Raw genomic sequence first — 124,948 nt, forward strand, 5'->3', positions numbered from 1 at the left:
CTTCACCTCGACTGAATCTCTCTGAGAGGCTCCCCTTCACGCTCGAGGGTCTAATCTCTCTGAGAGTCCCCCCTTCACCTCGACTAATCTTCTCTGAGAGTCTCCCTTCACCTCGACTAATCTCATCCTGAGAGTCTCCCTTCACCTCGACTAATCTCTCTGGAAGTTCTCCCCTTCACCTCGACTAATCTCTCTTGGAGTCCCCCTTCACCTCGACTAATCTCTCTTGAGAGTCTCCCTTCACCTCGAATAATCTCTCTGAGAGTCTCCCCTTCACCTCGACTAATCTCTCTGAGAGTCTCCCTTCACCTCGACTAATCTCTCTGAGAGTCGCCCTTCACCTCGACTAATCTCTCTGAGAGTCTCCCCTTCACCTCGACTAATCTCTCTGAGAGTCTCCCCTTCACCTCGACTAATCTCTCTGAGAGTCTCCCTTCACCTCGACTAATCTCTCTGAGAGTCTCCCTTCACCTCGACTAATCTCTCTGAGAGTCTCCCCTTCACCTCGACTATCTCTCTGAGAGGTCTCCCTTCACCTCGACTAATCTCTCTGAGAGTCTCCCCTTCACCTCGACTAATCTCTCTGAGAGTCTCCCCTTCACCTCGACTAATCTCTCTGAGAGTCCTCCCTTCACCTCGACTAATCTCTCTGAGAGTCTCCCTTCACCTCGACTAATCTCTCTGAGAGTCTCCCTTCACCTCGACTAATCTCTCGGAGAGTCTCCCCCTTCACCTCGACTAATCTCTCTGAGAGTCCTCCCTTCACCTCGACTAATCTCTCTGAGAGTCTCCCTTCACCTCGACTAATCTCTCTGTGAGTCCCCCTTCACCTCGACTAATCTCTCTGAGAGTCTCCCCTTCACCTCGACTAATCTCTCTGAGAGTCTCCCTTCACCTCGACTAATCTCTCTGGAGTCTCCCTTCACCTCGACTAATCTCTCTGAGAGTCTCCCCTTCACTTCGACTAATCTCTCTGAGAGTCTCCCTTCACCTCGACTAATCTCTCTGAGAGTCCCCCTTCACCTCGACTAATCTCTCTGAGAGTCTCCCTCTCCTCGACTAATCTCTCTGAGCTCCCTTCACCTGACTAATCTCTCTGAGAGTCTCCCCTTCACCTCGACTAATCTCTCTGAGAGTCTCCCTTCACCTCGACTAATCTCTCTGAGAGTCTCCCCTTCACCTCGACTAATCTCTCTGAGAGTCTCCCCTTCACCTCGACTAATCTCTCTGAGAGTCTCCCTTCACCTCGACTAATCTCTCTGAGAGTCTCCCTTCACCTCGACTAATCTCTCTGAGAGTCTCCTTCACCTCGACTAACTCTCTGAGAGTCTCCCTTCACCTCGACTAATCTCTCTGAGAGTCTCCCTTCACCTCGACTAATCTCTCTGAGAGTCCCCTCCCTTCACCTCGACTAATCTCTCTGAGAGTCCCCCTTCACCTCGACTAATCTCTCTGAGAGTCTCCCTTCACCTCGACTAATCTCTCTGAGAGTCTCCCTTCACCTCGACTAATCTCTCTGAGAGTCTCCCTTCACCTCGACTAATCTCTCTGAGAGTCTCCCCTTCACCTCGACTAATCTCTCTGAGAGTCTCCCCTTCACCTCGACTAATCTCTCTGAGAGTCCTCCCCTTCACCTCGACTAATCTCTCTGAGAGTCTCCCCTTCACCTCGACTAATCTCTCTGAGAGTCTCCCTTCACCTCGACTAATCTCTCTGAGAGTCCTCCCCTTCACCTCGACTAATCTCTCTGAGAGTCTCCCCTTCACCTCGACTAATCTCTCTGAGAGTCTCCCCTTCACCTCGACTAATCTCTCTGAGAGTCTCCCCTTCACCTCGACTAATCTCTCTGAGAGTCTCCCCTTCACCTCGACTAATCTCTCTGAGAAGTCTCCCCTTCACCTCGACTAATCTCTCTGGAGTCCCCTTCACCTCGACTAATCTCTCTGAGAGTCTCCCCTTCACCTCGACTAATCTCTCTGAGAGTCTCCCTTCACCTCGACTAATCTCTCTGAGAGTCTCCCCTTCACCTCGACTAATCTCTCTGAGAGTCTCCCCTTCACCTCGACTAATCTCTCTGAGAGTCTCCCTTCACCTCGACTAATCTCTCTGAGAGTCTCCCTTCACCTCGACTAATCTCTCTGAGAGTCCCCCTTCACCTCGACTAATCTCTCTGAGAGTCTCCCTTCACCTCGACTAATCTCTCTGAGAGTCTCCCTTCACCTCGACTAATCTGCTCTGAGAGTCTCCCTTCACCTCGACTAATCTCTCTGAGAGTCTCCCTTCACCTCGACTAATCTCTCTGAGAGTCTCCCTTCACCTCGACTAATCTCTCTGAGAGTCTCCCTTCACCTCGACTAATCTCTCTGAGAGTCTCCCTTCACCTCGACTATCTCTCTGAGAGTCTCCCCCTTCACCTCGACTAATCTCTCTGAGAGTCTCCCCTTCACCTCGACTAATCTCTCTGAGAGTCCCCTTCACCTCGACTAATCTCTCTGAGAGTCTCCCCTTCACCTCGACTAATCTCTCTGGAGTCTCCCCTTCACTCGACTAATCTCTCTGAGAGTCTCCCCTTCACCTCGACTAATCTCTCTGAGAGTCTCCCCTTCACCTCGACTAATCTCTCTGAGAGTCTCCCCCTTCACCTCGACTAATCTCTCTGAGAGTCTCCCCTTCACCTCGACTAATCTCTCTGAGAGTCTCCCCTTCACCTCGACTAATCTCTCTGAGATTCTCCCTTCACCTCGACTAATCTCTCTGAGAGTCCTCCCTTCATCCTCGACTAATCTCTCTGAGAGTCTCCCCTTCACCTCGACTAATTCTCTCTGAGAGCTCTCCCCTTCACCTCGACTAATCTCTCTGAGACTCTCCCCTTCACCTCGACTAATCTCTCTGAGAGTCTCCCCTTCACCTCGACTAATCTCTCTGAGAGTCTCCCCTTCACCTCGACTAATCCTCTCTTGAGAGTCCCCCTTCACCTCGACTAATCTCTCTGAGAGTCTCCCCTTCACCTCGACTAATCTCTCTGAGAGTCCCCCTTCACCTCGACTAATCTCTCTGAGAGTCTCCCTTCACCTCGACTAATCTCTCTGAGAGTCTCCCTTCACCTCGACTAATCTCTCTGAGAGAGTCCCCCTTCACCTCGACTAATCTCTCTGAGAGTCCCCCTTCACCTCGACTAATCTCTCTGAGAGTCTCCCTTCACCTCGACTAATCTCTCTGAGAGTCTCCCCTTCACCTCGACAATCTCTCTGAGAGTCTCCCCTTCACCTCGACTAATCTCTCTGAGAGTCTCCCTTCACCTCGACTAATCTCTCTGAGAGTCTCCCCTTCACCTCGACTAATCTCTCTGAGAGTCTCCCTTCACCTCGACTAATCTCTCTGAGAGTCTCCCCTTCACCTCGACTAATCTCTCTGAGAGTCCCCCCTTCACCTCGACTAATCTCTCTGAGAGTCCCCTTCACCTCGACTAATCTCTCTGAGAGTCTCCCTTCACCTCGACTAATCTCTCTGAGAGTCTCCCCTTCACCTCGACTAATCTCTCTGAGAGTCTCCCCTTCACCTCGACTAATCTCTCTGGAGTCTCCCTTCACCTCGACTAATCTCTCTGAGAGTCTCCCTTCACCTCGACTAATCTCTCTGAGAGTCTCCCCCTTCACCTCGACTAATCTCTCTGAGAGTCTCCCCTTCACCTCGACTAATCTCTCTGAGAGTCTCCCCTTCACCTCGACTAATCTCTCTGAGAGTCTCCCTTCACCTCGACTAATCTCTCTGAGAGTCTCCCTTCACCTCGACTAATCTCTCTGAGAGTCCCCCCTTCACTCGACTAATCTCTCTGAGAGCTCTCCCCTTCACCTCGACTAATCTCTCTGAGAGTCTCCCCTTCACCTCGACTAATCTCTCTGAGTCTCCCCTTCACCTCGACTAATCTCTCTGAGAGTCCTCCCCTTCACCTCGACTAATCTCTCTGAGAGTCTCCCCTTCACCTCGACTAATCTCTCTGAGAGTCTCCCTTCACCTCGACTAATCTCTCTGAGAGTCTCTCCCTTCACCTCGACTAATCTCTCTGAGAGTCTCCCCTTCAACCTCGACTAATCTCTCTGAGAGTCTCCCCCTTCACCTCGACTAATCTCTCTGAGAGTCTCCCCTTTCACCTCGACTAATCTCTCTGAGAGTCTCCCCTTCACCTCGACTAATCTCTCTGAGAGTCTCCCCTTCACCTCGACTAATCTCTCTGAGAGTCTCCCCTTCACCTCGACTAATCTCTCTGAGAGTCTCCCCTTCAACTCGACGAATCTCTCTGAGAGTCTCCCTTCACCTCGACTAATCTCTCTGAGAGTCTCCCTTCACCTCGACTAATCTCTCTGAGAGTCTCCCCTTCACCTCGACTAATCTCTCTGAGAGTCCTCCCCCTTCACCTCGACTAATCTCTCTGAGAGTCTCCCCTTCACCTCGACTAATCTCTCTGAGAGTCCCCCTTCACCTCGACTAATCTCTCTGAGAGTCTCCCCTTCACCTCGACTAATCTCTCTGAGAGTCTCCCCTTCACCTCGACTAATCTCTCTGAGAGTCCCCCTTCACCCTCGACTAATCTCTGCTCTCTGATGAGTCTCCCTTCACCTCGACTAATCTCTCTGAGAGTCTCCCCCTTCACCTCGACTAATCTCTCTGAGAGTCTCCCCTTCACCTCGACTAATCTCTCTGAGGAGTCTCCCTTCACCTCGACTAATCTCTCTGAGAGTCTCCCCTTCACCTCGACTAATCTCTCTGAGAGTCTCCCCTTCACCTCGACTAATCTCTCTGAGAGTCTCCCCTTCACCTCGACTAATCTCTCTGAGAGTCTCTCCCTTCACCTCGACTAATCTCTCTGAGAGTCCCCCTTCACCTCGACTAATCTCTCTGAGAGTCTCCCTTCACCTCGACTAATCTGCTCTCTGAGAGTCTCCCTTCACCTCGACTAATCTCTCTGAGAGTCCCCCTTCACCTCGACTAATCTCTCTGAGAGTCTCCCTTCACCTCGACTAATCTCTCTGAGAGTCTCCCCCTTCACCTCGACTAATCTCTCTGAGAGTCTCCCTTCACCTCGACTAATCTCTCTGAGAGTCTCCCCCTTCACCCTCGACTAATCTCTCTGAGAGTCCCCCTTCACCTCGACTAATCTCTCTGAGAGTCTCCCCTTCACCTCGACTAATCTCTCTGAGAGTCTCCCCCTTCACCTCGACTAATCTCTCTGAGAGTCCCCCTTCACCTCGACTAATCTCTCTGAGAGTCCCCCTTCACCTCGACTAATCTCTCTGAGAGTCCCTCCCTTCACCTCGACTAATCTCTCTGAGAGTCTCCCTTCACCTCGACTAATCTCTCTGAGAGTCTCCCCTTCACCTCGACTAATCTCTCTGAGAGTCTCCCCTTCACCTCGACTAATCTCTCTGAGAGTCTCCCCTTCACCTCGACTAATCTCTCTGGAGAGTCTCCCCTTCACCTCGACTAATCTCTCTGAGATTCTCCCCTTCACCTCGACTAATCTCTCTGAGAGTCTCCCCCTTCACCTCGACTAATCTCTCTGAGAGTCTCCCTTCACCTCGACTAATCTCTCTGAGAGTCTCCCCTTCACCTCGACTAATCTCTCTGAGAGTCTCCCTCTTCACCTCGACTAATCTCTCTGAGAGTCTCCCCTTTCACCTCGACTAATCTCTCTGAGAGTCTCCCCCTTCACCTCGACTAATCTCTCTGAGAGTCTCCCCTTCACCTCGACTAATCTCTCTGAGAGTCTCCCCTTCACCTCGACTAATCTCTCTGAGACTCCCCCTTCACCTCGACTAATCTCTCTGAGAGTCCTCCCCTTCACCTCGACTAATCTCTCTGAGAGTCTCCCCTTCACCTCGACTAATCTCTCTGAGAGTCCTCCCTTCACCTCGACTAATCTCTCTGAGACTCCCCCCTTCACCTCGACTAATCTCTCTGAGAGTCCTCCCCTTCACCTCGACTAATCTCTCTGAGAGTCTCCCCTTCACCTCGACTAATCTCTCTGAGAGTCCCCCTTCACCTCGACTAATCTCTCTGAGAGTCTCCTCTTCACCTCGACTAATCTCTCTGAGAGTCTCCCCTTCACCTCGACTAATCTCTCTGAGAGTCTCCCCTTCACCTCGACTAATCTCTCTGAGAGTCTCCCTTCACCTCGACTAATCTCTCTGAGAGTCTCCCCTTCACCTCGACTAATCTCTCTGAGAGTCTCCCTTCACCTCGACTAATCTCTCTGAGAGTCTCCCCTTCACCTCGACTAATCTCTCTGAGAGTCTCCCCTTCACCTCGACTAATCTCTCTGAGAGTCTCCCCTTCACCTCGACTAATCTCTCTGAGAGTCTCCCTTCACCTCGACTAATCTCTCTGAGAGTCTCCCCTTCACCTCGACTAATCTCTCTGAGAGTCTCCCCTTCACCTCGACCTAATCTCTCTGAGAGTCTCCCCTTCACCTCGACTAATCTCTCTGAGAGTCTCCCCTTCACCTCGACTAATCTCTCTGAGAGTCTCCCCTTCACCTCGACTAATCTCTCTGAGAGTCTCCCCTTCACCTCGACTAATCTCTCTGAGAGTCTCCCCTTCACCTCGACTAATCTCTCTGAGACTCCCCCTTCACCTCGACTAATCTCTCTGCGAGTCTCCCCTTCACCTCGACTAATCTCTCTGAGAGTCTCCCCTTCACCTCGACTAATCTCTCTGAGAGTCTCCCTTCACCTCGACTAATCTCCCTGAGAGTCTCCCCTTCACCTCGACTAATCTCTCTGAGAGTCCTCCCCTTCACCTCGACTAATCTCTCCTGAGAGTCTCCCCTTCACCTCGACTAATCTCTCTGAGAGTCTCCCCTTCACCTCGACTAATCTCTCTGAGAGTCTCCCCTTCACCTCGACTAATCTCTCTGAGAGTCTCCCCTTCACCTCGACTAATCTCTCTGAGAGTCTCCCCTTCACCTCGACTAATCTCTCTGAGAGTCTCCCCTTCACCTCGACTAATCTCTCCTGAGAGTCTCCCCTTCACCTCGACTAATCTCCTGAGAGTCTCCCCTTCACCTCGACTAATCTCTCTGAGAGTCTCCCCTTCACCTCGACTAATCTCTCTGAGAGTCTCCCTTCACCTCGACTAATCTCTCTGAGAGTCTCCCTTCACCTCGACTAATCTCTCTGAGAGTCTCCCCTTCACCCTCGACTAATCTCCCTGAGAGTCTCCCCTTCACCTCGACTAATCTCTCTGAGAGTCTCCCCTTCACCTCGACTAATATCTCTCAGAGTCTCCCTTCACCTCGACTAATCTCTCTGAGAGTCTCCCCTTCACCTCGACTAATCTCTCTGGAGTCTCCCCTTCACCTCGACTAATCTCTCTGAGAGTCTCCCCTTCACCTCGACTAATCTCTCTGAGAGTCCCCCTTCACCTCGACTAATCTCTCTGAGAGTCTCCCCTTCACCTCGACTAATCTCTCTGAGAGTCTCCCCTTCACCTCAGACTAATCTCTCTGAGAGTCTCCCCTTCACCTCGACTAATCTCTCTGGGAGTCCCCCTTCACCTCGACTAATCTCTCTGAGAGTCTCCCTTCACCTCGACTAATCTCTCTGAGAGTCTCCCTTCACCTCGACTAATCTCTCTGAGAGTCTCCCCTTCACCTCGACTAATCTCTCTGAGAGTCTCCCTTCACCTCGACTAATCTCTCTGAGAGTCCCCCCCTTCACCTCGACTAATCTCTCTGAGAGTCTCCCTTCACCTCGACCAATCTCTCTGAGAGTCTCCCCTTCACCTCGACTAATCTCTCTGAGAATCTCCCTTCACCTCGACTAATCTCTCTGAGAGTCTCCCCCTTCACCCTCGACTAATCTCTCTGAGAGTCTCCCCTTCACCTCGACTAATCTCTCTGAGAGTCTCCCTTCACCTCGACTAATCTCTCTGAGACTCTCCCCTTCACCTCGACTAATCTCTCTGAGGAGTCTCCCCTTCACCTCGACTAATCTCTCTGAGAGTCTCCCCTTCACCTCGACTAATCTCTCTGAGAGTCTCCCCTTCACCTCGACTAATCTCTCTGAGAGTCCCCCCTTCACCTCGACTAATCTCTCTGGGAGTCTCCCTTCACCTCGACTAATCTCTCTGAGAGTCTCCCCTTCACCTCGACTAATCTCTCTGAGAGTCCCCCCTTCACCTCGGACTAATCTCTCTGAGAGTCTCCCTTCACCTCGACTAATCTCTCTGAGAGTCTCCCCCTTCACCTCGACTAATCTCTCTGAGAGTCTCCCCTTCACCTCGACTAATCTCTCTCTGAGAGTCTCCCCTTCACCTCGACTAATCTCTCTGAGAGTCCCCCTTCACCTCGACTAATCTCTCTGAGAGTCTCCCTTCACCTCGACTAATCTGTCTGAGAGTCCCCCTTCACCTCGACTAATCTCTCTGAGAGTCTCCCCTTCACCTCGACAAATCTCTCTGAGGACTCCCCCCCTTCACCTCGACTAATCTCTCTGAGAGTCTCCCTTCACCTCGACTAATCTCTCTGAGACTCCCCCCTTCACCTCGACTAATCTCTCTGAGAGTCTCCCTTCACCTCGACTAATCTCTCTGAGAGTCTCCCCTTCACCTCGACTAATCTCTCTGAGAGTCCCCCCCTTCACCTCGACTAATCTCTCTGAGAGTCTCCCTTCACCTCGACTAATCTCTCTGAGAGGTCTCCCCTTTCACCTCGACTAATCTCTCTGAGAGTCTCCCCTTCACCTCGACTAATCTCTCTGAGAGTCTCCCTTTCACCTCGACTAATCTCTCTGAGAGTCTCCCTTCACCTCGACTAATCTCTCTGGGAGTCTCCCTTCACCTCGACTAATCTCTCTGAGAGTCTCCCCCTTCACCTCGACTAATCTCTCTGAGAGTCTCCCCTTCACCTCGACTAATCTCTCTGAGAGTCTCCCCTTCACCTCGACTAATCTCTCTGAGAGTCCCCCTTCACCTCGACTAATCTCTCTGAGAGTCTCCCCCTTCACCTCGACTAATCTCTCTGAGAGTCTCCCTTCACCTCGACTAATCTCTCTGAGAGTCTCCCCTTCACCTCGACCAATCTCTCTGAGAGTCTCCCCTTCACCTCGACTAATCTCTCTGAGAGTCTCCCCTTCACCTCGACTAATCTCTCTGAGAGTCTCCCTTCACCTCGACTAATCTCTCTGAGAGTCCCCCTTCACCTCGACTAATCTCTCTGAGAGTCTCCCCTTCACCTCGACTAATCTCTCTGAGAGTCTCCCTCTCACCTCGACTAATCTCTCTGAGAGTCTCCCTTCACCTCGACTAATCTCTCTGAGAGTCTCCCTTCATCTCGACTAATCTCTCTGAGAGTCTCCCCTTCACCTCGACTAATCTCTCTGAGAGTCTCCCCTTCACCTCGACTAATCTCTCTGGAGTCCCCCTTCACCTCGACTAATCTCTCTGAGACTCCCCCCTTCACCTCGACTAATCTCTCTGAGAGTCCCCCCTTCACCTCGACTAATCTCTCTGAGAGTCTCCCTTCACCTCGACTAATCTCTCTGAGAGTCTCCCCTTCACCCTCGACTAATCTCTCTGAGAGTCTCCCTTCACCTCGACTAATCTCTCTGAGAGTCTCCCTTCACCTCGACTAATCTCTCTGAGAATCTCCCTTCACCTCGACTAATCTCTCTGAGAGTCTCCCTTCACCTCGACTAATCTCTCTGAGAGTCTCCCCTTCACCTCGACTAATCTCTCTGAGAGTCTCCCTTCACCTCGACTAATCTCTCTGAGAGTCTCCCCCTTCACCTCGACTAATCTCTCTGAGAGTCTCCCCTTCACCTCGACTAATCTCTCTGAGAATCTCCCTTCAGCTCGACTAATCTCTCTGAGAGTCTCCCCTTCACCTCGACTAATCTCTCTGAGAGTCTCCCCTTCACCTCGACTAATCTCTCTGAGAGTCTCCCTTCACCTCGACTAATCTCTCTGAGAGTCTCCCCTTCACCTCGACTAATCTCTCTGAGAGTCTCCCCTTCACCTCGACTAATCTCTCTGAGAGAGTCTCCCCTTCACCTCGACTAATCTCTCTGAGAGTCCCCCTTCACCTCGACTAATCTCTCTGAGAGTCTCCCCTTCACCTCGACTAATCTCTCTGAGTGTCCCCCCTTCACCTCGACTAATCTCACTGAGAGTCTCCCCTTCACCTCGACTAATCTCTCTGAGAGTCTCCCTTCACCTCGACTAATCTCTCTGAGAGTCTCCCCTTCACCTCGACTAATCTCTCTGCGAGTCTCCCTTCACCTCGACTAATCCCTCTGGGAGTCTCCCTTCACCTCGACTAATCTCTTTGAGACTCCCCCCTTCACCTCGACTAATCCCTCTGAGAGTCTCCCTTCACCTCGACTAATCTCTCTGAGAATCCCCCCCCTTCACCTCGACTAATCTCTCTGAGAGTCCCCCTTCACCTCGACTAATCTCTCTGAGAGTCTCCCTTCACCTCGACTAATCTCTCTGGGAGTCTCCCCACCCTCAAGGTTTGGTCACACTCTGTGTCAGGAAGTGAGTAGTTCCCTTTTTTTTACTGCTTTTCAGCCATGCTCTCTGTCCTGCTCCCCACACTTTAATTTAAAGTCATTAACCTTTTCCACACTGTTCGCTGCCTTACACACACACACACCTCCACACCAGCACCCCTCGGAATCCAGAGGGGCAATTTTAACCGAACTGACTGTCTGCAAACTGGCCGGATCTGGTGCGACGCTGGTTTTACACTCCGACCAATTTTAAATAGGTTCACGGACTCCCAGGCCGCCTGCCTTTTCTGTGGCCTGGAGGAGTCCGTGTTCCACGTTTATACCGAATGTGAGAGGTTGCAGCCCCTCTTCCATTATTTGAAGGGGCTGCTCCTCGATTTTTGGCTGCACTTCAGTCCCACGCTCCTGGTCTTTGGTCACCTGGTGCGGAGGGGAGCGAGCAGATCGGGGGACCTCCTCGTAGGACTGCTCCTGGGCCTGGCCAAAAAGGCCATCAACTGGTCCAGGCAGCGGGCGGTCGAGAGGGGTCGTTCGGGCCCGACTGCCTGCCTCTTCCGCGGCCATGTTTGCACCAGGGTGGCCCTGGAGATGGAGCACCTTGAGTATTGTGTGCAGTTTTGGTTGCCTTATCTGAGGAAGGATGTTCTTACCATGGAGGGAGTGCAGCGAAGATTCACCAGACTGATACCTGGGATGGCAGGAATGACGTATGAGGAGAGATTGGGTCGATTAGGCTTATATTCGCTAGAGTTTCAAAGAATGAGATGGAATCTCATTGAAACTTATAAAATTCTAACAGGACTAGACAGACTAGATGCAGGAAGGCTGTTCCCGATGGCTGGGGAGTCCAGAACCAGGGGTCACAGTCTAAGGATAAGTGGTAAGCTATTTAGGACAGAGATGAGGAAGAATTTCTTCACCCAGAGAGTGGTGAACCTGTGGAATTCTCTACCACAGAAGACAGTTGAGGCCAATTCATTAAATATATTCAAGAAGGAGTTAGATATATTTCTTAAGGCTAAAGGGATCAAGGGATATGGGATGAAGGCAGGGACAGGGTACTGAATTTGGATGATCAGCCATGATCGCATTGAATGGCGGAGCAGGCTTGAGGGGCCGAATGGCCTACTCCTGCTCCTATCTTCTATGTTTCTATGTCCGCCGGCACGCTCGAGGCCTTCCGCGACCGCTGGGCACCGCAGGGACTGGGATGCATTATCACCCCGGCCAGGGACTGGGATGCATTATCACCCCGGCCAACACAATCTTAATTAAATTTGTTAAGGTTCTTCTAAAGTTTTATTAATTTACAGACAATTTGTTTCATCACCCCACTTAAAAGATTACACTCTGACCAATTTTTCTCTCCGTTGAAGTTCCGTGATCTCGGTGTTCCACCTGATCCCGTGAGATTCCCGCCCGGCCTGTTAGGCTAAATTTGCACTCCCGCCCCCCCCGGTGTCAACTGTGGCTCAGCGAGCAGCACTCCCGCCTCGGAGTCAGAAGGTTCTTAGACCCACTGCAGAAACTTGAGCACAACAACCCAGCCTGACGCTCCCAGTGCAGTGCTGAGGGAGCGCCGCACTGTCGGAGATGCCATCTTTCGGAAGAGACCTTGTAAGACGCGCGGAATTACCCCTCGCCCCATCCAACAGGTTATAGAGTTCGGACTCGAGACTTATGAGAAATTACACCAGACACACGGGTTCTGTCTTTAACCTTTTATTGTTCCTAAGACAGAGTCTAAACCCCAACCATTATTTGAGCAGTTCACCAATAATATTACAGGAAATCAGACATACAACCTCCCGCCGATGATCGGTCCAGCAATCCCCAACAGTTTAAGAGTAGTCTGCATCACCTGACCTGTGAAATGGCTCCCTTGGTCCGACTCCACTACACGAGGGAGTCCCCATCCAGAGAACACCTCTTTTACTCGTGTTTTTGCAGTCCGCAATGCCGTGGCTGTTTTACAAGGGAATGCTTCCACCCATTTAGTGAAATTGTCCACTAACACCAGACAATATTTATTGCCCTTCTTAGTAGTGGGTAAGGGTCCAATAAAATCAATCTGGACACATTGCCATGGCCCTTCAGCCCTTCACGTATGTCCTAAAGGTGCCTTTTTCCTGTGTGGGTCGGGATTATTGGCAGCACATATCAAGCAATTTTTACAAAAATCCCCCACATCTCCCCTAAGGTGTGGCCACCATCCTACTTCTTCCACTCTCTTCCAGGTGGTTTCGGGTCCTGGGTGTCCCGCCCCTGGACCTCCATGTGCTAGTTGAATGAATTCTTCCCGGTATCCCTCTGGGACTAGCCACTTGTCACCTTTAAATAGCATCCCTGCTCTGATTTCTACATCCCTAGCTCCTGGAATACTGTGTGCAGTTCTGGTCGCCACACTATAGGAAGGATGTGATTGCATTGGAGAGGGTGCAGAGGAGATTTACCAGGATGTTACCTGGGCTGGAGCGCTTCAGCTATGAAGAAAGACTGGACAGGCTGGGGTTGTTTTCCGTAGAGCAGAGAAGGCTGAGGGGGGATCTGATTGAGGTGTACAAAATTATGAGGGGCATAGATAGGGTAGATAGAAAGGAACTTTTCCCCTTAGTAAAGGGGTCAATAACCAGGGGGCATAGTTTCAAGGTAAGGGGCAGGAGGTTTAGAGGGGATTTGAGGAAAAACTTTTTCACCCAGAGGGTGGTTGGAATCTGGAACTCACTGCCTGAAAGGGTGGCAGAGGCAGGAACCCTCACAACATTCAAGAAGCATTTAGATGAGCACTTGAAACGCCATAGCATACAAGGCTAGGGACCAAGTGCTGGAAAATGGGATTTACCTGCCAGTACACTTAACACCTAATCTCAGCTGCCTTTTGTCTCCACGGACCTATTACCATCTCGTCTGGCTTCGAATACCTTTTATTGTCTCTTTTTCTTCTTTTGTTCGATCGCAGCCTTGCCTTCGATCTATTTTATTTTCTTTCCAGTTTTGAAGAAGGGTTTTGACCCGAAACGTCAACTCAAATTTCTCTCCACGGATGTTGCCTGACCTGCTGAGTTTTTCCAGCATTTTCTGTTGTTATTTAGAATAGATAGGGCTTGATGGCCGGCGCGGACACGATGGGCCGAAGGACCTCTTTCTGTGCTGTATAACTCCATCCCTCTATGAGTCTGTAGGGTCCCTCTATGTCTCTTCCCTCTTCCTTTTCCTTTATAATTGCCCTTAGCACTACATCTTTTAACTGAACGGTTTTAAGATCCGGTAGGAGGGGTACCATACTCTGAGCAGAGGTGACAGTGACTGGTAAGGGTCCCACGGGACTCCTCTCTCTGCACCCCTCCGAGCCAGTTCGTCGGCTTTTTGATTGCCTTTCCACCTGGGCTCGGTTTTAGAGTGGGCCTTGACATTGCGGGTGTAATACTCGTGTTCTTTTCCCTTTACAGCTTCCAATATTGTTGCCAACATCGGGGCTGTGATCAAAGGCTTTCCATCCGCTGACTTAAACCCTCATCTGGTCCAAATGGCCAAATATTCTGTACATGAGTTGCATGTAAACACTGAGTCGGAGCAGATGGTGTAAGGAGGGGGAAATTCTGTGGGGTGTGTGACCACAGAGGTGACTGCGGCTAATTCTGCCTGCTGAGCACTAAGGGTAATGAGGAGTAACAGGGCCACTTCCACATTCCGATCCGGATCATAAATTCTGAATCCCGTTTTCCTTTCTCCCTTTTCCACAAAGCTCGAGCCATCCACATAGATGTCTCGCCTTTCGGGGTGTATCCCTGATTTAAAACTCCCTTTCGTTTCCCACACTCCCTCAACTGTACAAGAATGAGATTCTCCCCTCTAATTAAGGTTGACGGCTAATTTAGAGTCTCCAATGGCTTCGACCTTAAGGTTCATGCCTTCTAACAGTAATGTCCATCTAGCTATTCGCACACTAGACACTGTTCCCTCGTTAGAGTGGGCCTTGACCTTGTGGATGTAATACTCGTGTTCTTTTCCCTTTACAGCTTCCAATATTGTTGCCAACATCGGGGCTGTGATCAAAGGCTTGCCATCCGCTGACTTAAACCCTCGTCTGGTCCAAATGGCCAAATATTCTGCTCATGAGTTGCATGTAAACACTGAGTCGGAGCAGATGGTGTAAGGAGGGGGAAATTCTGTGGGGACTTTTCCCGTCTAAGAGTAAACGAGTTGGGGTGTGATGGGTTAATAGAGTAACGGGTTGGGTTCCTGTGAACACCGCAAAATGTTTTAGCGCCCAAAAGGTAGCTAGCAGATGTCGCTCGCAAGTGGAATAGCCTCTTTCCACTTCCGCCAGGACTCTGGAGGTATAGGTCACCGGTCTCATGTGATGGAGCACTTCCTGCATAAGGGCGGCACTCAGACTGACATCTGTAGCTGACACTTCCAAATAAAAGCTTTTCCCAGGATCGAGAGCTCCCAAAGCCGGAGCTATCTGTAGGTCTCGTTTTAACTGGACAATGGCTTCCTCACAATCCCCGTCCCACTCCCATTCTACACCCTTCTTCAGTAATCTCAGTAAGGGGCCTACTGTAGCTGCGTAGTTCTCAATGAATTCTCTACTGTAACCTGTCAGACCCAAAAACGATCGGAGAGCAGTTACCGAGCCTGATTGGGTTAACTCCTGCACGCTTAGCCTCATCTATCGCATGTTCCCCTGGTCGAATAGTGAGTCCCAGAAGCTGAACTTCTTCTTCCCCTATCTGAGCCTTCTTGAGATTAACCTTAAATCCGGCTGTTTTAAGCAATCCCAACAACTCCTCCAACAGTTTCTCATGTTCTCCTTCACTTTTGGAAAACATGCTGTATCAGTCGATCTGAGCGACTGAACTCCTTTACGCATGCTTCCATGCACTGATGAAAAATAGAGGGGCTGTTATGGAATCCCTGTGGAAGACAAGTCCATGTATACTGTTGTCCTTTAAAGGTGAAGGCAAATTTGTACTGATCCTCGGGGTGCAACGGGATGGACCAAAACCCATTTGATATGTCGAGGACCGTAAATACCGTGGCATGCCCAGGGATGTTCTCCTTCTTCTTCTTAGACAGTCCCTCAGCTCCGAGGATGACTTGTTTCCACACTAAAAATGAGTTCTCAGGTGACTGATGAGTCCAATGCGGGACCTTCAGTCTCTGTCACTGTTGGGGTTGTCCATGAGGGTCCTGACGTTCCAGGTCCTGAACTTCATTTTAAAGGGTGGAAGATGCCGGTGCGTGAATTCTTTTAACGTGGGGTGGCCGTTACCAATCAGATCTACTACGGCTGCTGCTGTAGGGGCACAAGCAGGGGTGTTCTTGTTCAACACCCTATAATCGATGGTCATTCGCCAGGAGCCATCCGGCTTCTTTACTGGCCATACAGGAGAGTTCGCGTGTGTAGCCAAGGGTCTCACCACTCCTTGTTCCACAAGGGATGGTACAGCCTTTTCCAAGTCCCTCTCTGCTTCTTTGGGGAAGGTATATTGTTTTTGTGGGCGGAGAATGGGCTCTCCTCCTACCCTGACTTCTACCCCCGTCACCCTCCCACAATCGCGCTTGTGCATGGCAAAAAACCTCTGTTAGCTTTAACTCCAGCTGTGTACCTTTCTGGCACTCTTGCTATTAAAGTTTGTAAATCATAGGGGCCTGTCGGAGTCACTACCCAACTTCTCTATGTCTTGGAGGTATTACTACCACTTCGTCGCTACTCTCCATTCCTCCCCACAGGCAGTCATTGTGCATGTCTACTATCACATTGTGCACTAACATCCAATCCGAGCCTAGGACCCCCAATCCCGGTTGATCCCACTTCATTAATATGCATGTCCACTTAGTTTGGAGGGGTCCTACTTTTAAAATGTAGGGGTTTAGACACCGCCCCAGCCATTGAATTGGCCGTGAAACCACCTAACACATATGGTTCCCTACTCGACCAAGGTGACATCATCGGGGAGGGGGAATGTACCACCATGCTAGATACTCCAGTGTCAACCAAATAATCTCCCTTCTTCCCCTCAACAATGATATCTACACAAGGTCTACCATATTCGTCATACCTGAGTGGACACAGGTACTCGGGCTGGGCGTGGCCTCTTCATGCCTGTGTCTCTCAGCATGAATTTTCCCCTGAGATTCCCTTTTTTCCCGCCCTTACAAGCATTCCTGCACACATTTAGAAATTAGTCTAGCTGTTTTCTCGTCGTCCTCCTCAAGGCTGGGGGGGGGGGGGGGGTTGCTAGGATAATTTCTTGATTCAATTTTGTTCTTATGGGGCTTCCAGCACTCCCGGATAAAATGGCCCTTCCCTCCACAGTTATAACACATCTTATCCTTCTTTTCAGTGAAACCCTCGTGTTGCCATTTTTAAGGAGTTGTTTCCTTCATCTCCCGCACCTTGCCCTTTGGTTTGTTAATTATCCCTGTGTTCCTTTTATCGAGCTGTCTTTTTTCAAACACCAAAGTTAGTTTCCTTAAAACCCTTTCCTCGGTGTTATTTGCGTCTGTGGGATCAAAGTCCGACATGACAGACTGTAAATACGGCAGACTATGAGATATCAGAACCCGGAGCCAGTGATTTCTGGGTTGTCCCAGTAAATCGGCTCGCACTCCTACTCCCCCACCCATTGCTTCCATATATGTGGGCCATAGTCTGTCGGCAAACACTGTGGGTGGTTCATTGGGCCCCTGTTCTAATTCTGCCCTAGCCTTGAAGGGATGCCCTGTTCCTACCCCCATCGCCTGAGCAACCCTTAATTTTAAATTCTCATACCTCCCATTACCAATCTTCATGTCAGGTGGGAGGCTGCTAAATACTTCAGGACTAAGAGTAAATAATAATAGCTTCTGCTTTTCCTCCTGTTCCATTTCACTTACAGCTGCTCTTTGTTCAACTGCAATGAACTGTCCTGGGGGTTCACCTCCCATTTCTAACTTTTTAATGTCAGATGCCATGTCTTTCAAACTCCTATAATCATAATTAACAAAGGATTCCCTGTCCAAGTCACCCCTCTCTCCCGGTCGGGTGTCTGCTCCCGGGGCGAGATTCCTCCGTTGACGTATGGGGTTCATTGGACCCGATGGACGGGTCACATTGTCCGCATGCCCGATACAAGGCTCCCAAAACAAGCGCTCTACTCGGAGCTCCGGCACGGCAAGAGAGCCCCAGGTGGGCAGAGGAAACACTTCAAGGACACCCTCAAAGCCTCCTTGAAAAAGTGTAACATCCCCACTGACACCTGGGAATCCCTGGCCCAGAACCGCACAAAGTGGAGGAGAAGCATCCGGGAAGGCGCCGAACACCTCGATTCTCTTCGCCGGGAGCGAGCGGAAGCCAAACGCAAACAACGGAAGGAGCGCACGTCAACCCAAGCACCCCACCCACCCACCTCTTCAACCACCGTCTGCCCCACCTGTGACAGAGACTGCAGGTCCTGCATTGGACTCATCAGTCACCTGAGAACTCATTTTTAATGTGGAAACAAGTCATCCTCGGTTCCGAGGGACTGCCTAAGAGATTGGGGAAGGCGCGGTAGGTGGTGATTTAACCTTCTCAGGTACAGGTCCTAACTCCCCTTCTACCTCCTCCTACTCACTGTCTGATGATGACCACCCAAATACAGACTATTCTCCCGGGGTTATAGCACACACAATTCCCCTTTGGACCGGTAGTTTTTTCTTCTAACACTTTAACCTTGCTTTTTGCATTCCGCATGGTCCTGCTGCCCACCAAGTTTCACAACCTGTTTCTGCACCACCCGAGTGGCAGCTTTCAAATCCTCATTATCCTTCTCGGCCCGTGGTTGTTGGCTACTAGCTTCCTCTTGCCAAGCTTTACTCTCGTTCCCTTGATTCGCACACTGACTTTCCAAATATTGCTCTTTATTACACCATCTCACTTTCTCCTTCTCAAACACCTCTTTATCTAGGGATGGGGCAATAAATGCTGGCCTTGTCAGCGACCCCCACACCCCAGGAACGAATAAAAGAAAAATCTCCTGTAAATCAATGTCCTGATAATGCGTGTCGTGTGTCTGAAAAATTCCTGTGGGACCGATTTAGGACCTGGTTACACAACAACAACTTGCATTTATATAGCACCTTTATCATAGTAAAATGATCCAAGGCGCTTCACAGGAACGTTATCAAACAAAATTTGACACCGAGTCAAAAAAGAGATATTACGACAGGTGACCAAAAGCTTGGTCTACAAGGTAGATTTTAAGGAGCGTCTTAAAGGAGGAGAGGCAGAGAGGTTTAGGGAGGGAATTCCAGAGCTTAGGACCTAGGCGGCTGGGGGCACGACCGGCAATTTAAAAAAAATGTTCATGGGATGTGGGCGTCGCTGGCAAGGCCAGCATTTCTTGCCCATTTCTAGCTGCCCTTGAGAAGGTGTTGCTGAGCCACCTTCTTGAACCGCTGCAGTCCGTGTGGTGAAGGTACTCCCACAGTGCTGTTAGAGAGGGAGTTCAAGGATTTTGACCCAGCGATGATGAAGAAATGCGATATATTTCCAAGTCAGGATGGTGTGTGACTTGGAGGGGAACTTGGAGGTGGTGGTGTTCCCATGCGCCTGCTGCCCTTGTCCTTCTAAGTGGTAGAGGTTGCGGGCTTGGGAGGTGCTGCCGAAGAAGTCTTGGCGAGCTGCTGCAGTGCATCTTGCAGATGGTACACACTGCAGCCACGATACGCTGGTGGTGGAGGGCGTGAATGTTTAAGGTGGTGGATGGGGTGCCAATCAAGCCGGCTGCTTTGTCCTGGATGGTGTCGAGCTTCTTGAGTGTTGTTGGAGCTGCACTCATCCAGGCAAGTGGAGAGTATTCCATCACACTCCTGACTTGTGCCTCCTAGATGGTGGAAAGGCTTTGGGGAGTCAGGAGGTGAGACACTTGCTGGAGGGTACCCAGCCTCTGACCTGGTCTTGCTGCCACAGTATTTATGTGGCTGGTCCAGTTGTTTCTGGTCAATGGTGACCCCCAGAATGTTGATGGTGGGGGACTCGGCGATGGTAATGCCGTTGAATGTCAAGGGGCGGTGGTAAGATGCTCTCTTGTTGGAGATAGTCATTGCCTGGCACTTGTGTGGCGCGAATGTTACTTGCCACTTATCAGCCCAAGCCTGAACGTTGTCCAGGTTTTGTTGCATGCGAGCATGGACTGCTTCATTTTCTTAGGAGTTGCGAATGGCACTGAACACTGTGCAGTCATCAGCGAACATCCCCACTTCTGACCTTATGTTGGAGGGAAGGTCATTGATGAAGCAGCTGAAGATGGTTGGGCCTAGGACACTGCCCTGAGGAACTCCTGCAGCGATGTCCTGGGGCTGTGATGATTGACCTTCAACCACCACAACCATCTTCCTTTGTGCTAGGTATGACTCCAGCCAGTGGAGAGTTTCCCCCCCGATTCCCATTGACTTCAGTTTTACTAGGGCTCCTTGATATCACACTCGGTCAAATGCTGCCTTGATGTCAAGGGCAGTCACTCTCACCTCACCTCTGGAATTCAGCTCTTATGTCCATGTTTGGACCAAGGCTGTAATGAAGTCTGGAGCCGAGTGGACTTGGCGGAACCCAAACTAGGCATCAGTGAGCAGGTTATTGGTGAGTAAGTGCCACTTGATAGCATTGTCGATGACACCTTCCATCACTTTGCTGATGATTGAGAGTAGAGAGTAGACTGATGGGGCGGTAATTGGCCAGGTTGGATTTGTCCTGCTTTTTGTGGACAGGACATACCACATTTTTCCACATTGTCGGATAGATGCCAGTGTTATAGCTGTACTGGAACAACTTAGCTAGAGGCGTGGCTAGTTCTGGAGCACAAGTCTTCAGCACAATGGCCTTTGCTGTATCCAGAGTGTGCTCAGCCGTTTCTTGATATCACGTGGAGTGAATCGAATTGGCTGAAGACTGGCTTCTGTGATGGTGGGGACCTCGGGAGTAGGCCGATATGGATCATCCACTCGGCACTTCTGGCTGAAGATGGTCGCAAACGCTTCAGCCTTGTCTTTTGCACTCACGTGCTGGGCTCCACCATCATTGAGGATGGAGCCTCCTCCTCCCCCCGTTAGTTGTTTAATGGTCCACCACCATTCACGATTGGATGTGGCAGGACTACAGAGCTTTGATCTGATCCGTTGATTGTGGGATTGCTTAGCCCTGTCTAGAGCATGCTGCTTCCGCTTTTTAGCATGCATGTAGTCCTGTGTTGCAGCTTCCCCAGGTTGGCACCTCATTTTTAGGTACGCCTGGTGCTGCTCCTGGCATGTTCTTCTTCACTCCTGATTGAACCAGGGTTGGTCCCCTGGCTTGATGGTAATGGTAGAGCGAGGGAGATGCCGGGCCATGAGGTTACAGATTGTGGTGAAATACAATTCTGCTGCTGCTGGCCCACAGCGCCTCAATGGTGCAGCAATTTAAATCGGGGATGCACAAGAGGCCAGAATTGGAGGAGCACAGAGATCTCAGAGGCTAGTAGGGCTGGAGGAGGTTACAGTGATAGATGCGAGGCCATGGAGGGATTTGAATACACGGAGGAGAATTGTAAAATGGAGGCATTGCCAGACCGGGAGCCAATGTAGGTCAGCGAGCACAGGGGGTGATGGGTGAACGGGACTTGGTGCGAGTTAGGACACGGGCAGCAGAGTTTTGGATGAGCTGAAATTTATGGGGGGGTGGAGATTGGTAGGCCGGCCAGGAAAGTTTTGGAATAGTCAAGTCTAGAGGTAACAAAGGCATGGATGAGGGTTTCAGCAGCAGATGAGCTGAGGCAAGGGTGGAGATGGGTGACATTAAGGTGGTGGAAGTAGACACAGGTCCAGATTTCGATCTCCAGCGTCCTGGTGTAAGATCTTTGGCCACTGGGAGCACCAATCGGAAACTCGGTCAAGTGTTGCTCACGATTTTCCGCAAGTTCCGCTGCATCCCAGTCCCTGGATCTCTAACACATACGACCTTCCTTTACTCCGTTCTTGTTAAATCCGTGTATCTTGATGTAGGTGTCCTTCAATAACTAGACAGAAACTGCAGAGGAACAATCAACAGGTGTTTACTGGATGAGGGTTATTCTAAAACTAACAGTACAGATCCCTACTCAGGGTTTATATACAGGTGTGGTCACTGCCGGTACTACAGTATACAGGAGCTGTAAAAGTAGTTCTCCCCTTAAAGGTACATACACTACAATTCCTCCCCTTTTAGATAAACAGTACCATAACATTCATTTAACAGTTAACACTTTTAACATGCAACATTAACTGAAAATAGTCCATTTATAAATTCAGTCCTGGGGCGGCTTCCTGATCCTTTCTGGATAGCGCCTTTCTTAAGTGTCTTGCTCTTGGTGCGGAGGCGATTCTGCCCCCCTGTCGTCGGTTGGTTCATCAGCTTCCGATGTTACTATTTCTGGGGTAGATGCTACCTGTATGTCGGGTTCATCACCAGGTACGCGAGACATGGGGTTGACTCGTTCCTGTGACGCTAGGATCTGGTCGACATGGCGTCTCACAATGTTCTCCCCAACATCCACTGTGTACATTAGTGGCCCCTGCCGTGTGCATATCGTTCCTGGTTGCCATTTCTCTGTTCGGTAGTCGCGGGCCAAGACTGGTTGCCCTACATTGAAGCTCCTTGTTGGCTTCTCATTGATGTGCTGGAATTGCTTATTCTCAACATTTCTTCGTACATTTGGTCTGAGCAAATCCAGACGAGATCTCAACCTTCGGTTAAAGAACATCATGGCCGGGGTCTGGTTGGTAACTGCATGTGTCGCATTTCTGTAGGCTAACAGGAAATTGTCCACCTTATGCTGCAGTGGAATGTCGTCATTGCACATGGCCCTTACTGCCTTTTTAAAGGTTTGTACGAACCTCTCAGCCAATCCATTTGTGGCTGGATGATACGGGGCGGATGTGTAATGCCTTACCCCATTCCTTCTCATAAATTTCCGAAACTCTTCGGACACAAACTGTGGTCCGTTATCAGAGCAAATCTGCTCTGGTAAGCCGTTCCTGGCAAATATGGTCCGTAGGACTGCAATCGTTTTCTCCATGGTGGTGGAGGACATTTTGATCACCTCAGGCCATTTCGAGTGCGCATCCACGGCTATTAAGAACATTGAGTCCATGAATGGACCAGCAAAATCAATATGCACCCGTTGCCATGGAGAGGAGGGCCACTCCCATGGGTGCAGAGGGGCATGTGGTGGTGCATTTTGGACCTTCTGGCATCCTGAGCAACTCTTTGTCAGGTCCTCGATTTGCTGATCGATCCCCGGCCACCACACATAAGCCCTAGCAAGGCTTTTCATTTTCACCCCTCCCAGATGGCCTTCGTGAAGCTCATTGAGCACTCTCTCCCTTAACTTGGGTGGAATTACCACTCGGGATCCGCACATCAAGGTCCCCTGGCATACTGACAGCTGTTCTCTTCTGGATGAGAATGCTGGCAACAGTGAGTCGCCATGTGTTGGCCATCCCTTCACCGTCAAGTCATATACCCGAGACAATGTCGGGTCATTTCGGGGCTCCTTCTCTATATCCGCGTTAGTTACTGGCAAGCGTTCAATTATAGTCGAATAAAATATTTCGACAGGGTCCACTGCTGGTGCTTCCTCCGCAGTAGGCAGTGGCAGGCGTGATAGCCCATCAGCGTTTCCATGCTGTTTCGTGCCCTTATACTCTATTTCATATTGGTTCACCCCTAGAAAAAGGGACCATCTTTGTAGCCGTTGCGCAGTCATCACCGGAACGCCCTTCTTTGGATTAAAGATGGAGACAAGTGGTTGGTGGTCAGTCAGCAAGGTGAACTTCTGCCCGTGCAGATAGTGTTTGAACTTTTTCATTCCCCACACTAGGCTGAGGGCCTCCCTGTCAATCTGGGCGTAGTTACACTCGGCTGAGGTTAGTGACCGAGACGCAAAGGCTACTGGCCTCTCCGAGCCGTCAGGGAATTTGTGCGACAGCACCGCTCCAATACCATAGGGTGATGCATCACATGCCAACCGAATTGGTAGTGCTGGGTTGAAATGGGCCAACACCTCTTTTGATGTGATCAATTCTTTGCACTTCTGGAAAGCTCATTTACATTCGTCATTCCACTTCCATGGTACCCCTGTTTGCAGTAGGGTGTTCAGCGGGTGTAATACCGTAGACAAATTCGGCAAGAACTTATGGTAGTAGTTCACCAGCCCGAGGAACGACCTCAGTTGTGACACATTTTCCGGTGCTGGAGCCTTGACTACTGCCTCAATCTTTTCAGGGGACTTATGTAACCCCTCTTCATCAATAAACTGGCCACAATACAAGATCTGCTTCTGGAAAAACTCGCATTTGTGGCGATTTGCTCGGAGCCCATATTCCTTCAATCTAGTGAGCACCTGCTCCAGGTTGGCAAGGTGATCACTGTCATTTTCGCCCGTGACCAGGATGTCGTCCAAATAACACTGGGTCCCTGGAATCCCTTGCAGGACTTGGTCCATTGCCCTTTGCCAAATAGCCGGAGCTGATGCTACCCTGAACACCAGCCGGTTGTATTGGTAGAGACCTTTATGAGTGTTGATTGTGAGGTACTGTTTCGAGGCTTCTTCTACCTCCATTTGCAGGTACGCTTGGGCCAGATCAATCTTAGTGAAGCGTTTTCCTCCAGATAGCGAGGCGAAAATATCTTCAATCCACGGAAGCGGATATTGTACCGTGTGAAGGATTGGGTTCACTGTCACCTTAAAGTCCCCACAGATGCGAACCTTCTTTGGTTCCCCAGGCGTATTACTCAACGACCTCTTCATTACAGGAACGATGGGTGTAGCCCACTCGCTCCAGTCCACTTTGGACAGTACTCCAGAACGTTCCAAACCTTCCAGCTCTGCTTCGACGGCTGGGCGGATCGCATAAGGCACCGGTCTGGCCTTCAGAAACTTTGGGCTTGCATTTTCCTCTATTTTGATCATCGCTGTTATGCCTTTTAGTGTTCCGAGTCCCTCCTGGAACACTTCTTGTGCGTCAGTTAGCATTTTTGACAGTCGTCCAGGTGTGACGTCGTCATCCTTTTTGGCATCTACCGTCAGTGCTTGTATGGAATGCCAATCTAACTGTATCTTCCGGATCCATTCACGTCCTAGTAGTGGTGGTCCTCCATCTGGCAATACATATAGGTCCATTTTTGGTGTTTCCTTGCCGTTATATATAACGTTCACCCTTATTTTTCCTTTGGGGTAGACTTTTTGCCCCGTGTACGTCTTCAAGACAATCTCTGTATCTCTCAAGGGTATATGTGAGAATAGCCGCTTGTAGTCCCTTCGGTTTATGACTGTTAGGGCTGCTCCTGTGTCCAATTCCATTTTCACTTGGACTCCGTCTATCTTGAGCGTGACCCAGATACTTTGGTGATCCTCCATTTTGATTACATTATGTAGTTTCAGACAACCCAGCTCCTTGCTTCCGGAGTCTGTATCACTTTTCTGTTCGTCTGAACTACTCTCCGTCACCTTATGTACCTTCTTGTACTTCTCCTGTGGAGATTTCTTGCTGCTGGTTTTCTTTCCCGACCTACAGACTCTTGCTATGTGTCCTACTTTTCCACACTGTCTGCACACTTGGTCCTTGAACCAACAATCCTTATGGTCGTGAGTTGTTCTGCCGCAGCGATAGCACTTCACTGCTCCGTATGACATTTCATTTGTGCCATATTCTTGCGGTCTCCGTTGTATCTCTGCAGCGCCCTGTGCGGCTGCTTCATGTGATACTGTCATGCTGAAAGCCTTGTCCAGCGTAAGATCCTTTTCTGAAAGAAGCCGTATCTGGGTTCCTTCACTTTGAAGCCCACACACAAACTTGTCCCTTAAAGTATCTGCTAGTCCCGTTCCAAACTGGCAGTGTTTCGATAGCCTGCGCAGTTCCGTTAAATACTCAACTTTACTTTCATCTTTATGCTGGTTCCTTTTGTGAAACTTAAATCTTTCTGCTATCAGCAGCAGTGTGGGGTTTAAGTGGTCCTGTAGGATTGACACTATGCTTTCAAAATCCTTTTCCACTGGCTTCTCTGGGGTTACTAGGTTTCGCAGTAAGCCATACGTTTTTGTACCCATGGAATTCAACAATACCAGTGCTTTCCTGGCATCTGACACTTCATTCGCCTTGCAGTACACTTCTATGCGTTCGACATATGTCGCCCAATCTTCGACTTCATTGTCGAATGCTGTGACACTGCCACTCTTCGGCATCCCTGGGTGTGGTTAGACTGGCTAAAAATGGCGTCTCCCGCGCTCTCCCTTCTTCTCCGCTGTGGCTCAAAATGACGTCTCCCGTGCTTTCCTTTCTTCCCGCGCTCTCCCTTCTTCTCCGCTGTGGCTCAAAATGGCGTCTCCCGCGCTCTCCCTTCTTCTCCGCTGTGGCTCAAAAATGGCGTCTCCCGTGCTCTCCCTTCTTCTCCGCTGCGGCTCAAATGGCGTCTCCCGCGTTTTCCTTTCTTCCCCGCGGACGCTGCTCAGCCCTTGAACACCGGCTGCGCTCTGCGCGTTTTCCTGCGCGCCTCTCTCATTGACGCCGCTTGGTCCCGAACACCGGCTGCGCCCCGTGCACTTTACCCTCTCTCTCTTCTCCCGTCGACGCCGCTCGGTCTTGAACACCGGCTGCGCCCTGTGCGCTCTACCCTTTCTCTTCTCCCGTCGACGCCGCTCGGTCTTGAACACCGGCTGCGCCCTATGCGCTCTACCCTTTCTCTTCTCCCGTCGACGCTGCTCGGTCTTTTTCTGCCGTCGGTCGGTTCTAGCCGCTGCTGTCCGGGAAGGGTCTGCGCCGTACCTGTTGCCAGCCCGTTTCGCTGGACCACCGTGACTGGAGAACCAAGCCCAGCTCTCAACAGCCTCCTCTGCGATGCTCAAGTCTCCGCTGGATGGTCGACGCACGTATTGCTGGACTCGGCCTTCTTCTTGCACTGTTCTCCAGGAGCGAATCCCTGGGAGGTGATGCAGAGTTGCAGGTAGGTTCGAATCGACTCGTCACCAATGTTAAATCCATGTATCTTGATGTATGGTGTCCTTCAATAACTAGACAGAGACTGCAGAGGAACAATCAACAGGTGTTTACTGGATGAGGGTTATTCTAAAACTAACAGTACAGATCCCTACTCAGGGTTTATATACAGGTGTGGTCACTGCCGGTACTACAGTATACAGGAGCTGTAAAAGTAGTTCTCCCCTTAAAGGTACATACACTACAGTTCTGACACATTTCCTCAAAGCCATTTTAAGCGACATTCTTTCTCTAAAAATATCCATCAGTTCCTTGATTGTAAGAAGTAGATTCTGCATTAAAAGCTGGTCAGCATGAACCCTTTTAAACTTAGAGAAAGAAAGGAATTGTATTCCTCAATGGCCTTTCATGTCCTCAGGACGTCCCAAAGCGCCTCACAGCCAATTAAGTGCTTCATTCTACACCAGTAGAGTCTTTCCGCTGTGGCTCAGTGGGAAGCACTCTCACCTCTGAGGCAGAAGGTTGTGGGTTCAAATCCCACTCCAGAGACTTGAGCCCATAATCCAAGCTTACGCTTCAAGTGCAGTGCTGCACTGTCGGAGTTACTGCCTCTCGGATGAGACGTTATACCGAGGCCCCGCCTGCTCTCTCAGGTGGACATAAAAGATCCTGTTGTATTACTGGAAGAAGAGCGGGGGGAGTTCTTCCCGGTGCCCTGGTCAGTATTTACCCCTCAACCAACATCACTGAAAACATGGGCCCTAGCTATGCCTGCCTTTTCGTGGAATATGTGGAACACTCTTTGTTGCAGTCGTACTCGGGTCCCCTCCCTCACCTCTTTTTCCAGTACATTGATGACTATCGGTGCCGTTTCCTGCTCTCGCCCTGAACTAGAAAATTTCATTCACTTTGCTTCCAATTTCCACCCTTCCCTCACCTTCACATGGTCCATCTCCGACTCTTCCCTTCCTCGACTTCTCTGTCTCCATCTCTGGGGATAGGCTATTGACAAACATTCCCTAAAAGCCCACCGACTCCCACAACTGCCTGGACTACACTTCCTCCCACCCCGCTTCCTGTAAGGACTCTATTCCATTCTCCCAGTTTCTCCGTCTCCGCTGCGTCTGTTCTGACGCTGCCACCTTCCATACCAGTCCTTCTGTCATGTCTTCCTTTTTCCTCAACCGAGGATTCCCCTCTACTGTGGTTGACACGGCCCTTGACCGTGTCCGTTCTATTTCCCGCACTTCTGCTCTCACCCCTTCCCCTCCCTCCCGGAACCACGATAGGGTTACCCTTGTCCTCACCTTTCACCCCACCAGCCTCCACATTCAACGGATCATCCTCCGCCATTCCCGCCACCTCCAACGTGATCCCACCACCAAACACATCTTCCCCTCACCTCCCCTTTCAGCATTCCGAAGGGACTGCTCCCTCCGCAACACCCTGGTCCACTCCTCAATCACCACCAACACCCCTTCCCCTTCGCCTGGCACCTTCCCGTGCAAGCGCAGGAGATGCAACACATGCCCTTATACCTCCCCCCTTCCCACTGTCCAGGGCCCCAAACACCCCTTCCAGGTGAAACAGCGATTTACTTGTACTTCTTGCAATCTAGTATGCTGTATTCGCTGCTCACGATGTGGTCTCCTCTACATTGGGGAGACCAAACGCAGATTGGGTGACCGCTTTGCGGCACACCTCCATTCAGTCCGTAAGGGTGACCCCGAGCTTCTGGTCACTTTAATTCTCCGCTCCACTCCCACTCGGACCTCTCCGTCCTCGGCCTCTTCCACTGTTCCAATGAAACTCAACATAAGCTCGAGGAACAGCACCTCATCTTTCGATTGGGCACTTTACAGCCTTTTGGACTCAACATCGAGTTCAACAATTTCAGACCATAACCTTTGCCCCTATCTTATTTTTCTCTCTCTCTCACATGGCAGCTGTCGATCATTCTGCCATTTACACTTCATCTAGAGTCATCTTTTGTTTCTTAACGTGTCCCATTACCATCTCCTTTTGCCTCGCACCATCATCCCTTTTGTCTCTCAATCTCTGCTGCCTTCCATCCTATCACAGACTTCCCTTTTGTTCTTTCCTCCCCTCCCCCTTTCCCCGCCCCTGCACTTGCTTAAAAACCTGTTCCATCTCCAACTTGTTCCAGTTCTGACGAAGGGTCATCGAGCTGAAACGTTAACTGTTTCACTCTCCATAGATGCTGCCGGACCGGCTGAGAATTTCCAGCATTTTCTGTTTTCATTTCTGATTTCCAGCATCCGCAGTATTTTGCTTCTGTGCCACTGAAAACAGGTCATTATCACTTTGCTGTTTGTCGGAGCTTGCTGTGTGCAATTCCACATTACAACAGTGACTGCAGTTCCAAAGTGCCTCATTGGTTGTATAAAGCGCTTTAGGTTGTCCCGAGTTGGTGAAAGGCACTATAGAAATGCAAGTTCTTTCTCTTGCTGGTAGTACTCGGGGTAAACACTGCGAATCTCTGCTGCCGAGACATCTCAGCAGATGGGAACGTGGGCCGGATATTAAGGCACAGAATGATCCCAGAGAGCAAGTGTCAGAGGTTATTCGACAAGGCAGGCATCGGAGCCGAGCCCAAGTCCGTTCCCCCTGCGTACACACGCTCCCAGTGGGGTGGGGTCACTGAATGGTGAGTAGACCCATAAAGATATGGGGTAACAACATAAAACCCAATGCCTCGTGTAGGATATCATTGAGACACAAGGTTTGTAAACTCTGGTGGGATGCATTCCCGGCGGTTACATCACATGACCACCTCCCTCCAATTTCCCCACCCCCTCCGCGTCTCCAGCCATTGGTCGCCCAACAAGTCTGTCCTCGCGACACCCCGCCTTCCCACAGCCAATCGGAAAACGAACAGACTCTTGGTGAGCCAATTGGACGATACTTGGGCAGAGGGTTGTAGAACAGACTTCAGCCGGGACAGTGCTGGAGGGTTGGAGACTCTACTTCACCTGGGACAGTGCTGGAGGGTTGGAGACACTACTTCACCCGGGACAGTGCTGGAGGGTTGGAGACTCTACTTCACCTGGGACAGTGCTGGAGGGTTGGAGACTCTACTTCACCCGGGACAGTGCTGGAGGGTTGGAGACTCTACTTCACCCGGGACAGTGCTGGAGGGTTGGAGACTCTACTTCACCCGGGACAGTCCTGGAGAGTTGGAGACTCTACTTCACTCGGGACAGTCCGGGAGGGTTGGAGACTCTACTTCACCCGGGACAGTGCTGGAGGGTTGGAGACTCTACTTCACCCGGGACAGTCCTGGTGGGCTGGAGACTCTACTTCACCCGGGACAGTGCTGGAGGGTTGGAGACTCTACTTCACCCGGGACAGTCCTGGAGGGTTGGAGACTCTACTTCACCCGGGACAGTGCTGGAGGGTTGGAGACACTACTTCACCCGGGACAGTCCCGGAGGGTTGGAGACTCTACTTCATCCGGGACAGTCCTGGAGGGTTGGAGACTCTACTTCACCCGGGACAGTGCTAGAGGGATGGAGACTCTACTTCACCCGGGACAGTGCTGGAGGGTTGGAGACTCTACTTCACCCGGGACAGTCCCGGAGGGTTGGAGACTCGACTTCACCCGGGACAGTGCTGGAGGGTTGGAGACTCTACTTCACCCGGGACAGTCCCGGAGGGTTGGAGACTCGACTTCACCCGGGACAGTGCTGGAGGGTTGGAGGCTCTACTTCACCCGGGACAGTCCCGGAGGGTTGGAGACTCTACTTCACCCGGGACAGTCCCGGAGGGTTGGAGACTCTACTTCACCCGGGACAGTCCTGGAGGGTTGGACACTCTACTTCACACGGGACAGTGCTGGAGGGTTGGAGACTCTACTTCACCCGGGACAGTGCTGGAGGGTTGGAGACTCTACTTCACCCGGGACAGTCCTGGAGGGTTGGACACTCTACATCACCCGGGACAGTGCTGGAGGGTTGGAGACTCTACTTCACCCGGGACAGTCCTGGAGGGTTGGAGACTCTACTTCACCCGGGACAGTGCTGGAGGGTTGGAGACTCTACTTCACCCGGGACAGTCCCGGAGGGTTGGAGACTCTACTTCACCCGGGACATTCCTGGAGGGTTGGAGACTCTACTTCACCCGGGACAGTGCTGGAGGGTTGGAGACTCTACTTCACCCGGGACAGTGCTGGAGGGTTGGAGACTCTACTTCACCCGGGACAGTCCCGGAGGGTTGGAGACTCTACTTCACCCGGGACAGTCCTGGAGGGTTGGAGACTCTACTTCACCCGGGACAGTCCTGGAGGGTTGGAGACTCTACTTCACCCGGGACAGTCCTGGAGGGTTGGAGACTCTACTTCACCCGGGACAGTCCGGGAGGGTTGGAGACTCTACTTCACCCGGGACAGTGCTGGAGGGTTGGAGACGCTACTTCAACCAGGACAGTCCCGGAGGGTTGGAGACTCTACTTCACCCGGGACAGTCCCGGAGGTTTGGAGACTCTACTTCACCCGGGACAGTGCTGGAGGGTTGGAGACTCTACTTCACCCGGGACAGTGCTGGAGGGTTGGAGACTCTACTTCACCCGGGACAGTACTGGAGGGTTGGAGACTCTACTTCACCCGGGACAGTGCTGGAGGGTTGGAGACTCTACTTCACCCGGGACAGTGCTGGAGGGTTGGAGACTCTACTTCACCCGGGACAGTCCGGGAGGGTTGAAGACTTGACTTCACCCGGGACAGTCCCGGAGGGTTGGAGACTCTACTTCACCCGGGACAGTGCTGGAGGGTTGGAGACTCTACTTCACCCGGGACAGTCCGGGAGGGTTGGAGACTCTACTTCACCCGGGACAGTGCTGGAGGGTTGGAGACACAACTTCACCCGGGACAGTGCCAGAGGGTTGGAGACTCTACTTCACCCGGGACAGTCCCGGAGGGTTGGAGACTCGACTTCACCCGGGACACTGCTGGAGACTCTACTTCACCCGGGACAGTGCTGGAGGGTTGGAGACTCTACTTCACCCGGGACAGTGCTGGAGGGTTGGAGACTCTATTTCACCCGGGACAGTCCTGGAGGGTTGGAGACACTACTTCACCCGGGACAGTCCCGGAGGGTTGGAGACTCGACTTCACCCGGGACAGTCCTGGAGGGTTGGAGACGCTACTTCACCCGGGACAGTGCTGGAGGGTTGGAGACTCTACTTCACCCGGGACAGTGCTGGAGGGTTGGAGACTCTACTTCACCCGGGACAGTCCCGGAGGGTTGGAGACTCTACTTCACCCGGGACAGTTCCGGAGGGTTGGAGACTCTACTTCACCCGGGACAGTGCTGGAGACTCTACTTCACCCGGGACAGTCCCAGAGAGTTGGAGACTCTACTTCACCCGGGACAGTGCTGGAGGGTTGGAGACTCTACTTCACCCGGGACAGTCCTGGAGGGTTGGAGACTCTACTTCACCCGGGACAGTCCCGGAGGGTTGGAGACTCGACTTCACCCGGGACAGTCCCGGAGGGTTGGAGACTCGACTTCACCCGGGACAGTGCTGGAGACTCTACTTCACCCGGGACAGTGCTGGAGGTTTGGAGACTCTACTTCACCCGGGACAGTGCTGGAGGGTTGGAGACTCTACTTCACCCGGGACAGTCCTGGAGGGTTGGAGACTGTACTTCACCCGGGACAGTCCTGGAGGGTTGGAGACTCTACTTCACCCGGGACAGTCCGGGGGGGTTGGAGATTCTACTTCACCCGGGACAGTGCTGGAGGGTTGGAGACTCCACTTCACCCAGGACAGTCCTGGAGGGTTGGAGACTCTACTTCACCCGGGACAGTCCCGGAGGGTTGGAGACTCTACTTCACCCGGGACAGTGCTGGAGGGTTGGAGACTCTACTTCACCCGGGACAGTGCTGGAGGGTTGGAGACTCTACTTCACCCGGGACAGTCCTGGAGGGTTGGAGACTCTACTTCACCCGGGACAGTGCTGGAGGGTTGGAGACTCTACTTCACCCGGGACAGTGCTGGAGGGTTGGAGACTCTACTTCACCCGGGACAGTCCTGGAGGGTTGGAGACTCTACTTCACCCGGGACAGTCCTGGAGGGTTGGAGACTCTACTTCACCCGGGACAGTGCCGGAGGGTTGGAGACTCTACTTCACCCGGGACAGTCCCGGAGGGTTGGAGACTCTACTTCACCTGGGACAGTGCTGGAGGGTTGGAGACTCTACTTCACCCGGGACAGTCCTGGAGGGTTGGAGACTCTACTTCACCCGGGACAGTCCCGGAGGGTTGGAGACTCTACTTCACCTGGGACAGTGCTGGAGGGTTGGAGACTCTACTTCACCCGGGACAGTCCTGGAGGGTTGGAGACTCTACTTCACCCAGGACAGTCCCGGAGGGTTGGAGACTCTACTTCACCTGGGACAGTCCCGGAGGGTTGGAGACTCTACTTCACCCGGGACAGTGCTGGAGGGTTGGAGACTCTACTTCACCCGGGACAGTCCCGGAGGGTTGGAGACTCTACTTCACCCGGGACAGGCCCGGAGAGTTGGAGACTCTCCTTCACCCGGGACAGTGCTGGAGGGTTGGAGACTCTACTTCACCCGGGACAGTCCTGGAGGGTTGGAGACTCTACTTCACCCGGGACAGTGCTGGAGGGTTGGAGACTCTATTTCACCCGGGACAGTCCTGGAGGGTTGGAGACACTACTTCACCCGGGACAGTCCCGGAGGGTTGGAGACTCGACTTCACCCGGGACAGTCCTGGAGGGTTGGAGACGCTACTTCACCCGGGACAGTGCTGGAGGGTTGGAGACTCTACTTCACCCGGGACAGTGCTGGAGGGTTGGAGACTCTACTTCACCCGGGACAGTCCCGGAGGGTTGGAGACTCTACTTCACCCGGGACAGTTCCGGAGGGTTGGAGACTCTACTTCACCCGGGACAGTGCTGGAGACTCTACTTCACCCGGGACAGTCCCAGAGAGTTGGAGACTCTACTTCACCCGGGACAGTGCTGGAGGGTTGGAGACTCTACTTCACCCGGGACAGTCCTGGAGGGTTGGAGACTCTACTTCACCCGGGACAGTCCCGGAGGGTTGGAGACTCGACTTCACCCGGGACAGTCCCGGAGGGTTGGAGACTCGACTTCACCCGGGACAGTGCTGGAGACTCTACTTCACCCGGGACAGTGCTGGAGGTTTGGAGACTCTACTTCACCCGGGACAGTGCTGGAGGGTTGGAGACTCTACTTCACCCGGGACAGTCCTGGAGGGTTGGAGACTGTACTTCACCCGGGACAGTCCTGGAGGGTTGGAGACTCTACTTCACCCGGGACAGTCCGGGGGGGTTGGAGATTCTACTTCACCCGGGACAGTGCTGGAGGGTTGGAGACTCCACTTCACCCAGGACAGTCCTGGAGGGTTGGAGACTCTACTTCACCCGGGACAGTCCCGGAGGGTTGGAGACTCTACTTCACCCGGGACAGTGCTGGAGGGTTGGAGACTCTACTTCACCCGGGACAGTGCTGGAGGGTTGGAGACTCTACTTCACCCGGGACAGTCCTGGAGGGTTGGAGACTCTACTTCACCCGGGACAGTGCTGGAGGGTTGGAGACTCTACTTCACCCGGGACAGTGCTGGAGGGTTGGAGACTCTACTTCACCCGGGACAGTCCTGGAGGGTTGGAGACTCTACTTCACCCGGGACAGTCCTGGAGGGTTGGAGACTCTACTTCACCCGGGACAGTGCCGGAGGGTTGGAGACTCTACTTCACCCGGGACAGTCCCGGAGGGTTGGAGACTCTACTTCACCTGGGACAGTGCTGGAGGGTTGGAGACTCTACTTCACCCGGGACAGTCCTGGAGGGTTGGAGACTCTACTTCACCCGGGACAGTCCCGGAGGGTTGGAGACTCTACTTCACCTGGGACAGTGCTGGAGGGTTGGAGACTCTACTTCACCCGGGACAGTCCTGGAGGGTTGGAGACTCTACTTCACCCAGGACAGTCCCGGAGGGTTGGAGACTCTACTTCACCTGGGACAGTCCCGGAGGGTTGGAGACTCTACTTCACCCGGGACAGTGCTGGAGGGTTGGAGACTCTACTTCACCCGGGACAGTCCCGGAGGGTTGGAGACTCTACTTCACCCGGGACAGGCCCGGAGAGTTGGAGACTCTCCTTCACCCGGGACAGTGCTGGAGGGTTGGAGACTCTACTTCACCCGGGACAGTCCTGGAGGGTTGGAGACTCTACTTCACCCGGGACAGTGCTGGAGGGTTGGAGACTCTACTTCACCCGGGACAGTGCTGGAGGGTTGGAGACTCTACTTCACCCGGGACAGTCCCGGAGGGTTGCAAACTCTACTTCACCCGGGACAGTGCTGGAGGTTTGGAGACTCGACTTCACCTGCGACAGTGCTGGAGGGTTGGAGACTCTACTTCACCCGGGACAGTGCTGGAGGGTTGGAGACTCTACTTCACCCGGGACAGTGCTGGAGGGTTGGAGACTCTACTTCACCCGGGACAGTCCCGGAGAGTTGGAGACTCTACTTCACCCGGGACAGTGCTGGAGGGTTAGAGACTCTACTTCACCCGCGAACCGAACTAGCTGCTGGGTTTAACTGAACGCGTGTGCAAATGCAGCAATGCAACTCTGAACATTCAATTATACTTTATTAACAATTTCCACGCCGATCCAGAAAACTCTTAAAGACCATGGTATGAACAGAACAAAAGACCTTAGGTGCGTTAAGGAAGCCGGACAATTGGGGGAGCAATAGCAGGAATTTGGGATTTTTTTCCCGGAATAAGGTCCCCACAAGGGCTCAAGTTCAGCACAGGGAAGGTGGGGTGAACGGCCTCTTCCTTTCCTGTGCTTAAAAAAACTCCACCTTTAGGTTTAGTCTTAACCAATGTTCCCTCTAATTTTTGGGGGGGCTGTGCGGCCCATTCAAAATTGGGCGCATGCGCGGTTTTCCCATTTAAGTGCGGACTGCGGAGACCTCCAGTGCACTCGGCCGCGCCGCTTAAAGGGAACATTGGTCAGAAGAACCTTGGAGTTTTGAACAATGTGATGTTTAGACCTACAGCACGACATACAATGCACAATAAATCAAAACAATGGCGAACTTCATTTATCTTTCTTGTTAACTTTTCTGCACAGAAGGAACAGTTCTTCTTCTTAGGCAGTCAGGCTCTGCTACATCGGCCTAACACACACACACACACACACACCTACTGTCCTCCTCCCTCCTTCCCGCAGGTCCTCTCTGCCTGGGTTTCATAGGCTATAACACTGTAGTAACAAAGGCATTAAACATTAAAAGATGCATCAAATGTTAAACTCAGGTGTTTCCTGTGGAGTCCAAAATAGTATCGTCTCTTTCCCACCCCTCCCCCAACCCACCCAAAAATGGGCATCTTAATAGCTCCAGTTTCATCTGGTGGTGTGTGTAACTCCATTGTTTATTATGGTTTAACTTGAATTATACCCATGCAAGAAACTGAGCATCTAACAAACTGGAGCTGAAGGAACTTAAGGTTTTTCTACTTTTATTTTTTAAGATCCCATTTCAGAATATAAAGCTAGAATTTTTTTTTGCTCAAGTTAGAACACAGGACTAAACAATTTGGCACACGGTGGCATAGTGGTTAGCACTGCTGCCTCACAGCGCCAGGGACCCGGGTTCGAATCCGGCCTCGGGCGACTGTCTGTGTGGAGTTTGCACATTCTCCTCGTGTTTGCGTGGGTTTCCTCCGGGTGCTCCGGTTTCCTCCCACAGTCCAAAGATGTGCGGGTTAGGTTGATTGGCTATGATAAATTGACCCTTAGTGTTAGGGGGATTAAATACGTGGGGTTACGGGGATAGGGTGGGATATGTGTTGGTGTAGGGGTTACGGGGATCGGGTGGGATATGCGTCGGTGCAGGCTCGATGGGCCGAAATGGCCTCTATCTGCAATGTGGGGTTTCTGTGATTCTGTGAAAATTGCACATTTTAGCTTTCCCCAAGAGCTGACTTTAAGGTTCAAGAACATCCTTCATTTAGAAGAAAATCACACCTATAAAATATTACGAGCCAAGCTTGGCTCGGTTTCCATCTTGCATATATTCGTCGGTGCAACATTAATATCTTAAAGCTGAGAAAATCAATTTTGTGGTTGCTGCATATACATTTCATAAATTACGTCGTGTGATACTTGGTGCACTAAAGATGCTTACAAAAATATTTTAACTACATATATTCTATATCCATGTTCCTTTAAAAAGGGCCCTTTTGAAAAATGTGTCGGACTGAATAGGAATGAAATTAGGATTCAGAACTACAATGAAACATGCGAAAAGACAAATTCATGCGATGATCATCCAAACAGGGTTTCACAGGTCTTGATGTTAGCTCCTTCTGCTCGCGTTTGGACTTGGAATGTTTGTTGTCCATGTTGTGGTGGAGCAGGGCTGGGAAAGTTAGGAGGAAAGAGACTTTCTTTTTTTGGATGATAACTATTCGGTTATTAAGGTCACAAGAAATAATCCCATTAGATAGGTTTAAATGTGCATGAAGCTTTAATTTTTTCTCTCTTTGTCACAGAAGGACCAGTTACATTAGTAATACAAACAGAAAATGCTGGAAACACTCAGCAGGTCAGGCAGCATCTGTAGAGAGAGAAACAGAGTTAATGTTTCAGATCGATGACCCTTCTGTCAGACGTTCTGACGAAGGGTCATCGACCTGAAACGTCAACTCCCTTTCTCTCTCCACAGATGCTGCCCGAGTATTTCCAGCATTTTCTGTTTTTATTTCAGATTTCCAGCATCTGCAGTTTTTCGCTTTTTGTACCAGTTACATTAGTGTTGGGATAAGGATCACTCACCAAGGAGGCAGAGGGAGGGGTCGGGGGTGGTGGGGGGGGGGAAGAGATGCGGGTATCAGCCGGGGGTCCCACCCTCACATTGAGGAGACCAAACGCAGATTAGGTGATCGCTTTGCGGAACACCTTCGTACAGGCTGCAAGCGTGACCCTGAGCTTCCGTTCGCTTGCCATTTTAATTCCACATCCCACTCTGGCCTCGGCCTTCTACACTGTTCATGTACATTTTTTTCACTTTGCATAATTAACTTGCTTCACCGCGCAAGTCCTGAACGGTAGCATAGTGGTTTTGTGACTGGGCTAGTAATCCAGAGGCCTGGACTAATGATTCGGAGACGCGAGTTCAAATCCCACCACGGCAGCTGGGGAATTTAAATTCAGTTAATTAAATAAATCAGGAATAAAAAGCTAGCATTAGTGATGGTAACCATGAAACTATCGGATTGTCGTAAAAACCCATCTGGTTCACGAATGTCCTTTAGGGAAGGAAATCTGCCGTCCTTACCCGGTCTGGCCTACATGTGACTCCAGACCCACAACAATGTGGTTGACTCTTAGCTGCCCTCTGAAATGGCCCAACAAGCCACTCAGTTGTATCAAACCGTGAGGAATTGCAGCGGTTCAAGGCGGCAGCTCACCACCAAAAAGGGTAATTAGGGATGGGCAATAAATGCCGGCCTTGCCAGCGACGCCAACATCCCGTGAATATCACCAAGGCTTCGAACCTTGAATTCCATTTAAAAGATGAACAACATTGTCCTTGCCACTTGCCAGGCTAATACTTGACCACTGTTTTTGCGAACGAGAATCGGTTTAGCAGCTTGTCCTGTTGCCCATCCTTATTGTCCACGGTCACTCGGGTCAGCCCCAGTTTGTGAACAATGGCTAGACGTGCGGAGTTAAAGGGGAGAGATTTTCATTATCTCCCGGGATCCCCAAGGGCTGAAGAATGGGTAGATTTTCTCGGTGAATGTCGCGGTGAAGGTGTAGATATGGGCCATGTCGTCAGCGTTGTAGAACTGAACCTTCCCCTCCTCCCAGTTCAGGTGAATGCCGATGATCTGGGCGGTCGCCCTCCCCTTGATTGGCCGGGGAGTCACGTCATTGGCCTCGTAGGAATCGCTGCGCTTGCCGATAGTCCAGTAACCATTCCCCGGGCTCAGTGCGGTCCACTCATTCCTGGGGATGGACTCCCTGATCACTCCCAGATCCCACTCCGGCTTGCTGCCCACAAACACCTCCCAGTACTGGCACCCGCTCAGATACCCTTCCGTCGCCATCACAAAGAGCCTGAAGTCGAACCGCTTCGAGTTGACAGGCACGTCCTGCCAATCCTCGTTGAACGACACGACCAGCCGGTCCGCCGAGACCGTCAGAGAGCGGTTGGCGGTCTCTGAGTCGAAGGTCACGGGAACTGCCAACACAGAGATCAGAGGTCAGACCTTGGACGTGAACTTCAAGCATTGTACAGAAATCACCAAACACGAGCGAACAGGCACACAACATAATTAAATAGGCTAACGGAATCATAGAATGAGACGTGCAGAAGGAGGCCATTTGGCCCATCGTGCCTGTGCCGGCTCTTTGGTAGAGCTATCCAATTAATCCCACTGCCCTGCTCTTTCCCCATATGCTGGCCTTTCTCTTAAGGAAGTTGGAATACACAAGGGCAGAAGTTTGCTACAGTTGTATAAAGCTCTGGTCAGACCCCAGCTTTTTAAAAATATTCGTTTATGGGATGTGGGCGTCGCTGACAAGGCCAGCATTTATTGGCCATCCCTAATTGCCTTCGAGAAGGTGGTGGTGAACCACCTTCTTGAACCAGTGCAGTCCGTGAGGTAAAGGTACTCCCACAGTGCTGTTAGGGAGGGAGTTCCAGGATTTTGACCCAGCGACGATGAAGGATCAGCGATATATTTCTAAGGCAGGATGGTGTGTGACTTGGAGGGGAACTTGGAGGTGGTGGAGTTCCCATGCGCCTGCTGCCCTTGTCCTTCTAGGTGGAAGAAGTTGTGGGTTTGGGAGGTGCGTTCAAAGCAGCCTTGGCGAGTTGCTGCAGTGCATCTTGTAGATGGTACACACTGCAGCCACGGTACGCCGGTGGTGGAGGGAGTGAATGTTTAAGGTGGTGGATGGGATGCCAATCAAGCGGGCTGCTTTGTCCTGGATGGTGTCGAGCTTCTTGAGTGTTGTTGGAGCTGCACTCATCGAGGCAAGTGGAGAGTATTCCATCACACTCCTGACTTGTGCCCTGTAGATGGTGGAAAGGCTTTTGGATTAACTCTGTTCAGTTCTGGGCACCGCACCTCAGGAAGAATATATTGGCCGTGGAGGGGGTGCAGCGCGGAGGTGGGGGATTGCGGGGAGGTGGGGGATTGGGGGGGAGGGAGTTGGGGGATTGGTGGGGAGGTGGGGGATTGGGGCGGGAGGTGGGGGATTGGGCGGGTGGTGGGGGATTGGGGGGGAGAGGTGGGGGATTGGGGGGGGGAGGTGGGGGATGGGGAGGTGGGGGATTGGGGGGGTGGGGGATTCAGGGGGGGAGGTGGGGGATTGGGGTGATTGTGGGGTTGGGGGGGTCTTACACAGACCAGGCGGTTTGTCGTAGTATCGTTCACGCATCGCCCGGCATTTCGCCTCCAACCACGTTCACGGGAGGTAAATAGCGAGCGCCATTCCCGCGCTCGCTCCGCACGGAGCCCCAGTGTTGGCGCGGCTCCTCGCCAATTTCATCGCCGGCAACGCTCCAGAACTGTCCCGTCCCGTCCCATCCGCCCACGCCCATTTTGCGAGACACCCCTGCGACCCCAATTCAATCTCCTTCAAGAATCCGACGCGCAGTCGGTTAGTTTCCTGCCGCAATTCCGTGGGTTGGGAAACTTTAAGTCAGGACGGACGCGGCGAGCCATCTCATTTGCCGTCTGTCGTCACCGGGCCATGCCCGAGTTGGCCGCTGCGTTTGTTACGCAACAAAGACGAGCGCGCCACGAGCCGTTTCTCATTAACACCGCCGTATAGGTACAAGTTCACCTGTGTGTCTCTGGGCATCGCTCTCGCCTCGGAGTCAGAAGGTCCATGGGTTCGTAGTCCCCACTACACAGACTTGAGCTGATAATCCAGGCCGACACACCGGTGCAGTACCGAGGGAGCGCAGCACTGTCGGAGGTGCTGTCTTTCAGATGAGGCGTTAAACCGAGGCCCCCGTCTGCCCTCTCGGGTGGACGTAAAAGATCCCACGGCCACTATTTCGAAGAAAAGCAGGGGAGTTCGCCTCGGAATCCTGGCCAATATTTATCCCTCAGCCAACAGCACCAACACAGATGAACTGGTCATTGCTGTTTTTTTGAGATCTTGCTGTGCGCAAATTGGCTGCTGAGTTTCCTATATTTCCTACGTGTGGAACTCAGGAGCAGAGCTCTGGCCGCTGACCACGAGCCAGGGCCGCGACTTGCGAAGCTTCGGTGCTGGTTTTCTCTGCCGACACTTCACCATCTGAGGTGCAACATCTCTTTTATCACCGCATTTGCGTTTCGCGTTTTCACGTCGAGATGTGCCTCGGGCAATTAGTTTGTCGTGACTGCAGGTCGTGGAGGCAAAACGATCTACCAACTGGACCACCAGACAAGATGAATGTACGGGTTTTTGGTGGTGTTGGCCCAGGATACCAGGAGTATGCCCTGCTCTTCCAATAGTGCCGTGGGATCTTGAATATCCACCTGTACCGCCACGACAGGCAGATGGGGCCTCGGGTTGACATCTCGTCCAAAGGGTGCTCCCTCCCAGTTTGACATCTCATCCAAAGGATGGACCTCCTAGTTTGACATCTCATCCAATGATGGATCTCCCAGTTTCACATCTCATCCAATGATGGACCTCCTAGTTTGACATCTCATCCAATGATGGATCTCCCAGTTTAACATCTCATCCAAAGGATGGACCTCCTAGTTTGACATCTCATCCAATGATGGACCTCCTAGTTTGACATCTCATCCAATGATGGATCTCCCAGTTTAACATCTCATCCAAAGGATGGACCTCCTAGTTTGACATCTCATCCAATGATGGACCTCCCAGTTTGACATCTCATCCAATGATGGACCTCCCAGTTTGAAATCTCATCCAAAGGATGGACCTCCCAGTTTGACATCTCATCCAATGATGGACCTCCCAGTTTGACATCTCATCCAATGATGGACCTCCCAGTTTGACATCTCATCCAATGATGGACCTCCCAGTTTGACATCTCATCCAATGATGGACCTCCCAGTTTGACATCTCATCCAATGATGGACCTCCCAGTTTGACATCTCATCCAATGATGGACCTCCCAGTTTGACATCTCATCCAATGGTGGACCTCCCAGTTTGACATCTCATCCAACGATGGACCTCCCAGTTTGACATCTCATCCAATGATGGACCTCCCAGTTTGACATCTCATCCAATGATGAACCTCCCAGTTTGACATCTCATCCAATGATGGACCTCCCAGTTTGACATCTCATCCAATGATGGACCTCCCAGTTTGACATCTCATCCAATGATGGACCTCCCAGTTTGACATCTCATCCAATGATGGACCTCCCAGTTTGGCCTCGTCCAAATGGAGAGATCAGGTTACGAAAAGGCCTAAGGGAGTGGCTGAGGTGAGGAGACCCACAGTTTGAGGCCTGGGAAACGAGGGAAGAATCTGACACAAGGACTGGAATGTGTTTCTCACCTGCAGCGGTGATGACTCTCTCCGCAGCTGAAAAGACAAACAAGCAATATTAAAGGATCTTCAAACTAGTAATTCAATCCACTGCAACAGAGCTCTATTAATAGCCCTACAAATATGCTTTTAAATATTGATGCATTCAACGTCGGTATTACACGGGGCAGAATATTCCAGAAACATCGTACACAACGGGCGGCCGATGGGAAATTCGCAGCTCACTGCCCGCCATTCTCCTTCCATTGATGTCAAAGGAGGATTTTAAACTTCCCAAAGTGGGGATGTCGGGGTTGGGGTAGTTGCACCCTTCTACAGGAATGGGCTTTGACGGGTCAATGTTTTTTCAAATCAAGCTTGAGAACCAAGAAGACCCCGTTCAGGTACAGGCTGAACGCTGAGTAACACTGCAATGGGTGATAGGGCAGGGTGATAACCCACTGCTTCACCGAGAGAGATGTACCCCATCAATCCAGGCTAGATTCAAAGACAGCTCCAATACGCCAACAGGAGATGTGATGACCCACAGCTCCATCTAGCCCCACTCAGAGAGAGGAGAAGGAGCCCGTCAAGCCTGGGTCCGAGAGGCGCATGTTGTAACACACTGCAGTACTGGGGGGAGAGAGAAACAGAGGAACCCTGAGGAGGTGACGCACTCTCAGACCGCCGCGGCACCAGCCCAGAAATATCTGAGACTTACCTGTTTTAGAGAGGAACTTCTCCAGAGCTGTAATGAAGAAAATACACTTTTGTCAATAAAACAGTGGGCGGGGTGGGGGGGGGGGGTGGTTGTTGTGACATGTTCAACATTCTATTCAATCAGAACAAACCTATCATCCCCATCACAGCTCATCTAATCAGAAATAGCCTATCATTCCCCATCACAGCTCATCCAATCAGGAATAGCCTATCATCCCCATCACAGCTCATCCAATCAGAACAAACCTATCATCCCCATCACAGCTCATCCAATCAGAAATAGCCCATCATCCCCATCACAGCTCATCCAATCAGAAATAGCCTATCATCCCCATCACAGCTCATCCAATCAGAACAAACCTATCATCCCCATCACAGCTCATCCAATCAGAAATAGCCCATCATCCCCATCACAGCTCATCCAATCAGAACAAACCTATCATCCCCATCACAGCTCATCCAATCAGAAATAGCCCATCATCCCCATCACAGCTCATCCAATCAGAAATAGCCTATCATCCCCATCACAGCTCTTCCAATCAGAAATAGCCTACCATTCCCCATCACAGCTCATCCAATCAGAACAAACCTATCATCCCCATCACAGCTCATCCAATCAGAAATAGCCCATCATCCCCATCACAGCTCATCCAATCAGAAATAGCCCATCATCCCCACCACAGCTCATCCAATCAGAAATAGCCCATCATCCCCATCACAGCTCATCCAATCAGAAATAGCCCATCATCCCCATCACAGCTCATCCAATCAGAAATAGCCTATCATCCCCCATCACAGCTCATCCAATCAGAAAGAACCTACCAAAACCGCCTACTTTCACCTCCATTAAGTCGCCCAACTCCACCCATCTGCTGCTGAAACCCTCATCCATGCCCTTTGTTACCTCCAGACTCGACTATTCCAACGCTCTTCCACCTTGCTCCTTCTGCAAACTTGAGAGAGAGAGAGAGAGAGAGTGCAAGATTGAAAGAGCGAGAGAGACAGACAAACAGAAGTAGCAGCGGGAGAGAGAGCGCAAGAGAGAGAGAGCGCGAGAGAGAGTGCAAGAGAGCGCAAGAGAGAGAGCGCAAGAGAGAGCTCGAGAGCGCGAGTGCGTGAGAGATCGCAAGAAAGAGAGAGAGCGCAAGATTGAAAGAGTGAGAGAGAGAGCAAGAGAGACAGACAAACAGAAGTAGCGGCGGGAGAGAGAGCGCAAGAGAGAGAGAGAGCGCGCAAGAGAGAGAGAGCGCAAGAGAGAGAGAGAGAGCGCAAGATTGAAAGAGCGAGAGAGAGAGCGGGAGAGACAGACAAACAGAAGTAGCGGCGGGAGAGAGAGAGCACAAGAGAGAGAGAGAGAGAGCGCGCAAGAGAGAGAGAGCGCGAGAGAGAGAGAGAGAGTGCGCAAGAGAGAGAGAGTGCGAGATAGAGAGAGAGCGCGCAAGAGAGATAGAGCGCGCATGAGAGAGAGCGCGCGAGAGAGCGAGCGCGAGAGAGAGAGCGCGCAAGAGAGAGAGCGCGCGAGAGAGCGAGCGCGAGAGAGAGCGCGCGAGAGAGAGAGCGCGCGAGGGAGAGAGCGCGAGAGAGAGGGAGAGCACGAGAGAGAGAGCGCGAGAGAGAGAGCGTGAGAGAGAGAGAGCGCGAGAGAGAGCGCGAGAGAGAGAGCGCGAGAGAGAGAGAGCGCGAGAGAGAGCACGAGAGAGAGATTGCGAGAGAGAGAGCATGAGAGAGAGAGCGCGAGGGAGAGAGCGCGAGAGAGAGAGGGAGAGCACGAGAGAGAGAGCGCAAGGGAGAGAGCACGAGAGAGAGAGAGCACGAGAGAGAGCACGAGAGAGAGAGCGTGAGAGAGTGCGAGAGAGAGCAAGAGAGAGAGCGCGAGAGAGAGCACGAGAGAGAGAGCGCGAGAGAGAGCATGAGAGAGGTAGAGAGCACGAGAGAGAGAGCGCGAGAGAGAGAGTGCGAGAGAGAGAGTGCGAGAGAGAGAGCGTGAGAGAGTGCGAGCGAGAGAGAGAGAGCGCGAGAGAGAGTGCGAGAGAGAGCGCGAGAGCGAGCGTGAGAGAGTGCGAGAGAGAGCGAGAGAGAGAGTGCGAGAGAGAGAGCGAGAGAGTGCGAGAGAGAGAGCGTGAGAGAGAGCGTGAGAGAGTGCGAGAGAGAGAGCGAGAGAGAGAGAGAGCGCGAGAGAGAGAGCGCGAGAGAGCATGAGAGAGTGCGAGCGAGAGAGTGCGAGCGAGAGAGAGCGAGCGAGAGAGAACGCGCGAGAGAGCGCGAGAGAGAGAGCGCGAGAGAGAGAGAGAGAGAGCGCGAGAGAGAGAGCGCGCAAGAGAGAGAGAGAGCGCGAGAGAGCGCGAGAGAGAGAGCGAGAGAGAGCGTGAGAGAGAGAGCGCGAGAGAGAGAGCGCGAGAGAGAGCGCGAGAACGCGAGAGAGCGCGAGAGAGAGAGCGCGAGAGAGAGAGAGAGCGCGAGAGAGCGTGAGAGAGAGAGCGCGAGAGAGCGAGAGCGCGAGAGAGAGCGCGAGAGAGAGAGAGAGCACGAGAGAGAGAGCGCGAGAGAGAGAGAGAGAGAGCGCGAGAGGGAGAGAGCGCGAGAGAGAGAGAGAGAGAGCGCGAGAGAGAGAGTGCGAGAGAGAGAGAGCGCGAGAGAGAGAGAGCGCGAGAGAGAGAGCGCGAGAGAGAGAGCGCGAGAGAGAGCGCGAGAGAGAGAGAGAGCACGAGAGAGAGAGAGCGCGAGAGAGAGAGCACGAGAGAGAGAGAGCGCGAGAGAGAGCGCGAGAGAGAGAGCGCGAGAGAGAGAGCGCGAGAGAGAGCGCGAGAGAGAGAGAGAGCGCGTGAGATAGAGGGAGAGAGCGCGAGAGAGTGTGAGAGAGCGCGAGAGAGAGAGAGAGCGCGAGAGAGAGAGCATGAGAGAGAGAGCGCGAGGGAGAGAGCGCGAGAGAGAGAGGGAGAGCACGAGAGAGAGAGCGCAAGGGAGAGAGCACGAGAGAGAGAGAGCACGAGAGAGAGCACGAGAGAGAGAGCGTGAGAGAGTGTGAGAGAGTGCGAGAGAGGGCAAGAGAGAGAGCGCGAGAGAGAGCACGAGAGAGAGAGCGCGAGAGAGAGAGCGAGAGAGAGAGCATGAGAGGTAGAGAGCACGAGAGAGAGAGCGCGAGAGAGAGAGTGCGAGAGAGAGAGTGCGAGAGAGAGAGCGTGAGAGAGTGCGAGCGAGAGAGAGAGCGCGAGAGAGTGCGAGAGAGAGCGCGAGAGCGAGCGTGAGAGAGTGCGAGAGAGAGCGAGAGAGAGAGTGCGAGAGAGAGAGCGAGAGAGTGCGAGAGAGAGAGCGTGAGAGAGTGCGAGAGAGAGAGCGAGAGAGAGAGAGAGCGCAAGAGAGAGAGAGAGAGCGCGAGAGAGCGTGAGAGAGTGCGAGCGAGAGAGAGCGAGTGAGAGAGAACGCGCGAGAGAGCGCGAGAGAGAGAGCGCGAGAGAGAGAGAGAGAGCGCGAGAGAGAGAGCGAGAGAGAGAGAGCGCGCAAGAGAGAGAGAGAGAGCGCGAGAGAGAGAGCGAGAGAGAGAGAGCGAGAGAGAGAGCGCGAGAGAGAGAGCGCGAGAGAGAGCGCGAGAACGCGAGAGAGCGCGAGAGAGAGAGCGCGAGAGAGAGAGAGCGCGAGAGAGAGAGAGAGCGCGAGAGAGAGAGCGTGAGAGAGAGAGAGCGCGAGAGAGCGAGAGCGCGAGAGAGAGCGCGAGAGAGAGAGAGAGCACGAGAGAGAGAGCGCGAGAGAGAGAGAGAGAGAGCGCGAGAGGGAGAGAGCGCGAGAGAGAGAGAGCGCGAGAGAGAGAGTGCGAGAGAGAGAGAGCGCGAGAGAGAGAGCGCGAGAGAGAGAGCGCGAGAGAGAGAGCGCGAGAGAGAGCGCGAGAGAGAGAGAGAGCACGAGAGAGAGAGAGCGCGAGAGAGAGAGAGCACGAGAGAGAGAGAGCGCGAGAGAGCGCGAGAGAGAGCGCGAGAGAGAGAGAGCGCGAGAGAGAGAGAGCGCGAGAGAGAGAGCGCGAGAGAGAGAGCGCGAGAGAGAGCGCGAGAGAAAGAGAGAGCGCGTGAGATAGAGGGAGAGAGCGCGAGAGAGAGTGAGAGAGCGCGAGAGAGAGAGAGCGCAAGAGAGAGCGCGAGAGAGAGAGCGCGAGAGAGAGAGCGCGAGAGAGAGCGCGAGAGAGAGAGAGCGCGAGAGAGAGAGAGAGCGCGAGAGAGAGAGCGTGAGAGAGAGCGCGAGAGAGAGAGCGCGAGAGAGAGAGAGAGCGCGTGAGATAGAGAGAGAGAGCGTGAGAGAGAGCGCGAGAGAGAGTGAGAGAGCGCGAGAGAGAGAGAGAGCGCGAGAGAGAGAGAGAGCGCGTGAGATAGAGGGAGAGAGCGCGAGAGGGAGAGCGCGAGAGAGAGCGCGAGAGAGAGAGAGCGCTGAGAGAGAGAGAGAGAGTGCGAGAGAGAGAGCGTGAGAGAGTGCGAGCGAGAGAGAGCGAGAGAGAGAGAGTGCGAGAGAGAGCGCGAGAGAGAGCGTGAGAGTGCGAGAGAGAGAGAGCGAGAGAGAGAGAGAGAGCACGAGAGAGAGCGCGAGAGAGAGAGAGCGCGCGAGAGAGCGCGAGAGAGAGAGAGAGAGAGCACGAGAGAGAGAGCGCGAGAGAGAGAGCGCAAGAGAGAGAGAGCGCGAGAGAGAGCGCGAGAGAGAGAGAGAGCACGAGAGAGAGAGAGCGCGAGAGAGAGAGAGTGCGAGAGAGAGAGCGTGAGAGAGTGCGAGCGAGAGAGAGCGAGAGAGAGAGAGTGCGAGAGAGAGTGCGAGAGAGAGCGCGAGAGAGAGCGCGAGAGAGTGCGAGAGAGAGAGAGCGAGAGAGAGAGAGAGAGCACGAGAGAGAGAGAGCGCGAGAGAGAGAGAGCGCAAGAGAGAGAGAGCGCGTGAGATAGAGGGAGAGAGCGCGAGAGAGAGAGCGCGAGAGAGAGTGAGAGAGAGAGAGAGAGCGCGCGAGAGAGAGAGAGACAGAAAGCGCGAGAGAGAGAGCGCGAGAGAGAGAGAGCGCGAGAGAGAGAGAGAGCGCGAGAGAGAGAGCGCGAGAGAGAGAGAGCGCGAGAGAGAGAGAGAGCGCGTGAGATAGAGCGAAAGAGCGCGAGAGAGCGCGAGAGAGAGCGCGAGAGAGAGAGCGCGAGAGAGAGCGCGAGAGAGAGAGAGAGCGCGTGAGATAGAGGGAGAGAGCGCGAGAGAGAGAGCGCACGAGAGAGAGAGAGAGAGCGTGAGAGAGAGAGCGCGAGAGAGAGCGCGAGAGAGAGAGAGCGCGAGAGAGAGAGAGAGCGCACGAGAGAGAGAGAGCGCGAGAGAGAGAGAGAGAGAGCGCGAGAGAGAGAGAGCGCGAGAGAGAGAGAGAGAGAGAGCGCGAGAGAGAGAGAGAGCGCACGAGAGAGAGAGCGCGAGAGAGCGCGAGAGAGAGAGCGCGAGAGAGAGAGCGCGCGAGAGAGAGAGCGCGCGAGAGAGAGCAAGAGAGAGAGAGCGCGAGAGAGGGAGGGCGGAGAGAGAGAGAGGTAGAGAGCGAGAGAGAGCGAGAGAGAGAGAGCGCGAGAGAGAGAGAGAGAGCGCGAGAGAGAGAGCGCGAGAGAGAGCGCGAGAGAGAGAGAGAGTGCGTGAGATAGAGGGAAAGAGCGCGAGAGAGAGAGCGCGAGAGAGAGAGAGCGCGAGAGAGAGAGAGAGCGCGTGAGATAGAGGGAGAGAGCGCGAGAGAGAGAGCGCGAGAGAGAGAGCGCACGAGAGAGAGAGAGAGCGTGAGAGAGAGCGCGAGAGAGAGAGAGAGCGCGTGAGATAGAGGGAGAGAGCGCGAGAGGGAGAGCGTGAGAGAGAGCGCGAGAGAGAGAGAGAGAGAGCGCTGAGAGAGAGAGAGAGAGAGCGCGAGAGAGAGAGCGCGAGAGAGAGAGCGCGAGAGAGAGAGCAAGAGAGAGAGAGCGCGAGAGAGAGAGAGCGCGAGAGAGAGAGGGCGAGAGAGAGAGAGGTAGAGAGCGCGAGAGAGAGAGAGCGAGAGAGAGAGTGCGAGAGAGAGAGAGCGCGAGAGAGAGAGAGTGAGAGAGAGAGAGGTAGAGAGAGAGAGGTAGAGAGCGCGAGAGAGAGAGCGTGAGAGAGATAGCGCGCGAGAGAGAGCGCGAGAGAGAGTGCGAGAGAGAGCGCGAGAGAGAGAGAGAGCGCGTGAGATAGAGGGAGAGAGCGCGAGAGAGAGAGCGCGAGAGAGAGAGAGAGAGCGCGAGAGAGAGAGTGCGATAGAGAGAGAGCGCGTGAGATAGAGGGAGAGAGCGCGAGAGGGAGCGCGCGAGAGAGAGAGAGAGAGAGCACGAGAGAGAGAGAGAGCGCGAGAGAGAGAGAGCGCAAGAGAGAGAGAGAGCGCGCGAGAGAGAGAGAGCGCGAGAGAGAGAGCGCGAGAGAGAGAGAGAGCGCGCGAGAGAGAGAGAGAGCGCGAGAGAGAGAGCGAGAGAGCGCGCGAGAGAGAGCGCGAGAGAGAGCGTGAGAGAGAGCGAGAGAGAGAGCGTGAGAGAGAGCGAGAGAGAGCGCCAGAGAGAGAGAGCGCGAGAGAGCGTGAGAGAGAGAGAGAGCGCGAGAGAGCGTGAGAGAGCGTGTGGGAGAGAGAGAGCGCGAGAGAGAGAGCGCGCGAGAGAGAGCGCGAGAACGCGCGCGAGAGAGCGCGAGAGAGAGAGCGCGAGAGAGAGAGAGCGCGAGAGAGAGAGCACGAGTGAGAGAGAGAGCGAGAGAGAGAGCACGAGAGAGAGAGAGAGAGCGCGAGAGAGAGAGCGCGAGAGAGAGAGCGCGAGAGAGAGCGCGCGAGAGAGCGCGAGAGAGCGCGAGAGAGAGAGCGCGAGAGAGCGAGCGCGAGAGAGCGTGCGAGATAGCGCGAGAGAGAGCGCGAGAGAGCGAGCGCGAGAGAGCGCGCGAGAGAGCGCGAGAGAGAGCGCGAGAGAGAGAGAGAGAGCACGAGAGAGAGAGAGAGCGAGAGAGAGAGAGCCCGAGAGAGAGAGAGAGCGCGAGAGAGAGAGCGCGAGAGAGAGAGCGCGCGAGAGAGAGAGCGCGAGAGAGAGAGCGCGAGAGAGAGAGCGAGAGCGCGAGAGAGAGAGAGCGCGCGAGAGAGAGAGCGCGACAGAGAGAGCGCGACAGAGAGAGCGCGACAGAGAGAGAGCGCGAGAGAGCGCGAGAGAGAGCGCAAGAGAGAAAGCGAGAGAGCGAAAGAGTGCGAGAGCGAGAGAGCGCGAGAGAGAGAGCGCGAAAGAGAGAGCGTGAGAGAGGGAGACAGAGAGCACGAGAGAGAGCGCAAGAGAGAGTGCGAGAGAGCGTGAGAGAGAGAGCGCGAGAGAGAGAGCGCGAGAGAGAGAGAGCGCGAGAGCGAGAGAGCGCGAGAGAGAGAGCGCGAAAGAGAGAGCGTGAGAGAGGGAGACAGAGAGCACAAGAGAGAGCGCAAGAGAGAGTGCGAGAGAGCGTGAGAGAGAGAGCGCGAGAGAGAGAGCGCGAGAGAGAGAGAGCGCGAGAGAGAGAGAGCGCGAGAGAGAGAGCGCGAAAGAGAGAGAGAGCGCGAGAGAGAGAGCACGAGAGAGAGAGCGCACGAGAGAGAGAGAGAGCGCGAGAGAGAGAGAGCGCGAGAGAGAGAGAGAGCGTGAGAGAGAGGGAGAGAGAGAGCGCGTGAGAGAGAGCGCACGAGAGAGCATGCGAGACAGAGAGCGCGCAAGAGAGAGAGCGCGAGAGAGAGAGTGCGCGCGAGAGAGAGAGCGCGAGAGAGACAGCATGAGAGAGAGTGCGAGAGAGAGAGCGAGAGAGAGCGCGAGAGAGCGCGCGAGAGTGAGCGCGAGAGAGCGCGCGAGAGTGAGCGCGAGAGAGCGCGCGAGAGTGAGCGCGCGAGAGCGAGCGCGAGAGAGAGAGCGCGCGAGAGCGAGCGCGAGAGCGAGCGAGAGAGAGAGAGCGCGAGAGAGAGAGAGCGCGAGAGAGAGAGAGAGCGCGAGAGAGAGAGCGCGCGAGAGAGAGCGAGAGAGTGCGCGAGAGAGAGAGCGAGAGAGAGAGCGCGAGAGAGAGAGAGCATGAGAGAGAGAGAGCGCGAGAGAGAGAGCGCGAGAGAGAGAGCGCGAGAGAGAGCGCGAGAGAGGGAGACAGAGAGCGAGCGCGAGAGAGAGAGAGCGCGAGAGAGAGAGCGCGAGAGAGAGAGAGAGAGCGAGATAGAGAGTGCGAGAGAGAGAGCGCGAGAGAGAGAGAGAGAGCGAGATAGAGAGTGCGAGAGTGAGAGCGCGAGAGAGAGAGCGCGAGAGAGAGTGCGAGAGAGAGAGAGAGAGCGAGATAGAGAGTGCGAGAGAGAGAGCGCGAGAGAGAGAGAGAGTGCGAGAGAGAGAGCGTGAGAGAGAGAGCGCGAGAGAGAGAGCGCGAGAGAGAGAGAGCGCGAGAGCGAGAGAGCGCGAGAGAGAGAGCGCGAAAGAGAGAGCGTGAGAGAGGGAGACAGAGAGCACAAGAGAGAGCGCAAGAGAGAGTGCGAGAGAGCGTGAGAGAGAGAGCGCGAGAGGAGAGAGCGCGAGAGAGAGAGAGCGCGAGAGAGAGAGAGCGCGAGAGAGAGAGCGCGAAAGAGAGAGAGAGCGCGAGAGAGAGAGCACGAGAGAGAGAGCGCACGAGAGAGAGAGAGAGCGCGAGAGAGAGAGAGCGCGAGAGAGAGAGAGAGCGTGAGAGAGAGGGAGAGAGAGAGCGCGTGAGAGAGAGCGCACGAGAGAGCATGCGAGACAGAGAGCGCGCAAGAGAGAGAGCGCGAGAGAGAGAGTGCGCGCGAGAGAGAGAGCGCGAGAGAGACAGCATGAGAGAGAGTGCGAGAGAGAGAGCGAGAGAGAGCGCGAGAGAGCGCGCGAGAGTGAGCGCGAGAGAGCGCGCGAGAGTGAGCGCGAGAGAGCGCGCGAGAGTGAGCGCGCGAGAGCGAGCGCGAGAGAGAGAGCGCGCGAGAGCGAGCGCGAGAGCGAGCGAGAGAGAGAGAGCGCGAGAGAGAGAGAGCGCGAGAGAGAGAGAGCGCGAGAGAGAGAGCGCGCGAGAGAGAGCGAGAGAGTGCGCGAGAGAGAGAGCGAGAGAGAGAGCGCGAGAGAGAGAGAGCATGAGAGAGAGAGAGCGCGAGAGAGAGAGCGCGAGAGAGAGAGCGCGAGAGAGAGCGCGAGAGAGGGAGACAGAGAGCGAGCGCGAGAGAGAGAGCGCGAGAGAGAGAGAGAGAGCGAGATAGAGAGTGCGAGAGAGAGAGCGCGAGAGAGAGAGAGAGAGCGAGATAGAGAGTGCGAGAGTGAGAGCGCGAGAGAGAGAGCGCGAGAGAGAGTGCGAGAGAGAGAGAGAGCGAGATAGAGAGTGCGAGAGAGAGAGCGCGAGAGAGAGAGAGAGTGCGAGAGAGAGAGCGTGAGAGAGAGAGCGCGAGAGAGAGAGAGAGCGAGATAGAGAGCGCGAGAGAGAGAGAGAGCGAGATAGAGAGTGCGAGAGAGAGAGCGCGAGAGAGAGCGAGAGAGAGAGCGCGAGAGAGAGAGCGCGAGAGAGAGAGCGCGAGAGAGAGAGCAGGATAGAGAGTGCGAGAGAGAGAGCGCGAGAGAGAGAGAGAGCGCGAGAGAGAGAGAGCGCGAGAGAGAGAGAGAGCGCGCGAGAGAGAGAGAGAGCGCGAGAGAGAGAGCGAGAGAGCGCGCGAGAGAGAGCGTGAGAGAGAGCGAGAGAGAGAGCGTGAGAGAGAGCGAGAGAGCGCCAGAGAGAGAGAGCGTGAGAGAGCGCGAGAGAGAGAGAGAGCGCGAGAGAGCGTGAGAGAGCGTGTGGGAGAGAGAGAGCGCGAGAGAGAGAGCGCGAGAGAGAGAGCGCGCGAGAGAGAGCGCGAGAGAGAGCGCGAGAACGCGCGCGAGAGAGCGCGAGAGAGAGAGCGCGAGAGAGAGAGAGAGCGCGAGAGAGAGAGAGCGCGAGAGAGAGAGAGCGCGAGAGAGAGAGCACGAGTGAGAGAGAGAGCGAGAGAGAGAGCACGAGAGAGAGAGAGAGCGCGAGAGAGAGAGCGCGAGAGAGAGAGCGCGCGAGAGAGAGAGCGCGAGAGAGCGCGCGAGATAGCGCGAGGGAGAGAGCGCGAGAGAGCGAGCGCGAGAGAGCGCGCGAGATAGCGCGAGAGAGAGAGCGTGAGAGAGCGAGCGCGAGAGAGCGCGCGAGAGAGCGCGCGAAGAGAGCGCGAGAGAGAGAGCGCGAGAGAGAGCGCGAGAGAGAGAGAGAGCGCGAGAGAGAGAGAGAGAGCACGAGAGAGAGAGAGCACGAGAGAGAGAGAGAGCGAGAGAGAGAGAGCACGAGAGAGAGAGAGCGCGAGAGAGAGCGCGAGAGAGAGAGCGCGCGAGAGAGAGAGAGCGCGAGAGAGAGCGCGAGAGAGAGAGCGCGCGAGAGAGAGCGCACGAGAGAGAGAGCGCGAGAGAGAGAGCGCGAGAGAGCGCGAGAGAGAGAGCGCGAGAGAGAGAGAGCGCGAGAGAGAGCGCGAGAGAGAGAGCGCGAGAGAGAGAGCGCGACAGAGAGAGCGCGACAGAGAGAGCGCGAGAGAGCGCGAGAGAGAAAGCGAGAGAGCGAAAGAGTGCGAGAGCGAGAGAGAGCGAGAGAGAGAGCGCGAAAGAGAGAGCGTGAGAGAGGGAGACAGAGAGCACGAGAGAGAGCGCAAGAGAGAGTGCGAGAGAGCGTGAGAGAGAGAGCGCGAGAGAGAGAGAGCGCGAGAGAGAGAGAGCGCGAGAGAGAGAGCGCGAAAGAGAGAGAGAGCGCGAGAGAGAGAGCACGAGAGAGAGAGCGCACGAGAGAGAGAGAGAGCGCGAGAGAGAGAGCGCGAGAGAGAGAGCGCGAGAGAGAGAGCGCGTGAGAGAGAGCGCACGAGAGAGCATGCGAGACAGAGAGCGCGCAAGAGAGAGAGCGCGAGAGAGAGCGCGAGAGAGACAGCGTGAGAGAGAGTGCGAGAGAGAGAGCGCGCGAGAGTGAGCGCGAGAGAGAGAGCGCGCGAGAGTGAGCGCGAGAGAGAGAGCGCGCGAGAGCGAGCGCGAGAGAGAGAGCGCGCGCGAGAGCGAGCGAGAGAGAGAGAGCGCGAGAGCGAGCGCGAGAGAGAGAGAGCGAGAGAGAGTGCGCGAGAGAGAGAGCGAGAGAGAGAGCGCGAGAGAGAGAGAGCATGAGAGAGAGAGAGCGCGAGAGAGGGAGACAGAGAGCGAGCGCGAGAGAGAGAGAGCGCGAGAGAGAGAGCGCGAGAGAGAGAGAGCGAGATAGAGAGTGCGAGAGAGAGAGCGCGAGAGAGAGAGAGAGAGCGAGATAGAGAGTGCGAGAGTGAGAGCGCGAGAGAGAGAGCGCGAGAGAGAGAGAGAGCGAGAGAGAGAGCGCGAGAGAGAGAGAGCGAGATAGAGAGCGCGAGAGAGAGAGAGAGCGAGAGAGAGAGCGCGAGAGAGAGAGCGAGAGAGAGAGAGCGAGAGAGAGCGCGAGAGAGAGAGCGAGATAGAGAGTGCGAGAGAGAGAGAGCGAGAGAGAGAGAGCGCGAGAGAGAGAGCGAGATAGAGAGCGCGAGAGAGAGAGAGAGAGAGCGCGAGAGAGAGCGCGAGAGAGAGAGACAGCGCGAGAGAGAGAGAGAGCACGAGAGAGAGCGCTAGAGAGAGAGCGCGAGAGAGAGGGAGAGCGCGAGAAAGAGAGAGCACGAGAGAGAGAGAGCGTGAGAGAGCGCGCGAGAGAGAGTGAGCGCGAGAGAGAGAGAGAGCGCGAGAGACAGTGCGAGAGAGAGCGCGAGAGAGAGAGCGAGAGCGCGAGAGTGAGCGCTAGAGAGAGAGAGCGCGAGAGAGAGCGCAAGAGAGAGCGTGAGTGAGAGAGAGCGCGAGAGGAGAGAGTGCGAGAGAGAGAGCTTGAGAGAGCGAGAGCGCGCAAGAGAGAGAGCGCGAGAGAGAGAACGCGAGAGCAAGAGAGAGAGAGAAAACAAATACCAGTTTACCCTCAGTGATATCACTATAGGACACACTATGAGCTACACCTACCTTGGTCTAACTATTACAGCATCAGGGAGCTTCAGCATAGCAGTGAATGCACTAAAAGAAAAAGCCCGAAGAGCCCTATATGCAATAAAAAGAAAATTCTACAACATCCAAATCCCAATCAAAATCTGGCTCAAAATATTTGACAGCATAATCCTGCCCATTGCACTGTACGGTAGTGAAGTATGGGGCCCGCTAAATCACCAAAGCTACACTAAATGGGAAAAACATACAATAGAAGCCCTACATGCAGAATTCTGCCGAAGCATCCTTCGCACCCAAAGGAAAACGCCAACAAATGCATGCAGAGCCGAACTAGGCAGATACCCACTGATAATAAACATCCAAAAACGAGCACTAAACTTCCTAAATCACCTCAAATCTAGCTCCCCAGACACCCTTCATTTCAAAGCCTTTCAGACCCAAGAGCTAAACCCAGAAAAGAGTCCCCTGAGTCAGCTGCTATGGAAACTAAGTACTCAGCCGGACCCTGACCAGCCCCAGACCAACACAGCCGTCCAAACACCAATCCGAGTGAACCAAATCATTAAAAAATGCAAAGAAACCTACCTGGAACATTGGAACAAAATAACCGAAAGCCAAAGCAGATTAGAATGTTACCGGGCCCTAAAAAGAGAATATAAACTGGCAGACTACCTCACGACCATCAGAGACACAAAACAGAGACAGACCCTCACCAGGTACAGACTAAGCGACCACCAACTGGAAATTGAAAAAGGCAGATACAAGAAATCCTGGCAGCCTAGAGAGAATAGAATATGCGATCAATGTCTGGCTGGCGAGGTTGAAACAGAAATGCATTTCCTCCTAAAATGCGAAAAATTCAACACATCAAGAAACATATTATTCAACAAGCTAAGCCAAACAACCCCAGATTTCAAGGAATTGGATGATCTGTCAAAATTGAGATTAGTCCTAGGAGAAGGAGACAGACCATACCTTGGGGCCAAATATGTAACAACATGTCACAACCTGAGGACTGTTTAAAATTAAGACTGTTTAAAATTAATATTGAACGTACCAAATGAAGTACAAAGACTGTTTAAAATTAATATTGTTTAAAAGTAATATTGTATGTACCCAACAAATGTCAAATCGATTGACACCTACAGAATGTTGGAAAACTGTACCTTTTTGCTATGTAAGCTTTGGCAATATGGTTCTCTGTAAACTTTCATGCCAATAAAGCATTTTAATTGGAATTGGAATTGGAGAACGCGAGAGCGAGAGAGTCAGAGCGCGAGAGAGAGAGAGAGAGCGCGAAAGAGGGCGAGCGCGGGAGCGAGAGGGCGGGTGCGCGCGGGCGGGCGTGAGCGGGCGGGCACGAGAGTGAGAGAAGGGGGGCGGGGGCGCCAGGCAGAGGGGGGGCGCCAGGCAGAGGGGGGGCGCCAGGCAGAGTGGGGGGGCAGGGGCGCCAGGCGGGGGGGGGCGGGGTCGCCAGGAAGAGGGGAGGGCGGGGGGCACCATGCAGAGGGGGCGGGGGCGCCAGGCAGAGGGGAGGCTGGGACACCAGGCAGAGGGGGGGCGCCAGGCAGAGGGGGGGGCGCCAGGCAGAGGGGGCGCGCCAGGCAGAGGGGGCGCGAGACAGGGGGGGCGCGAGACAGAGGGGGGCGCGAGACAGAGGAGGGCGCGAGACAGAGGGGGGCGCGAGACAGAGGGGGGCGCGAGACAGAGGGGGCGCGAGACAGAGGGGGGCGCGAGACAGAGGGGGCGCGAGACAGAGGGGGGCGCGAGACAGAGGGGGGCGCGAGACAGAGGGGGGCGCGAGACAGAGGGGGGCGCGAGACAGAGGGGGGCGCGAGACAGAGGGGGGCGCGAGACAGAGGGGGGCGCGAGACAGAGGGGGGGCGCGAGACGGGGGGGCGTGAGACAGGGGGGCGCGAGACGGGGGGGCGCGAGACAGAGGGGGCGCGAGACAGAGGGGCAGCGAGACAGAGAGAGAAACATAGAAGATAGGAGCAGGAGTAGGCCATTCGGCCCCTCGAGCCTGCTCCGCCATTCAATGAGATCATGGCTGATCATCCAAATTCAGTACCCTGTCCCTGCCTTCTCCCCATATCCCTTAATCCCTTTAGCCTTAAGAAATATATCTAACTCCTTCTTGAATATATTTAATGAATTGGCCTCTACTGCCTTCTGTTGTAGAGAATTCCACAGGTTCACCACTCTCTGGGTGAAGAAATTCCTCCTCATCTCTGTCCTAAATGGCTTACCCCTTATCCTTAGACTGTGACCCCTGGTTCTGGACTCCCCGGCCATCGGGAACATCCTTCCTGCATCTAGTCTGTCTAGTCCTGTTAGAATTTTATAAATTTCAATGAGATCCCCTCTCATTCTTCTAAACTCTAGCGAGTATAAGCCCAATCGACCCACTCTCTCCTCATACGTCATTCCTGCCATCCCAGGTATCAGCCTGGTGAATCTTCGCTGCACTCCCTCCATGGCAAGAACATCCTTCCTCAGGTAAGGTGACCAAAACTGCACACAATACTCAAGATGTGGTCTCACCAAGGCCCTGTACAACTGCAGCAAGACATCCTTGTTCCTGTACGCAAACCCTCTCGCTACGAAGGCCAACATACCATTTGCCTTCTTAACCGCCTGCTGCACCTGCATGCTTACCTTCAGCGACTGGTGCACAAGGACACCCAGGTCTCGTTGCACTTCCCCTTCTCCCAATCTATTGCCATTCAGATAATAATCTGCCTTCCTGTTTTTGCCACCAAAGTGGATAACCTCGCATTTATCCACATTATACTGCATCTGCATGCTTCTGCCCAATCACCTAACCTGTCCAAATCATACTGGAGTTTCTCGGCATCCTCCTCACAGCACACATGCCACCCAGCTTTGTGTCGTCTGCAAACTTGGAGATATTGCATCTAGTTCCCTCGTCTAGATCATTTATATATATTGTGAACAGCTGGGGTCCTAGCACCGATCCCTGCGATACCCCACTAGTCACTGCCTGCCACTTGGAACAAGAGCCATTTATTCCAACTCTTTGCTTCCTGTCTGCCAACCAGTTCTCTATCCAAGTCAGTACCTTGCCCCCAATCCCATGTGCCTTAACTTTACACGCTAATCTCTTATGCGGGACCTTATCTAAAGCCTTCTGAAAGTCCAAATACACCACATCCACTGGTTCTCCCTTATCTATTCTACCAGCTACATCCTCAAAAAATTCCAGATTAGTCAAGCACGATTTACCTTTTGTAAATCCATGTTGACTTTGTCCGATCCTGTCACTGTTTTCCAAGTACTCTGCGATTCCATCTTTTATAATGGACTCTAGCATTTTCCCCACTACCGATGTCAGGCTCACCGGTCTATAATTCCCCGCATTTTCTCTACCACCTTTTTTAAATAGTGGGGTAACATTAGCTACCCTCCAATCCATGGGAACAGAGACAGAGACAGAGAGAGCGAGCGAGACAGAGACAGAGAGAGACAGAGACAGAGTGAGACAGAGACAGAGACAGAGAGAGCGAGCGAGACAGAGACAGAGAGAGACAGAGACAGTGAGACAGAGTGAGACAGAGACAGAGACAGAGAGAGCGAGCGAGACAGAGACAGAGAGAGACAGAGACAGAGTGAGACAGAGACAGAGACAGAGTGAGACAGAGAGAGACAGAGACAGAGACAGAGTGAGACAGAGACAGAGTGAGACAGAGACAGAGTGAGACAGAGTGAGACAGAGTGAGACAGAGACAGAGTGAGACAGAGTGAGACAGAGACAGAGACAGAGTGAGACAGAGACAGAGTGAGACAGAGACAGAGACAGAGTGAGACAGAGACAGAGTGAGACAGAGACAGAGACAGAGAGAGACAGAGACAGAGTGAGACAGAGACAGAGACAGAGAGAGCGAGCGAGACAGAGACAGAGAGAGACAGAGACAGAGTGAGACAGAGACAGAGACAGAGTGAGACAGAGACAGAGTGAGACAGAGACAGAGACAGAGTGAGACAGAGACAGAGTGAGACAGAGACAGAGTGAGACAGAGACAGAGACAGAGTGAGACAGAGACAGAGTGAGACAGAGACAGAGTGAGACAGAGACAGAGTGAGACAGAGTGAGACAGAGACAGAGTGAGACAGAGTGAGACAGAGACAGAGTGAGACTGAGACAGAGACAGAGTGAGACAGAGACAGAGTGAGACAGAGTGAGACAGAGACAGAGTGAGACAGAGTGAGACAGAGACAGAGTGAGACAGAGACAGAGTGAGACAGAGTGAGACAGAGACAGAGTGAGACAGAGACAGAGTGAGACAGAGACAGAGTGAGACAGAGTGAGACAGAGACAGAGTGAGACAGAGACAGAGTGAGACAGAGACAGAGTGAGACAGAGTGAGACAGAGACAGAGTGAGACAGAGACAGAGTGAGACAGAGTGAGACAGAGACAGAGTGAGACAGAGTGAGACAGAGACAGAGTGAGACAGAGACAGAGTGAGACAGAGTGAGACAGAGACAGAGTGAGACAGAGACAGAGTGAGACAGAGTGAGACAGAGACAGAGTGAGACAGAGTGAGACAGAGACAGAGACAGAGTGAGACAGAGTGAGACAGAGACAGAGTGAGACAGAGACAGAGTGAGACAGAGACAGAGACAGAGTGAGACAGAGACAGAGTGAGACAGATAGCGAGGAAGCGAGAGGCTGAGAGAAACCAAGAGAGAGAGACAGAGTGAGAAAACAAATCAGCTCCCCTCACACACCGAACCGAGAGCAACTTACTTAAATTAGCTTTGGCATTACCTGAAGGAAAACAAAAGAGGCAAATTAGTTTGTGATAGTGGAGAAACAATGTTCATGTTTGAGCTTACAAATCTACAGAAACTGGATCGATTGGGGTTTTCATTACCCACAGAGAGGCAGGATGATCTTTCACCCTGACTGACCTCTGGCCTGCACTGGACCTCCGGCCTGCATGGCCTCGGGCCTGACCTTGGACCTGACCCCGGACCTGGGCCTGACCTCCGGCGTGACCTCGGGCCTGGGCCTGACCTCTGGCCTAGATTTGAGCTGGGGCCTGACCCACAGCGACGAGCAGCACCCCACAATGGTACCCGATCCCCTGGATAAGGAAGCCCTTAGATCACTTACATGGTTACGGCCATCACAAGGGCCTGTAGAGAGGCTGCTGTGAACCGTTCTCTGCCTGGGAGGTGAGGATGTTAGGAGACGTCCGGGGGTGGGGGGGGGGTGCGGCAGAGGTTCCATTTGAACTCTGTCTGATTAGTGGGACAGCCCCGTATCTCCCGCTTAACCTCTCCCCACTCCCCCAAAGAGCTCGGGAGATCGGCAGGTGGAGAACGGGAAGCACACAGCCATTCCGTCGCCCATCCAGTGTGGTACGTTAGCCCATACTCTGTTCAACGGCGCTGACCCACACAGTTACAGTCAGCTGACCCACGGGCTGTTCCATGGTTTGGGGAGCGGAGCGGAAAGAGGAAAAAGCAACAGAAGAAGAGATCTGCTCCCGGTGACGTTGATACAAGTTAGCTCAAGTGTCCAGTCAAGTGTTTCTATCTGGAAACTCACCAACATCGGCCGCCACCTCAGCTGAAAAATTAAAGAAAAGAGACGTCAAGAACGAGCAGAGTAATGAGCCGAGGTCTCGGCCTAGTGCCCGTGGGCTGGCACTGAGCCTTCCGTTAGTCAATTAAATCATTAGCCACTCCTCCAACCCCTCGAATTCCCACAAGAGGCCTTTGCGCCAAGCACAGTTACTGTTTCCTTGTTTGCCACCTACACTTCTTCAAAATTCATTGTCGCGATATTTGCGTCGCTGGCAAGGCCAGCATTTATTGCCCATCCCTAATTGCCCTCGAGAAGGTGGTGGTGAGCCGCCTTCTTGAACCGCTGCAGTTCGTGGGGTGAAGACACTCCCACAGTGCTGTTAAGGAGGAAGTTCCAGGATTTTGACCCAGCAACGATGAAGGATCAGCCGATATACATCCAAGTCAGGATGGTGTGTGACTTGGGAGGGGAACTTGGAGGTGGTGGTGTTCCCATGCATCTGCTGCCCTTGTCCTTCTAGGTGGAAGAGGTCGCGGGTTCGGGAGGTGCTGCTGAAGAAGCCTTGGCGAGTTGCTGCAGTGCATCTTTAGATGGTACACACTGCAGCCACTGTACACCGGTGGTGGAGGGAGTGAATGTTTAAGGTGGTAGATGGGGTGCCAATCAAGCGGGCTGCTTTGTCCTGGATGGTGTCGAGCTTCTTGAGTGTTGTTGGAGCTGCACTCATCCAGGCAAACGGAGAGTATTCCATCACACTCCTGACCTGTGCCTTGCCGATACATTAGAATTAGAAGTTGTAAATGCCTTCCTCTGGACTCCTCCATATGAGGGATAGCAATGGTGGGCAATGGAACAACCACCACTTAATGGACTGAGTCATATCAGCAAGCATGGCCCTTTCAGTGTTAGATTCACAGTGAGTACCCTCCACAGGGGGCACACTCGAACCCAGTGCCCCATTGACTTCATGGGGTAGCCTGGAACCCAGTGTCGCGGGAACATTTTTACTTTTTATTTATTCGATTATGGGATGTGGGCGTCGCTGGCAAGGCCAACATTTATTGGTCATCCCTAATTGCCCTTTGAGCAGGTGGTGGTGAGCTGCCTTCTTGAACCACTGCAGTCCGTGTGGTGAGGGTACTCCCACAGTGCTGACTTTGTCCGAGAGGCTTGCTAGGCCATTTCAGAGGGCAGTTAAGAATCAACCACATTGCTGTGGGTCTGGAGTCACGTATAGGCCAGACCAGGGGAGGACGGCAGATTTCCTTCCCTAAAGGACGTCAGTGAACCAGATGGGTTTTTAGGACAATCCGGTAGTTTCATGGGTCACCATTACTGATACTAGCTTTTTATTCCACATTTATTTAATTAACTGAATTTAAATTCTCCAGCTGCCGTGGTGGGATTTGAACTCGCGTCTCCGGATTATTACATACTACTGGACACCCTAGAACGCAATGCTTTGGTGTCCCCTTTATTTTCCACGCTCTGGAACATAGAAACATAGAAGATAGGAGCAGGAGTAGGCCATTCGGCCCCTCGAGCCTGCTCCGCCATTCAATGAGATCATTGCTGATCATCCAAATTCAGTACCCTGTCCCTGCCTTCTCCCCATATCCCTTGATCCCTTTAGCCTTAAGAAATATATCTAACTCCTTCTTGAATATATTTAAATGAATTCGCCTCTACTGCCTTCTGTGGTAGAGAATTCCACAGGTTCACCACTCTCTGGGTGAAGAAATTCCTCCTCATTTCAGTCCTAAATGGCTTACCCCTTATCCTTAGACTGTGACCCCTGGTTCTGGACTCCCCGACCATCGGGAACATCCTTCCTGCATCTAGTCTCTCTTGTCCTGTTAGAATTTTATAAATTTCAATGAGATCCCCTCTCATTCTTCTAAACTCCAGCGAGTATAAGCCCAATCGACCCAATCTCTCCTCATACGTCATTCCTGCTATCCCAGTTTTCAGCCTGGTGAATCTTCGCTGCTTTCCCTCCATGGCAAGAACATCCTTCCTCAGATAAGGAGACCAAAACTGCACACAATACTCAAGGTGTGGTCTCACCAAGGCCCTGTACAACTGCAGCTTTCTACACAGTGCCCGATTTATTACACCACTACTCTGGAAAGCTCTAGGTTCCTGGATACTCGGACACGAGCATCTGGCAGACTCAAGGGCCACTCTCGACACGAGCTGGGACAGGGTTACTCCTCTTACCTTCATTTTCCTTTGTAGCTTTGAATTCTACAATAAAAAGAAAGGCAAGGTTCAATGATTGGTTGTCCTCAACATCTTGCATGTATACCGTGCCTTTAATGTAGTAAAACATCCCAAGGCGCTTCACAGGAGCGTTATCAAACAAAATTTGACAGCGAGCCACTTAAGGAGATATTAGGACAGGAGACCTAAAGCTTGGTCAAAGAGGTAGGTTTTGTGATGAAATATATGCCTTCATCAGCCCCTGTGTTTTACCTGCTTTGTATTGTGTGTACCGCCCCCTTTTTCCTATTGTGTGTATTGGCTACGCCCCTGTCTTTTGTCATATAAAGGTCTCAAGAGCTGTATGAATCATTCTATCAGACGAACCCGATGTGGAAAGACATGCAATGTTCTTAGTGATTAAAAGCCTTCAGTTGAATCCTTTAAACTCCTTGTCTTTGAGTTATTGATGGCACATCAGGTTTTAAGGAGTGTCTTAAAGGAGGAGAGAGAGAGAGGTAAGGTTTAGGGAGGGAATTCCAGAGCTTAGGGCCGAGGCAGCTGAAGGCACGGCCGCCAATGGTGGAGTGATTAAAATCGGGGATGCGCAAGAGGCCAGAATTAGAGGAGCGTGGAGATCTCGGAGGGTTGTGGGGCTTGAGGAGATTACAGAGATAGGGAGGGGGTGAGGCAATGGAGGGATCTGAAAACAAGGATGAGAAATTGAGGCGTTGCCGGACCGGGAGCCAATGTTGGTCAAGCGAGCACAGGCGGTGATGGGTAAACGGGAGTTTGGCAGCTCGTACCTTTTTTATCTTATTCATTCGCGGGATGTGGGTATCGCTGGCAAGGCCGGCATTTATTGCCCATCCCTAGTTACCCTAGTGTGGTACCAGAGCCATGTGTAGGCCAGACTGGCTAGGTGGGTCTAGACTCCCTTTCCCCCAAACGGCATTACCGAACCGGTTGGCTGGTGTTTTTTTTTTACAACGACCCGACAACTTTTCACAATCAATTTTTTAACTGTTCCACAAATTTATTGAATTCAGTTTCGAAAATTGCCTTTGGCTGGGATTCGAACTCTCAGACTCCTAGTGTGCTGCTAGTCCCGGAATTATAACCAGCAGAACTCTGACCGATAACCTCAATGGTAATTCCGATTAAGATTGCGCAAATGAGAACCGAGGGCGTTGGTTTGGCATATTTCACGGAAAAATGGGGTGGTGGATAAACATTGCCAAAGATCCTGGAATCCCGTGGAATAAAAACAGCGTTTGGCTCAATCACGCGGTCCAAACGTTTAGGAAAAGCGACAGATGATTTTACTGACTATTTTTCCCCACTGGTTATACGTGTGATGAAGAACTCAAAAGGTCAAAGGTAAAAGGTGGCAGGAGCAATGTTTGTGCCGAGTATTACTTACCGCTGATTGTGGGGCGGCTACGGAGCACTGGAAGAGAACAGAAAGGTTTGTACATATGGTGGACTGTTCGATATATACACACACACACACAAAATAATAGAATGTACATTGGTTAGTTGCCCTTGGGAAAGGTGGGTGACGCACTGTTTAATCAGGACAGCAGCGTTATGCCACTATAAACGCACAACGCACTATTCTGTTGCAAAGCTGCATCCCTTTAATCAGGAAGTGTATTCCAAAATACTGAGCATGAAAATCTCCCGTCACTGACTGAATTCACAGCTCCTCCGTCAGCAGTTCTTGGATCATACTCTTCCCCATCGCCCACCCCTCCCCCTCGAGAATTGTCCCCAAGTGTGGTGTTCTCCTCAGAACTCAAGTACTGAAGATCCCATTACAGAAAACAGTTTAGTTGTCACGATTTAACTCTGTTTAATTCAACCGGGGCAATTCTTTTCCATTTCAAATCTTAAAATGGCGTCCCTTTCCTTCAAAATCGCATCCATTTCCTTCAAAATGGCATCCTTTCCTTCAAAATGGCGCCCCTTCCCCAAAATGGCGCCCCTTTCCTCAAAATGGCGCCCCTTTCCTCAAAATGGCGCCCCTTCCCCAAAATGGCGCCCCTTTCCTCAAAATGGCACCTTTTCTCAAAATGGTGACAAGAGAATGATCAGCGGCCAGTGCGTCGTACCTTTAATATCTTTCCACTTTTTTAGATAAAAGTACCCTGCTGCCGCAAGTAATCCGAGGAACAAGAGTAAAAACAGGATGAAAGCGGTGAGGAATCCTGACGTCCGGGGGAAGAATTCATCTGGAAGTAGAAGCAGAAGGAAGGCCTCCATTTATTAAACTGACCCCGGCTCCGAACCCAAGCCCGCGAGTCGCTCCCACACAGGCTCGTTGTGCCGCCAACAAAACCCACTCCGCACTAGAAAGCGGGGAGATAAATGGAAGCGCACAGCTGTGCTTTCGCATTCACGGAGAACTCAGCGGCTTATTTTCCACGAATTGTCATCACGGTGGGAATCCATTTTTAGATTAGCCCATCTGCTCTCACCTCCCCCCACAATTTTTTAACCTCCCTCTCCCGAGGCATTGATTTGTAACTGGGCACTGATCGACCAAGTAACTGGCCCCTTGTCCCCCGCCCACTTATGAGCGTAGACAATGAGTGCCAGCAGGCTATTTGACTTGGGAGGGGGCACTTTACAATCGAGCTTGATCCTGTCCTCATTCAATATACTCTTTCTATCTGGGCGGTGGGGGGGGGTGTCATTAGATGGCGATCAGGAGTCATAACGGCACAGGAGGAGACCATTTGGCCCATCGAGTCCGTGCCGGCTCTCTGTGGAGCAATCCAGTCAGTCCCATTCCCTCGCTCTATCCCCATAGCCCTGCAAGTTTATGTCACTCAAGTGCCTATCCAGTCTCCCCTTGAAAACATTGAGTGTCTCCGCTTCCACCACTTCCGTCGGCAGCGAATTCCAGGTCCTCACCACTCGCTGCGTAAAAAAGTTTTCCCTCACATCCCCCCTATATCTCTTGCCCAAAACCTTAAATCTGTGTCCCCTAGTCCTTGTACCATCAAATAGTGGGAACAGCCTTTCCCCATCTAGCCTATCCAAGCCCGTCATAATCTTGTACACCTCTATCAAATCACCCCTCAACCTCATTTACTCTAATGAAAACAAATACAGCTTCTCCAACCTGTCCTTGTAGCTAAGATCCCCCATTCCTGGAACCATTCTGGTAAATCTCCTCTGCACCCTCTCGAGGGCCTTCACATCCTTCCTAAAGTGTGGTGACCAGAACTGGACACAATACTCCAGTTGTGGTCTAACCAGTGCTTTATAAATGTTCAGCATAACTTCTCTACTTTTGTACTCAATACCTCTATTTATGAAGCCCAAGATCCCATATTGTTAACCACTCTCTCAATATGTCCCACCAGCTTCAGGGATCTATGCACATTAATTCCCAGGTCCCTCTGTTCCTGCACTCTCTTTAAAACTGTGCCATTGAATGTATATTGCTTTACTGACCTGGGATGTGGATGCTAAACTCCTCCGAACGTTTCAAGATGGGGCTGTGAACCAGACACTTGAAGGTGTTGGAGGAGCTACTCATCACCTCGATAGTGCTGGACATGCTGTAGAAGCCGTCTGCGCTCCTGGTAGTCGTGGTCTGGGCCTTGGCCGTCATGTTCTTGCCGTTCCCGCCTGCCCAGTGCATCATGGGAGCCGGGTACCAGCCAGATGAGTCACACTGGATCCCGATTCCGGCCTTGTGGTATCCATCCAATCGTATCGCGGGCCGGAGACCCAAACCTACGGTTAGAAGGGTGGTCAGTCACCGGGAGGGAGTGCAATCGAGCTACGGTTATGTTAGGTATAAGCGGGGGGGGAAGAGAGGGGAGCAGGGGGGTGGGGGAAAGAGTGGGGTAATGGAGGGAGCGAGCGAGGGCAGCGGCGAGAGAGAAGAGCGGACAGGGAGAGAGGGGGGAAGGCGAGAGAGGGGAGAGAGGGTAGAAGGGATAAGAGAGGGGGGAACGGAGGGGGCGAGCGAGGGGAGCGGTGAGAGAGAAGAGCGGATGGGGGGGGGTGCAAGAGAGGGGAGGAGCAAGGGGACCAGAGAGAGAGAAGAGCGGACAGGGAGAGAGGGGGGAGCGGAGCAAGTGAGCGAGGGGACCGGAGAGAGAGAAGAGCGGACAGGGAGAGAGAGGGGGGAGCGGAGCAAGTGAGCGAGGGGACCGGAGAGAGAGAAGAGCGGACAGGGAGAGAGGGCAAGAGAGAAGAGTGGACTGGGAGAGAGGGGGGAGGGCGAGAGAACAGAGTGGATGGGGAGAGAGGGCGAGAGAAATGAGCGGACAGGGAGAGAGGGGGGAGGGCAAGAGAGAAGAGCGGACAGGGAGAGAGGGGAGAGCGGGGGGTAACGGAGGGAGCGAGCGGGGGGACCGGAGAGAGAGAAGAGCAGACAGGGAGAGAGGGGGGAAGAACGGAGGGAGCGGGCGAGAGAGAAGAGCGGACAGGGAGAGAGGGGGGAACGGGGGACGGAGGGAGCGAGGGGGGAGGGCGAGAGAGAGAGAGTTAGAGAGAGAGAGAGAGAGAGAGGGTCCTTTAGTGACAGGCGTAACTTACTGGCGACTTTCAGTTGAACAGACGCTTGTTCAATGATCTTGCGGTGCTCGACCATGCAGAGGTAGTCGCCTTCGTCCTGCAGCCGGACGTCCTTCAGCTGGAGAGAGACGTTCCCCTGCTTGAACTCATCCTTGAAGAGCGCGGTCCGCCCCCTGTAGGCCTCGTCCTGCTCCTCCACCATGTCCTGCCCGAAGCGATACAGGAGGATAGGGGTGTGCAGCTTCGAGTTGCTCCGCGCCCACCGCACCTCCATGTCAGCCGAGGGCTTCTCCGGGACCAGTTGGCAGTCCAACACAGCGACCCCGCCAACCATGACTACGATTGGCGCTTCGGGCCCAGTCACCCTGAACACATCTGGTGGGGGAGGGGTGGGGGGGGGCGAGAGAAGACGACACGAGCGTTAATCCGTTCATTAAAAACCAGGGCCTAGAAATTGGCTATAGCCTCGCTTGAGGCGTTAGAACTGGCGATGCGCTAAGTTTATAGCCAGACGAAAGTTATCGCTGCCTGGCGAGATATTGGGCTGCATCGCCCCCAAAGGGGATTGAGGCGCTAATTCAGCCATTGCACGGTGCTCTTAAGGCGCAAAAGTTCAGGCGCTACTCAATATCGACGCGGACGGGCGCAGCGCAGGTGAACTCAATTACGGGAAAGCACGAGACCTACAGGCGCCGGCCGGCTCTTAAAGGGGTGGGTCAGTCAGCCTGAGCTTCAACACCCAACGCCCTGTAGGCCTCAGATTCGGCGCTCGCCCTTGTCTGGCGGTACAAACTTGTTCAGCATGGAGAAGGTTAAACAGAGAGCAGAGCGCTTCAGCACTGAGGCTCTGGACCACTTGGTGGCTGCAGTTGAGCACCGTCGAGAGGTCCTGTATCCGGATAATGGTAAGAGGCTGAATCAGAAGGCTTACCGACGATCTTGGAGGGAGGTTGCCGTGAGGGTGAACTCCAGCAGCATGGCAACCAGGACCCCTGTTCAGTGCAGGAAGAAATTCAACGACCTCACACGGATCGTTAGGGTGAGTGATGGTTTAGCAATCTTCTGATTCCCTCCAGCACGGTGGCATAGTGGTTAGCACTGTTGCCTCACAGCGCCAGGGACCCGGGTTCGAATCCGGCCTCGGGCGACTGTCTGTGTGGAGTTTGCACATTCTCCCCGTGTTTGCGTGGGTTTTCTCCGGGTGCTCCGGTTTCCTCCCACAGTCCAAAGATGTGCGGGTTAGGTTGATTGGCTATGATAAATTGACCCTTAGTGTTAGGGGGATTAAATACGTGGGGTTACAGGGATAGGGTGGGATATGTGTTGGTGTAGGGGTTACGGGGATCGGGTGGGATATGTGTTGGTGCAGGCTCGATGGGCCGAAATGGCCTCTATCTGCACTGTGGGGTTTCTGTGTGTGTGTGATTCTGTGTGATCTGCAGCTGACTTCGGGCACCCTGCTGCAATGATGCCCCAATGGCCATCTGTCAGTATGCACCCATGGCCCTTTCTGGGCACACACATGGACAGATGTCTCAAGGCCTCATGTAAGGGCTCTTGCACCATGGGGGGCATGCGATGATCTCTCAAGGCATCATGTTACAGAACTTCCCCTTCTTTCCCCTGCAGTCCAAGCTGGCGATGATCCGGAAGGAGCAGCGTCGAACCGGTGGCGGACCTCCACAAGTGGTCACTCTGACAGATCTGGAGGAGAGAGTGCACCAGATACTTGAAGGACGTCTGTCTGGTCCAGTGACCACTGCATCTGCCGACCCCATTACTGACAGCGAGGGTAAGACTCTCACCTTTTTCACCTGTTGCCTTCCACTTGGTCCCCCCGCCAGCATGCATCCTCAGGGTGCAGCCATGTCAGAGCCTTGCCGCAATCTGGCATGCCTTTCAGCAAAGCTGTCCTTCTGCTAAAGCCACTCTTCCACCTCCCACTTTCAGATGAAGCAGCACCAACTCGGGCTCAACGCGCTGAAGCTGCCAGTGCCAGTGCCACCGGAGGCGAGGACCAGGAGGAATCCGGACCAGCTGTTGCAGAATCCGGGGAGCTGAGACATCTGCAGACTGGGGATAGTAGTCCCCTGGAGGGGAGCGGGGGTGGCTCTGAGGATGAACCAGTTGCCGGACCAAGCGGCATGCAGCAACGCACGGGGGATAGGCAAGTTCGGCCACCGTCTCCCCGCAGGGCAAGGCAGGTCGTCATGACTGCTGCACAGAGTGCAGATGAGGTGCGTCGCCTGGCTGAGATGAGCAAACAGGCCCGGGTCAGACACACGGAGCTGGTGGCTGCAGTCGAGAAGATGCCTGAGTCAATAGATTCATTGGCGAAGAGTATGTTGGACTTCGGGGCAACAATGGAGAGGACTCTCCAGGGCTTTGGGGCAACAATGGAGAGGACTGTCCACGGCTTTGAGTCGGCTATGGAAAGGTCTGTTCAGGGCTTCGGACAATCCCTGGAAAGGTCTGTGCAGGGCTTGTCCGAGGCAGTGGAGCGGTCGGCACCTGGCTTGTCCGAAGCAATGGGAAGAACTGTCCAGGCCTTCTACGAAGCACTGGCACCTGGCACACAGGTCCTCACTGTTGCCACGCAGTCACTTGCTGGGCTCCTCCACAGCCAGATTGACGCAATGCGATCTCTCACTGTAGCCACCCTCTCTGCATCAGTTAGGATCACCCCGGGCCCTTCCAGTCCCATACAAGGCCAGGAATCAGTGGAGCATGCGATTGTGGCGGATGAGCCGAGCCGCTCCCCTCAGATAGCCAGTGTGTCGTCCGACCATGGTGCAGGTGTCCTCTCTCGGCAGGAGACCACTGCACATGCCAGCGCTGGGACGCCTGCATTGCAGCTGCCACCACCTGCAGGCCACACTGCTTCCAGCCATGGTCACATCAAGCATCCTGCGTCCGCACCCTCCAAGCCCAGAGGTCGGCCAGGCCGTCCCTCAGGGGCTTCTGCGCTTCCAGACAGTCAGCAGGCGTCCCCCAGCCTTGAGGCCGCCACTGGGGTCCAATTACGTAGGAGCAGCAGGGAGGGAAGGGGCCGGGCGCGAAAGAGAAGTCGTTCTCCCTCAAGGGGCCAGTTGTAGAGGGAGGTGCTGAGACGTTTGTTTGTCCAAATTCACCTGTTGTTATATTTGCAGAAGGTTTGTTGAGTTTTACGGCTTTGCCGAACAGTTCACCGTTATTTTGAAAGTTATGGTTTCTGTTGACATTACGTTGTTTAGCTGTAATGAAAGACTTTTGTGCCAATAAACAGAAGTTTCAATGTGGCATGGTGCATGTGACTAGTTTCAGTGATGCTGGCATTCAGAGGCCCACAAACATCCAAAGTGCGCAGGAGTGAAGACTCTCATCATTCCGCCACAGGGGTCTCGACACGAGTCCAGAGGAGCCTCTGACGTATGGCCCTTCCACTTTCAGCAGCCCTTCCATCTTCCTCCTCCTCCTCCTCCTCCTCCGCCTGCTCTTCCTCCTCCTCCTCCTCCTCATACTCCTCCTCCTCCGCCTGCTCTTTCTCCTCCTCCTCCTCCTCCACCTGCTCTTCCTCCTCCTCATACTCCTCCTCCTCCGCCTGCTCTTCCTCCTCCTCCTCCTCCTCCACCTGCTCTTCCTCCTCCTCATACTCCTCCTCCTCCGCCTGCTCTTCCTCCTCCTCCACCTGCTCTTCCTCCTCCTCATACTCCTCCTCCTCCGCCTGCTCTGCTGGTCGTTGAGGGACAGCTGGAATTGGCTGGGTGCGTCGATTCGCCAAGTTGTGGAGCATGCAGCAGACGACGATGATGTGTCCCACTTGCTGCGGCGAGTACTGCAGGGATCCCACCGAATGTTCCAGACATTGGAAACGCTTTTTGACAACACCAATAGTGTGCTGTTTACTGTGCCTGGTCGCCTGATGGCCGCTGCTGATCAGCTCTTCTGCTGGGGTGTTGGCCACACGGAGTGTTGTCATCAGCCATGGCCAGAGAGGATAGCCCTTGTCCCCAGTAAGCCAGCCTCGTCTTCGAGGCAGCCCCTCAAAAAGGTTACAAACTGAGGTCAACCGCAGGATAAAGGCATCGTGGCTGCACCCTGGGAAATGCGCGGTGACTGCCATGATGATTTGGCGGTGGTCACAGACCAGCTGCATGTTGAGGGAGTGCAACCCCTTGCGGTTGCGGAAGTCCTAAGGATGATGGCATGGCACCCTCAAAGCCACGTCTGTGCTGTCACTCGCCCCTTGCACCATGGGGAAGTCCGCAATAGAAGCGACACCCTGCATGCCCTCCGCCTGCTTGTGCAGGGTCCGAGGGAAGGTCATGATTTGACGCCTTCGCCTATAAAGGGCTTCTGTAACTTGCCGGATGCAACAGTGGGCTGCAACCTGAGCGACAGTCGCAATGTCCCCAATGGCTGACTGAAAGGATCCATTGGCATAAAAATGGAGGCCATCAGTCAGTTTAGCCATCACGGACAGAGAGGTTCTGCAGCGTTCACGCGGCTGCAGATCCTGACCAAACAGGTGGCACAGATCAGTAACAATGTCCCTGCAGAATCGGAGCCTTCCCAAACACTGCTCCTCCGACATGTCAAGGCTTGTCACCTGCTGCCTAAAGACCCTCGCAGCTTCCCGTCGGATTGGCCGACCTCCATTGCCCCTCCTCCTTCTGGCCAATCCCGGCCCTCTCTCCCGCCGTCTCTCTGCCCCTTCACAGTGCTGGGCGATGAGGCCGTCGCCCTCCAAAGAAGCTCCCATTCCGATGCCAGTTGGTCAAAAGGCTTTTAGGTGTAGTGCTGCAAGTGCTTCGGACAGGTTTGAAGGACCCAAGTACTGTAAAGCTAAATTCCCAGAACTCCGCTCCACATTAGCTCGCCAACTCTCTCTAGCAACGATCGCAATGAGCAGGCCAAGTGGCTGAAGATTCTGCACTAGAGCTGTCCCCTTTAAATAGCGCCCCCCTACTCCGAGAAGGGCCTGTTAGCCCTCCCTCGAACTGTCACTAATAGCGCTGGGCGCTAAGGCTCCGGGCGCCACCCAATATGCGCTCAGGCGATCCTAGAAGGCGTTGCACACTGAAATGACATCATGAACTGCTTGCGCTCGCGGGCGCGTGCAAACACCTAGCGCAGGCGCTAAATGTATAGTCAATATCTGAGTTGTCGCTATCTTCATAGCGTCCGCCCCAACATAGGGTATCGTCCCAATTCTGGGTCTCTTTAGGCGCTCAGCGCCGGCGCTACCAACCCAATTTCTAGGCCTAGGAGTACAATAGCTTTCATTTATCTAAAGAAAGAATTTGCATTGCTATCCAGCCTTTCACCATCTCCGGACATCCCAACACGCTTTACAGCCAATGAAGTGCGGTCGCTGTTGTAACATTGGAAACACGGCAGCCCTCCGCAATCTCAGGTCCTCGAGGACAAGGAGCTCAGAGTTACGGACAATAAGGAGTCTGGGACTGAGCACGAGAGCTCTTTCAAAGAGCCGTCACAGGCACGACGGGCCGAATGGCCTCCTTCAGTGCTGTAGGTTTCTATGATCTCGGCGCTCTTCCAATTCCGGCCTCTTGCGCATCCCCCGATTTTAATCGCGCCACCATTGGTGGCCGTGCCTTCAGCTGCCTGGGCCCTAAGCTCTGGAATTCCCTCCCTAATCCTCTCCGCCTCTCTCTCTGCCTTTCAGACTCTCTGTAAAACCTACCTCTTTGACCATACGTTTGGTCACCAGTCCTAATATAATCTTACGTGGCTCGGTGTCAAGTTTTGTTTGATAACCGCGCTCCTGTGAAGCACCTTGGGACGTTTTACTACGTTAAAAGGTGGAATAGATCATTGGGTAGCGCTCTCGCCTCTCAATCAGAAGGTCGTGAGTACGAGTCCGATTCCAGAGAGCCCATAATCCAGGCCGACACTCCCAGTGCAGAGGTGCCGTCTTTCGGATATGACGTTAAACCGAGGCCCCGTCTGCCCTCTCGGGTGGGTGTAAAAGATCCCACGGCCACTATTTCGAACAAGAGTTCTCCCCCGGTGTCCTGGGGACAATATTTATCCCTCATCCAGCTCCTAAAAACAGATTTTCTGGTCATCATCACATTGCTGTTTGTGGGAGCTTGCTGTGCGCAATTTGGCTGCCACGTTTCCCACATTACAACAGTGACTGCACTTCAAAAAGTACTTCATTGGCTGTAAAGCGCTTTGGGACGTCCTGAGGTCGTGAAAGGCGCTATAGAAATGCAAAATGTTTCTTTCTGCACATTTCAGTAAGTGGAGTTTAGCAATAAAGGGGGAGGGGGAGACTCAGTCGATTACAATGCTGCCTCTTCACAATCAGGGACCTCCTACTCTGCGAGCAGGCAATGAACACGCAATAATACAGTGAACTTGTTCAAAATACGAGCCCCTTGCACACATCAATATTAAGCAAGGGGTTGAGATGTTTGGGCATTGGTGTCTCTCACCAGCCAGTGTAGAATGGATCCCGAGGAGAAGAATCAGAAGCAGGACCCAGGGCTCCATCCTCTCACTGAAGAACCTGAAGCCTGTCCGTGAAGGTCCTGAAAAAATAAGAGGTTTCGTTAGGAATCGACATGCGCCTTCTTCAATCTCGAGCCACACCAGAGGTTGCGATGAGCCGTGAGTGGCCTTGGTGCACAGGGTGGGGGAGACACGGTTCTTGGCCAGCGGTGGAGGGGCCCCCTTAGCTTCCATCTGGGAACCCGCCTCGGGCCACACTTTCGCCCTGACTTGCTGGGGCCGCAGCGAGCTCGCACCAGGTCCTGCCCCCAACCCCTCGATTGCTCTGCTGTAACAGGAGGGCAACGCCCAACACTGGATTTGGAGATTCAGCACTCATGAATAACAAACTCTGCCCTCTGACCGGCACCCACTGCCCTCTGACTGGCACCCTCTGACCTATGACCGGCACCCTCTGACCGGCACCATCTGACCGGCACCCACTGCCAACCGACAGGCAGCCTCCGACCTCCGCCCACTGACGGGCAGCCTCTGCCCTCTGACCCCCTACTCGCTAACAGGTAACCTCTGCCCTCTTCATTAACCCTTCATAGACTCAGCGGCGGATTAACAATCTCAAACCAAACTGAACGCGGGCGGAGAGTCGGCAGTCACACGGCCCTCGCTGTGGGGCATCACCCGGGGTGAGGGAGGGACACTGCTCCCTCTCGAGGCTGCAGGGGCCTCACTGGGGAGACATCGACTGGACTGGAAGGTCGTCCCTTGGGCAGCTGGTCGAACCTGTGCTCAGTGGTTCTTGCAGGTGAGAGCGGGTCTCCGGGTCCCTGGAATCATTGAAGAAACTGACTCGGCAATCAGACAAACACGAACAGCAGATTTGATTTTGTACGTGATGTAAAGATCCACTCCAGGTTTCACAGCAAACAATTGATGAAGTGCATTAATCCGCTCCAGGTTTATATACTGACCCCTCCTCACTCACCCACTTTTAAACGGAATGTGCAAATACTGGCACACACCCAGCGACACCCCTGTAAATACTGACACACTCCCAGAGACGCCCTGTAATTACTGACACACTCACAGAGATTCCCTGTAAATACTGAGACGCTCCCAGAGACCCCCTGTAAATACAGATACACTCCCAGAGACCCCCTGTAAATACAGACACACTCCCAGAGACCCCCTTGTAAATTCTGACACACTCCCAGAGACCCCCTATAATTACTGACACACTCTCAGGGACCCCCTGTAAATACTGACACACTCCCAGAGACCCCCTGTAAATACTGACACACTCCCAGAGACGCCCTGTAAATACTGACACACTCCCAGAGACCCCCCTGTAAATACTGACACACTCCCAGAGACGCCCTGTAAATACTGACACACTCGCGGAGATGCCCTGTAAATACTGACACACTCCCAGAGACCCCCCTGTAAATACTGACACACTCCCAGAGACGCCCTGTAAATACTGACACACTCCCAGAGACCCCCCTGTAAATACTGACACACTCCCAGAGACGCCCTGTAAATACTGACACACTCCCAGAGACCCCCCTGTAAATACTGACACACTCCCAGAGACCCCCCTGTAAATACTGACACACTCCCAGAGACCCCCCTGTAAATGCTGACACACTCCACGAGACCCCCTGTAAATACTGACACACTCCCAGAGACTAACCTGTAAATACTGACACACTCCCAGAGACCCCCCTGTAAATACTGACACACTCCCAGAGACACCCCTGTAAATACTGACACACTCCCAGAGAATCCCCTGTAAATACTGACACACTCCCAGAGAACCCCTGTAAATACTGACACACTCCCAGAGCCCCCCTGTAAATACTGACACACTCCCTGGGGACTCCCTGTAAATACTGACACACTCCCAGACACCCCCCTGTAAATACTGACACACTCCCCGAGACCCCCTGTAAATACTGACACACTTCCAGAGACCCCCCTGTGAATACTGACACACACCCAGAGACCCCATGTAAATACTGACACATTCCAGAGACTCCCTGTAAATACTGACACACTCCCCGAGGCCCCCTGTAAATTCTGACACACTCCCAGAGACCCCCTGTAAATACTGACACACTCCCAGAGACCCCCTGTAAACACTGACACACTCCCAGAGACCCCCTGTAAATAGTGACACACTCCCAGAGACCCCCTGTAAATACTGACACACTCCCAGAGACGCCCTGTAAATACTAACACACTCCCAGAGACCCCCTGTAAATTCTGACACACTCCCAGAGACCCCCTGTAAATCCTGACACACTCCCCGAGACCCCCTGTAAATATTGACACACTCCCAGAGACTCCCTGTAAATATTGACACACTCCCAGAGACCCCCTGTAAATACTGACACACTCCCAGAGACCCCCCTGTAAATACAGACACACTCCCAGAGACTGCCTGTAAATACTGACACACTCCCAGAGGCTCCCTGTAAATATTGACACACTCCCAGCGACCCCCTGTAAATATTGACACACTCCCAGAGATCCCCTGTAAATACTGACACACTCCCAAAGACTGCCTGTAAATACTGACACACTCCCAGAGACCCCCTGTAAATACTGACACACTCCCAGAGACTCCCTGTAAATATTGACACACTCCCAGAGACTCCCTGTAAATATTGAGACACTCCCAGAGACTGCCTGTAAATACTGACACACTCCCAGAGACTCCCTGTAAATATTGACACACTCCCAGAGACTCCCTGTAAATATTGAGACACTCCCAGAGACTGCCTGTAAATACTGACACACTCCCAGAGACCACCTGTAAATACTGACACACTCCCAGAGACTCCCTGTAAATATTGACACACTCCCCGAGACCCCCTGTAAATACTGACACACTCCCAGAGACCCCCTGTAAACACTGACACACTCCCAGAGACCCCCTGTAAATACAGACACACTCCCAGAGACCCCCTGTAAATATTGACACACTCCCAGAGACTCCCCTGTAAATACTGGCACACTCCCAGAGACACCCTGTAAATACTGACACACTCCCAGAGACGGCCTGTAAATACTGACAAACTCCCAGAGACCCCTTGTAAATACTGACACACTCCCAGAGACCCCCTGTAAATACTGACACACTCCCAGAGACCCCCTATAAATACTGACACACTCCCAGAGACCCCCTGTAAATACTGACACACTCACCGAGACCCCTGTAAATACTGACACACTTCCAGAGACCCCCCTGTGAATACTGACACACTCCCAGAGACTCCCTGTAAATACTGACGCACTCCCCGAGGCCCCCTGTAAATACTGACACACTCCCAGAGACCCCTTGTAAATACTGACACACTCCCGGGGACCCCCCTGCAAATACTGACACGCTCCCAGAGACCCCCTGTAAATACTGACACACTCCCAGAGACCACCTGTAAATACTGACACACTCCCCAAGACTCCCTGTAAATACTGACACACTCCCACGACCCCCTGTAAATACTGACACACTCCCAGAGACCCCCTGTAAATACTGACACACTCCCAGAGACCACCTGTAAATACTGACACACTCCCCAAGACTCCCTGTAAATACTGACACACTCCCACAGACCCCCTGTAAATACTGACACACTCCCAGAGACCCCCTGTAAATACTGACACACTCCCAGAGAATCCCCTGTAAAAACTGACACATTCCCAGAGACCCCCCTGTAAATACTGACACACTCCCCGAGACCCCTTGTAAATACTGACACACTCCCAGAGACCCCCTGTAAATACTGACACACTCCCAGAGACCCCCCTGTAAATACTGACACACTCCCAGAGACCCTCTGTAAATACTGACACACTCCCAGAGACTCCCCTGTAAATACTGACAAACTCCCAGAGACCCCCTGTAAATACTGACACACTCCCAGAGACCCTCTGTAAATACTGACACACTCCCAGAGACTCCCCTGTAAATACTGACAAACTCCCAGAGACCCCCTGTAAATACTGACACAATCCCAGAGACCCCTTGTAAATACTGACACACTCCCAGAGACCCCTCTGTAAATACTGACACACTCCCAGAGACCCCCTGTAAATACTGACACACTCCAGGAGACCCCTGTAAATACTGACACACTCCCAGAGACCCCCTGTAAATACTGACACACTCCACGAGACCCCCTGTAAATACTGACACACTCCCAGAGATTAACCTGTAAATACTGACACACTCCCAGAGACCCCCCTGTAAATACTGACACACTCCCAGAGAATCCCCTGTAAATACTGACACATTCCCAGAGACCCCCCTGTAAATACTGACACACTCCCCGAGACCCCTTGTAAATACTGACACACTTCCAGAGACCCCCCTGTGAATACTGACACACACCCAGAGACCCCATGTAAATACTGACACATTCCAGAGACTCCCTGTAAATACTGACACACTCCCCGAGGCCCCCTGTAAATTCTGACACACTCCCAGAGACCCCCTGTAAATACTGACACACTCCCAGAGACCCCCTGTAAATACTGACACACTCCCAGAGACCCCCTGTAAATAGTGACACACTCCCAGAGACCCCCTGTAAATACTGACACACTCCCAGAGACGCCCTGTAAATACTAACACACTCCCAGAGACCCCCTGTAAATTCTGACACACTCCCAGAGACCCCCTGTAAATCCTGACACACTCCCCGAGACCCCCTGTAAATATTGACACACTCCCAGAGACTCCCTGTAAATATTGACACACTCCCAGAGACCCCCTGTAAATACTGACACACTCCCAGAGACCCCCCTGTAAATACAGACACACTCCCAGAGACTGCCTGTAAATACTGACACACTCCCAGAGGCTCCCTGTAAATATTGACACACTCCCAGCGACCCCCTGTAAATACTGACACACTCCCAGAGATCCCCTGTAAATACTGACACACTCCCAAAGACTGCCTGTAAATACTGACACACTCCCAGAGACCCCCTGTAAATACTGACACACTCCCAGAGACTCCCTGTAAATATTGACACACTCCCAGAGACTCCCTGTAAATATTGAGACACTCCCAGAGACTGCCTGTAAATACTGACACACTCCCAGAGACTCCCTGTAAATATTGACACACTCCCAGAGACTCCCTGTAAATATTGAGACACTCCCAGAGACTGCCTGTAAATACTGACACACTCCCAGAGACCACCTGTAAATACTGACACACTCCCAGAGACTCCCTGTAAATATTGACACACTCCCCGAGACCCCCTGTAAATACTGACACACTCCCAGAGACCCCCTGTAAACACTGACACACTCCCAGAGACCCCCTGTAAATACAGACACACTCCCAGAGACCCCCTGTAAATATTGACACACTCCCAGAGACACCCTGTAAATACTGACACACTCCCAGAGACTGCCTGTAAATACTGACAAACTCCCAGAGACCCCTTGTAAATACTGACACACTCCCAGAGACCCCCTGTAAATACTGACACACTCCCAGAGACCCCCTATAAATACTGACACACTCCCAGAGACCCCCTGTAAATACTGACACACTCACCGAGACCCCTGTAAATACTGACACACTTCCAGAGACCCCCCTGTGAATACTGACACACTCCCAGAGACTCCCTGTAAATACTGACGCACTCCCCGAGGCCCCCTGTAAATACTGACACACTCCCAGGGACCCCCCTGCAAATACTGACACACTCCCAGAGACCCCTTGTAAATACTGACACACTCCCGGGGACCCCCCTGCAAATACTGACACACTCCCAGAGACCCCCTGTAAATACTGACACACTCCCAGAGACCACCTGTAAATACTGACACACTCCCCAAGACTCCCTGTAAATACTGACACACTCCCACGACCCCCTGTAAATACTGACACACTCCCAGAGACCCCCTGTAAATACTGACACACTCCCAGAGACCACCTGTAAATACTGACACACTCCCAGAGACCCCCTGTAAATACTGACACACTCCCAGAGAATCCCCTGTAAAAACTGACACACTCCCAGAGAATCCCCTGTAAAAACTGACACATTCCCAGAGACCCCCTGTAAATACTGACACACTCCCCAAGACTCCCTGTAAATACTGACACACTCCCACAGACCCCCTGTAAATACTGACACACTCCCAGAGACCCCCTGTAAATACTGACACACTCCCAGAGAATCCCCTGTAAAAACTGACACATTCCCAGAGACCCCCCTGTAAATACTGACACACTCCCCGAGACCCCTTGTAAATACTGACACACTCCCAGAGACCCCCTGTAAATACTGACACACTCCCAGAGACCCCCCTGTAAATACTGACACACTCCCAGAGACCCTCTGTAAATACTGACACACTCCCAGAGACTCCCCTGTAAATACTGACAAACTCCCAGAGACCCCCTGTAAATACTGACACACTCCCAGAGACCCCTTGTAAATACTGACACACTCCCAGAGACCCCTCTGTAAATACTGACACACTCCCAGAGACCCCCTGTAAATACTGACACACTCCAGGAGACCCCTGTAAATACTGACACACTCCCAGAGACCCCCTGTAAATACTGACACACTCCACGAGACCCCCTGTAAATACTGACACACTCCCAGAGATTAACCTGTAAATACTGACACACTCCCAGAGACCCCCCTGTAAATACTGACACACTCCCAGAGAATCCCCTGTAAATACTGACACATTCCCAGAGACCCCCCTGTAAATACTGACACACTCCCCGAGACCCCTTGTAAATACTGACACACTCCCAGAGACCCCCTGTAAATACTGACACACTCCCAGAGACCCCCCTGTAAATACTGACACACTCCCAGAGACCCCCTGTAAATACTGACACACCCCCAGAGACCCCCCTGTAAATACTGACACATTCACCGAGACCCCTGTAAATACTGACACACTTCCAGAGACCCCCCTGTGAATACTGACACACTCCCAGAGACTCCCTGTAAATACTGACACACTCCCCGAGGCCACCTGTAAATACTGACACACTCCCAGAGACCCCTTGTAAATACTGACACACTCCCGGGGACCCCCCTGCAAATACTGACACACTCCCAGAGACCCCCTGTAAATACTGACACACTCCCAGAGACCACCTGTAAATACTGACACACTCCCCAAGACTCCCTGTAAATACTGACACACTCCCAGAGACTCCCTGTAAATACTGACACACTCCCAGAGACCCCCCTGTAAATACTGACACACTCCCAGAGACCGCCCTGTAAATACTGACACACTCCCAGAGACCCCCTGTAAATACTGACACACTCCCAGAGATTCCCTGTAAATACTGACACACTCCCAAAGATCCCCTGTAAATACTGACACACTCCCAGAGACTCCCTGTAAATATTGACACACTCCCTGGGACCCCCTGTAAATACTGACACACTCCCAAAGATCCCCTGTAAATACTGACACACTCCCAGAGACCCCCTGTAAATACTGACACACTCCCAGAGACCCCCCTGTAAATACTGACACACTCCCAGAGACCCCCTGTAAATACTGAAACACTCCCGGGGACCCCCTGTAAATACTGACACACTCCCAGAGACCCCCTGTAAATACTGACACACTCCCAGCGATGCCCTGTAAATACTGACACACTCCCAGAGACCCCCTGTAAATACTGACACACTCCCTGGGACCCCCTGTAAATACTGACACACTCCCAGAGACCCCCTGTAAATACTGACACACTCCCGGAGACCCCCTGTAAATACTGACACACTCCCAGAGACCCCCCCTGTAAATACTGACAAACTCCCAGAGACCCCCCTTGTAAATACTGACACACTCCCAGAGACACCCCAGTAAATACTGACACACTCCCAGAGACCCCCTGTAAATACTGACACACTCCCAGAGAGACCCCGGAGGTCCGAAAAGCTCTATATCGGGAGTTAGCAGGTAAATTTAAAAATAGGACCTCAGAGGTAGTAATCTCAGGATTGCTACCAGTGCCACGTGCTAGTCAGTGTAGAAATAGAAGGATATTTCAGATGAATACGTGGCTAGAGGAATAGTGCCAAGGGTAGGGATTCAAATTTCCGGGACATTGGAACCAGTTCTGGGGGAGGTGGGACCAGTACAAACTGGACGGTTTGCACGTGGCAGGACCGGGACCAATGTCCGATGTTTGCTAGTGCTGTTGGGGAGGGTTTAAACTAAAATGGCAGGGGGTTGGGAACCTGTGCAGGGAGACAGAGTAATGGGAAACAAGGAGAGAAGCAAAAGACAGGAAGGAGAAAAGCAAAAGTGGTAGGCAGACAATTCAAGGGTTTAAATCAAACATGGCCACAGTAAATAATAGTTCTAAAAGGTCTAAGAGTGTTAAAAAAACAAGCCTGAAGGCTTTGGCCTAGAAATTCAGTTTGGGCCCGCCAGCTCGCTTGCGCCCAGAAGTTACCGCTGCGCGCGGAGCCACTTGCACCCGCCGGAAATTCAGTTTCAGCGCCCCAAGTCGAAGCCAGCCGCTATTCAAGGGTGTGGCCGCCCCCGCTTGGGGCGCTGAAACGGAATTTCGGCGCGCTAGGTGCCGCAGCGCCACCCGCTGCAGAGCGGCAGGCTGCGGTACTGCAGGCCTTCCTCCCTCTCTTAAGGGGGAGGTGCCTGCAACAGTGAGATCGCCGCTCGCTAGTGCCAGCAAATGAGCCCGGCACCACGGAGAAGTGCCGGGCTCCCGGAAAACAGCCGGCAATGCCGCGGGGGGGGGGTGGTGGAGGAGGCCGGGGAAGGAGGTGCGTGCAGGCGGCCGCCGAAAAAGCGGCCGGCTGCACCTCCGCCTTAACTCGCCCCACTAAGGCTGCAGGACGGCCCCGTTTTCAGATCGCTGTTTGCGGCCGCTGCGGAAGAGGCGGCCGCAACTAAATATGGCGGTCGGGCCGGTAGCGGGGCGGTAGCGGGGCACTGCGCACACCGATCACATCATCGGTGGCGGCGCAGCGCTACTGGCTAACGCCGCCATTACCGCAGCGCTGAATATCGGCGCAAGCTCAGCAAGTGGCACAAAATCCCTTTTTGGGCGAAAACTGGGCACAAAGCCTACTGAATTTCTAGCCCTTTGTGTCTTAATGCGAGGAGCATTCGTAATAAGTTGGATGAATTAGCTACGCAAATAGATGTAAACGTATATGATACGATTGGGATTATGGAAACATGGCTCCAGGGTGACCAAAGCTGGGAACTCAACATCCAGGGGTATTCAATATTCAGGAAAGACAGGCAAAAAGGAAAAGGAGGTGGGGTAGCATTGCTGGTTAAAGAGGAGATTAACATAATAGTAAGGAAGCATATTAGCTCTGATGATGTGGAATCTGTATGGGTAGAGCTGAGAAATACCAAGGGGCAGAAAACATTAGTGGGAGTTGTATACAGACCTCCAAACAGTAATGCCGAGGTTGGGGATGGCATTAAACGGGAAATTACAGACGCGTGCAATAAGGGCACAGCAATTATCATGGGTGACTTTAATCTACATATAGATTGGGCTAACCAAATTAGTAACAATATTGTGGAGGAGGAATTCCTGGAGTATATACAGAATGGTTTCCTGGACCAATATGTCAAGGAACCAACTAGAGATCAGGCCATCTTAGACTGGGTTTTATGTAATGAGAAAAGATTAATCAGCAATCTTGTTCTGTGAGGACCCTTGGGGCAGAGCGATCATAATATGATCGAATTCTTCATTAAGATGGAGAGTGAAGTATTTGACTCAGAGACTAGGGTCCTGAATTTAAATAAAGAAAACTACGATGGTATGAGGCACGAGCTGGGTAGGATGGATTGGGGAATGTTACTTAAAGGGTTGACGGTGGATAGGCAATGGCAAACATTTAAAGATCGCATGGATGAACTACAGAATTTGTTCATCCCTGTTTAGCATAAAAATAAAACAAAAAAGGTGACTCAACCGTGGCTAACAAGGGAAATTAGGGATAGCATAAGATCCAAGGAGAGGACATATAAATTGGCCAGAAAAAGCAGCAAACCTGAGGATTGAGAGCAGGTTAGGATTCAACAAAGGAAGACAAAGGGATTAATTAAGAGGGGGAAAATAGAGTATGAGAGTAAGCTTGCAGGAAACATAAAAACTGACTGTAAAAACTTTTATAGATATGTGAAGAGAAAAAGATTGGTGAAGTGAAGCGTAGGTCTCTTGTAGTCAGAATCAGGGGAATTTATAATGGGAAACAAAGAAATGGCAGACCAACTAAATTCATACTTTGGTTCTGTCTTCACAAAGGAGGACACAAATAACCTCCCAGAGATGCCGGGGAACATAGGGTCTGATGAAAGGTAGGAACTGAAAGAAATCAGTATTTGTAGGGAAATGGTGTTAGGAAAATTGATGGGACTGAAGGCCGATAAATCCCCAGGGCCTGATAATCTACATCCCAGGGTACTTAAGGAAGTGGCCCTAGAAATAGTAGATTTTTTTTTTTCGCCCCTTAATTAAGGTTTTTTTTTCTTTTACGCAGCCCCATAGCTGGGGGTGACCATCACCACCCCATTACTGGGGTGTGACTACGCTTGATCTTAGCCAAAAGGCCGAGAAATAGTAGATGCACTGCTGGTCATCTTCCAGAACTCGATAGACTCTGGAACAGTACCCATGGATTGGAGGGTAGCTAATGTTACTCCACTATTCAAAAAAGGTGGTAGAGAAAAAACGGGGAATTACAGCCTGGTAAGCCTGACATCGGTAGTGGGGAAAATGCTAGAGTCCATTATAAAAGATGTAATAGCAGAGCACTTGGAAAGCAGTGACAGGATCGGACAAAGTCAACATGGATTTACAAAAGGTAAATCATGCTTGACTAATCTACTGGAATTTTTTGAGGAAGTCACTGGTAAAATAGATAAGGGAGAACCAGTGGATGTGGTGTATTTGGACTTTCAGAAGGCTTTCGATAAGGTCCCACATAAGAGATTAGCGTGCAAATTCAAGGCACATGGGATTGGGGGCAAGGTATTGACTTGGATAGAGAACTGGTTGGCGGACAGAAAGCAAAGAGTTGGAATAAACGGGTCGTTTTCCAAGTGGCAGGCAATGACTAGTGGGGTACCGCAAGGATCGGTCCTAGGACCCCAGCTGTTCACAATATATATTAATGATCTGGACGAGGGAATTGGATGTAATATCTCCAAATTTGCAGACGACACAAAGCTGGGTGGGAGGGTAAGCTGTGAGGAGGATGTCGTGAAACTCCAGTACGATTTGGACAGGTTGGGTGATTGGGCAGAAACATGGCAAATGCACTATAATGTGGATAAATGTGAGGTTATCCGCTTTGGTGGCAAAAACAGGAAGGCAGATTATTATCTGAATGGCAATAGATTGGGAGAAGGGGAAGTGCAAAGAGACCTGGGTGTTATTGTGCACCAGTCGCTGAAGGTAAGCATGCAGCTGCAGCAGGCGGTTAAGAAGGCAAATGGTATGTTGGCCTTCGTAGCAAGAGGGTTCGAGTACAGGAACAAGGATGTCTTGCTACAGTTGTACAGGGCCTTGGTGAGACCGCACCTTGAGTATTGTGTGCAGTTTTGGTCGCCTTACCTGAGGAAGGATGTTCTTGCCATGGAAGGAGTGCAGCGAAGTTTCACCAGGCTGATACCTGGGATGGCAGGAATGACGTATGAGGAGAGATTGTGTCAATTGGGCTTATACTCACTGGAGTTTAGAAGATTGAGAGGGGATCTCATCGAAATCTATAAAATTCTGTCAGGCCTGGACAGACTAGATGCAGGAAGGATGTTTCTGATGGCCGGGGAGTCCAGAACCAGGGGTCATAGTGAGGATATAGAATGCAAAATAGAGTAACAACTCGCTTCGCATAGCCAAGGACCCTGTCAATCTAAAATGGAGGATCCTGTCAGCATAAAATGGTGGTGAAATGTCGACATCGCTGAGTCACTTGCATATTATAAGAAATGATCATGTTAACTCAAGAAACTGTGAAGGCAGCAGGAAGTAAAATAAAAGAAGCTAAACTGATCTGTGGCTGCTAATATGGCTGGCACCCACGATGTCACACCTTGCTGGCGGAAACAGTGTAGGGCGGAGTGCAGAGGTTATACAGACAATAGGCGATCAGAAAACCCATTACCATGATTGCAAACACATTACCATAATGATTAGGTGATCATGAAACCATTACCAGGATATTTACTTAACTATAAACCATTCAGTGAAATGTGACTTCTTTGTTTCATACTGCCAGGCCAGGAAATCAAATTAAATGTATACGTGTACAGCTCGGGATTGGTGCAGACTGTACGATGTGTTAATGTCTTCTCAAATGCAAGTATAATAATGTGGCACACTGTATGAAAGATTGCTTGCTCTGGTTTAACCTGTCGGACTCTTCTGGAGTCAGGACTGTGCTGTATCAGAGTAAGTCTCCCGGGATGACGGAATAAAAACTGTTGAACTCAACCAGTATTCGACTCAGTGTTTGTACTGAACCAGATTGAGGACCAAAAGAATCCGTTTCAACATTAGTCTAAGGATAAGGGGTAAGCCATTTAGGACTGAAATGAGGAGGAATTTCTTCACCCAGAGAGTGGTGAACCTGTGGAATTCTCTGCCACAGAGGGCGGTCGAGGCTAGTTCATTAAATATATTCAAGAAAGAGTTGGATATATTTCTTAAGGCTAAAGGGATCAAGGGATATGGGGAGAAGGCAGGGACAGGGTACTGAATTTGGATGATCAGCCATGATCTCATTGAATGGCGGAGCAGGCTCGAAGGGCCGAATGGCCTATTCCGCCATTCAATGCGATCATGGCTGATCATCCAAGTTCAGTACCCGGTCCCTGCTTTCTCCCCATACCCCTTGATCCCTTTAGCTTTAAGAAATATATCCAACTCCTTCTTGAATATATTTAATGAATTGGCCTCTACTGCCTTCTGTGGTAGAGAATTCCACAGGTTCACCACTCTCTGGGTGAAGAAATTCCTCCTCATTCCTGTCCTAAAAGGCCTACCCCTTATCCTTAGACTGTGACCCCTGGTTCTGGATTCCCCGACCATCGGGAACATCCTCCCTGCATCTAGTCTGTCCAGTCCAGTCGGGGAACATAGGGTCTAATGAGAGGGAGGAACTGAATGAAATCAGTATGTGTAGGGAAATGGTGTTAAGGAAATTGACGGGATTGAAGGCCGATAAATACCCAGGGGCTGATAATCTACATCCTAGCGTACTTAAGGAAGTGGCCCTAGAAATAGTAGATGCATTGCTGGTCATCTTCCAAAATTCTATAGATTCGGGAACAGTTCCCATGGATTGGAGGGTAGCTAATGTTACCCCACTATTCAAAAAAGGTGGTAGAGAGAAAACAGGGAATTATAGACTGGTAAGCCTGACATCGGTAGTGGGGAAAATGCTAAAGTCCATTATAAAAGATGTAATAGCAGAGCACTTGGAAAACAGTGACAGGATCGGACAAAGTCAACATGGATTTACAAAAGGCAAATCGTGCTTGACTAATCTACTGGAATTTTTTGAGGATGTAACTGGTAGAATAGATAAGGGAGAACCAGTGGTTGTGGTGTATTTGGACTTTCAGAAGGCTTTCGATAAGGTCCCGCATAAGAGATTAGCGTGTAAAGTTAAAGCACATGGGATAGGGGGCAAGGTACTGACTTGGATAGAGAACTGGCTGGCAGACAGGAAGCAAAGAGTTGGAGTAAACAGCTCTTTTTCCGAGTGGCAGGCAGTGACTAGTGGGGTACCGCAGGGCTCGGTGCTAGGACCCCAGCTGTTTACAATATATATTAATGATCTAGACGAGGGAACTAGATGTAATATCTCCAAATTTGCAGACGACACAACGCTGGGTGGGCGCGTGTGCTGTGAGGAGGATGCTGAGAAACTCCAGTATGATTTGGACAGGTTGGGTGATTGGGCAGATGCAGTATAATGTGGATAAATGCAAGGTTATCCACTTTGGTGTCAAAAACAGGAAGGTAGATTATTATCTGAACGGCAATAGATTGGGAGAAAGGGAAGTGAAACGAGACCTGGATGTCCTTGCGCACCAGTCGCTGAAGGTAAGCATGCAGGTGCAGCAGGCGGTTAAGAAGGCAAATGGTATGTTAGCCTTCGTAGCAAGAGGATTCGAGTACAGGAACAAGGATGTCTTGCTGCAGTTGTACAGAGCCTTGGTGAGATCACACCTTGAGTATTGTGTGCAGTTTTGGTCGCCTTATCTGAGGAAGGATGTTCTTGCCATGGAGGGAGTGCAGTGAAGATTCACCAGACTGATACCTGGGATGGCAGGAATGACGTATGAAGAGAGATTGGGTCGATTGGGCTTATACTCACTGGAGTTTGGAAGAATGAGAGGGGATCTCATTGAAACTTATAAAATTCTAACAGGACTTGACAGACTAGATGCAGGAAGGATGTTCCTGATGGTCGGGGAGTCCAGAACCAGGGGTCACAGTCTAAAGATAAGGGGTAAGCCATTTAGGACAGAGATGAGGAGGAATTTCTTCACCCAGAGAGTGGTGAACCTGTGGAATTCTCTACCACAGAAGGCAGTAGAGGCCAATTCATTAAATATATTCAAGAAGGAGTTAGATATATTTCTTAAGGCTAAAGGGATCAAGGGGTATGGGGAGAAAGCAGGGACAGGGTACTGAATTTGGATGATCAGCCATGATCGCATTGAATGGCGGAGCAGGCTCGAGGGGCCGAATGGCCTACTCCTGTTCCTATCTTCTATGTTTCTAAATACTGACACTCTCAGACTCCCGTGTAAATACTGACACACTCCCAGAGACCCCCTGTAAATACTGACACACTCCCAGAGACCCCCTGTAAACACTGACACACTCCCAGAGACCCCCTGTAAATACTGACACACTCCCGGAGACCCCCTGTAAATACTGACATACTCCCAGAGACTCCCTGTAAATACTGACACACTCCCGGAGACCCCCTGTAAATACTGACACACTCCCAGAGACCCCCTGTAAATACTGACACACTCTCAGACTCCCGTGTAAATACTGACACACTCCCAGAGACCCCCCTGTAAATACTGACACACTCCCAGGGACCCCCTGTAAATACTGACAGACTCCCAGAGACTCCCTGTAAATACTGACACACTCCCAGAGACCCCCTGTAAATACTGACACACTCCCAGAGACCCCCTGTAAATACTGACACACTCCCAGAGACCCCCTGTAAATACTGACACACTCCCAGAGACCCCCTGTAAATACTGACACACTCCCAGAGACCCCCTGTAAATACTGACACACTCTCAGACTCCCGTGTAAATACTGACACACTCCCAGAGACCCCCTGTAAATACTGACACACTCCCAGAGACCCCCCTGTAAATACTGACACACTCCCAGGGACCCCCTGTAAATACTGACACACTCCCAGAGACTCCCTGTAAATACTGACACACTCCCAGAGACCCCCTGTAAATACTGACACACTCCCAGAGACCCCCGTAAATACTGACACACTCCCGGAGACCCCTTGTAAATACTGACACACTCCCAGAGACACCCTGTAAATACTGACACACTCCCAGAGACACCCTGTAAATACTGACACACTCCCAGAGACCCCCTGTAAATACTGACACACTCCCAGAGACCCCCTGTAAATACTGACACACTCCCAGAGACACCCTGTAAATACTGACACACTCCCAGAGACCCCGCTGTAAATACTGACACACTCCCAGTGACCCCGCTGTAAATACTGACACACTCCCAGAGACCCCGCTGTAAATACTGACACACTCCCAGAGACCCCGCTGTAAATACTGACACACTCCCAGAGACCCTCTGTAAATACTGACACACTCCCAGAGACCCCCTGTAAATACTGACACACTCCCAGAGACCCCCTGTAAATACTGACACACTCCCAGAGACCCCCTGTAAATACTGACACACTCCCAGAGACACCCCTGTAAATACTGACACACTCCCAGAGACCCCCTGTAAATACTAACACACTCCCAGAGACCCCCTGTAAATACTGACACACTCCCAGAGACCCCCTGTAAATACTGACACACTCCCAGAGACCCCCTGTAAATACTGACACACTCCCAGAGACCCCCTGTAAATACAGACACACTCCCAGAGACACCCCTGTAAATACTGACACACTCCCAGAAACCCCCTGTAAATACTGACACACTCCCAGAGACCCCGCTGTAAATACTGACACACTCCCAGAGACACCCCTGTAAATACTGACACACTCCCAGAAACCCCCTGTAAATACTGACACACTCCCAGAGACCCCTCTGTAAATACTGACACACTCCCAGAGACCCCCTGTAAATACTGACACACTCCCAGAGACCCCCTGTAAATACTGACACACTCCCAGAGACCCCCTGTAAATACTGACACACTCACCGAGACCCCCTGTAAATACTGACACACTCCCCAAGACTCCCTGTAAATACTGACACACTCCCAGAGACCCCCTGTAAATACTAACACACTCCCAGAGACCCCCTGTAAATACTGACACACTCCCAGAGACCCCCTGTAAATACTGACACACTCCCAGAGACCCCCCCTGTAAATACTGACACACTCCCAGAGACCCCCTGTAAATACTAACACACTCCCAGAGACCCCCTGTAAATACTGACACACTCCCAGAGACCCCCTGTAAATACTGACACACTCCCAGAGACCCCCCCTGTAAATACTGACACACTCCCAGAGACCCCCTGTAAATACTGACACACTCCCAGAGACCCCCTGTAAATACTGACACACTCCCAGAGACCCCCTGTAAATACTGACACACTCCCAGAGACCCCCTGTAAATACTGACACACTCCCAGAAACCCCCTGTAAATACTGACACACTCCCAGAGACCCCCTGTAAATATTGACACACTCCCAGAGACCCCTCTGTAAATACTGACACACTCCCAGAGACCCCCTGTAAATACTGACACACTCCCAGAGACCCCTCTGTAAATACTGACACACTCCCAGAGACCCCCCTGTAAATACTGACACACTCCCAGAGACACCCCTGTAAATACTGACACACTCCCAGAGACGCCCTGTAAATACTGACACACTCCCAGAGACCCCCCTGTAAATACTGACACACTCCCAGAGACCCCCCTGTAAATACTGACACACTCCCAGAGACCCCCCTGTAAATACTGACACACTCCCAGAGACCCCCCTGTAAATACTGACACACTCCCAGAGACCCCCTGTAAATACTGACACACTCCCAGAGACCCCCCTGTAAATACTGACACACTCCCAGAGACCCCCTGTAAATACTGACACACTCCCAGAGACCCCCCTGTAAATACTGACACACTCCCAGAGACCCCCTGTAAATACTGACACACTCCCAGAGACACCCTGTAAATACTGACACACTCCCAGAGACCCCCCTGTAAATACTGACACACTCCCAGAGACCCCCTGTAAATACTGACACACTCCCAGAGACCCCCCTGTAAATACTGACACACTCCCGGAGACCCCCTGTAAATACTGACACACTCCCGGAGACCCCTCTGTAAATACTGACACACTCCCAGAGACACCCCTGTAAATACTGACACACTCCCAGAGGCCCCCTGTAAATACTGACACACTCCCAGAGACCCCTCTGTAAATACTGACACACTCCCAGAGACCCCCCTGTAAATACTGAGACACTCCCAGAGACCCCCAGTAAATACTGACACACTCCCAGAGACCCCCCTGTAAATACTGACACACTCCCAGAGACCCTCTGTAAATACTGACACACTCCCAGAGACCCCCTGTAAATACTGACACACTCCCAGAGACCCCCTGTAAATACTGACACACTCCCAGAGACCCCCTGTAAATACTGACACACTCCCAGAGACCCCCTGTAAATACTGACACACTCCCGGAGACCCCTCTGTAAATATTGACACACTCCCAGAGACCCCCTGTAAATACTGACACACTCCCAGGGACCCCCTGTAAATACTGACACACTCCCGGAGACCCCTCTGTAAATATTGACACACTCCCAGAGACACCCCTGTAAATACTGACACACTCCCAGAGACCCCCTGTAAATACTGACACACTCCCAGAGACCCCTCTGTAAATATTGACACACTCCCAGAGACTATCCCAGAAATCCTCCCACCTTGGCCTACGTCTCCCAAAACGCACTCATTTGCATGAGGGAGGCCAATTCTCCCGACAACAACTTTCTTATATAGAGCGCCTTTAACTTAGTAAAACGTCCCAAGGTGCCGCACCGGAGTGTTATCAGACATAAGGCAATATTAGGACGGGTGACCAAAAGCTGGTCAAAGAAGTAGGTTTTAAGGAGTGACTTAAAGGAGGAGAGCGAGGTAGCGAGGTGGAGAGATGTAGGGAGGGAATTCCAGAGCTTGGGGCTCAGGCAGCTGAGGGCACGGCCGCCAATGGTGGAGCGATTAAAATCGGGGATGCATAAAAGGCCGGAATTGGAGGAGCGCAGAGAGCTGGGAGGGTTGTCGGGCTGGAGGAGGTATCAGAGACAGGGAGGGGAGAAGCCATGGAGGGATTGGGAAACAAGGATGATAATTTTAAAAATCGAGGTATTGCCGGACCGGGAGCCAGTGTAGGTCAGCGAGCACTGGGGTGACGGGACAGGAGTTAGGGAGTCCCACCAGATTGGGGGAAGCTTCACTGACCTCTCCTGCTTGCAACTCGCCCTCTGCACCCACCAAGACTGCCTCTATAACACTGGGCGCGGAGGCCCATCAGAGTGTTGGGGGGGGGGGGGGGGCCGGCGGTGACAGAGCCCGAGTTGTACCCGGACTCCTGGGGCAACATTCATCCCTCAAGCAACATCACAAAAAACACACATTAACTGGTCATGCTCACACTGCTGTTGGTGGGAGCTTGCTGTGCGCAGTTTTGGCTACTTTCCAACAATGACTTCACATAAAAAAGTATTTCATTGGCCGTAAAGCGCTGAGGATGGGAAAGGCGCTATAGAAATGCAGGTCCTTCCTTTCATGGTGTTCGCCTTGAGGCTGGGACCAGTGGATTTGGTGAATGTGACCTTCTGATTGAACTCAGCAAAAATCAACCGGAATTGAGCTGGTTCAGTGATTGGGGAACTTGAATTGCCTTGTGTTTTGATTATAGACTCAGTGTGTCAGTTTCAGGGGGTGGGTGTGTGGGGGGGGGCAGCTGGTTCAGAGATGGTCCTGAGCCCCAGAGGTTTTGATCTCTCTTTTTTCGCCATCTCACACACACCCATTAAAGTGGAGGCGCCACCGCCCAGATCCTGCACCTTGTACCCGACCAGAGAGAGAGAGAGAGAGAGAGACCTCGCCCTGGGCCACGCCGAACCCGGAAACCGACACAATGGTCCCGATGTAGCGACTTGTATTCGCTACATTCAGGCAACACTCACCTGCCGGGACATCAAACACCTTCGCTCCCTCTCTCGCTGCTGCTTTTTAAACACCTTTATTCTCTTTTCAATGGATCCGAAGCAGGACAGGCCAACATGACGGTGCGACCTGAGCCTTTATCTAGTTTCACTTTTAAACCTATTGCCGTCGGGTATCAAAAAGGGGCGGAGATTCCCCGGCCTCCCGGAGATTTTATATTCGACTTTATATTGGGGGCAGAGTCCCAGGCAGTAAATCATTTCAATCCCTCACCTCTCCCAACTCTGCTTATTTTTTGTTTCCTCCCCCTCCCAAAAATAACATTGGGAAATTGATGAACTTTTCTGTGTTTATTGCATTCAATTCCCCGGCTGTATGTTAGAATCATAGAATGGTTACAGCACAGAATGAGGCCATTCGGTCCGTCGAGCCCGTGCCTGCTCTCTGCAAGAGCATTGCAGCGGTCTAGGCAGCGGGCGGTCGAGGGGGTTGTTCGGCCCAATTGCCTGCCTCTCTTCCGCGGCTATGTTCGTGCCCGGGTGGCCCTGGAGATGGAGCACGCGGTGTCCGCCGGCACGCTTGAGGCCTTCCGAGACCGGTGGGCGCCGCGGGGACTGGAGTGCATCGTCACCCCGGCCGGAGTGATTTTAATTTAATTTGATAAGTTTTAAAAATTAATCTAGGGTTTTTTAAGCTTCTTTACAGTACACTTGTTCGGTCGGGAGAGCAAGAGGATCCGCTCAGCGATGCAGGGAGCCCTGCAGATGGAGAAGAATGTCAACCAGAGTCTGCCGGATCTGCACAAACCCTCCACTGGGAGCGCCGACCCTCATCTGTGTAAATTCCTGGAGACCCATTTGTTGTATGAACGCATTAAAGCATAGAATCAGGCAGACAGGCTTACAACTACGATCTTCTCTTTATTGTGTAAAAATGGCTGACTGACGTTTTTCCTGGGTAATTCCCATAATGCAATGCACATTACATTACCGTATTTACTGGTGTTAAACTCGCACATTACATTACCGTATTGACTGGTGTCAAACTCGCAATCAATACACGACATCCCCCTTTTCCTTGGAAGCAAATTTGCAGTTTACAAACAGTTGCTTACAATAACACTGCATAACTTATTTGGTTTATAAACTTTTTACAAACTTGTGTCTTACCACACAACTAAATAATTCTGATGAAGGGTCCCAGACCTGAAACGTTAACTCTGTTTCTCTCTCCACGGATGCTGCCTGGCCTGCTGAGTATTTCCAGCATTTTCTGTTGTTATTTTAAATAATTCCCAGGTTTAAACATTTAACATCACCCATGCAGTTCTCGCACAGTTTATGTTGTGACATAATCAGACAGTCTTTGGGGTTTTCTTTTAACCCTTTGAGGTCTGGCTGTATTGGGTATGTCTGACATGTTGGTGTCAGTGGGTATTGCCTGTGTCACAGTGGTATGTGTGTCAGGGTCTACTATACTGTCCTCAGTCCCTTGTGTTTCCTCCTGCTCATGGAGTGTCTCCTTTGGTCCATTGGTTCTGTATTTCTTCACAAACATAGTGTTTCTCGAGTAGCGTGCTCCGTCTGGAGATTCTACTACTACTTGACTCCCTGTTTTACTCAAAACTTTGTGGGGTGTGGCATTAAAAGGAGTGGTGAACTTGTCCACTTTGTCCTGCCGTACCAACACCGTGTCGCCAGCTTCCACCTCTGAGTATTGTGTTCTCCGCTGTTCATCTGCGTACAGTTTGGACTTGCCTTTTTGTTCTGCGTCCCAGTCACGTACTTCCATGTCTGCGCATGACTCTGTGATGTCTGGCAGCTTTCCTCTCATTTTCCGTTTAAAGAGCAGCTCTGCCGGGCTCTTTCCTGTCGTGGCATGCTCAATGCTCCTGTACACAGTCACATATTTTCTAAGTTCACGTTTCCAATCTAGTCCTCCTGACTGAGCAATTCTGATTCTCTTCATCAGCGATGCATTCTGGTGCTCGACTTCTCTGTTAGCCTGAGCCCATTTTGCTGTCGTTTTCAGGTGTTTGATCCCGTTGTTTTCACAGTATTCTTTGAATAATTCAGATCTGAATTGGGGACCATTATCAGATTTGCAGGTGATTGGCAAACCATGACGGCTGAAGATTGACTCTAAACTATCAATAACCTTCTCCGTTGTTGTGGAGGTCATGATGTCATATTCATAGTAATGACTATAATAATCAACTACCACAAGAATGGAGTGGTTGGATGGCAAGGGCCCCAGTAAGTCTATAGCTACATCCTGCCAGGGGCCCTCCGGTAATGGTGTTGGTCTCAACGGTTCAGGTGGGTCGGGTCTGGCTACCATCTGACAGCCGTGGCACGCTTTACAGTGTTTTTCAGCTGCCTTGTCCATGCCAGGCCACCAAACCTTGGTTCTGAGATGTTGCTTTATTCCAACTATTCCCAAGTGTCCTTCATGTGCTAACACCAGGGCTCGTGCGTGTAACACTGTGGGTAGCACGATGCGTGTTCCCCGAAGAACTAGGTACCCCACTACGCACAGCTCATTTGCAATTGCTGCATAAGCTTTACAGTTCTCAAAATGTCCGTTTCTGATTTCTTTCCATACCTCAATCAGCTCTGGGTCGGTAGCAGAGGCTTCCTCCACCTCTCTAGTAGTGAGTGCTTTTGGTGTCGCACTCACAGCTACAAATCTCACGTATTCATCTGAGCCATGAGAATGTCTCTCCTGTTTTGCTGTCTCCCCCAACAATTGTGACAGTGGGTCTGCAATGTTTTGCTTGCCTGGAATGTGTATCACCTTAAAATCGTACGGCTGTAATCTAAGTACCCATCTCTCTATACGGGCACAGGGTTTAGAGTGTGGGCCGTATATCACCTGTAATGGCTTATGGTCAGTTACCAAGTTAAATTTTCGGCCATACACATATGGATGCAGCCTCTCACAAGCCCATACAAGAGCTAAGGCCTCTCTCTCTGTTTGAGAGTATTTCCTCTCACAGTCTGTTAAACTACAACTTACATAGCATATTGGCACCTCTTGTCCCTGTTGGTCCTGGACTAGTACTGCGCCTAAACCTACAGGACTGGCATCTGCTATCACCTTGGTTGGTGCGTCCTTATCAAAATATGTTAAAGTGCCGGCTCTGGCCAACTCTTCCTTGAGTGCACTGAATGACTGTCTCTGTTGTGATCCAAATTTAAATGGTGTGTCTTTTCTCATCAGGCGTCACAGTGGCTCTGATAGCATTGCAAACTGCGGGATGAATCTGCTACTGTACCCAACGAGTCCCAAGAAACTCCTCACCTCTGTAGCATTCTCTGGTTCCCGAGCTTCTGCCACCGCTCACACTCTCTCTGCTGTTGGTCCGATGCCCTTTTCAGACAACAGGATTCCCATGAAAATCAATCGGCCCATGTTGAATTGGCACTTCTCTGAGTTTAGTGTCAGTCCACTTTCCATTAGTCTGGTCATGACAGCATGCAGGCGTCTGTCGTGCGTTTCCTGCTCATGTGCATGCACGATAATGTCATCTGAGATGTTTTCAGCACCCTCTATTCCAGCTAAGGCATTAGCTATCTCGTGCTGATATTGCTCACTAGTGGAAGATACACCGAATATCAGCCTCTTGTACCGGTATACTCCGTTATGTACTGCAAACGTTGTGATTTCTCGTGACTCAGGGGTCAGTTCTAGCTGGTGATAACCCCATTTCAGGTCTAGCTTACTAAACACCGTCGAGCCGTTCATACCTTGGAGTATCTCATCAACGGTGGGGATTGGATATCGTTCCCTCACTGTTGCCTGGTTTTATCGTCTCATGTCTAGGCATAACCTTACATCCTTATCCGCTTTTGGTACAATAACCACAGGATTTACCCATGGGGTGGGGCCAGTTACAGGTTCGATAATGTCCATGTCCCTCAATTGTTTTATTTTGGCCTCTACTGCCCCCCTTGAGTTAAATGGTATACGCCTGAGTGGCTGGGCCACAGGCTTCACTTGTGGGGCGATATACAAACTGATCTGTTTTGTGTTCAGCCTTCCTACTCCCTGGAACACCTTTGGATACCGCTGTTCTAGTAGCTGTCTCACATCTACCACAGCTGAGACATCTGCGCCTATTTTTAAAACTCCCAGTTTCATGGCTGTCTCCCTTCCTAGCAACGGCTCTCCATGGCCTTTAACCACAATGAACTCCGCCTGCTCAGTTTGTTGCGTTTGCAAAGATAATCCAGAGGCCGTAAGCAGAGCTCAGTTCATGTTGCTTTTAATGGCTGATCCAAACACACTCTACAGGCAAAAGCAATCGAATACCTATATCCAATGTCAGACACAATACAACGATAATAGCACTATCAAACTCCATGTGCTCAGGCCAAGGCAATCGAGTACCTATCACCAATGTCAGACATAACATTTCCTCCCCCCTCAAAGAATTTCAAACATGAAATGTAGTGACAAAGTCCTATAGGTGGCTGTAGTGTATGTGCCTTTAAGACAGAACTACTTTTACAGCTCCTGTTTACTGTAGTACCGGCAGTGACCACACCTGTATATAAGCTTTGCGCATGCCTCTGTACCCCCAGTCTTGAGACTACCCTCCTCCAGTAAATACCTGTTTGTTGTTAAGTTACAGCATCCGTGTGGTTATTGAAAAACAGCATACCCTCAGAATCACGGATCTAACAGTGGCGACGAGTGTCGATTTGAATCCACCTGCAACTAAAAAAAAAGTCGAGGCCAGGAACACGGGCATCGACCACGAGCAACCGCCCAGTCATCAGGCAGAGAGTGAACATCGCAGGGGAGGCTGTGGAGAGCCGGGCTTGGTACCCCAGCCACGGCGATCAGCAAGAGACTGACGACAGGTCCAGCGCAGACCCTTCCCGGGCAGCGGCGGCTGGAGCCGACCGACGGCGGAGAGAAAGCCGAGCAGCGTCGATGGGGTAAGACAGAGGGTGAAGCGCACAGGGCGCAGCCGGGGGTTGAACACCGAGCGGCGTCGAGAGAAAAAAAAAAAAAACCGGAGAGAGAGAGGGTAAAGAAACAGCCGGGTTCAAGACCGAGCGGCGTCGAATAAAAAATAAAATAAAAAGAAGAACGCGCAGAGCACAGCCAGGGCTCACGGGCTGAACAGGGTCCGCGGGGAGAAGAAGGGAGAGCGTGGGAGACGCCATTGAGCCGCAGAGAAGCAGGAAGAGCGCGGGAGACGCCATTTTTAGAAGCCGCAGCGGAGAAGAAGGGCGAGCGCGGGAAGGAAGGAAAGCGCGGGAGACGCCACTTTGTGCCAGCGGAGAAGAAGGGGAAGCGCGGGAGATGCCATTTTTGACAGTTAACTCACACCCAGGGATGCCGAAGAGTGGCAGTATCTCTACGTTCGACAATGAAGTCGAAGATTGGGCGACATATGTGGAACGTATTGAGATGTACTGCAGAGCGAATGAAGTGCCAGATGCTAATAAAGCTCTGGTTTTGTTAAATTCCATGGGTGCAAAAACTTATGGGTTACTGCGAAATCTAATAACCCCAGAGAAGCCGGTGAACAAGAATTTCGAAAGCATAGTAGAAATCCTACAGGACCACTTAAACCCCACACCGCTGCTGATAGCAGAACGATTTAAGTTCCATAAAAGGAACCAACACAAAGATGAAAGCAATGCTGAGTACCTAACGGAACTGCGCAAGCTATCGAAACACTGCCAGTTTGGAGCGGGACTAGCAGATACGTTAAGGGACAAGTTTGTGTGTGGGCTACAAAGTGAAGGAACCCAGAAACGGCTTCTATCAGAAAAGGATCTTACGCTGGACAAAGCTTTCAGTATGGCAGTATCACACGAAGCAGCCGCAAGGGGCGCTGCAGAGATACAACGGAGACCGCAAGAATATGGCACCAATGAAATGTCCTATGGAACAGGGAAGTGCTATCGCTGCGGCAGAACAACACATGACCAAAAGGATTGTTGGTTCAAGGACCAAGTGTGCAGACAGTGTGGGAAAGCAGGACACATAGCAAGAGTCTGCAGGTCTGGGAAGAAAACCAACAGTAAGAAATCTCCACAGGAGAAGTACAAAAAGGTACACCAGGTGATGGACAGTGGTTCAGACGAACAGAAAAGTGACACAGACTCCGGAAGCAAGGAGCTGGGTTGTCTGAAACTACATAAGGTAACCGAAATGGAGGATCACCAGACTATCTGGGTTACACTCAAGATAGACGGAGTCCAAGTGAAAATGGAATTGGACAGAGGATCAGCCCTAACAGTCATAAACCAAAGGGACTACAAGCGGCTATTTTCACATATACCCTTGAAAGCTACAGAGATTGTCTTGAAGACGTATACGGGGCAAAAAGTCTACCCCAAAGGAAAAATAAGGGTGAAAGTGATATATAAAGGCCAGGAAATACCTAAAATGGATATATATGTATTGCCAGATGGAGGACCACCACTGCTAGGACGTGAATGGATCCGAAAGATACAATTAGATTGGCATTCCATACAGACACTGAAGGTTGAGGCCAAAAAGGATGACGACGTCACACCTGGACGACTGTCAAAATGCTAACTGATGCAAAAGAAGTGTTCCAGGAGGGACTCGGAACACTACAAGGCATAACAGCAATGATTAAAATAGAGGAAAATGCAAGCCCAAAGTTTCTTAAGGCCAGACCAGTGCCTTATGCGATCAGACCAGCTGTTGAAGCAGAGCTGGAAGGGTTGGAACGTTCAGGAGTACTGTCCAAAGTGGACTGGAGTGAGTGGGCTACACCCATCGTTCCTGTAATGAAGAGGTCGTTGAGTAATACACCTGGGGAACCAAAGAAGGTCCGCATCTGTGGGGATTTTAAGGTGACAGTGAACCCAGTCCTTCACACGGTGCAATATCTGCTTCCATGAATTGAGGATATTTTCGTCTCGCTATCTGGAGGTAAACGCTTCACCAAAATTGATCTAGCCCAGGCGTACTTGCAAATGGAGGCAGAAGAAGCTTCGAAACAATACCTTACGATTAACACTCATAAAGGTCTCTATCAATACAACTGGCTGGTGTTCGGAGTAGCCTCGGCTCCGGCTATCTGGCAAAGGGCGATGGATCAGGTCCTGCAAGGGATTCCAGGGACCCAGTGTTATTTGGATAACATCTTGGTCACGGGCGAAAATGACAGTGATCACCTTACCAACTTGGAGAAGGTGCTCACCAGATTAAAGGAGCATGGGCTACGAGCTAATCGCCACAAGTGCGAGTTTTTCCAGAAACAGATCTCGTATTGTGGCCACGTCATCGATGAAGAGGGGTTACATAAGTCCCCTGACAAGATTGAGGCAGTAGTCAAGGCTCCAGCACCGGAAAATGTGTCACAACTGAGGTCGTTCCTCGGGCTGGTAAACTACTACCACAAGTTCTTACCAAATTTGTCCACGGTATTACACCCACTGAACACCCTACTGCAAACAGGGGTACCATGGAAGTGGGATGACGAACGTAGACGAGCTTTCCAGAAGTGTAAAGAATTGATCACATCAAAAGAGGTGTTGGCCCATTTCAACCCAGCACTACCAATTCGTTTGGCATGTGATGCATCACCCTATGGTATTGGGGCGGTGCTGTCGCACAAATTCCCAGATGGGTTGGAGAGGCCAGTAGCCTTTGCGTCTCGGTCACTAACCTCAGCCGAGCACAACTACGCCCAGATTGACAGGGAGGCCCTCAGCCTAGTTTGGGGAGTAAAAAAATTCAACCACTATCTGCATGGGCAGAAGTTTACCTTGCTGACTGACCACCAACCACTTGTCTCCATCTTTAATCCTAAGAAGGGCGTTCCAGTGATGACTGCACAACGGTTACAAAGATGGTCCCTGTTTCTAGGGGCGAATCAATATGAAATAGAATATAAAGGCACGAAACAGCATGGGAACGCTGATGGGCTATCGCGCCTGCCACTGCCTACTGTGGAGGAAGCACCAGCAGTGGACCCTATCGAGATATTTTATTCGTCAATAATTGAACGATTGCCAGTAATGAACGCGGATATAGAGAAGGAGACCCGCAATGATCCGACGCTGTCTCGGGTATATGATTTGACGGTGAGGGGATGGCCAACACATGGCGACTCACTGTTGCCAGCATTCTCATCCAGAAGAGAACAGCTGTCAGTATGCCAGGGGACAGTGATGTGTGGATCCAGAGTGGTGATTCCACCCAAGTTAAGGGAGAGAGTGCTAAATGAGTTACATGAAGGTCATCTGGGGGGAGTGAAAATGAAAAGCCTTGCTAGGGCTTATGTGTGGTGGCCGGGAATCGATCAACAAATCGAAGACCTAACTAAGAGCTGCTTAGGATGCCAAAAGGTCCAAAATGCACCACCACATGCACCTCTACACCCATGGGAGTGGCCCTCCTCTCCATGGCAACGGGTGCATATTGATTTCGCTGGTCCATTCATGGACTCAATGTTCTTAATAGCAGTGGATGCTCATTCAAAGTGGCCTGAGGTGATAAAAATGTCTTCAACCACTACAGAGAAAACGATTGCAGTCCTACGGACCATATTTGCCAGAAACGGTTTGCCAGAGCAGATTTGCTCTGATAATGGACCACAGTTTGTGTCCGACGAGTTCCAAAAATTTATGAGAAGGAATGGGGTAAGGCATTACACATCCACCCCGTATCATCCAGCCACAAATGGATTGGCTGAGAGGTTCGTACAAACCTTTAAGAAGGCGATAAAGGCCATGTGCGACGATGAAATTCCACTACAGCATATTTTGGACAATTTCTTATTAGCCTACCGAAACGCGACACATGCAGTTACCAACCAGACCCCGGCCATGATGTTCTTTAACCGAAGGTTGAGATCTCGTCTGGACTTGCTCAGACCAAATGTGCGAAGAAATGTTGAGGACAAACAATTCCAGCACATCAATGAGAAGCCGACAAGGAGCTTCAATGTAGGGCAACCAGTCTTGGCCCGTGACTATCGAACAGAGAAATGGCAACCCGGAACGATATGCACAAGGCAGGGGCCATTGATGTACACAGTGGATGTCGGGGAGAACATTGTGAGACGCCACGTCGATCAGATCTTAGCGTCACAGGAATGCGTCAACCCCATGTCTCGAGTACCTGGGGATGAACCCGACATACCGGTAGCATCTACCTCAGAACCAGTAGCAGTGGAACCCGATGAACTACCCGATAAAAAGGGGTCAGAATCGCCTCTGCACCAAGAACAAGAACTTCAGGAAAGGCGCTATCCCAAAAGGGTCAGGAAGCCGCCCCAAAGACTGAATCTATAAATGGACTATTGTTGTTTAATGTACATGTTAAAGTGTTAATTGTTATTTGAATATTAGGGGTACTACTAATCTAAAAGGGGAGGAATTGTAGTGTATGTGCCTTTAAGACAGAACTACATTTACAGCTCCTGTATACTGTAGTACCGGCAGTGACCACACCTGTATATAAGCTTTGCGCATGCCTCTGTACCCCCAGTCTTGAGACTACCCTCCTCCAGTAAATACCTGTTTGTTGTTAAGTTACAGCATCCATGTGGTTATTGAAAAACAGCATACCCTCAGAATCACGGATCTAACAGTGGCCAGGGCGAGAACGTGTACGAACAGGCCGAGGTGCGGACTGGTGAAGAGCAGGCTGAAGTGGGGACTGGTGAGGAGCAGGCTGAGGCACAATATCTGCTTGAGGGTTGGCTGGCTGAGCCACATGTGCATCCCGCCACTCTAGGGGTAAGGCTTGGGGATTAGGTCCGTATAATCCCGCATCAGGGGGTGCTGGCACCTTCCGAAGGCGGCTGGCATGCCACCGAGAGCCGTCAGTGAGGCAGAAAGTGGCTGGTCCAAGTTGGCGGCTGATTTGGAGAGGGGAGGACCAGAATGAGGCCATTTTATTGTTGCGGTGAGGCCTGCGGACTCTGACCCAATCGGAGACTGAGATGTTGGGCGCCTTGGCCCTCTTCGACTGGTCGAAGCGGAGTTTCATCTTCTCCTGCTGTCTAGCGACTGTGGCTTGAGCCGGTGGAGCAGGGCTCTGAGCTAGCGAGGGGCGGAGCCTGCCAAGGGGCAGCATGAGCTCACGGCCTAGCATGAGGGATGCGGGTGAGACCCCTGTAGTGGAATGCTGGGAGGCTCTGTAGTGCAGCAGTGTGTGGAGGAGGGCCTTGTCAAACGCACACCCCTGGGATAGGTGTGCTCTGAGGCCATTTTTCAGTGTCTGGTTAAAACGCTCCACCCCCCCATTTGACTCAGATGGTAGTACGCTGTGCGTATGTGACGGATGCCCTTGCTCTCAAGGTAAGAGGAGAGTTCCGAAGAGACCATTTGGGGGCCATTGTTTGTGGTGATGGCCTTTGGATGCCCCCAGCGGGAGAAGAGGGACTCAAGGATATCGATGATGACCCGAGAGGTGACGGAGCCCACGGCAGTGACCTCTGGCCATTTTGAGTGCAGGTCATAGGTCACCACTAGGAACCGTTGATGGTGGGGAACACCATGGATCTCCCCGCAGACGTCCAGCTGCAGGTGCTCCCAGGGCTGAGAGGGCCAGGCAAGGGGTTGCAGGGGTGGAGGAGCTTGGTGGCCAGTCTTGCCACTTACAAGGCAGGCTGCACAGTCCTTGACCAGGGCCTCGATTTCCCTGTCGATACCTGGCCACCACACTAGGTCTCGGCATCGTTGTTTGAGCTTCACTATGCCCAAGTGGCCCTCATGCGCCATGGATAAAACACGTGTACGAAGGGCACTTGGGACCACAGTGCAGAGCCCACGTGCAACGCAGGAGTCATTCCAGCAGGAGAGCTCCTCTTTAACTCTGGAGTAGGCAGGCAGTTCCTCAGGCACCTTGCGAGGCCAGCCATCTCTGATGAAGGTGCACAGCTGGGAGAGGCCCGGATCCTGTTCAGAGGCCTCTTTGAGCTCCTGGAGAGAGACTGTGGTTTGGAGGGGCGTGTGCAGCATCTGGACGATACCCTGTTCAACATGTTCAGACCCGACGAGTGGGGCTGGGGCAGAGACAGTGCGGGAGAGCAGATCTGCAACAACACTGTCACATCCTGGTGTGAACTGGAGAATGAAATTGTATTGGCGGAGGTGGTCAGACCAGCGGTGTAGACGCAGTGGTCTGTGGCCCGTGCCGGATGTCGACAGCAGAGCAGTGAGAGCCTGGTGATCGGTTCGCAGGGTGAAGGCACAGCCATACGTGTACAGGTGCCACCGCTCACATGCCCAGACGCACGCCAGCGCCTCACGCTCGCCTACTGAGTACTTCTGTTCAGTGGGGCTAAAGGCTCGTGAGGCAAAGGTTTCTCCACTCCATTCTGTATCTGCAATAACACCGCCCCCACAGCTGCAGCGGACGCGTCGCAGGTGACGAGGGTGGGGCTGGCGATGCCAAAGTGAGCCAACACTGGAGGCGACGTGAGCTGTGATTTGAGGAGGCGAACAGCTTCCGTACAGGCTTGTGACCACACCCAGGGCTCATCCTTTCGCAGGAGCTGGCGCAGTGGGGCTGTGGTGGCTGAGTACTGGGGCAAAAACTTCAGGTAGTACCTAGTCATGCCAAGGAAGGAGGCAACCTGTGCTGCAGAGTTGGGTTCTGGGATGCTGTGAATGGCATCCACGTTTGACTAGAGTGGGAATATACCGTCAGCCGACAACCGAAACCCCACAAATTCGATCTCTGAAACAGCAAAGACACACTTTTCGCCATTCAGTGTGAGCTTGTGTTTTGCTAGAGCCGTGAAAACTCTGTGAAGGCGTTCGTCGTGAGTGGAGGTCGAGGGCCCATGCACGACGATGTCATCCAGATAGCTGGCCACCCCAGGAATGCCCGCGAGCACAGAGGACATCACCTTTTGGAAGCAGCTGGGTGCAGAGCTAAGTCCAAATGGCATCCTGGTGTACCGAAAGATGCCAGCATGTGTCACAAAAGCAGTGAGGTCCCTGCTGCTGGGGTGGAGGGGAACCTGTAGATAGCCCTGTCGAAGGTCCAGTTTCGAGAACAGGATGGAACCATAGAACTGCGCTGTGAGTTCCTCTGACGTGGGCAGTGGATATTTGTCAGGGATTACGGCCTTATTCACTGCTCGAAGATCGACACAGACGCGTAGACCACCTGACTTTTTCGTTGCGACCACCAGGTTGGAGACCCATGGGGAGGCATCAACTGGTTCGATGATGCCAGCTTCCAGTAGCTGCTTTAGTTCAGCTGTGACCCCATCACGGAGAGCAAGTGGGATGCGGCGCAGTGGCTGAATGACAGGGGTAACGGTGGAGTCAACCATGGGCTGGTGGCTGAAGGCAGTCAGGCAGCCCAGACCCTCGAAGAGTGCTGGCCCTGTTTGGCACCACGGTGAGGCGACGTGCAGAATCGCAGATCCGCCGGTGTCCAAGAGAGAAAAACCCAGGTCAGTGAAAAGATCCAGTCCCATCAGGTTAGCTCCTTGGCATGCCACATGAAAACAAAATTCTGGCAAAACTTTTGTTCCATAGCGTACAGTGAGGTTGACTGAGCCCACTAGTCCAATTTTCGAATTACCATACCCACAAAGGGCAGTGGAGGGCGCAGAGAGTGGCAGGGAGCTGAAAAAGCATTTGAATGTGTCCACATTCAGCAGTGAGATGCTGGCACTGGTATCCAACAACAGCGGGATGCACACATCATTCAGGTTAATTGTGCATGACTTGAAAGCCACTACTGGCCCAGAGCTCACGTTGTAAATTATAGTGCTTGAGGACTGAGAGTGTTCATTTGTAGCAACCGGGGCAGAGCGGCAGACATTGGCAAAGTGATTTTGTTTTCCACAATTGCGACAGGCTTGGCCACGCGCGGGGCAATTCTGCGCTCTGATAGCATGTGAACGAGATCCGCAGTTTCCACACTGTTGCCGCGGTAGCGCGCGTTGCTGTCATCGCGCGAGCATTACCGTGTCAGAGCTGTCGGGGCCGAGGGCGCTGTCACTGGGTGTGTGTGCTAGTTTCGCTGCACATTCGGCTGCAGACTCCACTTGAAAGGCAATGTTGACTGCCTGTGAAAACGACAGATCGTCGGACTTGAGTAACAGTCTGTCACGCACTCTCACATTGTTGGTGTGCTCTATTAGTTGATCACGCTGTATTCTTTCATATTTTGTTGGAATGGTGCCCTACTAAACATCAAACTTGCAGATATTTTTGTAGATTTGTCTTGTAGTGTACCGAACTTGCATGAGCTAGCTAACCCCCTCAAATTTACCACGTGTTGATGCACAGACTCGCCGGGGAGTTGGTGACGCTGTCTAAAAATGAATCGCCGCAGGAGGGCACTGTGTGGGGCAGAGAAGTGTGTGCTTAACAGAGCCATAGCCTCATCATATGTTTGAATTGAGTCTGCTGTGCATAATGTCCCAAGAACACGCTGGCCCTCCGCTCCCAAGCAATGGGATAACAGTGCCTTTTTCCGTGATGTACTCACATTTTCTGGTGCAAGAGTGTGATGAAATATGTCATTCATCAGACTCTGTATTTAACTACATATATTGTATTGCCTGCTCCGGTGTTTTACCTTGTATTGTATATAGTGCACCGCCCCCTTTCTCCCCATTGGATGTGTCGGCTCCGCCCATACCTGGCCCTACTTAAGACAAGCCCAGGCTTGTCTTGCAGCAGAACAGCAGAACGCTAGGTGAAGCTAGGTGAAGACACAGGCATCTTTCTTTGCTAATAAAAGCCTTGTTTTATTCAGTTAACTTTGAGTCTTGAAGTTATTGAGGCGCATCAATTTTATTAGCAAACTTTTAACGATGGATCAACTTTTGAAACCGGATCGCTTGGATTTGGACCCGCATGCTTCGGATGCATCGGCACGGTTTGGACACTGGTTCCAGTGCTTGGAATTTTTTATGGCCAACTCCGAAGCCGTCACAGCCTCTAAAGCCACCGGAGATGTGAAACTCGGGATCCTGCAGGATCGGGTAAGCCACCGGGTTTTTCCACTCATCCAAGACGCCGCCACCTACCTGGATGCCTGCAACATTCTAAAGGCCCACTATCAGCGGCCTACCAACGAGGTGTACGCCAGGCACCTGCTTGCTACCTGCACACAGAGACCCGGAGAGTCGCTAGAGGACTTTCTAGTCACCCTAAAAGTGCTTGGCAAAGACTGCAAATGCAAAGACGTGAAAGCCACGGTATACACAGACGAGCTTATTCGGGATGCCTTTATCGCAGGCCTTAGCTCTAATTACATCCGGCAGAGACTGCTAGAGAAAACGGGCCTAGATCTGACACAGGCTGTGGACACAGCGCGATCGCTGGATGTGGCTCAGAAGAACCCTGACTCCTACTCGTCAGGCCGCGCGGCCCACGCCGCCTCTGCTTCCCCGCCCGGTAGCCCAACACCGTCGGGGCCCTGCTCTCCCCCCAGAAGCCCTACGACCGCCGCGACGCATCGGGGCCCCAAATGCTACTTCTGCGGGCAGCCGAAGCACACCAGGAACCTGTGCCCGGCGAAAGGCACCACCTGCTGTAAGTGCGGTAAGAAGGGGCACTTTGGGAAGGTGTGCAGAGGGAACCCCGCAGGCAAAACCACCACCGCCGCGTGCGCGCCGTGGGAGCGGCCATCTTGGACGCCATCTTGTCCGACCTCGTGGGGTCCGCCATCTCGCGAGCAGACATCGTGGACGCCATCTTACCCAGCCTCGTGGGGCCCACCATCTTGTCCCGATCAGGGCCCTACAGTGGCGTCGATCACAGTGGACCAGTCCAGACCGCACCCGCTATCCAAATCGATGGTGGACATCGAGGTAAACGGGTGCAAGGTTAAATGTTTAATTGACAGCGGGAGCATGGAGAGCTTCATTCACCCTGATCTGGTACAACGACTCTCTCTAACTATAGTCCCTACTCAGGGTACGATCTCTATGGCCGACAAAACCCAGATATCAACTATTGCGGGTTACTGCGCGGTACGATTGTCCGTTAAAGGCACTGTATATAATAATTTTAAACTGTTAATTATGAAGGATTTATGTGTGAGCGTGATCTTGGGCCTGGATTTTCAGTGCCACCACCAAAGCATCACGCTCAATTTCGTTGGGACCCAGCCGCCCCTCACAGTGTGCGGTCTGGCTACCCTGAAGGTAAAGCCGCCTTCGCTATTCGCGAACCTTACCCCTAACTGCCGGCCAATAGCGACCAAAAGCAAGAGGTACAGCTGGGAGGACAGGCTGTTTATCGCGACCGTGGTAGACAGGCTCCTGAAGGAGCGCATTATTGAACGCAGCAACAGCCCGTGGCGCGCCCGAGTGGTGGTGGTGAGGGGTAGCGAGAAGAAGCGGATGGTGATTGACTATAGTCAAACAGTCAACATCTATACCCAACTAGACGCCTACCCGCTACCCCACATATCCGAGATGGTAAACCAAATCGCCCAATACCGGGTGTTCTCCACCATTGACCTCAAGTCAGCGTACCACCAGCTCCCTATCAGACCAGAGGACCGTTCGTACACTGCCTTCGAGGCAAACGGACGCCTCTACCAGTTCCTCAGAGTCCCCTTTGGGGTGACGAATGGGGTCTCGGTCTTTCAGAGGGAGATGGACCGCATGGTCGATGACCACCACTTGCAGGCAACCTTCCCCTATCTCGACAACGTCACCATCTGCGGCCACAACCAACAGGACCACGACTCAAACCTCGCGAGGTTTCTGAAAACCGCACAAAAACTCAACCTCACCTACAACGAGGACAAGTGCGTTTTCAACACCACGCGCCTCTGCATACTAGGCAGCGTGGTGGAGAATGGGGAAATCGGACCAGACCCCGACCGATTGCGCCCCCTACGGGAGCTGCCCCTGCCCAACACTCCCAATGCCCTGAAAAGGTGCCTGGGGTTATTCTCGTATTATGCCCAATGGGTCCCTAACTACTCCAATAAAGCCCACCCCCTCTTGAAAGCATCCTCTTTCCCGCTCTCTGCTGAGGCCCATGCTGCCTTCAAAAGCATTAAGCAGGATATTGAGCGGGCCACGCTACAGGCAGTGGACGAGAACACTCCCTTTCAAGTGGAAAGTGATGCGTCTGACTTTGCCTTGGCGGCCACCCTCAACCAGGCGGGGCGGCCCGTAGCTTTCTTCTCGAGGACCCTCCAGGGGCCCGAGATCAGACACTCCTCCGTGGAAAAGGAGGCCCAAGCCATCGTGGAGGCAGTGCGCCACTGGCGGCACTACCTAGCCGGCAAACGCTTCACCCTACTTACCGACCAACGGTCGGTAGCGTTTATGTTCAATAATAAACAGAGGGGGAAGATTAAAAATGATAAGATTCTTAGGTGGCGGATCGAGCTCTCCACCTTCGAGTACGACATCATATACCGGCCGGGGGCCCTTAACGAATCCCCCGACGCCCTCTCACGAGGGATGTGTGCCAACGCCACCGGGGATCGGCTACAGACCCTCCACAACGGCCTCTGCCACCCAGGGGTCACACGGCTGTTCCACTTCATAAAGTCCCGCAACTTACCCTACTCGATTGAGGAAGTTCGGCCCCTGATCAGGAACTGCCGCACTTGCGCTGAGTGCAAGCCTCGGTTCTACCGCCCTGATAGAGCCCACCTAATCAAAGCTACACGGCCCTTTGAGCGGCTTAGCTTAGATTTCAAGGGCCCCCTCCCGTCCGTCGACCGCAATGTCTACTTCCTGAACATTGTGGACGAATACTCCCGTTTCCCATTCGCCTTCCCCTGCCCAGACATGACCAGCCCCACGGTCATTAAATGCCTCAACAGCCTGTTCTGCCTGTTCGGTATGCCAAGCTATATCCACACGGATAGGGGGGCGTCCTTCATGAGTGAAGAGCTACGCCAGTACATGCTGTCCAAGGGGATTGCCACGAGCCGTACCACCAGCTACAACCCCCGGGGTAACGGTCAGGTGGAGCGAGAGAACGGGACAGTATGGAGGGCAGTCACCCTAACTCTAAGGACCAAGGGCCTCCCTATCTCCCGCTGGCAGGAAGTCCTCCCAGATGTGCTCCACTCAATACGGTCACTATTGTGTACCGCCACTAATGCCACGCCTCATGAGCTAATGTTTGTGTTTCACCGGAAATCGACCTCAGGCGTATCCATACCGTCATGGCTCTCCACCCCAGGTCCGGTACTTTTGTGGAAGCATGTGAGGGGCCACAAGACGGACCCTCTCGTGGAGCCAGTGCACCTGCTCCACGCCAACCCACAATATGCGTATGTCCGGCACGCCGACGGACGGGAGGACACTGTGTCCATAAAAGACCTCGCCCCAGCCGGTAACAACAGCAACAACGACAACGACTACAACAACAACAGCAACAACGACAATGACTACAACAACAACAGCAACAACGACAACAACCACAACAACTATTACTCACCCACTCCACCCACTATTCTTTCATCACCCCCGGAAGAACACCAGCCAACGGTACCCCCACCACCTACTCCTTCAACAACCCCGGTGGCGCCCCCGGCAGAGACCCAGGAGGTCACCCGGGACACCCAGCCGGCACCCGCGGCACCGCAACCATTACGTCGGTCACAGAGGACTATCACACCCCCGGACAGACTAAATCTGTAGAAGGGGTGAATGTGATGAAATATGTCATTCATCAGACTCTGTATTTAACTACATATATTGTATTGCCTGCTCCGGTGTTTTACCTTGTATTGTGTATAGTGCACCGCCCCCTTTCTCCCCATTGGATGTGTCGGCTCCGCCCATACCTGGCCCTACTTAAGACAAGCCCAGGCTTGTCTTGCAGCAGAACAGCAGAACGCTAGGTGAAGCTAGGTGAAGACACAGGCATCTTTCTTTGCTAATAAAAGCCTTGTTTTATTCAGTTAACTTTGAGTCTTGAAGTTATTGAGGTGCATCAATGAGAAATGAGGTAGGTTTCAAAGGACTGTAGCCAGCGAACCCATGGGATCGGCGGCTCACCGGGTAGTGCAAGGAAGGGAGGAGGTGGTGGAAGAGAGATTTCAGCCATCCTCGTCACCAAATGTTGCGTTTGCAAAGATAATCCAGAGGCCGTAAGCAGAGCTCAGTTCATGTTGCTTTTAATGGCTGAACCAAACACACTCTCCAGGCAAAAGCAATCGAATACCTATATCCAATGTCAGACACAATACAACGATAATAGCACTATCAAACTCCATGTGCTCAGGCCAAGGCAAGCGAGTACCTATCACCAATGTCAAACATAACAGGAATGCTTGCCTTTATTAGCCGTGGCATAGAATACAAGAGCAGAGGGGTTATGCTTCAACTGTATAAAACACTAGTTAGGCCTCAGCTAGAGTACTGTGTGCAGTTCTGGTCACCACATTACAGGAAGGATGTGACTGCACTAGAGAGGGTACAGAGGAGATTTACAAGGATGTTGCTATTAGCTATGAGGAAAGACTGGATAGGCTGGGTTTGTTTTCCTGGGAAAACAGGAGGCTGAGGGGAGACCTTATTGAGGTGTATAAAATTATGAGGGGCCTAGATAAACTGGATACAGAGGTCCTATTTCCCTTAGGAGAGGGGTCAAAAACCAGGGGGCACAGATTTAAAGTAATTGGGGGAAGGTTTAGAGGGGATTTGAGGGGAAATTTCTTCACCCAGAGGGTTGTGGGTGTAGTGTCCGAGGATCAATAATACTCAGAATGCAGGAGAACAATAAAATAGGTATTTACTGAACAGAGAGTAATTCAAGACTGAAATACAGAAGCCTGCTATGGCTTTATATACAGGGGTGGCCACTGCCGGTACTGCAGTATAGAATCAGTTCTTCTCTTAAAGGCACATACACAACAATTCCTCCCCTTTTAGATAAACAGTACATAACATTCATTTAACAACTAAATAATAATTAATTACAATTACAATTTTCTCTGTACTATATACATCAACTGAAATAATCATTTATAAGTTCAGTCTTTGAGGAGGCTTCCTGATCCTGACTGGATCGCGCCTTTCTCGAGTATCCTGTTCTTGCGGCGGACTTGATTCTGGCTCATTGTCATTGGTTGGTTTGTCAGCTTCCAATACCACTGCTTCTGAGGTAGACGCAATCTGTACTTCGGGTTGATTACCAGGTGCACCTGCTCATGGTATGGGTTTGGCTTGTTCCTGTGACTCTAGAATCTGGTCAGCATAGCATCTCACGATGCTCTCTCCAATGTCCACTGTGTACATTAGTGGTCCCTGCTGTGTGCATATCGTTCCTGGCTGCCATTTTTCTGTTCGGTAGTCGCGGGCCAGGACTGGTTGCTCTATCTTGAAGCTCCTGGTTGGCTTCTCATTTATGTGCATTGCTTATCCTCAACATCTCATCTTATGTTTGGTTTGAGCAAATCCAGGCGACATCTTAGCCTTCGGTTGAAGAACATTATGGCTGGAGCTTGGTTGGTGACTGCATGTGTCGCATTCCGGTAAGCAAACAAGAAATTATCCACCTTGTGTTGTAGTGGTATGTCATCATTATGCATTGCCTTTATGGCCTTTTTAAAGGTCTGAACAAACCTCTCAGCCAATCCATTTGTGGCTGGATGATATGGGGCAGATGTGTAATGCTTCACCCCATTATTCCTCAGAAACCTCCGGAAATCCTCTGACACAAACTGTGGCCCATTGTCGGAGCAAATCTGTTCTGGCAGGCCATTTCTGGCGAAGATGGCCCGTAGGACTGCAATAGTTTTCTCCGTGGTGGTGGAGGACATTTTGATGACGTCTGGCCATTTCCAATGGGCGTCCACAGCGATTAGGAACATTGAGTCCATAAATGGACAAGCAAAATCAAAGTGTACCCGTTGCCATGGAGATGAGGGCCACTCCCATGGATGTAGCGGGGCCTGTGGTGGAGTGTTTTGGACCTTCTGGCATCCTGTGCATCTCTTGGTCATATCCTCAAATTCTTTATCGATTCCCGGCCACCACACAAACGCCCTGGCTAGGCTCTTCATTTTTACCCCTCCCAGATGAACCTCATGAAGCTCATTGAGCACTCTACCTCTCAACTTGGGTGGAATTACCACTCGGGATCCACACATCAAGGTCCCCCGGCACACTGACAGCTGTTCTCTCCTTGGCGAGAATGCTGGCAACAGTGAGTCGCCATGTGCTGGCCATCCCTTCACCGTCAAATCATAGACCCGAGAGACTGTCGGGTCATTTCGGATTTCCTTCTCTATACTTGAGTTTGTAACAGGTAGACATTCGACTATGGTCGCATGTAATATCTCAACAGGGTCCACTGCAGGTGCTTCCTCTACCGTAGGCAACGGTAGGCGCGACAGCCCATCAGCATTTCCATGCTGTTTCGTACCCTTGTACTCTATGTCGTACTGATGTGCCCCTAGAAAAAGTGACCAGCTTTGCAGCCGTTGCGCTGTCATCACCGGAACGCCCTTCTTTGGGATAAAAATGGAGACCAGCGGCTGATGATCAGTCAGTAGGGTGAATTTCTGCCCGTGCAGATAGTGATTGAACTTCTTCACCCCCCACACCAGGCTGAGGGCCTCCCTGTCAATCTGGGCGTAGTTACGCTCGGCTGAGGTTAACGAGCGCGACGCAAAGGCTATTGGCCTCTCTGAACCGTCAGGGAATTTGTGTGACAGCACCGCTCCGATGCCATAGGGAGACGCACCACATGCTAACCGAATCGGTAGTGTTGGATTGTAGTGGGCCAATACTTCTTTTGAAGTGATTAGGCATTTACATTTCTGAAAGGCACGCTTACACTCATCACTCCATTTCCATGTTTCTCCAGTTTGCAGTAGGGCATTCAGTGGGTGCAGAATTGTGAATAAATTCGGCAAGGACTTATGGTAGTAGTTCACCAACCCGAGGAACGACCTCAGTTGCGACACATTTTCCGGTGCTGGAGTCTTGACTACAGCCTCAATCTTGACCGGCGACTTATGCAACCCTTCCTCATCAATCATGTGGCCACAATACGAGATTTGTCTCCTGAAGGACTCGCATTTGGGGCGGTTGGCTCATAGCCCATATTGTTGTAATCTAGTGAGCACCTGCTCCAGGTTGGCAAGGTGTTCACTGTCATTTTCGCCCGTAACCAGGATGTCGTCCAAATAACACTGGGTCCCCGGGATCCCTTGCAGGACTTGTTCCATCGCCCTCTGCCAAATAGCCGGGGCTGATGCTAACCCGAATACCAGTTGTTAAGTATGTGTATTGTATTGAACAATTAACACAAAGACTTAAACGTATAACTCAAACAGGTCTTTACTGGTTGGAGGTAGGGACTACACGTAGGTCTTTACTTCATGCCCACAGGCGGGAACTGAGGGGGATCAGTACCCACAGTACTATTTATACCCCTATGGCCAGGAGTGGTACTGCGTATCACTACGCCCAACAAGTAGTGCAGTCCTGTCCATAGGTTCAAAGTAGCACACATATTACATACACAACATTCCTCCCTTCCTAGCTTTACAGTCATCTCCCCATTTAACATAACGTAATAACATATATACATATATAACTTCAGGTTTACATAACAGAATAACATAGATACATAGATAACTTCATGTCAAAACAGATCACAGATTCAGTCTCTGCGGAAAACAGTTCACAGATTCAATCTCTGTGGTGGAGTCGGTTCACGTTGCTGGAGTGACTCATTCAATAGTCCTTCCATGGATTTAACAGTTTGAACTTCCGAACTGAATTGGCTCCGTTCGGAGGGACCACGTGTGTGATCTGGTAGAGGTAATAATGGTTCAGATGGGTCATCTTCTGTTTCGACTTTTCCTTTTCTGCTTCTTGGAGACTCTCTGGGCTCCACTGTCAGCTGCCAGCTGCATGCGCAGTTCCTCCTTCTCTCCCTCCTTTTTCCGTAGTAGAGCCACCTTCTGCCGATGTTCCGTAGACTTTCGGTGCTCCTCCATGATTTCTGTATGGTGGGAGTCGAAGTTACAAGTTGGGCAGGACAGGACATAGTAATATTCGGTGTCGTCCTGATCTAGGCCAGCGAGAGGGTCTTCTATTTCCTCCATACCCAGCTGGGCGTTAGCCAGCTTTTGTTCCAAGTCCAGACATCTTTCCTGAAGAGACTTCTTCATGCGTACCTCTTCATCCAGCTTTTTCTGGGCTTTCAGCAAGTCGTTTACTAATGACCTCATTTGAGATTTTACTACTTCAACTTCTTTTGGAGATTGATTGATCGGACTATTCAATCCCTCTACCGGAGCAGCTGTTTCAGCGGTCTGTTGTTCTACGTTGACGTGAGTCAGCGTACTTTTGGCATCCAAGGGCTGCTCTGTTGCAGTCATCTCAGTCTGTGTTGCCACCTCAGCTCTTCCAATAACCTTTGAGAGCTCCGAACCCCTTTCGTTTGAATATTGAAGTTCGTGTTCAAGTTTTTCCCATTTCAGAGTCCTGTCCTTCAGCATATGCAGGAGTTGGCTGACCGTTAACTCCTCTGACATCAGACGTTTTGTGTGCTCCTGCTCCATTTTCTCCATCAGCTGCTTCTGTTGTCTTTCCAGATTCTCCAACTCTATATCAAAGAACTCTTTCGTTGCATTCAACTCTTGCTCACAACGGCGAAGCATTTGTTCTAATTGCTGTTGTAGTTTGAAATGGAGTTGAGTTCGAGCCCGGTGTCCCTCAGAAATGGGCACATCAGTAGACTTGCCAGACTCAGAATCCACAGTTAAACTATGTTGTTGTTGCTCAGTGGAATTCTGTGCTGAAACTTTGTCTTTTGCACCTGAGTTGGGCTTACCATCATCCGTTCCAGAGTCTGGGCCGACTATCTTCACCGAGTTCTCACTCGTTATTGTTTGTAGGAAATGCCAGTCCATATTCATTTTCCTAATCCACTCCCGTCCTAGTAGTGGAGAACCTCCTTCAGATATCACATATAAGTCCATTATTTGACTGTCTTCGCCCTTGTGGACCACTGCAACCTCTATTTTCCCGATGGGGTACACTCTTTGCCCCGTGTATGTTTTCAATATAATCCCCGTATCCTGTAGGGGAATATGTTGGAATAACTTTCCGTAATCTTTCTTATTTATGACCGTCAATGCCGATCCAGTGTCCAATTCCAGTTTTACTTGGACTCCTTCTATCTGAAGAGTGACCCAAATTGTCTGGAGGTCTGCACCCTTACCAGCGTTGAGTACTCTTAAGCTAGCCAGTTCATTACAGCTTAAGCTAGCCAGTTCATTACTGCTAGCGTCTGAATCGGACTCCTGTTCGGTCACCTTGTGTACCTTTTCGACTTTTTGTTCGGTCACCTTGTGTACCTTTGCGTATTTTCCTTGCGGTGACTTCTTGTTGCTGGTCTTCTTCCCTGACCTGCATACTCTAGCTATATGTCCAAGCCTACCACAAGTTCTACATTCTTGGTTTTTAAACCAACACTGGTTCTGATCATGCGTTGTCTTTCCACAACGATAACATTTGCCAGAACTCACCCCCAATTTGTGTGCACTGAGCTCCGGTGACCGTAGCTGCATTACTGCCGTGCCTCTCGCTGCGGCTTCGTGTGCTGCTGCCATAGTGACCGCCTTCTCAAGCGTCAGCTCATTCTCCTCGAGCAGTCGCTTTTGTGTATCCTGTTTAAATAAACCACACACAAATTTGTCTCGAAGTGCCTCTGTCAGTCCCGTTCCAAACTGGCAATATTTCGCTAATTTACGCAATTCCAGCAAATAATCAGCATTGCTTTCATGCTGTAGCTGCCTTCTGTCGTAAAATTTAAATCGTTCCGCTAGCATCAGCGGCGTGGGGTTTAGATGATCTTTCAGGACAGTAACAATCTCATCGAACGTCTTATCCGCCGGTTCATCTGGTGATAACAGGTGTTTCAATTGCCCGTATGTCTTCGCACCCATTAAATTTAATAATGTTAGTGCTTTATCAGCCTCATGAATTTTATTGGCCTTACAATAATTTTTAACTCGTTCAACATATATGGCCCAATCTTCGATGTCACTATCAAAGTTGCTAATATTCCCGTGTTTAGGCATTGTAGTACTTTTTCAGATTTGCAATTTCTCAGATTTTTTTTTTACTGTTATCCAAGATGGCGGCTTCCCGCTCTTGCCATCGTCCTCCGCCCACAAAATGGCGGTTTTCCCGCTTCTGCCTTCTTCCCCAGCGGTTTTCCCGCGAAAAATGGCGGCTTTCCCGCGCTTCTCGCTCTCCCCGCCCACTTCAATGGCGGTTTTCCCGCGCTTCTCGTCACTGACTTTCAGCCCGACTGCGGCTCTTATCTCCTGTGCGATCGCTGGTGCGCCGCCCGCCCGAAACGGTTCTCAGCCCTTATCACCGGTGCGATCGCTGGCCCGCTAAGCGCCTCCCGCTTGAAGCGGCTCCCGGCCTCTGGCTCACCCGCTCGGCGGCTCTTGCTCGCTCCCTCCTGGGCTCTGGCTTACCCGCTCGCGCCCTCCCGGGCTCTGGCTTACCCACGAGGTTATGGAGGCTTCAGGGTCCTAATGCCTGTCGCTTCCAGTCGCTGGAAGCTGTCAGGATTTCTGCTGCCCTTCAGTTTTCAGTGGGGTGTTGAGGATTGGAACCTCTCTTCAACGTCCTGTCTTTGGACGAAGCCGCTGTGGAATAACTGCCGCAGGGTTCGAACCGACTCGTCGCCAGTGTTAAGTATGTGTATTGTATTGAACAATTAACACAAAGACTTAAACGTATAACTCAAACAGGTCTTTACTGGTTGGAGGTAGGGACTACACGTAGGTCTTTACTTCATGCCCACAGGCGGGAACTGAGGGGGATCAGTACCCACAGTACTATTTATACCCCTATGGCCAGGAGTGGTACTGCGTATCACTACGCCCAACAAGTAGTGCAGTCCTGTCCATAGGTTCAAAGTAGCACACATATTACATACACAACACCAGTCGATTGTACTGGTAAGGACCTTTGTGAGTGTTTATCGTGAGGTATTTCCTAGGTGCTTCTTCCACCTCCATTTGTAGATACACTTGGGCCAGATCAATCTTTGTAAAGCGTTTCCCTCCAGATAGTGAAGCGAAAATATCTTCTATCCGTGGAAGTGGATATTGTACTGTGTGCAGGACTGGGTTCACAGTTACCTTGAAGTCCCCACAGATGCGAACCTTCTTCGGTTCCCCAGGCGTGCTGCTCAATGATTTCTTCATTACAGGAGCGATGGGTGTGGCCCACTCGCTCCAGTCCACCTTGGACAGCACACCCGAACGCTCCAGACTCTCCAGCTCTGCTTCAACGGCTGGGCGGATCGCGTAAGGTACCGGTCTGGCCTTAAAAATTTTTGGGTTTGCGTTATCTTCGATTTTTATCATTGCCGTTGCTCCTTTTAGAGTCCCAAGTCCTTGTTGGAACACCTCTTTCGCGTCAGTTAGAATTTTTGACAGTCATCCAGGTGTGACGTCATCATCCTTTTTATCAGTCACAGTTAGCGCCTGAATGGAATGCCAATCCAATTGTATTTTTCGGATCCATTCACGTCCCAATAATGGTGGTCCTCCATCTGGTAGTATATATAGATACAGTTTCTGTGTTTCCTTGCCGTTGTATTCAACTGGCACCCTTATTTTTCCTCTGGGGTAGACTTTTTGCCCCGTGTATGTCTTCAATACAATGGACGTGTCCTTCAAGGGTATGTGTGAGAATAGCCGCTCATATTCTCGTCGATTCATGACAGTTAGGGCTGATCCTGTGTCCAATTCCATCTTTACTGGGGACCCTGCTGTCATGAGGGTGACCCAAATGATTCGGTGATCCTCCTTTGCGATCACGTTGTGTAACTTTAGACAACTTAGTCTCCTGCTCCCGGAGTCCTTATCACTCTCCTGATCTTCCGAACTACTGTCTGTCAATTTCTTTACTTTCTTGTACTTTTCCTTAGTAGTTCTTGTAGTGTTGGTTTTCTTTCCCGACCTGCAGACTCTTGCTATGTGTCCCATTTTCCCACATTGCCTGCATACTTTGTCCTTAACCCAGCAGTCCTTCTGATCATGTGTTGTTCTGCCGCAGCGATAGCACTTTTCTGCTCCATACGCCATTTCGTTAGCGCTGTATTCCTGTGGTTTCTGTTGTATTTCCGCAGCTCCCCGTGCTGCTGCTTCGTAGGATACTGCCACGCTGAAAGCCTGTTCTAGCGTCACGTCCTTTTCCGAAAGTAGTCGTTTCTGGGTTCCTTCACTCTGGAGTCCGCAGACAAACTTATCCCGTAAGGTGTCTGCCAGTCCTGCTCCGAACTGGCAGTGCTTCGATAACTTGCGTAGTTCCGTAAGATAGTCAGCATTGTTCTCATCTTTGTGCTGGTTTCTTTTATGGAACTTGAATCGTTCTGCTATCAGCAGCGGTGTAGGGTTTAGGTGTTCCTGTAAGATATTAACAATCTCTTCAAAACTTTTCTCCATTGGTTTAGCTGGGGTAATTAAATTCCGCAATAGGCCGTACGTTCTCGCGCCATTAAATTTATTAATACCGACGCCTTCTTTCCATTGGCCACCTCATTGGCATTGCAGTATACTTCAATTCTTTCCACATACGTGGTCCAGTCTTCTACCTCGTTGTTGAAAGCAGTGATACTGCCACTATTCGGCATCTTGGGTGATTTAAAATGGCGCCTCCCACGCTTTTTCTTCTTCCCCAATGTAATAAAATGGCGCCTCCCGTGCTTTTCCTTCTTCCCCTTGCTGCCACGCTGCTCCTAGCGTTCTACAGGGTAATGGCGGCGACCCGCGGCTTCGGCGCGTCTCACTTTTCCTTCCCCGCGTTCTATCCTCTCCACGCTGCCCTGTTCTTGAGCACCGACCGCGCCCTGTGCGCTCCACCTTCTCTCTCTCTCTTCCTCCCGACAACGCTGCATGGCCCCTTTGCAGAGCCACTCGATCGAGCCCGAGCCCGCTGCAGTCCGGAAGGGTCAGCGCACTACCTGCTACCAGCACGACTTGCTGGAATACCGCGACTGGGGAGCCAAGCCCAGCTCTCCACAGCCTCCCCTGCAACTCTCCGATGGATCCCTGGGCGGTTGCCCGCGGTCGACGCCCGCCGTTCTGACTTCGACCTCCAAGAAGCTTCTCTTCAGGGAAATGATCCCCGTGAGGTGATGCAGTACTGCAGGTGAGTTCAAACCTGCCCGTCGCCAGTGTAGTGTCCGAGGATCAATAATACTCAGACTGCAGGAGAACAATAAAACAGGTATTTACTGAACAGAGAGTAATTCAAGACTGAAATACAGAAGCCTGCTATGGCTTTATATACAGGGGTGGTCACTGCCGGTACTGCAGTATAGAATCAGTTCTTCTCTTAAAGGCACATACACAACAGTGGGGGTCTGGAACTCACTGCCTGAAAGGGTGGTAGAGGCAGGAACCCCAGCCACATTTAAAAAGTACTTGGATGTGCACTTGGGATGCTCTAACCTGCAGGGCTGCGGACCAAGTGCTGGGAAGTGGGATTAGGCTGGATAGCTCTTTGTTGGGCGGCGCGGACACGATGGGCCGAAATGGCCTCCTTCCGTGCTGTAACTTTCTATGATTCTATGACCTGTCACTCAGCGCCCTACTGCATCATTTGCGTAGAATCATCCATTAGCTCCTAGCTGACACTTACAAGTAGTTTCAGGGGGTACGATAGTGTAGTGATTATGGTGCTGGACTAGAATCCAGAGAACGTGAGTTCAAAATCTATCAGGACAGGTTGAGAATGTGAATTCAGTTAAAAGAAAATCTGGAAATAAAAAGCTGGTGTCAGTAAAAGTGACCATGAAGCTGTCGGATTGTCATAAAACCCCAACTAAGGTCCTTTAGGGAAGGAAACCTGCCATCCTTATTCGGTCTAGGCCTATATGTGACTCCAGTCCCACACCTCAACGTGGTTGACTCTTAACCGCCCTCATCGCTTGGTCAAAATCCTGGAACTCCCTCCCTAACAGCACTGTGGGAGTACCCTCACCTCACAGACTGCAGTGGTTCAAGAAGGCGACTCACCACCACCTTCTCGAGGGCAACGAGACGACGTGCAATAAACACCAGCCTTGCCAGCAACGCCCACAGCCCGTGGATGAATGTCCTGTACCTTCTCCAGCTTCTTCAGCTGGCTGTTGAGTTTGGCTGAGTCGGAGTTGAGTTCTTCGTCTCCGCGTTGTCCAGGAGCTCCTGAAGGGCGGCCGCCAACGTCTGGATCTGTGGGCAGCAAGACACTTGGATCAGATACCGAGGGTCCCCCCGGGCCCCCTCGAACCACGAGGGGTGAAGGGTCACGCTGCCAAGGCAGAACAGTCTCGCCGTGGGGAGGGAGGGAGGAGAGGGAAAGGGAGGGAAGTGTTACGTCCGTGAATAATTGAGACACGGACAGCAGGAGTGAACAAAATAAGTCTTTACTGGTGGAAGTCAATAGTGAAACTAAAAACACAGAGGCTCCCTAGCGCCTTTTATACAGGGGTGGTGACTGCCGGTACTGCAGTCTGAGACCAGTTATTCTCTTAAAGGTACATACACAACAATTCCTCCCCTTTTAGATAAACAGTACATAACATTCATTTAAAAACTAAATGATAACTAATTACAATCACAATTACTGTTGCTAGATACATTGGTTAAGTTTAAGCAATTATAAGTTCAGTCTTTGAGGAGGCTTCCTGATTCTGTCTGGATAACGCCTCTTTGGGGTATCAGGTTCTTCTGGCAATGTTGAGTCGGGATCAATGTCCTTGTTTGGTTCATCTGCTTCCAATATTACCGGTTCTGCGGTAGCTGCAATTGGAACGTCGATTTCATTACCAGGTGTATCAGATCGTGGTGTGGAGTTGACGTTTTTCAGTGACTCTAGAATCTGGTCAGCATGGCGTCTTACAATGCTCTCCCCAACGTCCACGGTATACATAAGAGGTCCTTGTCGTGTACAAATCGTTCCTGGCTGCCATTTCTCAGTGCGGTAGTCCCGGGCCAAGACTGGTTGACCTATCTTAAAACTCCTAGTCGGCCTTTCATTCATATTCTGAAACTGCCTGTTCACCACATCTCTTCGGACGTTTGGCTTAACCAAATCCAAGCGGCATCGTAGTCTTCGATTGAAGAACATCATGGCTGGAGTTTGGTTGGTAACCGCATGTGTCGCATTCCGGTAGGCAAACAAGAAGTTGTCCACCTTGTGTTGTAGGGGTATATCTTCATTACACATTGCCTTGATAGCCTTCTTGAATGTTTGGACAAACCTCTCGGCCAATCCATTAGTGGCTGGATGATATGGGGCAGATGTGTAATGCTTAACACCATTGTTCTTTAAGAACCTCCGGAACTCTTCAGACACAAACTGTGGTCCATTGTCAGAGCAAATCTGTTCAGGCAGCCCATTCCTGGCGAATATGGTTCGTAAAACTGTGATAGTTTTTTCTGTGGTGGTTGAGGACATTTTTATTACATCTGGCCACTTTGAATGTGCATCCACCGCAATTAAAAACATCGAGTCCATGAAGGGACCAGCAAAATCAATGTGCACCCTTTGCCATGGAGATGAGGGCCACTCCCATGGATGCAGAGGAGCTTGTGGTGGGGCGTTTTGGACCTTCTGGCATCCTGCACAGCTCTTGGTCATCTCTTCGATTTCTCTATCGATTCCCGGCCACCACACAAACGCTCTGGCTAAGTTCTTCATTTTTACCCCACCCAGATGACCCTCATGAAGCTCATTGAGCACTCTATCCGTCAACTTAGGTGGAATTACTACTCTGGATCCACACATCAAGGTTCCTCTGCACACTTACAGCTGTTCTCTTCTCGGCGAGAATGCTGGCAGCAGTGGTTCGCCATGTGCTGGCCATCCCTTCACAGTTAAATCATAGACCCGTGATAGTGTCGGGTCATTCCGTGTTTCCTTTTCTATGTTTGCATTCGTCACAGGGAGACATTCGACTATGGTCGAGTGGAATAACTCCATTGGATCCACTGCAAGGTCTTCTTCTTCCACCATCGGCAATGGTAGGCGTGACAATCCATCAGCATTTCCATGCTGTTTAGTTCCTTTGTACTCGATGTCATATTGGTGTGCCCCTAGGAAAAGGGACCATCTCTGCAGCCGTTGTGCTGTCATTATCGGTACGCCCTTCTGAGGGTTGAAAATGGAGACAAGAGGTTGATGATCGGTTAGTAGCGTAAATTTTTGACCGTGCAGATAGTGATTGAACTTCTTCACCCCCCACACTAGGCTGAGGGCCTCTCTGTCAATCTGGGCGTAGTTACGCTCGGCAGAAGTTAACGAGCGTGACGCATAAGCTATCGGCCTCTCTAAACCATCAAGGAATTTTTGTGACAGTACCGCCCCAATGCCATAGGGAGACGCATCACACGCCAGTCTGATCAGCAGTGCTGGGTTGTAGTGAGCCAATACTTCCCTTGAAGTGATTAAGTCCTTACTCTTCTGAAAAGCACTCTTACAATCATCGCTCCATTTCCATGCTACCCCCGTTCGTAGCAGGGCGTTCAGCGGGTGCAGAATTGTCGACAAATTCGACAAAAACTTATGATAGTAATTCACCAATCCGAGGAATGACCTCAGTTGCGACACATTTTCAGGCGCTGGGGCCTTAACAACCGCTTCAATTTTGTCAGGGGACTTATGTAACCCCTCTTCATCAATCACGTGGCCACAATACGATATCTGCTTCTTAAAAAATTCGCACTTGGGGCAGTTGGCTCGCAGCCCATGTTCCCGTAGTCTAGTGAGCACCTGTTCTAGGTTGTTCAGGTGTTCACTGTCATCTTCACCTGTTACAAGGATGTCGTCCAAGTAACACTGAGTCCCCGGAATCCCTTGCAGGACTTGTTCCATCGCTCTTTGCCATATCGCCGGAGCCGATGCTACTCCGAATACCAATCGATGATACTGGTAAAGACATTTGTGAGTGTTTATCGTGAGATACTTCCTAGAGGACTCTTCAACCTCCATCTACAAATATGCTTGTGCTAGGTCAATTTTTGTAAAACGCTTCCCTCCAGACAGTGAGGCGAAGATGTCTTCTATCCTTGGAAGAGGATATTGTACTGTGTGAAGGACTGGGTTCACCGTCACCTTGAAATCCCCACGGATGCGAATCTTCCTTGGCTCTCCGGACTTATTGCTTAACGTTTTCTTCATGACAGGAACGATGGGTGTCGCCCACTCGCTCCAGTCGACCTTAGACAACACGCCCGCCTTCTCCAGATTCTCCAGCTCTGCCTCGACGGCTGGGCGAATTGCATATGGTACCGGTCTTGCTTTGAAAAACTTGGGAACTGCATTCTCTTCTATTTTTATTGAGGCGGTTACGCCTTTAAGCGTGCCCAGTTCTTGTTGAAATACCTCTTTGGCGTTAGCTAAGATTGTTGACAATCGTCCAGGAGTGACGTCTTCATTTTTTTTACCGTCCACCGTCATTGCATGAATGGAATGCCAATCTAAGTTTATCTTCCTGATCCATTCCCGTCCCAATAACGGTGGTCCACCATTTGGCAGTATGTAGAGATACAATTTCCGTATTTTCTTGCCATTGTATTCGACAGGCACCCTTATTTTTCCTCTGGGGTATACTTTTTGCCCCGTATACGTCGTCAAGGCGATAGATGTCTCTCTCAAGGGTATGTGTGAAAATAGCCGCTCGTAGTCTCGTCGATTCATGACGGTTAGCGCTGATCCTGTATCCAATTCCATTTTAACTTGGGACCCTGCTATCGTGAGGGTGACCCAAATGGTTCGGTGATCCTCTTTTGCGATTACATTGTGAAGTTTGAGACAGCTTAGTCTCCTGTTCCCGGATTCACTATTGCTCATCTGGTCTTCGGAACTACTGTCCGTCATCTTTTGTACTTTCTTGTACGGTTCCTTAGTAGCCTTATTGTTGTCGCTGGTCTTCTTCCCAGACCTGCAAACTCATGCAATGTGTCCAATCTTCCCGCATTGTCTGCATATTTTGCCTTTGGACCAGCAGTCCTTCTGGTTATGGTTAGTTCTGCCGCAGCGATAACATTTTGCAAATCCCCGTGTCATTTCATGGGTGCCGTATTCC

At 51.7% G+C, this 124,948-nt stretch overlaps 1 protein-coding gene across 1 annotated transcript; it reads right to left on the reverse strand.

Moving 5' to 3' along the window:
* Positions 1 to 35,127: 35,127 nt before the first annotated feature.
* Positions 35,128 to 93,105, reverse strand: LOC147096269 (butyrophilin subfamily 3 member A3-like). Its single transcript, XM_085975126.1, has 12 exons — positions 92,942 to 93,105; positions 73,444 to 73,539; positions 67,022 to 67,375; positions 65,927 to 66,211; positions 64,576 to 64,695; positions 63,885 to 63,911; positions 62,480 to 62,506; positions 60,281 to 60,301; positions 59,474 to 59,494; positions 42,746 to 42,772; positions 42,055 to 42,081; positions 35,128 to 38,752 (listed from the first exon to the last, which is right to left on the reverse strand). The coding sequence occupies exons 2-12, from the start codon at positions 73,499 to 73,501 to the stop codon at positions 38,238 to 38,240; spliced, it is 1,482 nt and encodes a 493-aa protein (XP_085831252.1). The 5' UTR covers positions 73,502 to 73,539; positions 92,942 to 93,105; the 3' UTR covers positions 35,128 to 38,237.
* Between the last annotated feature and the right edge of the window lie 31,843 nt (positions 93,106 to 124,948).

Source organism: Somniosus microcephalus, unplaced genomic scaffold (assembly GCF_052327205.1).
Source record: "Somniosus microcephalus isolate GS21.2 unplaced genomic scaffold, FLI_Smic_1.0 unresolved_chr1, whole genome shotgun sequence".
Lineage (NCBI taxonomy): Eukaryota > Metazoa > Chordata > Chondrichthyes > Squaliformes > Somniosidae > Somniosus > Somniosus microcephalus.

What these genes read in the sequence shown, in the direction of transcription:
- LOC147096269 (XM_085975126.1), bottom strand. Translation starts at nt 73,501, where the DNA reads ATGGAGCCCTGGGTCCTGCTTCTGATTCTTCTCCTCGGGATCCATTCT. An exon ending in GTTTAGCATCCACATCCCAG is followed by an intron (nt 64,696 to 65,926) that starts GTCAGTAAAGCA and finishes TTCTACTTCCAG; the next exon opens with ATGAATTCTTCCCCCGGACG. An exon ending in TAATGCCAAAGCTAATTTAA is followed by an intron (nt 42,773 to 59,473) that starts GTAAGTTGCTCT and finishes TCTTCATTACAG; the next exon opens with CTCTGGAGAAGTTCCTCTCT.